General features: G+C 34.6%; 4 protein-coding genes across 7 annotated transcripts in view; 2 read left to right on the top strand and 2 right to left on the bottom strand.

Annotated features, from left to right (window-relative positions):
* The first annotated feature begins 4776 nt into the window (after positions 1-4776).
* LOC125657426 (CD209 antigen-like) lies at positions 4777-8949 on the top strand. Its single transcript, XM_056147411.1, has 5 exons — positions 4777-4964; positions 5452-5941; positions 7514-7596; positions 7685-7775; positions 8316-8949. The coding sequence occupies exons 2-5, from the start codon at positions 5590-5592 to the stop codon at positions 8552-8554; spliced, it is 765 nt and encodes a 254-aa protein (XP_056003386.1). The 5' UTR covers positions 4777-4964; positions 5452-5589; the 3' UTR covers positions 8555-8949.
* Positions 8950-10481: 1532 nt separating this feature from the next.
* LOC125657435 (uncharacterized) lies at positions 10482-85460 on the bottom strand. 3 transcript variants are annotated; one of them, XM_056147398.1, is made up of 25 exons: positions 85345-85460; positions 68984-69172; positions 67130-67330; positions 63508-63639; positions 62846-63070; positions 53144-53347; positions 45970-46092; positions 45719-45853; positions 45309-45449; positions 44727-44741; positions 44341-44609; positions 42546-42632; positions 41377-41772; positions 39570-39655; positions 35231-35294; positions 34807-34992; positions 29873-30096; positions 28760-28994; positions 28499-28648; positions 26693-26861; positions 26045-26235; positions 24954-25193; positions 23229-23343; positions 12767-13610; positions 10482-11830 (listed from the first exon to the last, which is right to left on the bottom strand). In XM_056147398.1, exons 1-25 carry the CDS (start codon positions 85403-85405, stop codon positions 11632-11634), a joined length of 4881 nt encoding a protein of 1626 aa, XP_056003373.1. In that variant the 5' UTR covers positions 85406-85460; the 3' UTR covers positions 10482-11631. The 3 variants fall into 3 exon arrangements, with proteins under 3 accessions (XP_056003373.1, XP_056003374.1, XP_056003375.1); XM_056147399.1 differs by lacking the exon at positions 67130-67330; XM_056147400.1 differs by lacking the exons at positions 53144-53347; positions 62846-63070; positions 63508-63639; ... (1 more) ...; positions 68984-69172; positions 85345-85460 and adding an exon at positions 46348-46668.
* Positions 85461-103854: 18394 nt separating this feature from the next.
* LOC130049577 (snaclec CTL-Eoc124-like) lies at positions 103855-106998 on the top strand. The gene is made up of 4 exons (XM_056147414.1): positions 103855-103997; positions 105569-105651; positions 105740-105830; positions 106371-106998. Exons 1-4 carry the CDS (start codon positions 103895-103897, stop codon positions 106418-106420), a joined length of 327 nt encoding a protein of 108 aa, XP_056003389.1. The 5' UTR covers positions 103855-103894; the 3' UTR covers positions 106421-106998.
* Positions 106999-108569: 1571 nt separating this feature from the next.
* Positions 108570-121662, bottom strand: part of LOC125657428 (uncharacterized) — a 93025-nt gene continuing 79932 nt past the window's right edge. For both annotated transcript variants that reach the window (XM_056147395.1, XM_056147396.1), the window contains 2 exons: positions 110856-111732; positions 108570-109921 (listed from right to left, as the gene is read on the bottom strand). In XM_056147395.1, the coding sequence (XP_056003370.1) occupies positions 109723-109921; positions 110856-111732 (1076 nt within the window). In that variant the 3' untranslated portion in view covers positions 108570-109722. The remainder of the gene's footprint in view (positions 109922-110855; positions 111733-121662) is intronic.

The following is a 121662-nucleotide window of genomic DNA, read 5'->3' as shown; positions in this document are numbered from 1 at the left end:
TATAAGTTTTACATATCAAATTTTGTAGTACATGCGCTTTTCACTATCGTTCCCGACATTTAAATTTAAAGTTAATCCATTTCACTATTGCCGCATGCGTATATGTAAAACTTGTACGGTACCAATTTTGATGCACCAGATGCGCATTTCGACAAATAATGTCTCTTCAGTGATGCTCAACCGAAATGTTTGCAATCCGAAACAACAATGAAGTTTTAGAGCTATTATAGGGAAAAACAGCGTGCCCAAAAAGTGGAGTCAGATTCGTCTAAGGATAAGAGGTATGCATGAGGGACATAATCCTTAATTTTGAAATGGATTTTTGATTTTATAACAGCAATTAAATATACATCCGTATTTTCAAGCTAGAAAGGAAATACTTAGCTTAGTATATATGTCTGTAAACTATTTCTTGTCCATCTAAATCACAAATACATGCCTTAACATAGTTACAAGCAACATGGTATCATATGACTTCGTTTGCCTGATCGGGATATGGGGCTCACGGCGGGTGTTACCGGTCGACAGGGGATGCTTACTCCTCCTAGGCACCTGATCCCACATCTGGTGTGTCCAGAGGTCCGTGTTTGCCCAACTATCTATTTTGTATTGCTTGTGGGAGTTATGAGATTGATCACTGCTCGTTATTTTCACCTTGCATTGATAGATCCCTTGTAAACAGATACTTTAACCTTACCCAGATTCACGTGGAGACCACTCTGTTCGGCTTTCGTTCTTCTTAACGCGACAATGTAGGAATCTGAACCTGAGGTCATAGACATCATATAGCGCATAGATCTGTCTAATTGTAAGGTCATGAGAAATTTATCGATATTTTCATTTCTTAATTTGCCCACTGTAATTTGATATTAAACGGATTATTTTCTAGTTGACTGTTACCATGACTAAAGAGGAATATTCTGATCGAAACTGGCGTTTTCCATTTTCTTTTCATAGCTTGAACATTCGTAGATATCCATATACTCAGGTAAAGGAATATGTAATATAAAACCAAATCTATATTTTGTGTCACACATGCAGCGTTGAAGATTTGTTTAAATCCATGGTTAACACTGTGGTAATCCAGTTAGTAAATCGTCCACTTCGAGTATGGGAGACCCAGTTTCCATATCAGACATAGGAAAGAAATTATCATCACAAAGTTATCCTAACATTAAACACTCCTTTTCGTATACAACGCGAAGACCACTGGATCAGGACTCTAGGTGCTGTATTTTGAAATTAATGCAATGGTAATGATGTGATGTAGGAAATTTGACTAGTCTACAAAGAAATAACGTGAATATGATATAACTCTTTCCAAATACTCAAAGACGGAAAGGCATATCGTTCATATAAAAGATAACCAAAGACCACGAATACATTATCACTTAGGAACTCTAGGATACATTTTAATTCAATTTCAGAATACTTGTGCGTGGAATTAGAATAGTGTTTAATAGAATATCTTTGGATGACTGATCACTAGAAATGAATATTTCTGTTTTCCATTTTTGTTGAAGAAGCAACTGCCTATGATGTCAAAAAGTCTAGTCTTTAATTCATAGTTAGGAATGGTCGAATAAAGTTTTGAAAAGTGATGAATTTTCATTTTGTTGATCTGAGAAAAGTTTTGCGGTTTCAAGTTTACCTTCTTTAGATTTCTAAGAATTCATGTTTGATTTACGCCACTCATGGAAGGGCCTCCGCTGCTGAGTGGTTAGAACATCTCGCTCAAAATCACACGACCTCTCACCTCTGACCGGCGCGGTTTCAAATCCCACTCGTGCACTTAAGTGAGAAAGTTTCCCAGTTTATTTTCGGAAGTTCGGTGGTCTCTTCCCAGGTACATTGTATTTGGGTTCTCTTTTCCACCAATGAAAACTGGGCACCAGCACATAAACTGAGAAATTGTTGAGTGTGGCGGAAAACATCGAAACAATCTCTACTGATTCGAAAGGCGAAAATATGATTTGAGTTTTATTAATTTTTAGATCGAGATATCTGACAAAACGTTGTTGTAACAGGGGTTTCAATGGTCTCTTTTAAAGTCATCATTTTGTAAATTGTAGATCAGTATTGCAAATACAACTTCTGATTAGCTTGAATGGTATCATATATGTTTTATACCAAGTGCTACATATTTCACATATTAATATTGACTACGGATTACTATATTTACCTGATGAAAATACATAACTCATAGTGGGTGCCACTGGTCAACAGAGGATGTTTATTTTTATTAGGCAAATAACCCCACCTCTAACGTTTTCCGAGATGTATGTCTGCCCGACTCTTAATGTGTTCTTTATGACATTTGATGCTCGCAATTTTCACATCTTTATATTGATAATTATTCTCTTTGGCAATTGTCAAAACCACAGACATTCAAAGCATTCGTAATCCTAATTCAATTTCTTCAGCTTTAAATAACAAATTAGATTAAATTCACTCTTGCGTTGTACAAACAGTTCCTTTGAATTTCCTCAGAGCTTCCCCGACTGTAACGTGACAAAACATATATGAACGTGTTTGTATTGATTTGAAAATGAACACTTTATATCTGTATCTGATGTACTATTTATTTAGCGTCAAAAAGGAAATTTGATGAATTCATTGTTTTATATATATTGATTTACTTCCCATTCGAAACTTTTTCACTTATGGAGAGCCGAGAAAGAGAGTTACCAGGTGAACAATTTTAGATAACAATGCAATGTGAAAAGCATAAGCATATACTATTTACTGAGGAGTCATTAAAATACTTTGTTAAACACCACCGATTCCACGCACAAGCACTCTGAAATTGAAATAAAAATATGCTGGAGTTCCTCATTGACAATATCTTCGAGGTCTTTGGGAACCAGGCTTTCCAACAGTCTGTTGGAATCACCATGGATATGAATTCTTCCAACTGACTCGGTACGAAAGAGCTTGTTCTGCTTATGGTTATTTTTCTTCTTCAAAAAACCGAAACACGCTACTGAAAAACAATTTGATGGTACACAGGTTCTAACAGTCTCGTTTAAAGTCAGCGTTTCGCAATAATGATTGCTATAACGATCTAATTTGCCAATACAATCTTCCATTTTGGTCAAATGCTGTCTGTCGTCCTTCATGCCAAAAGTTAGGCCGTACTTGGCACACTGATTTTACAAAGGATAACTCTGTTTTCCTGATCAAGAGACACTGCATAAGGCTTACGGATTGTGTGGCCGGTCGATAGGGGATGGTTACTCCCCCTAGGCACCTGATCCCACTTCTGGTTTATCCAGGGGTATGTGTTTGCCCAACTCTCTATTTTGTATTGCTCTTATGAGTTATGCGATTGATCACTGTTCGTTATCTTCACCTTTCACTTTATGCTTTTTACATCAAATTGTTTCAACGACAAACACGAAATTGATTAATAGCTGGTACGCAGCTCAGTTAAGTCTATCCGAGAAAAATCAGTGCTTTTATAAATGTACCTCTGTGCACGTCACACCATATGACGTCACAATGACTAAGTACGTCACAGCATACATGTTATGATAGTTGTATCACGGTGAAAGTGTCATAATATGTTTTCCTTATTTACTAGTGTTATCAATATATATATATATATATATATATATATATATATATATATATATATATATATATATATATATTATATTCCTTGATGAGATATCAAATTATTCTCAATTTTTTATATATAGCATGCACGAAGGTGATGTTTATATTATATGGTGACCTTGAAATCGCCCCTATTCTGAATGACTGATGCGTTTAACAATTCCCAAATTATCTCATACTACAGAAACTGCGCAAAGTTCAGGTTCACCTGCTGTTAGAAACAATATAATTTTTTTTGCTTTATAATCTAAATATATTTATGCGTTTGAAAAGTGCGGGGAGCAATTCCTGACTTGTATATTAACGGTATGATATATATAAGAATATGGGCAACCCCGGTAATTCGCTGTTGACTGTTGATATGTTGTTAAATTACAACATGGTTAGTTCGAGTATGCATTTGTTTCCAAGATTTTTCATGTTAAGGATTTTTATTTTTTTCTGAGTATATCAATAAAAATTCAGCTCGTTACCCGCATGAACCTGAACGTTTGTTCACAAGTAGGACCTCTTGCTTTTGTCCAAAAATAAAGTGTTCCGTGATATCTAAGTGACGTCACGGGAAATGACCATGAGGGGAATATACGGTAGCTGAGTCACAGTCAACATATGGGTAGTATTGTTTCAGTGTTTAACCGTAACACGTGTAATGATACCTGTGAATTTGAGGTGCACTTTCACCCCATGATTATTGTGCATTTGACTATGGATGCCCTTAACCTAGTTGCGTAATTATAAAAAAAATATGTATTCCTAAACGATAATGGATATTTTCACAGTAACTGACTCTGGTTGTCTGTGGATTGTCGTTGTATTTGAATTTTGTTATAATAATAAATACACAAGTGCTTAATTTTATTAAGCTATAAAAGTTCTGTATTTCAATATTTTTAATTTTCATTTCCGCATTTTATAATTCACACATTCTCCAATTTAATACTTTTCCGCCAATAAGAGGTTATTTCTTCCTTTAGCGAGGTAAAATCGCTTTGCTCAGGTTACCATGGGGTTTAGAAGAGGGTCGAAATATTGCATTTATCATAAAGCATATATTCATAATTAATTATCACATTGTGTACAAATCATTATTGAAAAGATTTTCCTGATAGAAAGCATATGCAGGTGATAGTGGATTGAGTAACAAGTGGTAAACCCATTCATATATTTTTTAAACGTAATCTTATCATATGTTTTCAAGCATGTAGATACCGTTCATGACATGATTTTGAAAACTTTTACGGGGTTTGATACTAATAAATAACATATTTATTTTGATACAGCGCTCATGGTCGTTGTGATCGGTCGACGGGATGATTGCGTCTCTTAGGTATATGATCCCAACTATGGTATGTCTAAGAGTTCATAATTGTGTTGCTGTTAATTCTGTATTACTTAGGTAAAGTAAACAACCCCTAAGCACAATATAATACCCTTAAGGTATTTTGAAGTTCATACCTATCAATAAGAGCTGAAGATAAGCAACCAGAGTAAGTTACTGTAAACATATCCAGTGTTGTTTCAGGGATATACATTGTATACTTTTGTAAATACAAGAAATAACCGATTTCAGTTTGTCATTGACTCAATCTGATGCAAAACACATTATATATAATAGATTTGACATTGCATTTTTACTTCAAATAAGTTGTGTTCATTTGATCAATAACTTTCTGTGATATCATCCAAAATTGGTGACGGCTCTTTATAAGTAAACAATTATCGAAAGGAATGCAATCCAATATGTATAAACAGAGAAATCGTAAAATTCCCTTTTATTACGAGACATCAGAATGAATACAATTTAACGCTAAATAAATAATGTATCTCTTGCAGATAAATTAACATTTCCAAAGCAGTAGAAATACGTACATATATTATTTAACGTTACAGTCAGAGAGGATCTGCCTGTAGAATAATTGCAAAGGGACTTGTTGTATGACACAAAAGGAAATTTGACATTTACAGCTCAACATGTTTGATTTAGGATTGCGAACATTTTGTACATCTGTGGTTTTGACTATTGTCAAAATTAAGCATACTGCAGCATTTCAATATGGATGTGGAGCGTCATTTGAACGAGACATGGCGTACGATAGCATTGTTCCGAACGATGAATATTTCTACATTAACTCTTTCACTGGACTCGATATAATCAGCTGTTCTTCGATCTGCCACCGTGAGCGCCCTAATTGTGTAGGACTTTTGTACAATGGAGAGCAAATGAAATGCAAATTGCTACAGCGCAACCTGAATGAGACCAATAAGGACGTCAATGCCACAAAGGATGAATGGGAATATTTTCGCAAAATTCGAAGAACGGGAGGTCTGTGTACAATTTATTGTGTTTGCATCAGTAGTTCCACTGGACTAAGTAGCATTTTCATATAATATATGAGCAATTCCAAGCAAAAAGAAAACCTTACGTGAATTTCTTTCCAAAATTATTTCTTGATGTTAAATGAATATATACACCATGGGTATCATTCCCTAAAAAATATCAAATGTATATTCATTGTCGTTAATATTTCATAGGTAATCAATGACCATAACTATATTAAATGAGCAATGACGTCGTGTTTTTTGCTCTGACATTAAGGCACTTTTGAGAAGATGATATCATGTACTTCACAATATGAATATGTGAAAATTGAGAGCATTAAATGCCATAAAAATACAATATTATGAGTCGGGCAAACATGAATCTCTGGAAATACTAGTTTACCGGAGCAAGATGAAGGACTTACGGCAGGTTTGACCGGTTAACAGGGAACGCTTAAGCCTCCTAGACACCTGATCCAACCTCTGGTGTATCCAGGAGTCCGTGTTTACCCAACTCCCTATTTCGTGTTATTTAAAGTAGGTTTGACAATTCGTCAATGTTTGTTATCTTTACCTTTCGTGCTTTCATCAGAAGACTGTTGAAACCCCCGTAACATCGATTTGTCAGATGCCTTGAATGAAAAAGTGATCAAAAGCAGATGATACTTTTGAATCAGTTGGAAGGCATAAACACCATATGCAGCTTGTATGGAATCGATTGTAAGATCGGGTTTTACACATTTATTTCGACTACGGATGACTTCATTTAACTGATCAAGATATAGGGCTTACGGTGGGTGTGAGATCAGCCGAAAGGAAATGCTTACTCCTCCTAAGCACCTGGTTCCACTTCCGTTAAATACAGGAGTTCGTATTTGCTCATGTTTTAATTTTGTATTCTTTATAGTATTTTCAGAAAATACTACTTACAGATTAGATTATTTCTAACAAGTGATGACCTCATTTTACAGAGTGTATAAATGTGGCAAGGACTTTTGTTTTCCTCATCTATGAGAAAAAAATTCACGTTGTTGGATTTAGTTTTGAGGAAATATTACAGATAAAGTACATGGTTTATCTGTCTAACAAATGAGGACCTTTATATTTTACAGAATGATTGACTGGATAGTGAAAATATGTTTGTGACAAAGATTTTGATATTAATACCAATTGTCGGGCCGTTTTACACTCTGATCTTTGACTCACGGTAATGGGTTGACAGGGAATGTTTACTTCTAAACATATTGAATTCTAAGCACCTGGTTCCACCTTGGTATGCCCAGGAATCCGTATTTGCATGTCTTGATTTTGTATTCTTTATAAGATTAATCATTGTCCGTTATCTATAGCGACTCTGGTGTGTCCAGGTGTCCGTGTTTGCCCAACTATATATTTTGTATTGCTTGTAGGAGTTATGAGATTGATCACTGTTCGTTAACTTCACCTGGCATTTTTCTGAATGCTCAAGAAACAGATCACCGCATTTTCATCTCCGATTTAATATTTAGGTGTTCTACTGAAGATAAACGTTAACGACAATCTTAGAATATCACTGATTGAAGGGTATTTTTTTCAGAATGTTGTGAGGATGAGTGGACTCCGTATATAAATCATTGTTACCGTTACAGCAACACCAAACTTTCCTGGGACGACACCAAGGTCATATCTCTTTCTATTTTAAGCAATTTCCCCCAAATGCCTACGCACTGTAACGTATAAATCATTTCCTAATTCATTTTGGTTTCAGACTGCATGTGAAGATCAAAACGCCTACCTTGTTCAGTTGGAGACGGCGGAGGAAACTTCTTGGCTATTGACAACTATGTTACCAAACGTCGGTAGGTAGGAATCATTATCCTGATCAATCACAGTAACGCAATCTTAGGTGGATATGTGGGTGATCTATATTGCTTAGGTAAAGGTCATAATCATATGAACAAATCGTTTCCAGATAATGAGATAATGGCATATCATATTAGTATATATACTAATTTTTCACAAATTATCGACAACTAAGATTGTCACTGTCTTATTAATTAGGTCAATCATTGATATGATATGTCTCTGTATGGTATCTCATATACTATATGAATACAAGCAAGGAATCTTCTTACATGACCTAACGGTGGATCTTCATCCATGACATCTGTAAAGGAAAGCTGAATCATCCAGATAATATACTTTGTAGTTTAAAGGTCAAGGTCACAATCATATACAGAAAATGTTTACTCCTAACCCTAGCAATGAATATTCTTTTCTGCACGTCTTTTGTTTGATCAGGTTTATATCTTTTAACACAGGACGACCAATTTATGATAGATATGATTTTGTACCCTGTATCTGTTACACGGTATTAATGAGAATGAGATCATTTATAGAACTGGTGGATCCTTTTGATCACCCTACTTGGGTAGGAGCAACAGATCGAGAAGTTGAGGGAACTTTTAAGTGGATTGTTGGTTATGGTGACATCACTTCGCTACCTTGGTACAGAGGACAACCTGACAATTCCTATGGCGGACAGGACTGTCTCACTGTCATGCGCAGTGCACAGTTTGATGACTCAAAGTGTGCTCATGGACTGGTTTCCGTGTGCGAGAAGCAACAACCGATTTGAAAATCCCGATTTATCAATAGAAATAAGAATGTGTTTTACAGAAACATCCGGTCATTAACTACTCCTGGGGACCTGATCCCACCTCTGGTGTGTCAATGGGTCCGTTTTTCCTCCACTCTTTATTTTGTATTCGTTATAAGAGTTATGAGATTGATTGCTGTTAGTTATATTTACCTTTCATATGAGTATTAAAAGCGGCATGCAGATGATGTAAATTCCATTTTTCCATCTTTAAAGTTTAAAATCCTTAACTAAGGTATTGATAGTGGTAAGCAAACTTTGAATGTCTGTGATTTACAAGAAAGACACATATCTCACAAGCCTTTGTTATCTAAACATTGTTCGTGTCTTGCTTTTGTTTATATAGGTCATATGTATTAGTAAAAGTTTCTTTTAAAGCAGAGTTGTTTTTTCAATGTTTACAGCAGCTACGTAGGTGTGAGTAGATTCTGTTGAAAGTAATGAGTTATACGGGATGGATAGTCAATGTTCCGACACCGATGACATCCCGTTAGTAGATAATATTCAGGCATACATCTTTGAACCTGACGATGTGCCAAATCTAAGAGAAATCCCGTTCTCAAACATTAACATTACAGCAACATTGACGGACTCGGATAGAGATCCTGGTCCCCTAAAGGGTGAAACGTGTTAGTAAATATCTATCTTATCATAGATTACAAATTTCGTTCGCAAACATGTAGTGTTACCTTGTTGATTATAATATTCTTTTTAAAGAATTATAGATCTGTACAAATAGAGTGTAACAAACATTAGTCAATCTAATTAAGATAAGTTCTTCTCTAACCGATACACTGGAGAAGGGAGAGCATATATGGTTTTAATTTGGACTAGATTGATGCAATAGCCTACAGTGTGTCGAATGTGTAGAGGAAAGCAGACAATTTACCGATATCGATTTAATGTATCGATTTCCTTATCAGGGGGTACCGGATTTGTTTGTGTGTTTGTTTGTTTGAGAGAGAGAGAGAGAAGGAGAGAGAGAGGGAGATATATATATATATATCAGTCTTCGCATTGAGAGAGACAAAGATGATGACTTTTCATTTAATATATAGTCATAACCTCTACCTTATAATCTTCTCAGTCATTACTCTAAAAATATAGTGGAAGTGGGGCAGATACCCATTATATAGCTGCAGTTTCATTTTACTACGTTGGCACACATCATCATTTTTTATAAAAACCACCGTATTCTAAAATTCTTGACAATTATTAAGTAGGCTTTTTGTTTTACTTTTTAATCAGGGGGTAGTAATTTCACACATGGTGTCAATATTCATAACTTCAAGTGGAGGGAGGGGGGGGGGGGGGGGAGGCAGTAAACCAATATATCGTTGCATATGAAATTAGATGTGTATGTCTATAAAAAGAGCATGTTATACAGAAATTCCTGCGGTTGACAAACCCGCGGCGACTTACGTCCAGTCTGAAGAACAGTAAGCCTATCAATTTGTAAACAGAAATGTCGATAAAATGAATAAAATGGGCTAGAATGCAATACGTAGGTTCGTCATTGAAGGTGGTTTTCCATTGGATTGAAGTAGTTCTAAGTTTAGAAAATTTCTCTGAGTTGCCTTGTTGGTAAAAGTAAAGAAACTCATTTCTGTGTCTATTGTTACAGCTATATAGTGTACAACACAATATAATGAGACTTGTAACTGTAGCCTGCTTGCTGTATGTGATGTCCACAGCTTGTTCGAATGTCTTCATGCTTTTTCGCTTCACAACGATTGACATGTATGACGTCACATACTAATGGCGCGAACATCTCCAACGAGAATATGCATATCTGGCTTCTTACAATTTCGATAGAAAATAATCACTAAAGCACGCTTTATATCAAAACCTTAATACTTGGACGAGTTAAAACACCACATGCTCATATATATTTACAAGGAATAAATATAGTGGTAATATCATTTAATGAAAACGTATTAGAATTGAAAAAAAAACACATTGAAAATACAAATAGGGATACAACGATGTTGTGCGAAGACTACATTGTACACAAAACACATGTTATTAACCAAGTTGATAACATATACAAGCTAAATAAATTGTTTTGCGTATAAATACAAAATTACACTACAAATCATTTGTACTGTTGACTCACAATGTTACTATATCTAAAACAAACCAGTTACCTGCAAAATCGAGCTACTGCAATCAATATACAGTAATTAAACTTTTATCAGTTAAACATTTCTCTTCATGTAGTAAATGAAAAATATAATACCAGATTTTTTAATTATCGGTCATTAACACTAAGGTACTTTTAGGGATCTTGTGTGTAGCCTACGTGGTATACAATAATATATTATATATGGTAACGACCAAATCCTAGGAACAATAGTGTATTGCGTTTAGATGCAAAAGTAATCAGATCAAGTTAGATGTACATCACCTTTAGGAAAATATATTTCACTAATTTTGAATGTATCCTTCATGCGGAATTAACTAACATAGCAAAGGCATCCTCTTAACACCCCGATGACCAGATTTTTTGCTACAATCTATTACTCGTGTAAAAGTTTTACAATATACCCTAGATTGCCCGCTAAAATACAATACACAATGCTCGATGGTAGTTGAAGAAAACGTGCTAAAACGGTAAAAAGCAATGAAAATACAGATAGGAATATATGTATGTTGTGTTAAGCCTACATTGTATATGATAGATGTTACTCACGGTACCGTATAATTTTTACAATATGTTACTCACGGAGATGTATTTCAATAATTTTGAATTCCGGCGAAAATTAAATGATATAAGAAAGACGTGCACTTAACCCCCCCCCCCCCCCCCGATTGTCTACTAGATTTATTACAATTGTTTCTTGTGTAAAACTCTCCAAGTATAGGAGGCTTAAGAAATAGATAATGACTCGAGAGGATTATGTTTCGTGAATGGATACATCATTGTTTCGTCGCGAAATTAAAGTATCGCGAAATAAAAGTGTTCTACAGTATACTAGATGGTAACAAAACGTTAACAACGCTAAATTCGTAGCAAATATTCTTTAACAATTTCAATCTGTAGAGATTAGTTCTCTTCACCATTTCTGCAATCTGCTGTCAAAACTATTTCTGTGCGATCCGCCCAAAGATTTGAAGTGATGGGAAGTAGCATGCGGGATAAACGAATCCTTGTAAGGACGAGGGAAAATGGCGTCCTGTGGTGTAGATACCAACATGTCCCTCCAGTTTCTGGATTCTTCACCATTTTCCTGTCGTAGCTGTGATTGTTTATTCCTGTAACAATTATCCAGATTTGATTTTTTGGCAATGTTGCATTTTATTTTACAAATCAAACCACAGGGGCTAAACCCGTTTCAGCCCATACTATGTGATACCATCAATATAGAAAGGTGTTTAACTCTACCCCAATCGCTTCAAAAGTCTAAAAATTCTTGAATTAGGTGTGGCATGCATAATGTGCTTATCTCCTTGCACACATTAACGTTTTAAATACTTGCATGCAAAATTTCAAGTCACATGTTCTAAAAATAACAAATATACGTCATCGATCTCTAGATTTGACTTCTTTTTTACCGATTCAGATCAACGGGTGGTTTTTCGCTTATGTCAGCAGCAAATTGCAGACTAGTGTGGAAGATTTCAGACCTATCAATTAAATTGCACATCAATTATACCCTACATACTTCCTCATATTTGAATAATGCTCTTCATGTAGACGTTACAGGACTCATTTTTTTCTTTAGCACCATCAACTGTTGACAAGACCTGCCAATTTAAGAAAAGCTCTAAAGACCCTAGAATTAATCAAAACATTATTTTTGTGATATTGCACCTGTGAAATTAAACATTAGTTTTTGGATTTCTTTATTTTTTGGATTTTGTTTATTTTATTTTATTCTGACTATTTTGACCCATTTCCCCCTTCCTTAAAGTTTTAGGTATTTTGGGTATTTAGTGCGTTTCTCAAAATGGTAGTTAGAGTCAGGAGTGGATGTTTTGTAACATAAGCGGTTTAGACATTTGAAGGGAGTGGAATTGTTTGTAGGTCAGAGTCTTTCTATATTTATGGTATCACAGAGTTTGGGCCCAAAGGGATTAGCCCCTGCGATTGAAACTGCATTGATAGCATTACGACGACCACATTGTACACTCAATTTCTCATTAGCTGTAGTTGAAATGTAGTATATTGTCACGTCGATAAATACTTACGGTTTTCTACAATATCTGGCCACCATTCCAACGATGACAAATAAAGCTAGTAGACCCGCAACAGAAACAGATGCTCCAACAGCCAGGTGTATATTCGTGATTGGAGACTGTAACGGTTCTTCTGTATATTTTGTTGATGTACTTTCTGTTGTCGTGGATCTGGCTGTGGTTGTTTCTCTTTCTCTCGTCGGTGATGTAATGGTCGTTGAAGAATCAGTTGTGGATCTTCTTGTTGTTGAAGTTGTTTCTGTTTCTGGGGATTTTGATGTAGTAGAAGTTGTTTCTGTTTCTGAGGATTTTGATGTAGTAGAAGTTGATTCTGTTTCTGGGGATGTTGATGTAGTAGAAGTTGATTCTGTTTCAGGGGATTTTGATGTAGCAGAGGTTGTCTGTGTTTCTGAGGACATTGACGTAGTTTCTCCTGATGCTATTTTCGTGGTTACTGTTGTTATTCTATTTGTCGTTGAGACTTCATAATCTGTTGTTGCTTTTAGTGTTGTGGCTGATGATGTTGTGGATTCCGACGCTATTGACGTTGCTTTTATTGGATCTGTTGTTGAGGATAGGAAAGGCATTGCTTCAGTTGTTGTCTCTGTTTCTGTTCTGCTTGATGTAGACTCTGACATAGTTGATTGCTCAATCATAGCTTCGGTTAATGAAGAGGTTTCCGTCTGTGTAGACAGGAACATACTTATTGTCTGTTTATCTGTTGTGCTGTGTTCTGTCGTGCTGTCTGTTGTAGTTTCAGTAAATGGTTCTGTGGAGCTTTTTGATTCAGTCTCTGGAAAAGTAGTTGTGTCGAGTGTTGTTGTCGACATGGATTCAGTTGTAGCCTGTCCACAATCTGCATGATAAAATAACCATAGAAGGTTCTTGTTTTAAACTCTTTGGAAGAAGAACTTTGAAACAATGAAAAAAAATGTCAAAAATTATTCTTTGCTCCCTGAATCGAATATTTGTAAACTTACGATGATCATCATATTCAACAAACGATACATTTATTGCATCATGAAAGCGAAACAAGGCACAACTTGCTTTGAAAACTTTGAATGATCGATCATACACAACGTTTTGAAAATGATATAGTTATGTACACCGACCCTCTTCCCTGACAATGTTGTAATCACAATGTATGCTCGGTATTACACAGAATGTGATTTTACATTGTCATACTTCTATCTGTGTCTTTTACGTGAAAGGTCTTTACAGCCCAGTAGCTAATTACTTCGTTACTAGCTTGAAAATACGGATGTATATTTAATTGCCGTTATAAAATTTAGAAATTCATTTCAAAATTAAGGAGTATCTCCCTCATGCATAGCTCTCATCCTTGGACGAATTTGGCTCCACTTTTTGGCACGCTGTTTTTGGCTATATTTAGCTCTAAAACGTCATAGTTATTTCGGATTTTAAACATTTCGGTTGAGCATCACTGGAGAGACATTATTTGTCGAAATTCGCATCTGGTGCATCGAAATTGGTACCGTATAAGTTTTACATTAATGTATATGATGTCAATAAGTCGATATTTATTTTTTCAATTGATCATATGTAAACCTATCAAGAGTTTCGCTCAGAAAGCAGTGTTAACCAAATGGAATATTAACAACCAAATAAACCACTCAATGACTTGAATGGCTCTGACAGCGATCTTTTGTCACTATGAAAGGCGAAGATAACGAACATTGACCAATCTCATAACTCCTATACGCAATGCAAAATAGATGGTCAGGCAAACACGGAGCCCTGGATACACCAGAGATGGGATCATGTGCCTTGGATGAACAAGCATCCCCTGTCGATCCGTCACACGCGCCACGAGCCACATATCCTGATCAGGCAAACGGAACCATCCGCAGTCAAAATCAGTGTGTCAAGAACGGCCTAACAATCGATATGAAACATGCCAGACAGTATTTGACCCAATGATAGGTTGCATTGACGAACTAGATCGTTATAACGACAATATAACTTACGAAATGCTGACTTCAATCGAGACTAATATTAAATAAAACTAAGAGAACGAACGGTGATCAATCCCATAGCTCTTAAGAGAAGCTGTCAGTAATCATGGAGAAGTTTTTGAAAAGTGCAAAAAAAATATTGAAAAATTCTACAATTTTAACCAGCGTTATTGATACAATCATTCAAAACGCATGTGTAAGTCACTTAAACTCAAATAACACAGAGTTATTGATCACTTTGTTGTTACCATGGTGACAAGGACAAAGTCCTTGAAAAAACAGTGAAATGTACCTCTTTAAAGTCCAAAATAAATACAATTAAAACAAAAAAATGCATATTTTTTTTAGTTTAAGGTAAATGAAAAAGGCTTATATAAAATTTTGTTGAAATAAGAAAGTTAAATATCTCAACAAAAAATGGTTGCCATGGCAACCAACATACCTTGCATTGTATACAGTCAAAAATTCAATAAAACAATAGAATTTTGAGCTTTTTTTTTTTCTTCCAGAAACGCAACACAATCGTGCAAGGTCTTTCATATAGAAAGAAATAACAAATGTTATATTTTTATTCAAAAAAAATAATAAATAAATAAAATCAGTTAAACAACTTTTAGTTTTTTGTTACTGACCTTACCAAAAAACACCAATTGTTTTCATGTTCAGCTACATTTTCGAAAATCTATGTAATTACTAGGCTAATGATCTAATCTACGTCAAGAACATTTGCCTTCTGTGTGCATCAATTACTTTCTAATGACATGCTAAATTCTATTGAACCTTGAAATGACCTTATCCTACAATCTCAAGGTCACATACATTAACCAATGACCTTCATATTTAATCAGTTGACCTAAACTGCATTTGGATTTAATTTAAACTTGTATGTATCTTTATCTACTAACGAAGCTGTGCATTTTTTTAAAATCACATATTGCTTTGGTTTAAATATATTATAGTTTATATATGATTGCACCCATGACAAAAGGTCTTTATGGCATATTCAAGAGAACAAAGAAATAACGTCAAAAAGATTTGACGTTGCATAGGCCTAGCGCCATTACGTAAAGATGCATATCCTCATGTACACGCACATGATTCAAAACCACGTGTTAGATTTAGGCTAGTATGCACGTTTTAAACCAAACAAAAAAACAAAACAAAAAAAACCCCCAAAAAACAATAGGTTTAGATAAAATATTAATAGAATTTCTGATATTTAATTTTAAGAATCTGAATGTTCTGCGTCGGTTTCTTTCGGCAGCGGACCGGCAAAAATAAAACATGTAGGTTACAGCAGATATAGCAGCGCAAATCCATGAAGGTTCATCTAATATTGTGTTTATTTCTTTGAACAATCAATCCCGAATGAATCTGAGGTAAAAAAAAAAATCATAATTTTTAAGACAAAAGTTGAATCCACTTTCTAAATATTCATGATCCGCCTCGGCTGCGGCAATGTTTACACTGTCAAGTCGATGTTAAACAGACGATTTGTGATACATCCCCCAATTTATTAGGTTATACCCTATCATTATTGATTATACATGATTTACAGACTAGTAAATAGTCATGAAAAACTTAAATATTTTTTGGTTTAGTAGATTCTTTATGAAAAAGCTGTGCGTCTGGTAATCCTATTTATAAATCCAAGAGAGATAACTCTGAGACAATAACTTAGTTACTGAGGTACCCCAAAGGAAAATGAAAGGTGTTAATTTAACCAAATATGAAAAGTTCACTTGTTAGTCACATGTTTATTAAACAATTATTACCAGATGCAAATATATCACATTAGACAGCAGATTTGAAGTCAAATTGTGCAATCTTTGTAACATGATATGTAGGATTTATATCGTTTTCCGGTTTTATAAATTCATCTGTAGCCGACATTAGGGGTCTTCGGAAGATGAATACGTTATTAACACATTTACAGTCATTAGTCTAAATTTGAGAGTTTCTGACACATATTAGGCCTATAATTTTCCAGGGGGGGGGGGGGGGCAACAGGAGGGGGTGTTCGGGATAAAAATAAATAAAAAAACGCACAGGAATTTCGAATGATTATTGACAAGCAATCAAAATCAAAAATAAATAAATCAAAAGACCCCAAATGCAAGGCTATAAGAATTGAAACCTAAATAGTGGTGTCATTCCCTAACTTCGAATGCAAAATCTTAGGGGGGGGGGGGGTAAGTAAAAACAAAGACAAAATTAACGTATCAAAAATACGACACCTTCCCCTCCCCACCTCCATCCTGTTTCTACGTGCCTGGTTTTAAGAGCATAATTTAGGAAACATTGATTATGATATCGAAAACAAATGCTCACTGAAAAAAGAGAAATTTATTTTTTGATACATACATGTAAGATGTTGGAATAAGTAGGCCTCAAGTATTTCTATATCGAAATCTCTATGAAGTGTATTGTTTTATTACATTTAAAATATGGATGTGGTCTAAAATACACGAATTACAGAATTTGTAATTTGTAATTGGAAAACGTGTGTGCTATACTCATAGCCAAATAATGATATAGGAATGGGGTATTTGTTAGAGAATCTACCAACAAAATACCACCCCTTCTCCCTTCTCATCAGAACAACAATCCACATCATTACGTATACAATAGTTTGAAATAGGAATTGCATTATAATAGAAATTACATTTACCATTTGATAGAAGATAAATTATTTCAGTGAGAATGAAATACGTTGAAAACACAAAAAGTGCGGCACAATGCATGTTGATTATGCAAGGTGAAGATAACGAACAGTGATCAATCTCATAACTCCTACAAACAGTACAAAATAGATAGTTGTGCAAACACCAGAGGTGGGATCAGGTGCCTAGGAGGAGTAAGCATCCCCTGTATGACGCAACATGAGGTGATAGTGTGACGTCAGCATTGATTCTGATTGAGTGTAGAAAATGATTTAGATATTCTTTGTTTTTTTTTTAAGAGAAACAAGTGTTCTATACTAGACATTCCTGGAATCTTATTTACCGGTGTTTACTATTGATTTACTAGATCTATCTGTCATTGGGACAGTTTGTATGAATTTGGAATGATTACATTGATTTTAACTTCACTATTAACTAACATATCAAATTTAATTTACAGAAAAATAGTGTTGAGTTTTGAGGGGTTTTACAAAAAAGGGTAAATTGTTTAACTGTTTTTATTTACTATATTGGTAGTATAAATAACTGTCTTAAAACGGCATGTAGAATTAATGTCAGCCCTGCTGCGTTTCAGAGAAAATAGTGTCTGAAAAGAAGTCATAAATGCTCTTTTTGTTACCTTAATTTATGACTTATTTTTAAGAATAATCAAGAAAATACACATTTTTTCAATCACAAGTACAATAATCTAAGTGCTTTTTGAATTTCCATTCAATGTACATTGTTGAGAAATTGTTTTATTAGAAATAGTTGTGAAAAGATTAAAAACCCAACTTTTTTAATATTGATTATTACCATACACAAAAATGTGAGAGTTTCATTTAAATTTGTGATATTTGCACTTTCCACTTAAAAAAAACAAACATTCTGAATGGTTACTGACAGCTTCTCTTAAAAACAACAAAAATTAGAGAGTTGGGCAAACTGGGACCCCTGGATATACCAGGGATGGGCCAAGGTGTCTAAGAGAAGTAAGTATCCCGCGCCCACTGGTCACACCAGCATGCACCATATATCCTCAGGTAAACGGAGTTATCCGTGTTCAAAATCAATGTGCCAAGAACGACCGAACAATCGGTTTGAAACATATCAAAGAGATTTGATAGGTTGTATATGATCATAAGCAGAATAAGCTCTTGTGCATCGAATAATTTAAGAAATATACACCTCTTATGCATATAATAATGGGATATTGCTACATAAATATGAGAAGTTGATCATGGCGAAGCTGAAATCATCCGTTTGTCATAACATTGAGTAGTTAGTTTGCCATTAATATTCACTTTCAATAAAATATTCAAGTATGGATCAGAAGTGGACGACTTTGTGGTGTCTTTCATTTCGAGTTCACAGGAATTAATGGATGCCATTTCTAAGACGGATTTATTGAATATAAATCTGGGGAACGATCCCACTCTACACATGGATGATTTTCCTATCAACATTATTACATTTCAAATGTATCCTTCACAGGACGAAACTATCTCGTTTGATAAAAGGTCACTGAAAAAGCTCTACCATTCCTTTCAGTCGACTGAACGACATAATCATATCCTATATTTAACATTAAAATAATGGTAAACATGTACACAAGGTTTGAAAAATTCAGCATCAGTAGTGTACCCACGTAAAGCACAGCACAGTACTACTTCATTAGATGTGTCCAAAATCTTGTGTATCCTAAGACCTTAAATCAAACTTTAAAATGTTGAGTTTACGCGGAATGTTTTAATGTTTGATCAACAGCAATGTTAACAGTTCATGCAGTGTACCGATAAGAAGATTTTAAATTGAATTTGTAAGTTGTGGTTAATGCAAAAATAAAGGTGGTTTCATGGGAAAATATGTGGTAAAATAAGCTTTAGCTATATTGAACATGTTACGAAACTATATAACATTTGTTTTGAGTCATATGTGTCCGTAAGAGTCAAGTCAGTAAGCATTAAACATTTGTTTTGAAAAATGTAAACATGATTATTGGTGAAACTCGTATGAATTGTTCATGATACATTGTGCAATTAAATATCGAACAAAAAATTAATCTACGCATTGTTACCATGGAAACCACGTGCCTTTTTGACAAAATATGATATATTGAAGTAGATCACTAGAATTTATCTTCATCCATACACATATTTATTGCTGGTTATCTTGATACTCTTATGATTGAATTCTTTATTCGGATATACAGTAATTTATTGTAATCAATATTGATACATAAAATTCATCTTGCCCTTTGATAATTATGTTAGTTTTCCGGGGCTGATATTGCTTTAAAAAGCAGTAAATTTGATAGAATTCTTAAAAAAAATATACAACCATGTCAAGGTGTATTAGCATATTTTACATTTGATATGGCATTTGTTCCACAATTATCAAGAAATAAATTCGTTGGTAAGTCACGTTGATAAAGAAAATGCAGTTTATTTCCTTGATATGTTGCCAGATTTACTGTCAAATCCCTTTTCCTTCAAAACTCTTCAGATTCAGCAGGTAAAAGAATATGATTTTAAAATCTTAAGGCTTCTTCATTTACTAACATTTTTTGGTTTTATTATGGAAACTTGGAAACTATGACAGATTATTTACATTCAAATATTTTTTTTCTCTATTGATAAATTCATTAATGAATTTAAGAATACAACTAAATCAGACCTACTTTATTTCACAATAACGGTTATGAGTAGTAAAATAAGATTGAAGTGAGCTAGCGGGTTATTTTGTAATGAAAAAACACCATTTACCTCTATTTGAAATGTACGAAAGATCTGTAGTAAATTCCCATAATGTAGTAGAGGAGAAACGTGAGTAGTTTTGGAAGGGAGTACAATTACAAATAACGTGGCAGTTAACCTAAAGCTGTCATTTAATACGATGAGTGCAGGTACATATGTATATATGTAATCTTTTCCCGGGGGAGTTGTCACCACATGCTATTCTCTCAGTCCATTCATGAGTGCAGGTACATATGGGATGGGGTGGGTGGTTCTTCCCCTTCTCTTTAAATGTGCGCCTAGCATAGCCTCTATTAATGAAATAAATGTTCGTAGGGGAAAAGAAGTACTATTATGAAGAGCATATAATATAATTAAACAATCTTCATATAGAGTCATTAAGGCGGCGTTATCCTTGCTATAATGTAATAATCCTTTTCATTTAATGTAGCGCTGACATATTCTTAAGAAGAATATCACATTGTACAGAAACCCTATCTCTGATCCTGTAAATAACATATTCAATACATATTCTGAATTTCCTAATTCTACTGTCTTTTACCACGGCACACAGGGCACATAGCATGTACATACCACATTTTATTTGGTACACATGTTAAGTGTGAAACCATGCTATTATGACTATGTCCTATTTTTCATCCTACTCGGTTAACATGTTTGTAAAATATGTATTCGGTAGGCCGGGAAATTATTCACAGAAGAATAAAGACAATGTATTAATTGAAGTACGTATCCCCATTGCCACTGAGAGTCCAAAGAAAGATAGTATATACAAATATTGTAAATATGGGTGTTCTGTAAGAGTTGATAACTATTTGGATTCAATTTTAAGCATTACGGTTAAACTGATTGGTGTTTGAAAAGCAATGATTTTGTCATTTTTTAAAGTATGAAAATTTGTCATCTCTATATAGGATCCGCTTTAGGACAGTTGCAAAATTAGGTGTGGGTTGGGTGAGAGGGGAAGACAAACTAATTACTTTTAACTGGTAGATATATTTTTCCCCCAATAATATGAAACTGTCAGATTATTCTCAATATCATTTCCAAACAAAAAAAGGATAGTTCAAGTGGAACTGAAATGATCCTGAACACGTTATAATTATGATATCTGAACACTATATAAAAATATATTGAATTTCCAATTTAACAATAAGTAAAAACAAATAAATATGTGATTATCAGAACAAAGATGAATCATATTCTCATAAATTTTGCAATTAATCGGTTTCCTCCCATGGCTTAAAATGTTTTGAAATACAAACTTCACATACTTTTGAAACTTTCATAGCTTTTCTCTACTTAGTTTGCCAAACATTTTTATTTTTAGAGATATAGATGTAAACTATAGATTTCATTTTTCCAAGGATTACTCTAGGCTTTAAATATATAGCAATAAACTCATGCTATTTTTGAAAATAAGTAAATGTTAAAATTTATGTTTTTATCCGTTGTCATGACAACAATTACTTTAGAAAATTTGAACGTTTGTAATTTTCAAAAATGGGTAAAACCATTCTGAAACTAAATGAAGTAGACAACATAACATAGATTATTTACTTACAGGAAATAAATACCCCTAAAGTAGCTAAAACTTATTGATTTTCACTAGAAATTGTGCACTTGTTGCTTAGTAAATGAATGTCATTGGATACCCAACCAGTAAAGCGTCCGAAATAATTTTTAGGTTTGTTTCTGTATTAAGTGGAATAAAATCAAATAGGGGATGCTTCCTGATCCTAGGCACCTGATCCCACCCCTGGTGTGTTTATCCAACTATTAACTTCGTATTGCTTATAGGAGTTATGAGATTGATCACTGTTCGTTATATTTGGCTTTGATATACCTCACCGGCGTTTGAAAAACTAAAATTTTGACTTTCCATGAAATGAATGATGTCGATTTTTGCTCTGAAGTTGAATAGTACAACAGTTTTGTTTATTTTCATAATATTTGCATTGCCAGTACTATTTTAATTGGTAGACGAAAATGTCTATAAAGTGTAAATATGTGTATTAGGTTTGATTATACTAGATTTGCTGTTTTATTTTGTTTTAAAGTGTAGAAAATTACACAAGCACGTTTAATCGATAATTTTGAAAAAAAAAAAAAATGAATTTTTTTTTTCAATAAGGATGTCGTGGAGACAATGCAAGTACATGTTAAAGCTAATGTTTATACATATTGTTTGCTATGATTTACAAAGTGCTGACAAACGCGCGGACAAAAAGACGGCTGCTACGTATCATAATATAACCCACCTATGAGAGTCGTATAAATGAATTATCATCAAACCATTAAATTCCAAACATTAATCGGTTAACGAAAATCTTAACTTTGTAACGTATATCGATTTAATATGTTGAAAGTGCTACCGTTCGAACAATGTCACATATGGGGCTCACGGCGGGTGTGACCGGTCAACAGGGGATGCTTACTCCTCCTAGGCACCTGATCCCACCTCTGGTGTGTCCAGGGGTCCGTGTTTGCCCAACTATATATTTTGTATTGCTTGTAGGAGTTATGAGATTGATCACTGTTCGTTATATTCACCTTGCATACATATGAACGGATTCAGAAAATTGTCGCCGTGCAAGTGTCTTCCATTGTAGGCATTTGAAGGTATGGACTAACATATACCTGCAATATTTTAAAACGTAAAGTTCCTACCAATAGTCAAATATATATTTTTACTATCTAGCATATAAGTCGTAGGTGTGAACCCTATGTATGCGTGTCTGACATAACCTCTCCTAATGGAACTATGATATTTGATTTAAAAGAATACGAGGGCATTCTGTATTGTACTGAAAAATCACAGTATAGGATAAATGAAAACCCATCAAAACTCTCTATTTCATGCCAAGGAATGATAATCCTGAATTGCATAAATCTAAATAAGCCATAGAGGTTTGCAAAATTTGATGACATCGCAGGAAGGTGGAATTACTTTAACTTTAAATCAATGTATATGGTACTATAATATTTGATGCATGTGCATGTACAATGTTAAATGGACAGGAACTCTAGTGTATATGTAGAAAAATATGTAAGGATTATATTTCAGTAGTTGACTTACCCTCGTTTTCCGTCCATTGGTATTTATCATTTGTAGCATTGCATATTAAACATTCATTTGTGGAGCTATTTTCCATCGGACGAACGCATGCGCTTTCAATGTAGCAAAACGCATCCTGTAAGGAAAGATGTCAAACATAGAATTAAAATTTCTATTCAAAACGTTTTAGAGAGAGAGAGAGAGAGAGAGAGAGAGAGAGAGAGAGAGAGAGAGAGAGAGAGAGAGAGAGAGAGAGATCCGTAGACCTCAGTTGTCGTTCTAGTCCATATCCCATTTAGTTAAGAATATTTATAGATGCATTTTCTATTTGAATGTTAAAACCGGAAATGTTTCGTGTTACATGTACTGGTATTATTCAATAAAACAACAGATGTCATTCTTAGTTAACAAATTCTCAATCGAGTTCTGTATACGAGTTTGAAGTCCGGCTGCAGATTGGAGGTAGATTCAAATGTAATTATGTATTCAATTATGTTTCCTTGCACGCTATACCTCAATAAACTGTTCCGTCTAATAAACAATCACGATGTAGATTTCAAGTGGTATGGCCTGTTCATTAATGATACCGAAATTTTGCAGGCGCAAATTCCAAAATGGCGTGCTCGTTGACGGTAAACCCCTCATGTTTTACGTAAGAATTTTGATATTTGCTTATCGAATTTTGTAGAACGTACATGGTATGTCTCTGCGATGAATAAAGAAAACGCATGTATGATAGGACTGTGAAGACAGAGAGTGATAGGACTGTCCACGTTATAGAGTTACACTCTTATGCCTTTTGAGTGAGAATGCGCATTACGAAAGTAATTTTCATTTGTACCAGCCTCTTATGAATAAGCTCTCTGCTTTGTGATGCTTTTATCACAATTTTTCATTCCTGGTGTAGGAGTGCATTTCAATATGTCTAATTCTAACACAGATAGCAGACCTAAATATTATGTTATCAAATACAGATGTTATATTCCTTTATTAGCTATCAGTGGGCTCTTCCTGGTTGTGTATTTCACGCCGTTTTGGCAATATTTCACCCATTTTACGTCGGTTAACGAAATATAATGTGAACGGATTTAAATACTATTTTTGTTTTTTAACGGATCTCAATAAGTCTACTCTTTTTCAAAAATCATATGGTTCCCAAGGATTAGAAACGTAAAAACTCGCTCTACCCCATAAGTCAGTGACCGGAGATGATTAAATCAAATATTTTGATAACATTTGTAGTCGCTAGCCTCTTTTAGCCAATCTGATGTTAATTTTGACTCTTCTTAACACAACCTAACTAGTTTATTATTTTCCTTCAAAAGTAACATGACCCATGTTCCGAGTACCCGAATCCTAAGAAACTTGTTGCTGAGAGGCTGAAAGCATGAACAGAAAGGGACAAACGACAACAAAACCAGTTTTGATAACAATATTCAAATTTAGTTATAATGCAGATTAGCTAGAAATTAGTCCAATTCAGTGTCAAATCACAGTAGGTAGATGAACAAATGAAAACAACGAACACTGTTCAATCTACTAAATTCCATATATAATACAAAACTAAGAAGAGGTCCTACGTGGACTCCTGAATATACCAGAAGTGGGATCAGGTGATGGGGAGGGGTAATGATCCCCTTTTGTAAATAACTTGTATTATCATTTACACGTACCTTAAAAATAAAAGTATATTTAATATCTTTTACGGCGAGTTACATTATCTAAATGAAAGATTTGATAATTTACCTTTACGGTGAAAAAGACATCTCCAGACTGATTATGATACTCCTGACATTGAGACTGATAAATAATGACGTTGTATGTTTCTGTAAAACGAACTCCGTCGTTAGAGATGTTGAACTTGATTTCAGTGGTCCAGGTACCAGAAGTGTTGACAGGAAGGGGACAATAACCCTCAAACAAAGTCCTCTCCTCCAGGGGAAGTTGCATTTGTTCTTCTTGTACCGTGGATTCGTTTACATCAACCTAATGATAGTACATTTAAAAAATATTCTTGGCCAACATGCAAGATTATGTGAACGTTTTTGATAATAAGAGGAGCAAGGTAATGTCCTGTGTTTCTCTACAATCCATCCTGATATGTTTTTCCAAGTAGTAAGCATTTCTCATTTCATCTAATGCTACTACATATGTAATCAAGCGACATATGAAGTTAACGTGAAATGAGACTATGTTTGCTATATATATATATATATATATATATATTAGGCTGGTTTATAAAGGGACATATAATTCCAGAACATTCTGTTTGTAGATGTTTTAGTGTATAATTCAAATGATTCCTTTACTAACCGAACAATAAAATCATGTATATGTATTTATATGGTTGTAGTTATGTTAGGCCAAGGGATGGAAAATCGGGCCATATAGTTTTGCTCTGCCTATCATTTTGCCGAAAACAATAACCTTATTGATAACGATTGTTTGGTGAGTGATAGGGATATCGTTTTTCATATGTACATTCTTGTTGCAATACCTTCCATTTGATACCAAAGTAAATAATTATAAACAATATATGCTGCGTTTGGCCAACCTTATGATCTGAATTTCCAAGTGAGGTTGATAACAAATTGGGGTACCTTTTCCTGTTCTACATGACTTTGCATTTGATTCTGCTTAGTGATGTGCTTTCGTAGAGAAGAAAACTTTTGAAAAAATGTCAATGTTCTGCAGTGTATGCTCCCATTTCAGATCCCTGGGTTTAAGAACTCTTCCAATTCACCCCCTCCCATTTCTAAAAATGTGGTGATCAATAGGTAAAGTAAAGTATGCTCTAACCATTACAGATAAGTACTTTTATTGAATCTCATTCACACCTGATGCACACTAATGTAACAGTTGGAGTCCATGTTCTCAAAGAAGTATTTCCCCATGATGGTGGCCTCGTTACATGATGATGCCGACAGATCGCACAGACCGGCGCTGGGTACGTCAGTTATTGTGGGCGGTCCCAGTAAATCAAACGAACAATCACTTCCGCCGTACCCGCTGTAACACGTGCAGTTTCCTTTAATAAAGAAGATATCTAAACTATGAGTGTTGCATGTAGAATCTCCTTGTATACATTGTTTGTGTTTATAACTAGCGTCAAGGAATAAACATTGGTTACAGCTTAGAAACATAATGAAGATGATCATATGATATAAATATTCTTTCCCCTTTTCAATGAATTACAACGAATTGTATTTCTGATTTCTTTTTCGATACTGAATTGCAATGAAATTCACAGGTTATCCAATATACTATGAAATCATTTAAATTTATTATGACCAATTTTTAGGCAATGAAATTTTAGTTTTGCAAAGACGCAATTTCATGCATCAAGATATTCGATAAATTTTGCATTTCATTCTGGTTTGAAATCCATACGATTCTACCCATTAGAGTAGAGTCCCAACATGTTTTGAATCTATAATGAATTGGAAATGCTTATGTAACTTGGGCAATAGGAAGCTGGTATTTACCTCCTTCACAAGTTCCGTGACTGCTGCAGTTGTTGGGACAGATGCTTTCTATTGTGTAAGTGACCTCGGGTTCGGATTCTTGAAGTGTCGCATTAAGAAGAACAAACGCTGAACACTGTTGGAGAGCGGCTTCCACGTGAATCTGGGTAAGGTTATCATCGCCTGTCATCTGATGAAAAGTGAAGATAAGAAACATTGATCAATCTCAGAAATCATATAAGGGAAACAGAGAGTTAAGCGAACACGGATCCCTGTGTATACCAGAGGTGGGGTCAGGTGCCTAGGATGAGTAACCATCTCCTGTCGACCGGTCACACTCGCAGTGATATCATAATATCATATTGTTTGTCATATACGTATCTTAATGTCTCCATGACTGTATTTCAGTCCTTGAGTATTGGGAAAGAGTTCCATCCCATTCACGTTTATCCCGTGGACACCTGGTTTAGAATTGGTCTTCAGTATCCCCTTGTTTGTCGTAAGAGACGACTAAATGGGAGTGTCCTTCGGATGAGACCGCAAAAACCGAGGTCCCATGACGCAGCAGTTGTGGCACGATAAAGATCCCTCCCTGCTGAATGGCCATACACGCCGAGGATAGGCCTACATTTTTCAGCCGATAACCAGCCGTGGTGACGTCTCCATATGAGTGAAATATCATCGAGAGGGAGGTAAAACAATATACAATGAATCAATAATTCACATTATTTCCTTTTAGACTAGTGAAATTCCCCACATCATATACATTATCATTGCACCCATGTGGAAATGGAGTATCTAGGGTCCTAATCCAATATTCTTCCCGTTGTCTACGAAAAAGGTACTTAATTTTGGATAGTTTGTGTGATGGTATTTTCCCAAACTCCTTAACTTCATGAACACGATGAATTAAAATGCTTGTAAAGAAGTTTGAAGGGTTTGGTACAGAAACTGCATCAGGTGAGTTTACTACTAATTTGATTTTCTAGTGATCAGTGCATCACAAATTATGCATTTTTACAAAACAGTTTGAGATCGAGCATATGGGATATGAAAAGGAATCCTCAAAAATATATCTTAAAGGAACATAACAGTATTTAATTTGGGTATAAGCAATTGTGTTTCTGTACCAAAGCCGACAATTTGACGATTGTACATAGGATAAATGTTTGATATTTCGAAGAATTATACGAGGGATATCAATGGAAATGTTGGAGCTTTCGTCCCTTATAAATTCCGCAGAGGCATATGTCCCTCTCCCTTTTCATATTTAGATATTATTGGGCGTTTTGCGCAATTGGAATATCATAAAAATATATTCTTAAATGAATTATAATATCTCGTACGTAATATAATTATGATTATCACTTCGGACACGCCGATCACCATTTCATGCTTCGCTCGGTCCGACGATCACATTGTATACATGATATATTGTTGAGGGAATTTGTCACTCATGTTTAGACGTCACAAATTTACACGTATGATTAGAGCGCAAGGCTGTAGCAGTTAGGACTCTTGAACGTGCCAATATGTCCTCTACTTTAAGGTCATGTCCAAAAGACTCTTGATTTTCACTTCATATTCCTGAGGATGTATCAGTGCAACAAGTCTGATTTAGATTAAGCAACGAGTTCTCAAGTTAATGAGTAGGCAATAGCTCAAAATGTGGAGAATGATCTTGAAACTTTAAAGTCTATACATGTATATGAAAACGAACAAGTGCATTAAGTTTGATGTTTGTCACCAATATTCTATCGTCTTCAAGAGAGTATATATATAACCATGGTTTCAATAAAAAAAACATGTAATTGGAAGTACATATACCTTGATATCTTCGATGCAATTGGACACGGTGACATTACTAAGGTCTGTTACGTGCTGTTGACATAAGCTGTACTCCGACGATTCCTGGAAAGCCTGCATACAAACCGCTTCTGCGTACTCCGTGGTCTTTACGAAAGTAATATTTCTTGTCTAAACAAATGCAAATGTATATTACTTTGTGATAACATTGAACCATTGAGAGCAATATTTTTACAATGGGCATGTAAAATGTTTTTATAAATATGGATAAAGGAAACGCACTTCTGAAAGATCCGCTCCCGACACGTCCCTTTTCCGCCTCCTGTTTTTCACGAGGTGAACGTTACATGTATACTGTTTTCCTCGGTTTGAGCTACATGGTGTAAATGTACTGTAAGAACACTCGGTATTACCGTCGTCGGTACATGTGCACTGAGGGACCAGAATGGTAGATATAGACTTAAGACTGCTGAAGACTGAACTGTCCCCAGTAAAGAGGTTCTCACTGTCCTGTATCCTGTTCAAATAGTATGTACTGCCATGTTCATTTCTATTCAATAACCTAAAACTGTTGGCTGATATCTTTATAAATAATTCTCCATTTTTATACTGATTTTGACTTTGGATTACGTGGTTACCAGATCAGGACATAGAGTTCCCTGTTGATATTGTTACACATCAAGTATCCCCTACTCATTTTAAACAGCTGATCCTACTCTGCTGTTTCTAGGAGTCGTATTCGTTATGTTATAAAATTTGTACACCTTTTAGAATTATGATTTTAATTACTATTCGAAATACAAGGTGAATATAACGAACAGTGGTCAATCTCATAACTCCTCTAAAAATACAAAATAGATAGTTGGGCAAACACGGACCCCTGGACACACCAGAGGTGGTATCATGCGCCTAGGAGGAGTAAACATGCCCTGTTGACCGATATAAGATTAATGAATATTTTTTATCATTAACTTTTACAGAAATCATTTTACTAAACAAATGATTATTTATATCAATAATTAATGAAGTCAATAATGTATTCCAAGGAACGTTTTCAATGACATCGTGCAAAACCTAAACATTGAAATATAATAACTAAGGTATTCAATGTATCAATATATATATATATATATATATATATATATATATATATATATATTGGTACAGACAGGGGATGCTTACTCCTCCTAGGCACCTGATCCCACCTCTGGCGATTCCAGGGGCAGTGTTTGCCCACCTATCTATTTTGCATTGCATATAGGAGTTATGAGATTGACCACTGTTCGTTATATTCACCTTTCATTGAATACCTTAGTTCCCAACTACAGGCAATGGAATGTATTAAGGGTACTTGATAAACTTTGACATTTAATTTTTTGGCATGAAAACACCGACCTCCAGGAATTTGAAAACTCATTGGGATGTCTGATGTTGATGTCGTCAGTGATGTTGTTGTCTCTTCTTCTGAAGTCATTGTCCTTTACTCCGTCAAAATATCCACACAAACCATCAGCATTTCCAACATCCGGGGCAGACGGGAGAATTTCTAGGTCAATGTTGTAATGCCCACCCCAGTCCATGATATAAATTGAAAGGGTTGTACCGGTGGGGAAATATACCTTAAAATGAAAATAATGAATATTTTCAGCAACAAATTGTTAAGTACATCAACTTACGACACACATAAAGCTATATTACTTTTCATATACGTAGTAATTTTACATCCATATACTAGGAATATCCCCAAAGGAACGTAAAATATTATATCTTATGGTATACCTAATTATGGCGAGTCTGCACTGACAGATGACGTCAGACAAGTCGAGATCAACGACTGGTCCAACTCATATCACATATTAGACCAACGTAGAAAGCATCCATAAAATACGTAGTAACAATCAACCTTTTCACGTTTTTACCGTAGTGATTCAATGTATTGGAGTTTTCCTGTAGGACATTCACGTATAAAAGTTTTTATGAATCAAACATTTGCCATTAAAATAAACCACCTCCGATGTATCAGTTTCAATGTAATACACAAATCTCGAATAGAAACCGGTTTTTTGTTGTTGCAAACCTGCCATATTGTCGATCATAATAGATGTAAATTGTGTATTATGATCGGTGACATATCACTTTTAAAAACTGTTTCTATGCGAGATTAGTGTATTCTATTGAAATAAATACTACCTGAAATTGCATGGTTTATTAAAGTACATCTGAAATACTAATGGAATCGATCATTTGTAGTCACAATGGGGTACCGGAATCCAGTCCCACAAGCACCTGTACCCTTTGTAGGGCTAGCCTAAATGTTCGTTCAATGTGACAGCTCTACACATCCGCAGCGATCTTGAACGCATCCCCGCGGAAGTTTAACGATCACTTTCACCATTCTGGGAAGGGGAGGCATAATAATAAGAAAAGTTATCAGTTGTAGGTATATTACACTCAATATATGAAACTATACGCATATTGTTGATTGATCAAAGGCAAAAATAGCTAAAATGGATCAATCTTATAAATAATATAAAATACAGAGTTGGGCAAACACGGACTCCTGGAAATACCTTAGCTTTGATCAGGTGATAATTTGCAATGCACTTGTAGAGCAAATATGGAAACGGAACATAAATGTTTGTAGATTTATTAAAAGTTTATATTAATTGATGGGTACGTTTTTGTAATTACAATACTCATAGCATTCAAATTTCCATATATCTTATATTGAAGTAAGCAGCGGACATTCTACGCCGTTTTCCTCCAGTGAATTATGATTGGCGTTGATTTCGTTGATTTTACATTGATCTTTTGGTAAATGTTTCGCACATAACCTTGAATTGGTCTGAGATTGTGTACCCATAATTCAAATTTCTAAATGTGGGATCCCTTGGAAAGAGGTATGTGGTAACCAAATACTGAAATTAAATGCATCACACAGTTTGACATTTCTCAAAATTATACAGTAAATCCTTTGTTTTATATATTGCTTTCTTTACATTAAAATATTTTTTCTGAAATCCTCACGAATGGAGAAAAGCCGCCATCATCGAAAATCATTTCCGTAATCAAGTACATTTGATCAGCTGTATGAACGTTATTTTCCATTTGACAAAAATTATTGTTTAATAAACCTTGGTGAATGCATGTTCATGCATAACTTAATTTCTTTAGAATATATTTTCATATGACCTGTGCTGTGAAAGGTGAATATAACTAATAACTGCCAATCTCACGACTCCTATAAGCAATACAAAATAAAGAGTTGGACACACACGGACCAAAATGCAAAATGCTAACTTTAAACGAGACTGTTGAAACCCCTGCACCATCAGCTTGTTTGTCAGTAGCCTGTCGCGATTTAAAAACTGACAATAAGCAGAAGTTCATGCGTATCGAATCAGGTGAGAGATATAAACAACATATGTAGGTAATACTGGAATAATGCTATATGAATGTGGAAAGTTTACGATGGGGAAATCCTAACCGTTTATCATGAAGTTAGTTTGCCATTAATATCAACTATCAATAAAATATGTAAGTATGAAACAGAAGTGGACGAATCTGTGATGTCTTCAATGTCGAGTTCACTGGGATATATCGAATCGACATATGAATAAAACTTATTATTGTTAATAGATAAAACGTCGTCGGTTGATTGATTTATTGTATATTGTTTAGCGTTTTTCTCAAGAATATTTTACTCACATGAAGACGTCATTATTACCGGTGAAGTGCTGCAAAATTTAGACCCATGTTCTGCGCTTACGACCATTGAGCAGGGGAATATCGTTATCGTGTCACACCTGCTTTGACACACGATCTCAGTTTTGGCGGTCTCATCCGAAGGACCGCCCTATTCTTTCGCCTCTTACTGCAAGCAATATGTACGAAACAAAACGTCGTCGATATATTTAAATGTCGCATTGAAGGCCACAACGATATATTTTTCTCCTCACAATAAATTCTGCTTCATAGGAATATAAAAACAGACCAGTTAAGAAAGGAGCACAATTCTTGTTCATGATAATTCCAACAGACTGTTGGAAGACCTGATCAGCGAAGACTACGAAGATATTGTCGATGTGGAACTCAAGTATATTATTTTGTAATTTCAACTTCAGAGTACTTCTGTGTGTAGTAAGAGTGATTATAAACAAAACAATTTTTGGATGATTGATCACTAGATATGAATATTTCCGTTTCCCAATTCTGTTGAAGAAGCAACTGTATATGATGTCAAAAAGCATAGTCGTTAATTCATCGTAAACAATGGTCGTGTACAGTATTGATAAGTCATACGTTTTGATCATGATGATTTAAGAAAAGCTTCACGATTTCACGTTTGCTAACACTTCTCTAGATTTGTTTTTAGAATCCATATTTGATTTATACCATTTCTAGCATTTCTAGTGGCATATTGCGTTTGAGGTTTATTCTTCACAGTTGTTAATATTTTAGTGAGGAGCAAAGATATAAACTTGGTAGAACACTTACTGAATCCAAGAATTTATTTTGTTTGTAAGAGTTTTATTTAGTTTAGGATTCCAGGACAGGTATGGTAACTTGTATTCATTGGGCTCAATGAGTGGAATATCAAATTAGTCTAAAACTAAAGCATTATTTTTGAAAAGGTTCATCTTTTAAAAGGGCAGTTAGAGTATACGTGCGATTACCATAAGTGGAATTAATGCCAAGTTCGTTCAAAATACTGTTGTAATATTGAACCTTACAAACAAAGACAATGTTGTTACATAACTGTTATCATAATGACTGCTCCCCAGAAACAAAACTGAAAGGTGAACAACTTTTAGATTAAATATTGATTGAATTAAGAATGAAATGCAAGTGAGAATCTAAAATATGACGAACGCATGCATGTAATGAAATAGGATGTCATATGCATGTATATTATAATCAAAGATATAAGAATAAAGTAAGACGAAAGCGAATGGAAATATGATAATGTGACAAGGAACTAGAGATGCTTTGTAGGAAAATGAAACTTAGAATCAAAAGTGAAAATTAAATTCTTATAAGATAACATGGAATTTGAAAATGACATAGTAAATCGAAAGTTATAATGGAGGTTACAAGAATTCAATTATGGTTGATTGATTGTATCTCGTTTAATGTCCCTCTGGATAATTTTTCACTTAAATGGAGACGTCACCAATATCGGTCAAGGATTTAAAATGTATGCCTATATCCGGAGCATACGGCCATTGAACAGTGAGAATTTTTTTTTTAGCCTGAAACACCTACTGTGACACGGGACATCCATCTGAAGACATACGTTTGACTACATGTATAAAACTGTCATTACCCCTTTTAACGACTTAGGCTTGTCGAGGCAGGGATTCAAACCACTACATTCCGCGGGCAGGGTGAACGCTCTACCTCTACACTACCGCGGCGGTCTATATAATTATGGCGGTAATTCTTTTCTACAGTCAGTCGCGGTATTTCAGTGGCTAGGACGTCGGTAAGGTTGTAAGTTTGAACCGTCTTCGTTTTAGAATAACAATGTTTTGATTTAATGTATCTGTGTGTATTTCACACTAAATGACGTCACAATTAAAACATCGTCATGGCATGCAGGTCTATAGTTGTATCGCTGTTAAAATGTCGAAATATTTCGTCATATTTATTAACGCTATATAGAATCAAATGTGTGTAAATGTACCTTTCAAATGATAAGCTTTATTTGTTCTTTTGATCTAATTCTTCATTTTTTGGGTATGCTCTACTATAATTGTTATATTACATTGTGATCTTGAAATCGCCCCTTATATCCACGAACCTTTAGATGATAAAGTGAATCGTATGTAAATAACGCCTCGGGACAAAGGAAAGAATATGATCGTTTGCTGCTATTTTGTGTGAAGCAGGAGAGGAAAGATGGATATCGGCGATGCTGGCATGGAAAAAATCACAACTACCGATCATTGTTTGCAAACTATACCCCAAACTCTGACAATGATCGGCACCTTTGGAAATATATTAAGGATGCTAGGCATATTTATAATTTTTTAGACATTTATCGAATAAATATATCTAACTATTCAATATCTTAATTTATAAAATTTTGCATCCGCGCCCAAAAAAATTATTCCCAGAATATCATGGAAGAGTCGTATATTTTGGCATAGGCCAGTGAAAGCATAATGAATAGCAAAGTACATCCCGCCAAATAGCGCGTTTCCACATCCTCTAATGTAAATGGTAATTATTTTTCATTTGAGTACTTTCCATGGTTAGATCATTCCTATATTTGGTTTCAAAGATGGTCTTTAACTTTCCCATTTAATATCATTTATAACTATTACCTTGTAGTGTCTGTCATGGACCTTTGTTACTCGAAGGACGTTGTCCTCACACAACTCAAAATTGATGACGCCACTTCTTCCACAGAGATCAATGACAAATACGTCTCTGCCAGCTCTGGCCGCGACTGCGCAGACGCACCAGGGGCCATTGTATGACGGGATACATAAGTGAAGTTTGGATTGAATCTATGGGGAAAGGTGTAATCCATGAATTGAATAGTTTTATGCAAAGTACCATAAAGTTTTCAGACATAAGATAAGCTTTAAAGAGAATATAACCGAATCGGTATGTTAAGAAATGTAATGTGAACCCCTGAAGTCAATATTTATCAATGATGAAGTCAATTCTTACCTCTAAACATAATGTAATCGGAGAGAAAAAATATATGCATACATTACATTATCAAATATTGTATCATTTTACCCATTGTAATTGATGTTGATTTCTGTAGTTGATAAATTGTCCAGGAATTTGGCATTCATAAGATCTGCAAAAATATTCAGTTTATTCAAAATTATTTTTTCTATTATTATTGGTATTTACAATTCATTACTAATATATTTACTGTAACCATTCATTCCAATATAATTATGTGGGATTCCAACATTCTGGCCAGAACTTTTGCTCTTCGTCATCATGTCCGACTGAAGTTTCCAAACTCTCTTCAAATTCCATAAAATAGTATCAACTTCATAGTTATTTCGGATTTCAAACATTTCGGTTGAGCATCACTGAAGAGACATTATTTGTCGAAATGCGCATCTGGTGCATCAAAATTGGCACCGTATAAGTTTTACAAGGAAAATGTAGGAATCGCGCATTGAACCGAAATACATGCATCCAAATACAGATACCCGCTTTCTGATTGGTTACCTTCTACTTTCGGTTACACAAATACACTACCTAATGTAAAGGCCATGATCATGATGAAATCACCGGTGTAAATTAATTTCACTTTCTTTTGAAGATCGGTTGACACTGGGTTAAGTTATTCCAGATTATCGTAGAACACGATATTTAGCCTGCATCACTTTAACATTTCAATTTGAACTACCCTGAATGTTTTACTTAAAGGAACACAGGCTACCAACTTGGGCGTAAAAACAAATCAATTCTGAATAACCATCACAGTGCTCAAATGTGTTAAGACGGAGAAAATGAATTTTAGAATAAAAAAGTGAACGGCAATCGAATTTTATGAAAATTATGTAAATTTTCTCTGCAATGAATCATATACTTGCATTCACTAATGTTCTTGGTCATCATTTCGATATAAACCAAACAATCTTGTCAAAATTCCCACACAATTTGAGGGGAGGATACTCATATTTGAGGGTTTAAACAACTGTTTTTTACTTTAAAGAATCGAATAAGAATTATTTAAAAACGAGGTTTGTAATTTAAAATTGAAATGAAAACAGTCGGGTTGTGGTAATCTTATCAAAATAAAGAGGCAGTTTCAGAAATCACGGGAAATGTAATAAATATTCAGGTAATTGCAAATCGGAAAACGATTGTTTAACATCAGACTCGTCCAATGGATTTCATCATGTAAGATAACGAACCAATCTCGTTGTCACAATCAGTTTCTCGTTATGTGAATATCCTTTCCTGATCTTCAATGCTTGCTTTGTTTTATACAATTTATTCTGTGTGCGGGCCCATTCTCTCAAATTGTGTATCATTCAGCATAATAGAGACTACCTGGGTCATTCTACCTGCTTTTAAATGTCTTACATAAACTTACTTATTTCGCTCCAAACGAAAAGAATATGGTACCTGGAACAAACCAATTTGAATTTACTCTACTCAACAACTGTTCATTAACACAAAATACACACAACCTTTATCGGCCATCTGTATTAGTTAGAGGTGTCATTAGCTCTAAGGGACAATATAACTTTCATGCATATCCTCAAATCGACCGCTCAAAATTAAATAGTCTAGGCTTCTTCCAATAAAGACACGGACGTTGTAATATGAACTATTGTTTCTAACATTGTCAAGAAAACTAATAATATCCAGTATATAAACACATACACATAGATGCATGTACTATCATTTGTATACCATTACTTTAAAGTTCGCAAACAAAAGTATAAATATTCATATTGTATTTTCAATACTGAATGTGTGAGGTTAAAATTCCAACAAAACTTAAATTAGGGATGACGGAGCTAATTCGTTACTACAATGTAAAACTTATACGGTACCAATTTTGATGCACCAGATGCGTATTTCGACAAATAATGTCCCTTCAGTGATGCTCAACCGAAATGTTTGAAATCCGAAATAACAATGAATTTTTAGAGCTAAATATAGCCAAAAACAGCGTGCCAAAAAAGTGGAGCCAATATAACTTTTATTCAAATTCTGATATAAGGTAAAGTATGCATTGATGAGTTAGAATTCATTAAAACATATCGTCATCTTCCTTGATTTTCCGCGGGGGGGGGGGGGGGGTGTGTCGGAAGTAGGGTATGGTAATTTATAATCACAAAGACAAATATGGGGAAATTCCAATGTACAATATCAAAGTTCAAATTTTTGAAAATCTGGAATAGAGATTAAATCCAAATTAACGTACTGTAACGTGTATCAAAAGGGCTCTTTTGAAAGGATAAAAAGGGTCTCATAAACATAAATATATATGCAATTCTCCTCATGCTCTACTTCGGCCAATGATTAAGAACACAAAATCACTATCAATTATAAGGATTATTCTGATTTACTGGGTACTTGTCCCGGCTTCTATTTTTCTGAAACCGAGATTCTGTTTTACACCGTAATGTACAGTTGACTGGGCACCTTTGCACCTGGTTTCGAAACGAACTTCCAATTCTCAGCGAATACTCGGTGCCTCACACTTATTCAGGATTACTACACATAGTATCTCATTGACGATTCCTTAGTTCGTATTTCACCAGTGGTTTGTATTTTTAACCCAAACCTTTCGAATTCTTTTCACTATTACTTCTTTAATAGTTTACCGTCTCTTCTAATTTTAGCTTCCTTCTTCTGACAGCAGGTTGCTTATGAATGATTAATACTCCCTCTGCAGCCTCTTATATAGCAAAGGGTTATACTCATCCAAATAGTAGTAAACAGGATCTTGGACTGTCCCATTAGTCCGGGTACATCAATGTTTGGAAGGAATAGGTCCATTGTATCGTTCATTACTTACTATAGTGTGATTTTAAAAAGACAATAAGCTTACGTATTACAAGAAAAGCAATATGGGCTATCAGCATGAAATTTTGAGGGAGTATGTGGAAGGACAATTTTGACAACTCTAAAGACAAATGTCATTAAAGAAGAAATGATGAATTTGTAGTCAAGTTTGATAATTATTGAATTCTTAGTCGCAACCTCGACAAGTTTTTTTCTGAACCAAACTACTTCTATAATGATAGGTTTGCTCAAGCTTGTTTATTGCTAGGATCTGCTGTTTAGGTGTGCGACGTGGCCCCTGGGCCCTTGTGTTTGTACTACGTTCCATTGGCACGATATCCAGATATCAATGCAAGTTAATATAACTTCAAAACATATTAATTTCTTAATTTGAAAAGTGATGAGAGCAAGTTTATCGTGACTTGTAACATGTCTAATTTTTGCATTGAATGTCCAAGATGCGGCGATTGTTGCATATACGAAGTTGAATCTACCCTGAAAAACATGTTTTCTGTCGAAGCCACAATTTGCTCCCCTAACTTTCCTTTTGCATCGAAGTTCACATGTTACATAAATCAAACATTTTTCACTCAAAAACCTCGGAGTGTCGTGCCAATGATGAAATTTGTATGTACGGAAACCCTGTTTATGCAAATGAGTTCATGGTGAAAGTCACTATATACTTGAAGATTAGGGGCGATATCAAGATCCCAATATAATATGGATATTACTTTAGCATGTATGTTATATAAAGAAGAAATTGAAAATATTTCAATATCATAGAGAATTAATATAATCCATTTGACAGAAACTTTTACTCGATTGCGGTTTACTGTTTGACAGCGGTGGTAAATAACGGAAAAATATTTTGACATTTCCAACCGCAAAAGAAATGTAGAAAAGTACGTCATGACCTTAATCATGACGTATTTTTCATTGTGACGTCATGTAATGTGCCAGTGCGGTACAAAACATTTTTTACAGCACTGGTATTTATGAGGAAAGCCTTAACTCAGCCGCGTTTAGTGTTGTTTTAATAAATGGTAGACAGTTTTTAAAATGTAATGTTATCTTTTTTCCCGCGGTTGGTTATAAACAGACATTATCGTCGATGTTTGAGATATACACTTCTGGTGGAAGTCGTAAATCATAAATTGGTTATAGAATAATAATTGATTAAACTATTCATAATCTAAACTATTATTGAGAGGTAAACTTATAATCGCATATAAGTTAGTTCATTGCACATACCTATTACAGTTTGATTAATGACATTTGCGTGGGGGTGGGTGACAAAACATGGACATTCACGGAATACATAAATTACGCACAAAACACAAGACATAGTTTGTAGTAATGTATGGCTCGCAGCGGGTCTAATCGGTCGACAGGGGATGCTTACTCTTCCTAGGCGCCTGATCACATCTCTAGTATATCCATGTGTTTGAATCCGTCTTACTTTTAATGTTTGCAGTCTTCATAGGTATTTGCTTACTGACCGTCATATTCACCCTTTCATATTGATATTTCAGTATGTTTTAAATTGATCGAATAGAAATTGTGAATACTAGGATCATTTAAATATTCTTACTGTCCATCAAATGTGTACATATGAGGGTCCGCTCTGACACCACAAGACCTTCCTTTCCATGCTTCGTTCGCTTCTCGTACACGGATCTGAAATAGATGAAATCATCGTAAAAATTTCAAACCACGCAATAAATATATCCCAATTATATCTCACCGCCATAAAGATTTTAAACAAATTTGCAAGATTGTCTCTTATACAGATACAGCATTAACGGGTACTTACACCACTGAGCAGTGAGAGTCCTTTCTCTAGCGTACCTCACACGTTAATATATTAACCATAACAAATATGATATACAATTCCAAATGTGTACATTTGCCAATGTACTTCCTTAAACCACAGTACTAATGAAATTGACATTCACTTTCCTGTGACTTCAAGTTGTTCATATGATCAGTCTTTTATTGCATATGAATACAATCACCGCTTCAAAAGTTAGTTCCCGTACACCAGGATATTCTTGCTTCTGCAATGCAGAGTGGATTTAGATCCCCCATTCTTTTCGCCACAAATTTAAAAAGTAGAAATAGTGCGAGTAAAATTCCAGATTGGCACCCACAATGACTGAGTATTTTGCTAATACTTGACTATCACATGTGCCCACTTTCGTAAACCCTGGATCCGCCATTGCAATGACATCATAACAGAAACAAACGCATCAGGATATTCATACAGAGTTTATTTTGTAAACAGACAAAAATTTCATCAATTTATAAAACAGAAACATTAATCACACCATTATTTTTTTTTTCATTTTAAATCATTTTAAATACCGTCTGCATCTATGCCTAATCTGCTTCTGCACAATGACAAATTCATAAAATTTACTTTGATAAACTATGCGTTCATAAACGTTGATTTTAGAAGGGAAAAAATTGAGGCAGACTTATAAGCCTATTGTTTTATGATGATAAGTTAAATTGTTCTATCCTGGCAACTTCCATCACAGCAATGACTAGGTATGAGCGAGGCTGGTTTCAAGGCTCGAACAATTATGTCCATGTCAAGGTATAGGTTCGGGTCTTTATTAAAATCCTACAACAGGAATATCTCAAGTGAACAAAAAGTACGCCAGTTCGTTTTTATGTTCTCTTACACACTGTGAAGGTAAATAAAAGAAGCAACCTACCATGCACTTCGTCTAAATATGTCCTACATGGCGACAACCGCGAGTCCTAACGATGAACATGTTGTTTCTTTCCAAAAACCTGACTACGAGTTGAATGTTAACTTGACCCATCATATCATCCATCAATTCCCTCTGATCCTTTGAATTTCTGTCGAAATCAACCATTACATTTTCAACTTAGTAGGCTAGGTCAGCGTCTTTCCTCCATCGCTGATCACATCACGGATGTAGTTTACTCCGCTCTTCTTATTTTCAATTCAATCGACTTTACGCCCTGGATTACTTTTATTTTACACCCGGTTTTCTCTGAATTATTTATTCGATAAAACTTCATCGCACTATATTTTGTGTTGTACAATCGTTATTTCGGTCATCTGCTACATAATCATGGAAGCTCAGTGAGAACACAAATCAAAATAGAAAAGATAAATGTAAGAAATTAGATATTTTTTTTAGTGTTACAGCGATATGACATTAAGTGGGTACGTGATTAAATCTACAATAACGCACTTCAGGGTTTCTTTAAACAACGCTATACACTAATTATAAACGCATACCGAGATACAGAGTGTATATTCCTTAAAACCCGTGCATAATCGTTTAGCTCAAGTGTTGATGACTTTGCGAAACATTTATAGGTCATTTCCAACATATAGAAATCGGTACGTCAGAACTCACCGATATATCAGGGAGAGGAACGTGTTCAAATATTCTACTTCCGATCCCGTTCGTTCCTCCTGTCTTTAATCGTAGAGTCATGTGGCTACTGATGACGTAACCATCAGTATCCTGGCTGTATACCGGAAATGAGATGTTCTGCCGCCACTCATCGTTCTGATATTTATGTCTGTCGTTGTAGCTGTAGCTTTTCACTTTGACCTCGCACTGGTTTGATGATCCGCCCCCACTGCATTTCGACAAATCGTCCGTTTTGAAAGTCATGTGTATATTCAGGTCGCTTACTGTTTGTGGAACACCATTGACATAAAGAGATTCAGTGGCAAACGGGATCGTCATCTCCAACTCTACGTTCCTAGTACCCTTCCTTTCCAGCTCTATATTAGGGTTAACAATCTGAAAGAGACATGCAATCAATTGTATTTCAATGCGCTTTTGATGCATGCGTTATACCATGAAAATACGATCAACCATTCACAGAACAAAATCTAATTTATTGATTCACATATCCGTTACCTGGGTGGATGCAAGCTGTTATTATGTTTTTGATATTTATTTTCATCTATACTAATACCAGGCTACTGACAAACACATTCATGTTACAGGGGTTCCAACTGTCTCGTTTGATATCAGCACTTCGCAAATTCTATGGTCGTTATAACAATCTTGTTTGCCAATGCCACCTATTATTGGCTAAAATGCTGTCTGACGTGTTTCATACTGATTTTTAGACCGTTCTTGGCACACTGATTTCGACTACACAATGCTCCGTTTACATGATCGAGATATCGGGCTTATGGCGGGCATGACCGGCCAACAAGTGATGCTTACTCCTCCTAGGCACCTGATTCCACCTCTGGTATATCCAAAAGTCCGTGTTTGTCCAACTCTCTAGTTTTGTATTTCTTATAAGAGTTGACATTGATCACTGTTCATTTTCTTCACCTTTCATAGATAGCAACCGTGTGGCTTCAATAATTTTGAAATTTAACCAAAAGCTTTAGTTTAAAGATTGTCTGTCACATTCACTTTAAATGTTGGGCGCTTGGTGAATAAAAAGTAGCTTCCTCTGTTACACTCCCTAGATTTGAAGAATGTAACCTGGATCACCAGAGCGTTTGAAAAGCGAGCGCTCTACCCACTACACCACGACGACCATTGTTACATACCTTTATCCCGGCAAAAAATGGATTCCCCACTTTGAAAAGGCAGGGAGTATCCTCTGCTTTGCGCTTTGCCCCAACTTTGCAATGTACCTTAAATGAAATATGGCTAATGTCAGCCAGTGTAATATGCAATGGTAAATAGAAAAGCATTTCTTTAAAGGCCACATCGCATGTTTTCAAATTATACACAATTATATGCATTTTGTCTTTCTTATGCTTAGAGTAATTTAATCATAATGGTTCGTTCGGCGAAACATTGCGATAATAAGCCACAATACATATTTAAATGCAAGCCCCGATTTTTAAAAGTCTCGTTAATCAGTTAGGTACTCGTGATGTACAGTGACGTCATAAGCGACCATCTTCGATCAACTGATAACGAAAATAGTGCTAAGTAGTTGTAAAAATTCCGCTTTAAGTGGCCTGATTTATTCACCATGCACACCATTTCGATGTTGACAAATTTCCCGCATGTTTTATGTTTTAGGTACAGTGCATACAAATAGCGATGTAAATACCCAAGTGTATGAAATTGGCAATTGCGACTAAATCATAATGTTTACATGCATCGCTGTCTAAACACTATTTGTAATGCTATTATTTTAAACGTCTGTAATTGGCGTGGTTCTTTTTTCTCCTTTCAAACAAACAGCGCAAATATCATTATTTTATGGATTAGACAAATTATGATACGTTGCATCGTTGACATCTAGGTCTGCTCATGGTCACGGGTCAATTTCGAAAGTAAATAATTAAAAGCAATTCAATTAAAAGTGGAAACCACAATGGTTTATTTTGATAATACAATTTCATTATCACTACTATTTTTGAATTGTGGTCTACACATCGTTAGGAAGTGGGAACACGGCGTTATGGCGTGTTTGACGTTACGTTACTTGACGTTGCATTTAAAAGAATGAAAGCATTATAATTCATTTCAAAGTTTAGGAAATATAATGTTTCAATATTTATTATTGAAAGTTTTGTAAATCACCAGTTGGTAGACACCAGGAGGACAGGTTATATGTTATTACAAGGTCAAGGTCAGTTGGTGCGAGTGTGTATTGAAGATCAAAACAAAATGCCTAGCATTGCTTATAGCTTCGATATAACCATTGTCGTGCTGTTTATCTGGGTTTATGTTGAACTGGTTTTTGAAAAAAAGTACTTAGACAGAGGCAAATGGGGCTTTTCATTGCAAAGTTCATGCGCAGATGAAAAAAAATATCCACGTTTTCCCACTCATATCTTCCTTCGCGAAATTGAGGAAAAAATCAGTCTAACTCCTTTCTACTGACAAATAGTACACTAAAACGGCACAAAACATAATAATTCAATTTTATTTACAAGCCCTTAACGTGATGATTAGGTTTTCAATAAATCTTGTTTGTTGATTAAATGACTAAAACGGATTTTCAATTTCTTTCGCTCGATGTTGCTTATGACGTCACACATAATGGCGCGTAAAATATCGATGAAAATATCGTAATATTTTAATTCCATTGTTTTTTCAACTCAAAACCTATGCAAAATGATTAACTTAAAACACATTTAAAGTACTTTTAGGCATGAACAGAATAATATTTGTTGAAAATAATAATAATATTAAACGTTTAGAATCATGGGATGTTTCCTTTAAGATATTTAACATCTCGTATATACCGTAACACTGTTTTGCTTATTTCAAATTTATGATGATGTATATTTACATTCATGTGCTGAAGTATGTTCGTATATGTATATTAATATTATATCACATGATTCATAATAGAGTACATTTACAAGCATAATATTTTACATTTGATCCTATTTTCTTTTGAGCTCTCAGGAAGTCATGCGCCGTTATCACAGCTGTGTAATTACTGGATAAATCAACCGTCTGATTAACACTTTCCAGTCCATCAATGAACCATGTGACGTCATATAACAAATCTTCGTCGGAATTCAGGCTAAAGTTGCATACAAGGGTAACAGCGGGGTCGTATCTGATCAGATAACCGGATTCCTCTTTCCTCCATGTTATATTATGATAGGCGACAGACGCATACCATGGTGCCCAATCAACGCCTGACCGAGAAAAAAAATTCAGAAAGCATATATTACCAGATAACGTAAAACAAGCACATTTACAAGACTTTTTTAGATATAGATCCTCAATCACCCCCTTACAAATCCAATACTCACAGTATTCAGTATCAACTGAAAATGAAATAAGAAATATCCATATAATAAAAGAAAAAAGAAGACAGATTGTAAACATGAGATTGATCACTGTTCGCTATCTTTGTCTTTGGTTGTTAACATATACACTAGAATGTAAAACTTATACGGTACCAATTGTGATGCACCACATGCGCATTTCGACAAATAATGTCTCTTCAGTGATGCTCAACCGAAATGTTTGAAATCAGAAATAACAATGAAGTTTTAGAGCTATTATAGGGGAAAATAGTGTGCAAAAAAAGTGGAGTTAAATCCGTCTAAGGATAAGAGCTATGCATGAGGGAGATAATCCTTAATTTTGAAATGAATTTCTAAATTTTATAACAGTAATTAAATATACATCCGTATTTTCAAGCTAGTAACGAAGTACTTAGCTACTGGGCTGTAGAGACCCTCGGGGACTAACAGTCCACCAGCAGAGGCCTCGACCCAAGGGTCATAATGTAAAACGTATACGGTACCAATTTTGATGCACCAGATGCGCATTTCGAGAAATAATGTCTCTTCAATGATGGTCAATAGAATATAGAATGAAACACGAACCCGAATCACATGTTTTATTTATCCATCCAGTGGCGCATCCTCCAAGACAAGTTCCGGTAAAGCGATCACACAAGTGAGGTGTTACACAATGACTGCTACATCTCAACGCACAACTCTGTCCATACCAGCCACTGCTGCAAGCTAAATGTAAAGAAAACTCAATTCATTGTCATTAATTCATTTCTTTGCGACCTGGCATTGTATCTGTATTGGGAGTTCATTGTATCAAATGATTTATTTGTTTGTTTTATCCAATACTCATATTCATTTCCTTGTGCTAAGGTATCGACGATTAATATAATGTAGAATATATTCATGCTATTTCACAATTATGCTCATTTGTCTTATTATGGTTTCATTATTACATATAAATATTGCTTTATTTGTAGAAGTATTAATCTCAGTAATACCTGTATTACATTTGTTTGTTGTCCAACCTACATCGCAACCCAGTAAACAATTTCCAGTCACGTGACCACACGTCTCGTTTAAACAATGTCCACAGCTGTACACACAGTTAACACCGTATGTGCTATTCGAACACGCTGTAATAATTAAACCCAATCTTTAACATGAAATTGGAATTAAATTTTAAAACATTAGTTTAGAATAAAGAATATTTTCCAATGTATATCAAAACACTGACATTTTTATTGACTACCTTCTGTACAATTATCCCCTTTGTATCCAGCCTGACACACACATGAACCGTCAATGGCATTACATTGATCACAATTTACAGGACATGGTCTGCAAGGACTGCCGTAATGATTTGCTGGACATCCTGAAAGGTAAAGATAAAAGCATGAGGAAATATGATTCTCTAATATAATGCCTTATTTTTTCTTAATTTGTATTCATCATCAGCCCTTTCTTCGTAGAAAATATGAGATGGGACACGTTAATCAATTTCAGTTTCTATATGCAATCATCACAAATGGACCTGTAATTGCTTAAATCCACACTGACTGAGGTTTGAAACGAATGACAAGTCGTAATAAAAGAAATAGAGCAAAATAGAACAGATGCAGGGTCCTACTGTTGAGGTTTTCCGATAATACGGTCGATGGCTTTGTGGTGGCTGTTGGTGACTTGTACACTCCACTTTTGTATCGAACAATGGTATTTATGGTTAGTACATGATTGTGTGAAATCATTTCCGGAGTGAATTTTTTTCTACTTTGTTTAAAGGGCCTCCGTGGCCGAGTGGTTAGAGCATAACGCTCAAAATCACACGGCCTCTCACTTCTGTCGACGCGGGTTCGAATTCTGCTCGCGCCGGTAAGAGAGAAAGTTTCCCAGTTTACTTTCGGAAGGTCGGTGGTCTCTTCCCAGGTACATTGTATCTGTGTTCTCTCTTCCACCAACACAGAATGGACGCCACCAGATAACTGAAAAATTGTTGAATGTGGGAGAAAACATCAATCAATCAATCTACTTTGTTTACTGGACTTGTACGGTGTGGACTTCCATACATTTTGTATTGTTATTTACAGGACGAATCCATGACATCCCGTCAACTGAAATAACTCAATCGTAACCGAAAGATGACTGAATGTCAGTGTTCTGCCATTCAGACAACTTTCCAGAACCTTCAGTAAACTTGGTAGACGTAACCGCATAGTTATGATAGTTGTTATGGAAGGCAAGAGAAACATAACTTTTGGTGAAATCCAAGACACATGTTGGTTGGAATTGTTTAGCTTTGAAACTCCGTATATGGACATTAGGGTAGCTCACTACATGAAGATTTCTTCCTTTAATCATACTATATCAGAAGCTTGTGATTCAAATGTATTCTGAAATTACTTGTATCGACCAAGGTGTTTGTATATCTATGTAACTCAGTGAAAAAGGTATCGGGCTACTGAACCACAGATACTGAGTTCAAATATGCCCGTGTCTTTTGTATTATTTATTGAAATAAATTCTCGGATTTTTCTCTCTCTTAAAATTGCATAGTTTTTGCTTTTTGACCTAAATACTTATTACATACCATCATATATTTCATGATTAAATCATTTTGTAGTGATTTGATCAGCTCTTTTAAGATGTAGTGAGTCATATTATACATATAATTGGTTTAATATTTGTCCTTGACGATTGAATGGAATGTTTATGAGACATATAAATTGCTTGAATCCATATATTTCAGTGTGATATACTTAGTTTGTATGGCTGCGCTTCACTTAACATCGTTTTCCCCCCTGCTTTGCATGTGCTGATATACTAGACCGGTGAACATCTCTAATTATAATGCCTACATAATGGGAAACAGATGTACTCATTTTGATACGTCATGTGGAACTCAAAAATAAAATACATTCATCTTGAATCAGTACAACCTTCTAAAGGTTTTAAAACAATTTAGACTAAAATGGAAAGAAACAAATGTTATTTACATGCATACACTTTTATCCAAGTATTTGAGTAAAACTGTCAAATCTATATCTATATATATATACACATATATATATATATATATCAAACACATATTTATTATCAAAAGGAAGGTGAATATAACGAACAGTGACCAATTTCATAATTCCTACAAGCAATACAAAATAGCTAGTTCGGCAAACACGGACCCCTGGACACAGCAGAGGTGGGATCAGGTGCTAAGAGAAGTAAACATCCTCTGTTGACCGGTCACACCCGCCGTGAGCCCTATATCCTGTTCAGGCCTAACAATCGGTATGAAACACGCCATACAGCATTTGACCCAATGCTATGTTGTATTGACTAACTAGATCGTTATAACGACCATAGAATATGCGAAATGCTGACTTCAATCGAGACTGTTGAAACCCTTGTACTATCGACTTGTTTGTCAGTAGTTTACCTCGATTTAAAAACTGACTATACCCAGAACAAGCTCTTGCATATCGAATTAGATAAAAGTAATGATTGATAAATTGAATAAGCAAAGGACAAAGAAGCATGACCGGTCTACAGAGGATGCTTACTCCTCCTAGGCACCTGATCCCACTTCCTGTGTGTCCAGGGGTCCTTGTTTGCCCAACTATATATTTTGTATTGATTGTAGGAGTTATGAGATTGATCTCTGTTCGTTATCTTCACATTTCATATAGTATTCATATTTACGTTCAAAATTTCCAAAATTCAGATTGATAGATAGAAGCATTGAACATGCTCGGCAACATCCCCCCCAAAGAAAAAAAAAACAACTAAGAAACAAAACAAAAAGAAACAAGAAACAGCATCGGATGGACGACGACTCCTTGTATTTGGTTACAATGGTGCTGTAGCAGAGCAAATATGTAGACGTACTTATCATTTTCTTTATTCTGAAGATTATATTTTTTTTTACGCAAAAGGTTGTTCTGCGTATAGTCAGTCTTTGAATTGAGACAAGCTACTGACAAACAAGTTGATGGTACAGGGGTTCAACAGTTTCAATTGAAGTCAGCATTTTGCAAATTCTATGGTCGTTTTAACGATCTAATTAGTCAATACAACCTATCATTGGGTCAAATGCTGTCTGGCGTGTTTGATACCGATTGTTAGGCCGTTCTTGGCACACTGATTTGACTATGGATAACACAATTGCATTGCTTATAGGAGTTATGAGATTTATCACTGTTCGTTATCTTCGCCTTTCACTAAGCAAAAAAGATAAACTCCTAATATTTGTTTTTTGGTGTCGTGTCCACCCTAATAAGTTTAACATAGCAGTACTTGTTGCCACAAACCCGATATTAAAAGTGAAAAGCTCGGGTCTTTTTGAAAACTGAATTTCAACTTCTAACTAATGTGAGCCCATAAAACAAATAAGGAGGCTATCAGCTTTAGATGATTTATTGATTATATCTTGTTTAACATCTCTCTCGAGAATTTCTCACTCATATTAAAACGTCGCCAAGACCGGTGAAGGGCTTCATTTTTTTTTTTACCTCTGCTCGGCGCTTTTGGGCATTGAGCAATGAGGGTTCTTTAGCGTGTCACTTCCACTTGAGGGGCGAATGCCCTAACCTGTAGACCACCGTGGTAATTTTTTAGTTGAAAAACCCAATCTTACACATATATATGGTGCTTTGAAATAATTTGTTTGTTTATTAACGCAGGTAAGTTATGGCAAGTTATGGAAATCTTTACTTGGATAAAATCCGCTTAACAATGTGACGTCACAATTGAAATAAGTATATCACTATCTATTTTTATTGCTTATAGGAGTTATGAGATTGATCACTGTTCGTATCTTTACTTTTCAAGTGTATAATAAATTCCGAATTTTATTTTGATGCAAGTTTTATTTATGCATAAGATAAACCTTGCAGCTATTAAGATCCAAAGAAATACGAAATTTTACACAGCTCTGGTGTAATCCGTGTCTGATCAATATTACAGTAAACTGATAGCGTCATAACTATACACCTAATGACGTTGACATGTAAAGAATTTATTAAAGTGTGCCATGCAAATACCGAAAAGGTGTGGAGTATTCGAAATATATAACATTGGATATATGGAATATATAGGTGAAACATTTGAGAATTTATTGATATTAAGAAGGTATGTGGATTTCATTTATTAACAACTTTGTTTAACGGACAAAACATTCACTTTAGCATGTCGATCCGATTTTCCTCTGTCACATACTGATATAAAACTGCAAAACCAACATACGACACCACTTACTTTTAGAGACCTTTTATACACCGCGTGAAAGGTCATAAACTAATGTACACGGTTATTACTGATAGAATGATCTGTTATAAAACGTTTAAAGAAAACTACATAACATCAATGCAAAATATTAAACATATGCTACATGGTATCGTGTTTAAACGTATAATAAGCGGTATGATTCAAGCAGCACTCTTGATAAACTATGGGTGGTTTACCGACATTTTTGGCAGTTAGACTAAGATTTAAACCCTGGAATAGTGTTTAACATTTTCTATTGAAGTACATTCGGGATATATTTAGAACAGCCATGTAATGACGTCATACGGAAGCACATGCTTGTCATGTTATGATACAAAATGTTCTTATGTAAACAGCCAAACTAGTTTTTAAAAGTTAGTAGTTCCCTTCCTTTGTGTAGGACATATTCTAAAAAAAAAAAATATGCAGTTTACGTGCATACATCGAATATGACATGCCTTTAGCATGACCGCGTCTAGTTTCAGGCTGAAACAACGATGTTTTAACGATATAATGATTTTGAAATTAAAAGGTTTATCGTCGTCAAGGCTACTCGTATTAAGTTTTTGTCTCAGATAAAACCATGCAAAGCAATCCAGAAGCACATGTTACCAATTATTGTGATATGCTACATGGAGAATCACCCATGGGTTATATCTCCATTTACAAAATATTTCAATGAAATATCCATGCATGTTCTTTTTATACAGCACCACCTATTCCAGGCATATTGGTCTCAATTATGAAGCCAAAATACAGCTTTTTCAGCTATTTTCGATACCCGAAATATAGATAACCTAGATAGGCAGTCCAATTCTGGACAGACTTGAAAAAGTATCTCCTCTATGCTATAAATTAAACTATAAATAGGGTGAAGACATTTTATCATAATCGAGCACCGATGCTTTTATTATAGGTACCCCGAAAAAATAGTTGATTCAGCATTTTTTCCCTATGTTCAGAGCCATCAGTCTTCCAAGGTGGGCCAAGTTTGAGGGTGTTGTGTTCATTTAGTAAAAGCTCTGTCATATATGGCCAACTCATAAAAATATTGAGCTCGGCAAATAATATTGTCCATTTCGACAAGGGATGCGAAGAGATTACCATTAGGAAATCTGACAAAGTCGATAAAATCCACCACACAATGAATTTCACATACCATACCAACAATTATATCAATACCAAAGGAAAAACATTTTTATTTTAAGAAAATTTTAGTAAATACTAATTTTGAAATTGGTAATTCAAAGTATCTTATACAAATCATAGTAATTATACACCAAAACTGTACTAATATTCACAATTTCCAAAATAATCCACATATTTGACAACATGAATCTGATATTCTGATCTTTAAATCATGTAGTAAATAAAAAATATATATCTAACAAATTATTATACAGTTCATAATTAATGATTTTGGGGATTGACAATTGGAAAGTTACAATTGCATATATGCATTTACTAAGAAACAATAAGTACTTATTATCACAAGTTTCTCACTATAAGTTTCTCATAAGAAGACAAAAAAGTTTGTAAAAGATATTTATGTTACTCCAACTCCTGTAACCAATTGACCTAAAATTGAATAGGGGTTATATACTAAGATACACCAGTCTGCCTTAGGAAACCTATACAGAAAAGTCTTTTCTAATATCATGTCTGTCTATGAGTCAACTGAGAGATAGACCAATATGTGCAAATCAATACACCAATCTTCTTTCAAGGAGAGTTAAGGTGGCTCACTACAACTTGAAAGAGTTTTTCAAATCAGGACAAAAATGATTTCATCATGAAGGATATGATACTTCATAAGTATATACGTCAAAAAGGCAGACAATATGCAATTTTGGATAAAAATTACATGATTTTAAAAATTAAGTTCATTAACTATGAAAAACAACTTATGGTGGATTTGAACTCAAGATCTAAGGTTCACCAGCGCAATGCTTTATTCACTGAGCAACAATGATAGAGTAAGACAACCAAATCAATCGATAAATACAACTTCACAAAACATTCAAATTGCTAACTTGTGATATGAGCCTCGGTGTAGCGAGCTGCCTTAAACATCTTGTAGATTAAACAATCTACAGATATTTTTTTAACAATGTATATAAGATTTAAAAATCCATAACAATCAAAGCTGTCTAAATGTTTGAGGGATCTTGTAGAATTACTTAACTTGAAATAGATACAGCATAGTAATATAAAAAATGTAACGTCATCCCTGAACATGGGCATAATGATTATTTCATTAGATTGACTTTTGTGCAAGATTTAACATGTGTAATATAATCAAAACATCATTTGCATGAAATGTATTTGACCTTACATGTAAATGCGACCTTGAACATGACTTTCATTCACTGGGTTTCTATCGATCCATTTGTAAAAAAGAAGTGCCTTTGAATATGGCCTTTACTTTCATTAAATTTTATTTATCTTGATTCAGCTTCAGTCCTTCACTACAAGTTTTATGTTTTGAAGGTAAAAAATAAAACTATGATATCAAATAAAAAACACCCAAATTTCCATCCACTAAGTTTTAACAACCTTTAACCTACATTGTATATATATGGAGCATTTTGAGAGAAAATTCAGTTCTTTACAAAATCCTTGCATTATGTTTAATGACAATGGGGCCTAAAATGAAAATTGCTGTGTTTCCACTAACTGTTTTTAAATGATACCTCCTACCCTAGAATTTTAAATAAATAAATAAATATATATATATATATATATATATATATATATATATATATATTAAAAGAAATAGAATAAACAGTACACAAAGTTAAAAATTTAACGCAAGCGCTTTGAAAATGTAACGCCTGAGGATTATAAAATGAAAGCGCTTGCGTTAAATTTTTAACTTTGTGTACTGTTTATTCTATTTCTTTTAATATTTTATACCGGACACTGTGATTTTTTTTAAAAACACAATTTGGATATATATATATATATATATATATATTGTTAAAGAGATTTTTTAAATACTTTTCTGAATTTACCTGTTTCTCTCTGAGACAAGCACTTAAATTTACTGTTTTGTTGAATATAATTGACTACAATTATGTGTATATGAACGGATACTATTAAACATGTAAAATGACAGCAATGCATATGTACATACTTAGTATACAGCTATAACCAGAAAATCTTACCATTGACCTCTATTTCACAGAGTAAAACTGGTACATTATTCATTTCTGCGATTTCGACAACTGAAAAGCTCAGCAAGAGGTAATACACTTGGTGTGGGAATGGAACCATTACTTCTGTAGTGTTAGCGAATATCCTCTCTATTCCAGAATGGGAATGTGATGTGTAATACCCAACCGTATAATTGACGTAAACATCAGCATCACCTGTAATGAAAGGTGAAAATAACGAACAGTGATCAATCTCATAACTCCTATAAGCAATACAAAATAGATAGTTGGGCAAACATGGACCCCTGGATACACCAGATGTGGGATCAGGTGCGTAGGAGGAGTAATCATCCCCTGTCGACCGGTCACACCCGCCGTGAGCCCTATATCCTGATTAGGTAAACGGAGATATACCTAGTCAAAATCAGTGCGCCAAGAACGGCTTAACAATCAGTATGGAACACGGCAGACAGCATTTGACCCAATGATAGGTTCTATTGACGAACTAGATCGTTATAACGATCATAAAATTTGCGAAATGCTGACTTCAATCGAGACTGTTGAAACTCCTATACCATCAACTTGTTTGTCAGTAGCTTGCCTCGATTTAAAAATTGACTATACGTAGAACAAGCTCTTGCGTATCGAATCTGTTAAGAAATATAAACACCACATGCAGGTTATAATGGAATATTGCTACATAAATATGGAATGTTGATGATGGAGAAGCTGAAATCATCATGTTTGTCATACAGTTGAGTAATCAGTTTGCTGTTTATGTCTTCTTTAAATGAAATATCTAAGTATGAAGCAGAAGTGAACGACTGTGATGTATTTTATTTCGAATCGACATATGAATGGAAGTTATTACTGGAGTTTTATAAAGAGGCTTACTTTTACAATTTAAAGGAGACAACTCAAAATATGAAAAATTTGGGATTGGTATTTGCAAAATTCAAAACTTTTACGGCATTCATTTGTTATATATTATTTAATGTCCCACTAGAGAATATTTCACTCTTATGGAGACATAACCATTGCCGACGAAGGACTGCAAAATTTTGGCCTATGCTCGGTGTTTATGGCCTTTTTGCAGAGAGGAATCTTTATCGTGCCACACCTGTTGTGACACGGGGCCTTGGTTTTTCTGGTGTCACCTATTCTAACCCGGACCCCCACGGGTACGGCATTTAGGACAAGCACATGTCAAATGCTTATATCGATAATGTACAGTATATACTAGTATACCAGGTAGTAATTGGTTTTGATGGAGGCCACTTTTCATGTTTTTAGCGATTTAAACCTGTGCTTGTAGATCTCCTTCTTTTAGCATACTTGATTGTAACGATCCAGGCACCCGGGTAAATCGGCAATGACCGGCAACACACATGATTGTGAACCGGAATTGTACAGGCATCCCGCTGGGTAAGCCGATTGAGCCAGAAATTTTTGATAGGCGAAGGCGGCTTCAAGCTCAAGCTGGCGTCCTTGGAGACAGTAGTATCGAGAGTTTTTTACTCTAAGACAAAAATTTTACTCTGGTGAAATAAACATGATTTGTAAATATGTTGGTCATTTCAATGCGGAATGATGTTTACACAACAGAAGGTCAACATTTTCATTACTGTACTGTAGTCAGGTCACTTGAATCTTAGCGTGTCGCCCGGTATTCCGGTTTTTCGTAATTCTTACTGGAAAAAATAACTAGTAAAATAAACTAAGCAAAGTAGTAAAACTACTGTCCATACAATCACTAATTTAAAAGTAGTTTTACTAGGTGTTAAGTAAGTTTACTATTTTTAAAGTAGTAATTTAACTAATCAGACAGTAAAACATTACTTCAGTCAATAGTAAATATTGGTATGCATTCAGTACATTTACTAATTTTCTATTCCTGTATTCCATTGCGAAAATTACTAGCATTCTAGTAATTTAACTGATAGAACAAGTAAAATCGCCCTGTTAATCCTTCAAAAATTTAATACAGAAGATAACATCAAGAACTTTATTTTGAAGTTAAAAAAATACATGTCCGATAAAGAACAACAAAAGAATACATCGTTACAAGAATAGCACTGATAAGCCGCAGAGATGAATTTGAGGATAGCAGAGATTGGCCATGTAGAAGTAAATACATGCACAGTTAATCCTATTTTTGTAAAAGTCCCAACTCCCGGTTAATGTTTGTCAACACCCCCTAAATTATTTTATCAACTTTCTGTGCCTCTTTCATCTTTTAAATCATATAATAACATTTGTTGCAAAAACAAAAATGTTTTTTCCACAGGCTTAGGATATGCAAAATTGAAAACATAAATGAAAGCTATTAGCCCGCATAATGCTTGGAAGAAAACTGTCACATTTGCAAAGTGTGTCGTCATCAATAATTAATTCAAACGCATTGGTGTCCATCGACATGATCCTCTGATTAATCTTGATTGCGATGGGGGATGCATCTTCTGTGGAATTTCATGAACCTGTAATCAGAATTTTTTTCAAACTTTTCTTTACACAGCAAGATTGAGGATTGCCAAACAGTCATTAGCATCTAAATAAACAAAAACAGATCAGTGTGTTAAAATGTATTAAGTTGCATAATAAAAGCTGTGTGTCAAGACTAAGTCATATACAGTTTTTTTTTTTTTAAATAGTACAATGTTGTTCAAAAGTTTGAAGAAAAAAAAAACACTTATCCAATTGCACAAATTATCATTTAATAGTTTCCTTACATTGATTAGAGTTTGCATTTCTAAGCGAAACAAAATTACTAACCGGATCTTGGTCGAAAATCACTGATATAACGTGGTGACATCAATTAATGCTGTCCGATCAAAATGCAATCATGTATCATAAACATCTTTTATTCCCTTAGATTATTAGGATGATAATGTATGATCAACTTCCCACATTTATGTAGCAATATTCCATTATCACCTGCATATAGTGTTTATATATCTCAACTGATTTGATATGCAAGAGCTTGTTCTGGCTATAGTCAGTTTTTAAATCGAGGTAAGCTACTGACAAACAAGTTGATGGTACAGGGATTTCAACAGTCCCGATTGAAGTCAGCATTTCGCAAATTCTATGGTCGTTATATCGATCTAGTTCGTCAATACAACCTCGCATTGAGTCAAATGCTGTCTGACGTGTTTCATACCGATTGTTAAGTCGTTCTTGGCACACTGATTTTGACTGCGGATAACTCCGTTTACCTGATCAGGATATGGGGCTCACGGCGGGTGTGACCGGTCAACAGGGGATGCTTACTCCTCCTAGGCACCTGATCCCACCTCTGGTGTGTCCAGGGGTCCGTGTTTGCCCAACTATCTATTTTGTATTGTTTGTAAGAGCTATGAGATTGATCACTGTTCGTTATCTTCACCTTGCATGATACAGTACATGTATGTAGCCTAACGTTGCACGAATTAACTAGCCTAGTATTACACTGATCATCTTACTTTAGGTAAAAAGAAAATGTAGGATTTCTAATAAATAAACATCAAGAATAAAAAACACCCAATCATAAGTGATATATATGTTCAATGACAAACCTTTCAAGTCAATGTTCAATGACGTCTGGCAGAGTAGACCTTGCTGCAGTTTTCGCGGGTAACACGGGTCACGATGCTTATGACGTCATATCTCTAGTTACATCACTATCGTGCTTAGTAAATAATTATTTACTAATCATGAGCAAGTCTTTACGAGACATCCTAGTTAAATTAACTTGGCATTTTTCCAGTGTATACATCCAAAGTAAATGCAAAAATGCAAAGTAAATGTGTTAAATTGATTCAACGATTAGCCGGTTAACCAATTACTCGGTTGAAAAAATGCTAACCGATTAGAAAATTTGTAATCGATTGGCCGGGTTATTTGTGGTAAAGAAATACTGTCGTGCCTGTATTATATGTTTTTAGAAAAAAGAGGGGGTCGTAATATTCAAAAGTCTAGGTGATGTTTAAATATTTACAACTTTAATGACTTATCAGATTTGATAATCTTCAAAGTAAAAGTTCATGCAATACCGGTAATTATAGTCCATTTTGTAGGTAAAACCTTTTTGTAAGGACCCGGTCAGGCTCTATAATGCTTGCGTAAAATAAACTACCAAGCAGTACTAGTTTCACACTGATAAAGTAGGCGCTGGGCCAGCATAATTTTAACATGGATTTTATAATCAGTTCGTACCATTATAATGCATGACAATGAGGACGTACAAGTAACATACATGTACATTTCTGGTCAGAGAAAGATACATTATTATGCAAAGTTAGAGTATGGAAATAAAAATGGAGGGGGTACGCCAAAATATAACAGAGGTAAGACTAAACCATAGTACTGGGTGACTTCCCAATGTTTTACGCATAATAATACTAAAACAATAAAAAATTATTTACTTATCGAAACACTCTTCATACTGTTTTTCAGGAAACTGAAGTTAAAATAAAATAAAATAATACAGTAATTGAGAATTATAATTCTTAAGCATTAACTGGTTAATTACATGTAAACGACTAATCGGTTACCAAATTTTCACCTATTGTCATCCCTACTAACTAAATACTACTGTGTTCATAAACAAGATGTTCCATGCTTGCACCTCTGGTATGTCCAGACATACATCGTACAATGTTTATTTAGTAGGGGGAGGGGGGTAGAGTTGAGACAATTGCCTTAAATGTATTACTAGTGGGGGAATATGTTATGATTTTTATTATATTTTACAGTTTATTTTCATTTTTTTTATAGTACATTATTGTAGAATTTTGACCTTGGACCCGATGCAATCTTTGAACAGCGATATTTAATAAGACCTCATGCAGCTGTACCCACAATAGCCATGTGCCGTAAACCGAAGGTTATCCTAAGGGGTGGGTATGATTTTAGGAAATAAATTCGATTTCCAGGGCCAACCTGAATACATATTCGTTATATCTATATAATGTTTGAATTTTTATCTGTTAGGATGGAGCCGACCGCCGCACATGTTGTGCAACTTTCAGTGGCAGATTTAAGCCCCCCACCTCCTAACATTTTCAAATTTAAGGTAAATCGTGGTCTCTTATTTAGAAAAATGTACTAAACGATAAAACAAGCAACAATTTTTTCAACTCCTGGAGAATGAAATGACAAAATATTTTGATTTCTGGAATTACTTTATTGGGAGAACTTAATTTTTTTCAAGAAATCCTTAAAATTTGCGTCATAAATTAGTTAATTTCACCTTATAAAATATGATAGAAAATAGTACATATATATATATATATATATATATATATATATATATATATATATATATATATATATATGTATATATAAATTCACGGTGAAACACGGTGTAATGAGCAATAAGATATCACGACAATGTTGGCGTGAGTGGCACACAATTAAGAAATATATGAAATAATATTGAATATAACTTAACCAAATTTTGTTCCGATCGCTATCCGCATACTTATACCTTATACTGATCGTTTGAACTTTGTATGCACCCACTTTGATTAAAAATTAGCGTGTTTTTATAGACAATTTTTTTTTCGTTTGACTCAATGTTTACTGCAGAGCGAAGGCCCGGATGTTCAATCTATCCCCGATTGACCTTTGATATGATATGACGTCGGAGCGTCCAATAGGACTATATTACTATACATGTATACAATATTGTATACATATCACGTGTTGATTGTCTTCACATTTAGACCTAGCATTTCGACATGAAAGAGAGATGTACAAAACATAGTATTGGTTTTACTTTAAGTATGGGGAACTATGACAGAATATATCTCGAAAAGCCTACCCCCTCAAATGTTGGGCCTAATATAGAGCTGTCGACCCAAGATATAATATATAGAGAACTGGACTGCTGACACATTATTTAGAAATGGCAGGATAACTTGAGTTCGTCTAATTACATTGAGTGCACTGTGATACGCTTATGATGTACATTAATCGTTCTTTTTATGGCAGTTTTCTGGGTCCCTTTATACATTTTCTGCTTCTCATTCGCAGTTAACATTCAATTTGATTAAAAGTCAAATCGAGTAGTACATTGCGAAAGTGTCGGACGAAAGTAGAGAGAATAAAAGAGTTGTTAAATAGTTTACAATACTCTATTGATAAACACAATTGTCCATTTTTCGTGTTTGTACTGAAGCAGTCTATATACTTGTATTTATTTCGGTCCAATTTCTGTAGTTGGAGACGATCCCTTTAAATTGTAAAAGTCAACCGTCGATTGTAAAAGTAAGTCTGTTCGTAAAACTCCATTCTTAATAGACAAAACGTCGTCAATGTAAAACTTATACGGTACCAATTTTGATACACCAGATGCGCATTTCGACAAATAATGTATCTTTAGTGATGCTCAACCGAAATGTTTGAAATCCGAAATAACTATGAAGGTTTAGAGCTAAATATAGCCGAAAACAGCGTGCCAAAAAAGTGGAGCCAAATTCGTCCAAGGATAAGAGCTATGCATGAGGGAGATAATCCTTAATTTTTAAATGAATTTCTAAATTTCATAACAGCAATTAAATATACATCCGTATTTTCAAGCTAGTAACGAAGTACTTAGCTACTGGGCTGTAGAGAACTTCGGGGACTAACAGTCCACCAGCAGAGGCCTCGACCCAGGGGTCATAATGTAAAACTTACGGTATCAATTTTGATGCACCAGATGCGCATTTCGACAATTAATCTCTCTTCAGTGATGCTCAACCGAAATTATGAAATCCGAAATAACTATGACGTTTGAGAGCTAAATATAGCCAAAAACAGCGTGCCAAAAAAGTGGAGCCAAATTAGTCCAAGGATAAGAGCTATGCATGAGGGAGGTAATCCTTAATTTTGAAATGAATTTCTAAATTTTATAACAGCAATTAAATATACATCCGTATTTTCAAGCTAGTAACGAAGTACTTAGCTACTGGGCTGTAGAGACCCTCGGGGATTAACAGTCCACCGAGTTTTTTTCTTCTTGCTTAGAAGTTTTGAATAAATTCTGCTTCATATGAATATAGATACAGGTCAGCTAATAAAGGAGCGCAATCCGTGCCCATGGGAAGTCCAACATACTGTTGGGAGATCTGATCACCAAAAACCACGAGGATATTGTCAATGAGGAACTCTAGCATATTTTTTTATTTCAACTTCAGAGTACTTGTGCGTGAAATCAGAGTTATGTTTAACAAAGTAAGTTTTTGGATGACTGATCACTACATATGCATATTTCCTTTTTCTATTTTTGTTACAGAAGGAAATGTCTCTGATGTCAACATTCTATTTATTAATTTATCGCGATGAATGGACTTGTATAGAGTTGAAAAGTCATAGGTTTGGATGTTATTGAATTGGAAACAGTTTTGCGATTCCAAGTGTACTAAAAGTTCTTTACAATCCACATTTGATTAATAACACTTCTGGCATATGTAGTATAAAATGAAAAGGAAGGTTTATTCGATTGGTTTACGTTCCTCAGAGGAAGATAAAAAGACATTAACAGTAACAAGAGATATGATCAACAGGAGATGTTATAGAAATATAGATATATATATATACTCCATGTGGTAACATTGAAATGGGTTAACTTAAAATTTTAATAATGATAGTGAGAAAATGGGAGATATCAGTGTATCTAGTGTGATGTATATATTAAAAAAAATGGTTCAATAGATATAGAGCAAACAGTATGTTCTTATATCTTATCTCCTTTAAAACATATGTATCATTACTAAAGTAACTTAATCTGAAGAGTCGAATCACATCCTAGGCACCCGATCCCAGCTGTGGTGTGTCCAGGGGTCCATGTTTGCCCGACAATTTATTTTGTATTACTTACAGTAGTTATGAAATTAATCACTGTTCGTTATCTTCACTTCTCATTCTAAAAAACCCCCAAAGAACGCTTAGCAAACTTGAAATCGCAATTCTTTTCTCAAATCAACATTAAAGCGGATAACTTTTCAACGCTTTACACGACCATTCCTCACAATGAATCAAAGGCTAGACTTTTGATATCATAGAGAGCCGCTTCTTCAACAATAATGGAAAACGCAAATCTTCCTATCTTGTGATCAGTCATCCAAAAACTGCTTTGTTAAACGTCATTCTAAATTATGCACAAGTACTCTGAAGTAAAAAAAAAATATGCTGGAGTTCCTAATTGACAATCAATCCGTGGTCTTTGGTGATCAGGTCTTCCAACAGTCTGTTGGAATCTCCATTGGCACGAATTGTGCTTATTTTTTACCTGACCTGTTTTTATATTCCCATGAAGCAGTGTTTATTTAAAAACTTGTAAGTGAGAAGAAAAGAAATATATTGTTGTGGCCTTCAATACGATATTTAGGTGTATCAACGACGCAATATCTATTAACAATATATGGTTCCCACTCACGCCGTTAAGTGAGAAAGTTTCCCAGTTTACTTTCGGAAGGTCGGTGGTCTCTTTCCAGGTACATTGTATCTGGGTTCTCTCTTCCACCAATAAAAACTGAGCGCCACCAGATAACTGAAAAATTGTTGAGTGTGGCGGAAAAATCAATCAATCAATCTAAGTCCAAATGTTTTTGAGTGTGGTGGAAAACACTAATCAATCAATAAATGGGCAACAGGGTTAGTATCCAATAGAACAATTTTGACCTAAGGTCAACTATGTATATGTATTATGTATGGTAGGTTGTGTGTGTTTTGCAGTGGCAATATATATGGGTAAAGGCAGTTAATAGCCAATGACAGACCTTTTCAAGAGATTAATTGTTGAAATATATTAATAATCTAATATTAATTTCGACCCCGTTGATGCTTCATGTTTTCTTAAATACTATGAAAGATATAAATTCTTCGATATGAAATAACCTGAAACAAAATCGCTATTAAAGTGGAAAACCCTTCGCTCTACGTCACAATGAGATGTGAATGCGGAACCATGCTTCTGTTTTCCGGAATTTGGTATTTTAACGATTGATTTTACATGGCGATACGAATATCCGATATCGATTCATTTGAGGGCGTTCTTATCATGAGAGGTGAATATAACGAAAAGTAATCAATCTCATAAATCCAACAAGCCAAAAAAAAATTAAAAAAATTAGAGAGTTGGGCAAACACGGGCGCCTGGACACACCAGAAGTGGGATCAGGTGCCTCTGTGGCCACATTTAAGTTGAACGTTTGTTTAAAAACGTGTGTTCTCACTGAACAAGTTAACAGGTGTTTTAACCTGGTAATACGTTAACTGATTAAAATTGACACTCTCAATAAAGCCATTTGTAATTATTTGTGGGTTAAATCTCATATGTTCGTAAAGTTTGATAAGCCACTTAGCTCCAAGTTCTTCCATGCGTGTTTGGGATGAGTCCTTGTGGACAAAAGTGTTTTCGTCCGCGTTTGACTGTTTCATCTTACGTTTTCAAATTTGATGAATGAAGTACATAAGAACCAGTATCTCGATTCCTTGCTTTGTTTTTATGATTGAAAGGGGATCATTACGAGTGATTTCAATTTGTCAGTGTTTATATACAGACAGTTAAAATTCTGAGTGAAAAATTGAAGGAAATGTAGTAAAGAGAAAATCCAATGTGTTTGTTGTTTTAATGTCAATAAGTGTGAATTTTATTGTATAAGCTGAATTAGATACAGGAAGATACAAAGAAACTGCCCTAAAATACCCCGTTTTATCGACCTAAGACCTAAAGGTGTAGCATTTTACCTTCATAAATAAAATAAAGCCGCACACTTTTGATGTTGTACCAACTCCAAAAATAAGTGTAGGAGATAAATGTCGTTCCATTCAGGTAAGACTTGAAATCAATACAGCTCGGTTGTGTGGTGTATCCATCCACCAGTAGATAGGAAGGTAGGTACAGGTAACCATAAAGATACCCATCATAGGAATACAAGCGTGTCTCTTTCTGTAGAACTACATTATCGGTACCTACAACAATGATGATACACGTATTGTAACAATTACAATGTAGACTTACGTCCTAACTTAATACAATTAATTTCTGCCTCATTCAATAATCTTTTCACAGAAAATACCTCAAAAATTAAAAGAAAATACATACTGATGTGAGATACATCTACTTTTATATAACTAATTCTACTTTTTTTTTTAAATCAACCGATATAGAATACTAAGCTATTGAATTCATGGTGCAGTCTGTTCACGTATTACCACTTCTGTGGACATAATACTCCCTATTTACTAATTACATTTACGTCTGTTACATTCAATAACATCCACTGACCTCGCAAGTCGATGCGGTATATTAATTTCTATTCTAAATGACTGGTATGTTTTGATAAGATGATAAAAAATCTACATACATCCGATGCTACACTTTTACATGGATATATTGAATCATATACTCATGCTACAGTTTGGTCCTGTGTAACTAGTATTGCAGACATAACACTCCCCGTTGTTTACGTCACAAACTTCACAGTTGTCGTTCTTGATACATGGCTGACAGTCGTTTCCAAAGTAATCAGTCTCACAACCTAAATTGATTTAGAAACCTTATATATCTAGTCATTGATGAAAAAGTTAGACTCTTACTACTAAATATAGTTGTTTATTATTCAGTACATTTATACTGATGTTTAGATATTATCAGAAAAATAAAGCAGCATTGTCGTCGATTATAAGAAGTATATTTTGATTTTGATTAATGAACAGAAAGGTATTTTAAACTGAAAACTGGAGTGATATGTGAATATGAAAGGTGAATATAACGAACAACAATACAAAATAGCAAGTTGGACAAACATGGATCCCTGGATATACCAGAAATGAGATCAGATGCATAGGAGGAGTAAGCATCCCCTGTCGACCGGTCACACCCGTCATGAGTCCTATAGCTTGATTAGGTAAACACACTCTTGATTTATTTTTACTTGTGATCATTTTTACTTCAAATCATAACAAGTAATTGATACTAAAAGCTATTGCTGATATATATATATTAAGATTAAATATTTTATTTACATCTCAAGCACCTGAAGTATGGATTCTTATCCCCCCTTTTTTTCATACCTTTTTTGGATTAAATGCTACATATTCATTAATTACTTATTTTATCAAATTTAAGTAAAAAGAAATAACTGAGTACAATTATAATCTAAGTAACTGGCACCTGAAATATGGAGATCACAGAGTACGAATTTGTTGTATGAGCCATGTGACTGGTTCGCAAAGACATTGCTTAGTCTCGAAATCATCCGAAGGGTCTCGGTATTAATTGTGGATCAATCGCACGACACGTTATAAATTCAAACTCTGTGACCTCCTTTTTGGCTGTCAGTGGAAGAGATAAAGTCATGTCCGATCAATGCACAGAATATTGTGTCAAATAAAAGAGATGAGATGAAGAGACTTGTAATATGACTTCTCCCCGACCTGCCGCTCGCAAAACTTCCTTAGGTAACGCTGTAATTACTTGGAAAATGTGCCCCGAAACGGGGACCCCCTGTTTGTTAACAATTTTTTGTTTCACACCTTGTGTATTTTATTATACCTTATTATACTAGTAGAAGGCCAATCTCTAAAGCTTACAAAAAGCGTGAAACGATTACATGAATCAAAAGAGGGAAATTCATACAATTCAGAGAAATTATTGCCACCACAAATATTACGAGGGGGGGGGGGGGGGTAGTAATATCCATACTTCAGGTGCCTGTGAATTACATTACTTAGATTATAATTTTACCTAGGTATTTCTTTTTACTTAAATTTGATAAAATAAGTAATTAATGAGCATATAGCATTTAATCAAAATGAAATTCCAAGCTACTTATATATGTCATTACTTAGAATTAATAAAGCAAGATCAGGTTCCTAATTAAAAAAATCGGGTGTTGGATTCAATCAATCTGCTGCCAACAAGGAACAAGGTGCGTGCGAAAATTGATTTCTCCAGACGCCATGGTGAATGGAAGATGAAGATAACGAACAGTGATGAATCTCATAACTCCTATAAGTAATACAAAATAGATAGTTGGGCAAACACGGCCCTCTGGAGATGTGCATACGATTTAAGGAGTTGATTTAATTATTCTGAAGAGAATCCAGATGATTTGCCCCAGTCATTGAGTAAGTAATTGTCCTAAACGTGGCCTTGTCCCTCTGTAATGGATTTTGAGCTATAAGGCCTAAATGATGCTATCTTGTAAATCTACATTTTCATTATTTCAATGAATTCCTCTAATTCCTGATGAATTGATTCTTTTAATTTTCTGAAATAATATAAGGTTATAATCCTTCTAGATGCAATATTTAATGACACTAATATTTTAGTCCTCTCGGGTGTTTTAACTTTTGGGTCATTGGCCTTTGAAATAGGATTTTAAAAACTTGATAAACAATATACTTGATACACTTCTGTTGAATTTTACTTGAAACTCCGTCTCGGGGTATCACCCATCTCAGTGGCTTCCCGATAAAAAAAATCAGTGTTGTACATTATTAATGCACCTCTGTGCACCTCGCACCATATGTTGTCACAATGAAAAAGTACCCCAAGACATACATGTGTCATGGGTGTATCATTTGGAAAATGTCCTAACTACTACCGTTATCATGAAACGTTCATATAGAAGAGTCTTTAGTATCTTTCCATTGTTTGCAATTTCATTTTTTTTCAGAATGAACTTCATTTTAATCAAATACATAATTCTTATGATCACTGCCTAGGTTGATTTCAAGTCACCATATCGAGAGCGGTAGCATACAGACATAGGTCAACGTGTAAAGTCCCTGAATGATTTAGAATGATACTTCTATTCATCCAGGTGATACTCTTATTTGGGAGCACAGAAACTCTGCTACATGCATTTGTGAGAACAGAAAATTCATTTATAGTGAATCGTGACAAATGGATGGAACAGACAATAGGATTGTGGTGGGTAATATGTAAGTGTGGTGACCAAGTATTGAAAACATTAAAGAATTTACTGTTGTTATAAATGTTAATTCAATGAGGACTTATCTTTTCCACAGTGTATTGTAATCGGTTATTTTTTTTTCTTACAAATATTCACTACTTATCAATATTGAATGTTCATATTGATGTGAAGCTAAATGTACAGGTTGAAGTTATCTGAAGTGCTCATTTATTGTAAGCCACTGTTGTAAGTCCCCATCTAATTGTATGTTTTACATTAAATACATCATAATTACATTGCACATTGTGCTTTTGTTGTTTTCAATTTTTTTTTTCTATTCTTTAGAAGATACATTTTTTTTCATATTGATTTCTTAGGATCAGATGCGGTAAAGTACAATGGATTTAAAATTGCATGAATCGACAGACATAAAATACCTGGATTACTGTATATAAAGATGTATAGAAAAGTTTATTCGAGCAGAGGGACAGTAGATTCAGGTGTTATAAACGATGAAACTGAATCCTAATCTATTTTGTGTATCTTACAATATGTAAGTAATTTCTTGCAGTATTACAGGGAAGTAATAACAAACATTTTATGCACTAGGTAGCCGCTCATAAATCATATAAAATAGAACCTACGTTACCTTTAACTCTAGCATTATGTGTTTTACCATAAATAAGTAGTTCATTTACTAAGTAAGATGATGCATTATAAAATAGGTAATTCTGTAAATAGTTAGTAAATAATTTCATAAATTCATTAATTCATCCTAATTACTATTTATTTTTACAATTACGTAAAGTGTTGGTTCATTGTATGCTATTCTGACTACTTGTATTACTATCAATTTACAATATTTTGTTATTCAACATCTTATTTCAAAAACTACAAACAAAACTTCTCTTAAGAGTGTAAAGTTATCCGAAATCACAATTAGTGTGCCAAGAACGGTCTAACAGACGGTATCAAACACATCAGACAACATTTGACTCAATCATATGTTGTATTGGAAAACTAGATCAGAATAGCGACCATAAATATTGCAAAATATCTAGAATTTTTAATTTAGATTACCTCGTGTATGACACATTGTGAAACTCACCATATATTTCTATCTCGCATAACTCCAATTCTGTAGTTTCTCCCACGTGATCCCAGAAATTAAAATAGATCCATCTTCCAGTTCGTTGAACATCAACCTCTATTGTTTGTGGAATGTCTCTGATATATGTCTTGTACACGTAAAAAGGCCAATCGTGCGAGCTATCGTAATATTGCAATGATGTGTTCCCTGAATAATTGCCTAAAAAGAGAAGTGTGTTATACGCACTACACTCTACACCAAAGTGGAGGGTGTGTTTTAAGACAATACTTATATAGGATTATATGATGTATTTACAACCAAGATTCGCAAGGGGGGATATAAGGCAGCAGGCGCAAAGCGGTGAAAGAAAGTAATTTGGGAGGGGGTCACATCCGCTCAGGTGGGAAATCCTTTATTTTTTAAATGACCCAAAGTCATTCATACCGAGAGTATTTCGCATATTTCATGTGTTAAACTATCTATTGATTTTATGTGAAAGGGGCATTAAATGCCAAATATATTTATATCCTCAAAATCGGACTAACGACCGTCAACAATTTTACCACTGTAATAATCATCAGAGTATTCAAAGGATCTCATCAAACATTCAAGAAAAAGTGAGGATTTCCATGAAAGATAACGAACAGTGATCAATCTCCAATGATAGTTGGGCAAAATAGATAGTTGGTTAAATTTATGCGAGAAATCCCCACCAACAGTTTTGTGGCTTGTTTGTTAAACAAACATAGATTAAAACCATGGTAAACTCTGCAGTTCAGATATTTAAAAGGGGTACTATCTTACCTTAAGCTAACATTACTGTGTTGTGAAAAGACGAAGGAGACAGTGCGACAGGGTAATGCCCCCCCCCCCCCCCCCCCCCCCGTCAGTAAGCCCCTTCGCCAAACGTTCGGCATTTATAAGTGATACCAATAGTCATGAAGTCGAGTGTTTTTAATCATAGAGCCACGGCATTTGACGTAGTGTAAACGTAGACAATATAGGCGTGGCCTGCGACGATGGAATATCCCCCGAATCCTTCGTAAAAAGAATTCAACCACACTATTGGTAGTCATCTTAACTTTCTTCATATCAATGTTCTCATTGTACCGAGGTTTGGGTGGTTGAGTTTACTAGAAAAAAAATGTATCATCACTCTTACGTATATAACATTCACAAGTCAAGCGTTTACCGTACTCATATTCAAACTCAGCCATCTTTGTTTTGAGTACAACCCCGAGCAAGCTTCAAAGCTTACTGGAAAAAAATATTGAGCATGTACTCCATTTCAGAATGATTTTATGAGCTTTAGCAACCTTCAATTTTGAGTATGAGTATGATTTACAGCAGATATTTAAGTATGCAAACGCGCTCAAAAAAGTTTTATGATCTCCATGTCTGTTCTTTATTAAGTGATACCCAGTCCGGTGACCATGGTCGGCGGACCTCTTGTATCTTTGATAAATGGCTGAGATAGTGTTTTGTAAATTTAACACCATGCAATTCACGATAAACTGTCATGCCATTGTGGATTATCAAGCGATCATTTTTTTTAGTTCTTTTTTCTTGTCTGTTTTTTTTGTTTTGTTATTGGAATAAGTTAATGAAATAAAATATAAACAAATCAATGCTATTTTTTAAGAAAAAGAAATGTACATAATAAATGCCTTTTCACATGGTTATCAGGGATTAATCAGATCCCACCTCTGGTGTGTCCAGGGGTCCGTGTTTGTCTAACGATGTATTTTGTAATGCATATAGGAGGTATGAGATTGATCACTGTTCGTTATCTTCACCTTGCATATATAGTATCTGTGTGATTCCAGGTTAAACATGCGTGCAATGATCATACATTGGAAATTATTGACATACCTTTAAATTTAAGCACTGACGATTTTATGTTGTAGGTCTTTCCGAGATCGACCGAGATAAAAAAGCGGTACCCTTCAAAGCTCTCACAAGTGTTCATGATATTCCCATCCGTTAAGTTTCCACTGTTAATGGGTGTATAGTCTGGATTGTAGTGGTAGCCGGTAACATTCCTCCCGAGTGCTATATTGTCTTCAATAATATGATTAGAATACATGAATATGTTGATGAGCTCTCTAATATTTCCAGGTAAATGGAGTAATCCGTATTCAAAATCATTATGAAAGATCTGCCCAACAATGTGCATAAACTACGTCAGAGAACTTCGTGGTTTCTTGCACATTTTAAATCCGGTAATGGAACTGTATCCCGTATATAGTGTTTCTGCGTTTAGTAGAGCCGAAATGATAAACGAATTAGATAGGTTACACGAAGAATATGTTTGGTTCTAGTTGACAAAGCATGTAACAACATTGTCTTTGTTTGTAAGGCTCAACTGTATTTTAAACGAACTTTGCATCACTTCCACTTTTAGTAATCGTACTTATACTTTAAACACATTTAATATTCCAATGAATTGATCGGATGAATATCAGTTACCATACCTATACTGGATTCCTAAACTTCATAAAAACCCTTATAAAGATACATTGCTGGATCCAGTAAATGTTGTACTAAGCTCCTATCATTTCCCACGAAGATAATTAACAGCTATGAAGGAGAACCTTCAAACGTACTGTGCGAATACAAATGGATTATAAAGTACTTTTAGTAAACCTGAAATCACAAAACGTTTCTCAAATCAACAACATCAAAACCTAGTACTTTCCAACTCATGACACGACCATTCCACACGATAACATAAAGACTAGGCCTTTTTGACGTCATAGACAGTTGCTTCTTCAACAAAAATGGAAAACACAAATATTCTTATCTAGTGATCAGTCATTCAAAAATTACTTTGTTAAACGCCACTTTGATTTCACGCACAAGTTCTCTGAAGTTGGAATACAAAATATGCTGGAGTTCCTAATATTCGTGGTCTTTGGTTATCAGGTCTTCAACAGTCTGTTGGAATTACCATGATCACGAATTGTGCATCATTGTTAGCTGACCTGTTTGTATATTCATATGAAGCAGAATTTATTCAAAAACTTTTACATGAGAAGAACAAATCTCTCGCTGTGACCTTCAATTCGAGATTTAGATATATCGACAATGTATTATATATTAACAATAATAATTTTCATTCATGTGTCGATTCAATATATCCCACTGATCTCGAAATAAAAGACACCACAGAGTCGTCCACTTTCGCTTCATTCTTAGATATTTCATTGAAAATAGATATTAACGCCAAACTAACAACTCTACTTTATGACAAACGGGCTGATTTCAACTTTTTCATCACCATCTTCCTTTATCTATGTAGCAATATTCCATCATAACCTGCATGCGGTGTTTACATCTCTCAACTGATTCAATACACAAGAGGTTGTTCCGCGTATGATCAGTTTTAAATCGATTACTGACAAACAAGTTGATGATACAGGGGTTCCAACCGTGTCGTTTAAAATCAGCAGTTCGCAAATATCATTGTCGTTATACCGATATATTTTGCGAATACAACCTAGCATTGGGTCAAATGCTGTTTGACGTATTTCATGCCGATTGTTAGTCAGTTCTTGGCACGCTGATTTTGACTACGGATACTTCCGTTTACCTGATCAAGGTATATGGCTCACGACAGTGTGCGGTCGACTGATCCAACCTCTGGTATGTCTAGGGATCCGTGTTTTACCAACTCTCTTGTTTGTATTGGTTATAAGAGTTATGCGATTGATCACTATTCGTTATCTTTGCTTTTCATTTTGACCCACCCTATTCCTGGGGCGCATGATTTCAAAAACTTTAATTTGCACTTAAGAGTCATTCTCTGTAACCACTTAAACATTTATATAAGGGATCCGGCACGCACTGTCACCGATTTTTTTTTTCAAATTTGGCACATCGACTTAATCCGGCATAGGGAATGTAAAACCATCATAATTTGGTTCTTATGCAACTATGTTGCCATGGTAAAACGTGCATGCCATTCAGGTCACAAAAGAGTCAATTTTCACTTGAAAAATGATATTTTTCATTCAGCTATGCTGGATTAAACTGTTTGAGTTCTTATTAAACCATTATAAATTGATAATATATAGCATTGTTATTATTTAGTTTGATATTGTTTTAAAGGTTTGAATAATTCTGTTATATCTTTATTCTGTCTGGAAAAGAGGGTTGTGTGATATATTCTGAAAAAGCTAATTTGTAGGCAAATTTCAATGATGGATAAAAATTCCCGCATTGAGCTTGAAATCTATAAATGATTGTACACCATACATTAGATATAGTACTATCATATAACAATGAGACATGTTTGGGAATCTACCATCTAAGCTTTGTTTCCAAGGAAACAATATGATGCATTTCGTCATGATATGACAGAAGAGATGCATTTTTCACTGTAATTCAAAATACAATTTTCTATGTATTCAAAGTATATAATCTTAATAGCCGACTGTTACTGATGCTAGATTTTAAATTTTAACAAGTCTCATATGATAATTCATGGTGGTTACCATGGAAACGAAAATTGTTATTTCTCTTCAAATTCGAAATCGATGCAAAATAAATAAATTTTTAGACCAAAAAAAAAAATTCTTTTATAAACAGATTCAACTAAAGTCAATGTTATAGTTGATAAATTATAAATACCGGTAGATAATTCATATTACATTGTCGCTATGATAATAAACTATCACAAAACAGCAGACTTAATGTTCACATTCTTTTCAAGTAAATATCGTATTGTTATACATCATGCATGTTCTTCAATCATGAAAACTTTTAATTTGTAACAGATAATTAAATCAATGCACTTTTTTTTCAAATGTGCATGATTTCTATTTCTGTATTGTACAGTTATCACAAATTGTATTGTATATCTTTAGAATTCATCAAAATAACTACCATATTTAAAAAATCCATATTTTAATATTTCAGTTATTTCATACTATCATGTACATTTTTTTCCACCTTGCCAATCGAATTAAGTGTGATATTGAAATTGAATCATTGATCTTAAAAATTGTTCAAGTTAAATAAACTAAATATGATACATAAATATTGTAATTTATCATTGATTCATGGGGAAGTACCACATCCCCCTCTCTGCAGTTCAATATTACCTCTGCTTACAATGTATATGCAAGAAATAGTATGCCAGTGTGAAATCTATTAAACTAACATTTCTTAATACAAGACTTCACAATTTACATAGTTACTTATGAGGAAGTATTTTGACCTTGAATCGTGACCTTGGCATTTGATTCAAAACAATTGAGGGCCTTTATTTTCTAGAGTCTGGACGTTCATCAGTGTCACTCGATTAACGTATCTTTTTAAATATAGGTATGTGAATTATATTTCAACATCATCAAAAGACCTTGCTTGTAACTGTAACATACCATTGCTGATCATATTGAAGTCATTTAGTATGCTGGGAAAGTCGATATCTTTAATATCTGACATCGTTGGAACCCATGGGTTGATACACTGATTATCATTTAACGTCCTACCGAAGAATTTTTCACTCATATGGAGACGACACCATTGTCAGTGAGGGTTGAAAAAATTTAGACCTATGCTCGACGCTTAAATTACGACCTTTGAGCAGTGGGTTCCGATGATGAATATTTAATAATCGTATCCTGTTATAAATGGTATACATTTATTTTAAAATTATATATTACAAAATAGACAAGATAAGCACACACAATCCTTTTCATTTTCTAATTTTTCGCATATGATAATAGTCATCATAGCTAATCGTCTTCTCAATAGCATGTAGGCAACTAAAATGAAAAACTTATACGGAACAAATTTTGATGAACCAGATGCACATTTCGACAAATAATGTCTCTTCAGTGATGCTCAACCGAAATGTTTGAAATCCGAAATAACAATGAAGCTTTAGAGCTATTATAGCCAAAAACAGCGTGCCAAAAAAAGTGGAGTCAAATTCGTCTAAGGATAAGAGCTATGCATGAGGGATATAATCCTTAATTATATATATATAAAGCATGAAGTAATCCATCTTCATTTTCTGCAAAGAATTTGATCTGATCCCCCATTTATGCCTAAGTAATGCATATGTTCATAACATTTCCCATCGCGAGGGGATGCTCCGCTTAGCTGTGATCCTGTTTGATTTGACGCCTAGTTTTATATGATGTCCTGATAGAAATTCTTTCCGATTAAATGAACCACATCTCTCCATATCCTTTGAGGCAACATAAGCATCGAACATACACTGATGCTTCTGACTTGGCCCCCACCAACATGATAATATGATACTTCCTACAAAATCAATGAATGATAATATTCATTTTAAGAGAAATACGAAGATGAATATATTCAAGCATATCAAAATATTATGTCCCATCAAAAATGTATTACTTGTTCTCCCCATGCAATCTACATCTACTACTACTAGTATGTAGCTGCAATATGTATTCCTTAAATCATATGTTTGAATGAAATATAATTTAAACCCTTTTCTTACGGTAGGTAATAACTTACTTAAATATATGTATTCTTATCTAGATTTAGTTTTATCTAAACTCTAAGGTGATATATGACCTCAATTAATCAATACATGGGTTATTTATAATAATCAAAACAGTGATAATTGTTTTGCGGTGTTTATCACTTGATGACTTATGCGACGTTTCTCGATAATATATATCAATTTTCATGAATGTGCACTCTGTCTCGTTTCGACAAAAACAATCTTGGGGTACGTCGTGTTACCGTGTCTGTTTTAGAGATAACATACCGGTACTCAATGTTTTCATAGTTTCTAAGTGTTGCAATCAAAAGTTATGTATTGCAGAAGGTTGCATATATAAGGACAGTACATATATATTTTAGCAAAGAAGGGATCAGATCCAGGACCCCTGCATTACAAGATATGTTATCTAATCGCTAACCTATCCAGGCCGGAATATAAGTATAGTAATAATACTACAATATGCAAAGTGAAGATAACGAACAGTGATCAATCTCATAACTCCTACAGGCAATACAAAATAGATAGTTGGGGAAACACGGATCCCTGGACACACCAGAGGTGGGATCAGGTGCCTAGAAGGAATAAGCATCCCCTTTTGACCGGTCACACCCGCCGTGAGCCCCATATCCTGATCAGGTAAACGGAGCTATCCGCAGTCAAATCAGTGTGCCAAAAACGGCTTAACAATCGGTATGAAACACGTCAGACAGCATTTGGCCCAATGCGAGGTTGTATTGACGAACTAGATCGTTATAACGACCATAGAATTTGCGAAATGCTGACTTCAATCGAGACTGTTGAAATCCCTGTACCACCAACTTGTTTGTCAGTAGCTTACCTCGATTTAAAACTGACTATACCCAGAACAAGCTCTTGCATATTGAATCAGTTGAGATATATAAACACCATATACAGGTGATAATGAAATATTGCTACATAAATGTGGGAAGTTGACGATGGAGAAGCTGAAATCATACAGTTGAGTTGTCAGTTTGCCGTTAATGTCTACTTTCAATAAAATATCTAAGTATGAAGCAGAAGTGGACGACTCTGTGGTGTCCTTTATTTCGAGCTCACAGGGATATATCAAATCGACATATGAATGAAAGCTATCATTGTTAATAGACAAAACGTCATCGATATATCTAAAAGTCGAATTGAAGGTCACAGCGAGAGATTTTTTCTTCTCACGTAGAAGTTTTTGAATATAAAATTTATTACCGAAATCATACAATACCTCTTTATATCGAGAAGATGGGAAATAATCCAGAGAAAATGTGAGAAATGTGGCTTATGTCCTTAATATATATTTTTGTTTTGTTAGTGGCGTGTGTAAAATGAGAACAAAATCAAGCTGACAAGAAAGAAAAAAATAGTGTATATTCCCATGCATCACTGAAGAGACATAATTTGTCGAAATGCGCATCTGGTGCATCAAAATTGGTACTGTGTAAGTTTTACATGTAGATCTATAGACTAAGGTGTATCAGTATTGGTATTTCTACAATGTTTCAATTCTGTTTAATTAATTGAATTTATTCATAGATTTGTAATTCTTTTTAAAGTATCATCAAAAGTAAAGAATAATTAACACATGGATGTCTAATAAAACCGAATAGCGTCCTCACTTCAATTCACGTCTCAGTTGAATATATGTACATGTATATACCCCCCCCCCCCGAACCAATACAAGTAGAAAAAATTAGAGGTAAAATTCAATGTTATGACCCATTACTTTATTTCACGAAGGAGAGCTTATTCAATGTTTTGGTATGTATCAATGCAAAAAAAAAGTATTCAATGGCTTAATCACAACAGGGCGTCTCTTTCCTTTTATGTAATGATATGTATGATAACGAAAGGTCATGCATTTTTCAAATAAATAAATATCTATAATTTTTTTAATGATTCTATTACTTCATTCTATTATAAAACAACTAAAGATAACGATTTTGCATTTACCATCTCAATTTCATCATAGTCATATGATCCCCTACAGAATAAAGTGTGCTGCATTAGTCCTAAGTAAATCTAAGTACTGTACTATGTGACGCCACGGGCTACAGGTATTGGTTTCTCATTTGCCAAACTGTCTTGACATCTAGAAGTGAGAATTACATACACATGTCTCTTGGATATCACTTTAGAAACGGATATTTCATGTCGCTGCAGCCGTTGGCACGTTAAGGAACCCTAACTGCTACAGCCGAGAGCGCTAAGCAGAGGTATAAGTTTGTGGTATTTCACTGACAGCTGGTGATGTTTCAACATGAGTGACAAGATTTCAACAGAACCTAACACAAACAACCAATCAATCATAAGATTTGAGTTTTTTTTTTATATCCCACGACCGGCCGATTTTTCTTTGATATTTAGGAAGGTGTATATCACATATTATCAAATGTTCAGCAATATCCAACTACAAAAAAATATCCCACCGTTTTACAAAGGAGGTAGGGAGAGTCATATAAATGAGAGAAAAGCAAGGTTCGACATTTAATCACAATAGAATTTGCAGAATTCTTTCACAAGGCTAAATAGATAAACGAATCAATAAATAAAGTAATAAAGTCACAATTTCATGTTAAGGACATCACGTGTTACAAATTGGATTTGTTTTCAGTGGATGCAAAAAGTATCAAATATGGGAAGGGGTGAGTGATTAGGTCATAGTATATATTAGCTACATGATTGGCAGGTCGATAATGTATACAAAATATCTTTTCGTCATTGCACACTCGTGGGCCTGCCTCCTTGTGTGCATTGATTCAACGATGTTTTGTATACATCATATCGTGTCATCATGAAACTACAGTGAAAGTTCTCTAAACTGGCCAACTCTCGGACAGAAAGAAACCCCGACCGGTGTAGAGGAATGGCCGGTTTACCGAAAAGTTATTTAAAGAAATTCTATCTCAATTTTCACTAAACTTCTTCATACCACGAACCATATATTTTATATAATTATATTTTGTTTCAAGAACTTATTTTACGCTTGCATATAAAACAAAATAAATGACCAACATTTTTGTTTCCAACACAAGCAGAATTATTACAGCAATTAACACAGAAAGTAGGCACTGTTCACTTTGATCTGGGGATCTATTGATGGATGTCAAATCCACTTGTATTAGAAATATTCTCGTTGAAATCATCTAATCTTAAATTGAAAACTTATTACAGAATGCAATATTGGCATTACTCTTACCAATAAAAACTCTTTTTTTTTCCTTTATTTTCTTTATTTTTGTTTATCGCTTATATCATTAACAAATTTGTTTTGACGTTTGTGAAAAATTACAATTTGAGTAGTTCTTTGGAATTTTATGTTGATTGAAACCAAGACAATTTACACATATTTTGATAAGTATCATTAACAGTAATGGGCTTGTTCTTAATTCACTTTCGCTTATATCCATACGAGAGTCCAACAATGTGGAATTTGATACTGTGTTAAATATGTACATTATACATTATTGTGATTTAACCACTAGAGGTTAAATCCATTTATCAAAGTGATACGGAGCTTTCATTTTTTTTTTATTACTGTGCTATTTTCCGGCATCCCAAGGGCACTACCCCGGGTTCTTAGAGTCATCCACGTCACGATTTTCGGGATATTAGCCTAGCACAGCAAAAAATGTGATGTCATACGCAAAGTCGTCAGTCGTCTGCAAACAAAATTCAAGGTAGGACGTGTTTGAGATTTCTCCGCTTAAAATTTATAACACTCAATCATTCGTTTAAAAGATTTTCTTTACCATTTTCTCGTGCGATGTGGTAGCATTCTTAAAGGATAATCTTAACATTTAAACTCTCTGATGGCCACAGAATTTGCAAATTTCACTCGGGTTAAAGTTTTCATTTTTTTGGCGTCTACAAGTGGCTCAAATCTTCAACTTCCAATTTTCCCATCCCGCGACATATAGGTTATTAATTAATTTCTTTAGTTTCTTGTTTTTGTATTTGCATTACTCAACGAGCAATATTAACAATGCCAAAGAGGAAGGACCAACAAACCACAACCCACGTCCGCAGTTAAGTCGAGGAGGCGCCCTAAGGGTACTGATGGGTCGGACAACGCTACCTTAGTTCCCGCCCCAAGTCAACTAGCAAGAGAACCATCAAACACGGGGCCCCAGATCCCAACAACGCCATTTACCAACGAGCAGTTGCTTCAGGTGTCGCAAGCCGCGACAGACATCATATCCAGGCCGTCTCAATGCATGCCCATAGAGCCCCTCCTGCCAAGCATGCCTGCGGATGAGCCGAGTACAGGTACTTAGCTATTTTCTAGTAACTATCTTGCTCAAACGTAGTTATGACAATGATTTTGGGCACATGGTGCCAAATAGATTGAAACACAAAATTGTAAATGGGGAATATATAAATTTGGGGCTGTTGGTTGAAAATTCTGAGGGGGTTGATCCCAACGATGACACTAAATATTTTTTCCATGAAAGAGGGTAGACTTGCTTTGGCCTCTAAGTCCAAAGCCAAGGTCATAACCGATATTCAGGTTTGGACTGATGCTTTCCTCATCCACGTTTCAGCACATCATGAGAGCAAGGGCCCAACTATTTAAATATAAATTGGTACCGTATAAGTTTTACATTATGACCCCTGGGTCGAGGCCTCTGCTGGTGGACTGTTATTCCCCGAGGGTCTCTACAGCCCAGTAGCTAAGTACGTTGTTACTAGCTTGAAAATACGGATGTATATTTAATTGCTGTTATAAAATATAGAAATTCATTTCAAAATTAAGGATTATCTCCCTCATGCATAGCTCTTATCCTTGAACGAATTTGGCTCCACTTTTTTGGCACGCTGGTTTTGGCTATGTTTAGCTCTAAAACTTCATAGTTATTTTGGATTTCAAACATTTCGGTTGAGCATCACTGAAGAGACATTATTTGTCGAAATGTGCATCTGGTGCATGAAAATTGGTACCGTATAAGTTTTACATTATGACCCCTGGGTCGAGGCCTCTGCTGGTGGACTGTTAGTCCCCGAGGGTCTCTACAGCCCAGTAGCTAAGTACTTCGTTACTAGCTTGAAAATACGGATGTATATTTAATTGCTGTTATAAAATTTAGAAATTCATTTCAAAATTAAGGATTATCTCCCTCATGCATAGCTCTTATCGTTGAACGAATTTGGCTCCACTTTTTTGGCACACTGGTTTTGGCTATGTTTAGCTCTAAAACTTCATAGTTATTTCGGATTTCAAACATTTCGGTTAATCATCACTGAAGAGACATTATTTGTCGAAATGCGCATCTGGTGCATGATAATTGGTACCGTATAAGTTTTACATCCATACCATTAGGCTGGAGGCAAGTAGAGTTAAGACCTTAGGATTGCGCGATTATGATGTTCAATTTCGATTGAAGAAGGAGGCTAACTCTTCCCTTTCATTTGATGTTGTTGACCAAGAGATATGGCTCTTGTACATGTACTGTACAACCACCCAGTTTTCCTACAGCCAGGCATCGCTCCTTAAGTGTTATGATTTTAATTACAACGAGCAATGTAGCAAATCTCGGTGCCAATATGAACATGAATGCATATCTTGTTCACAAAATCACCCCTACATCAGGCATAAAACATCCTCAGGCACCAGTTTAAATTTTAGGTCTGGTGATATGCAAGCAACTTGGCGACCTCAGCAACCCAAGAGATCCACAGAACCAAGCTCAACTAGTAGAGCCCCTCATGCCCAGTCATTTAAACATCACTAATATCGCAACAAACCCAGTCAAGGTGCGCATGTTGAGCAAATTATTGACCATATACCCACTCTGTTCGGTGGCTTTAGAATTGTTGAAGGTTTTACTTATGCGTTTAAGCTTTGTTATCAAGGAACACGTGTTGCCACTGATTGTAAAAATCTTAAATCTATGGCTGGTTTAAATAATCAAGCGATTCAATTAGTTGTTAAGGAAATTTCATAGGGTAGAGTTGCAGGCCATTTGACCATCCCCTCTACAGAACCTTAGGTTATCCCCAGTGGGCATGGTGTCAAAGAAGGGGTATTCTTATAGATTAATTCACCATTTATCCCATCCCCCTGGAAATAATACCAACGATAATATAGATAAAAAGTATTGTTCCGTGAAATACTCATCTTTTGACGAAGCATTATACATGCTCGCAAGGTTGGGTCCAGAAGCCCTAGTAGTACGTCTAGATATAAAAAATTCATTTAGGTTGTTGCCAGTCCATAAATCCGATTTTCAATCACTGGGCTTCACAATTAAGGGGATGATATTTGTGGATAAGTATTTGCCTTTCGGTTGTTCCGTGAGCTGCGCAAAATTTGAGAAATTTTCAACATTTTTAGAGTGGGCACTTAAGCAGCAAGCCAATAGCCTTAATGTTGTGCATTATCTAGACGACTTTCTAATGTAGGTAGAAAGGGTACTGAAGATTGCGCGAGGCTAATGTCAATTTTCTGTTCCATCTGTTCCGATCTTGGGGTCCCATTGGTTCACGAAATAAATCTAGGTCCTACCAACAACTTAGTCTTTCTCGGTTTAGAAATCGACACTGCCAATAGGACAATCAGAATACCCCTTTACAAATTGCAACAGCTTAAGACTCAGTTACTATGTATACTATCGAAACTCAAAGTAACGCTGAAAGAGCTCCAATCCCTTATAGGTTTGTTGAATTCTTGTATTAGGGCCATTCCATCTGGTAGGGCTTTTGTTAGAAGGCTATATGATGTTACTTATGGACTGTCAAGACTACATCACAAGTACAGGATCAGTTTAGAAATGAGGGCAGACATTGAAATTTGGCTAATATTTTAGAGTGCTTTAATGGAGTCGCATCATACAGAACAGTAGATTGGACAGATGATTTTGAATTGGAGTTGTTTACTGATAGTGCAGGAAGTGTGCAATTAGCTTGTGGTGCTATATTAGGCCAGCAATGGGCATTTATGCGCTGGCCAGCTCAGTGGGAAGGGTCAGAACTTATTAAATAAATTACTTTTCTGGAGTTAGTACCAATAACTATGGCTTTCGATATTTGGGGGCAAGAAACTAGCTGGCAGGCGAGTAATCCTTCATACGGATAATCTAGCCCTTGTATCCATTCTCAATTCCAAAACATCCAAATCAAAAAGGGTCATGCATTTGCTGAGGAAGTTATTTCTCCAAGGGTTGGTGTACAATATTCAGTTTAATATTGTCACATATCGTAGGCCAACATACTGTTAAAGCTGATTCTCTTTCTCGACAACAATGGTCACGTTTCCGGACCAGCTTCCCGGACTCAGAGGAACAACCAATAGGAATTCCCCAGTCTTTTCTGCAATTGATCTACAACGTAGATCTCAAGAGCTCTTGAGTTACTCCATTTCCGACAATACTAGGAAGTTGTATGACACGGCACTGAATGTTTTTAACATCTTTCGCAAGGCTTACTACCACGAAGAAAAGTGGTATCCTCATTCCCACGAATTAGTGAATTTCCTGTCGTACCTATCGCATAAGCAATTTTCTCCCAACACAATTAAATCTTACATATCTGGGTTATCATATTTTTGCAATCTACACAATGTCCATGATTCAACTCAATCTTTTTTACTCAGAAAAGTCCTGGTCGGATTGACCCGTAAAAACCCGCGTGATGACGACAGGAAACCACTTACATTGGATATATTGTCGAGTATACTTCGCTTGCTGTCTACAATTTGCAAATCCCCATATTAATCTGCGCTATTATCGGCCATATTCACAACCGTTTTCTTCGGGTATTTCAGAATGGGAGAACTGGTTCAAAATTCAGTGCATGACCATGGCCATGCTATCCAAGCGAGAGACGTAATCTACCTAGAACACAATAATACAGTCCCCATTTTACTCAGACACTCAAAAACTGACCAGGTGGGAAAGGGGGTAACTATAACACTATCCTCTACGCTTCAGTCTACATGCCCAGTGCGCACTATGCTATCATTCATGCATTTAAGACCCCAAATCCGAGGACCATTTTATTGTCACCTCTTGGGCAGACCAGTGACTAGGTACCAAGTAACGTCTGTTTTTAACATGGCTATAAGTAATTTAAGATTAGACACCCGAGTATACAAAACCCATTCCTTCCGCATCGGGGCAGCTTCCTCTGCTTGGGTCATGGGAACTAGCGAATAAGATATTGCTAGTAAGGGCCGGTGGAAATCTCATTGTTTGTTCAAGTACATTCGGAAATAAGATTCACTATGTTGTAGTGCCTCGAGCTCAGGAGGGGGGGGGGGGGGGGCGTAAAGTATAATGATTAAAAAATACTAAATATTCACATTGTAGGTCTAAAAAGAATTTGGATCATTGGGTCGTCCATAATTAAGCATGCTTTTTGCTATGCTAGAACATCTTCATTTGGTGCCAACCTAGAATTAGCCCGCCACAATGCTACCATATTTTGGCAAGGCAAAGGGGACATGAGACTGGAAGAGATTTCCCCTAAAGTTAGGACACTACTGAAGGTAGAAGATGCCTCTCACATGCTAGTTAAACATTGTGGGGGCAACAACATCCCAATGGACAAAGGAGCGAAATCAGTTGACTTGTGTTTCAGGCTAAAGGCTGTGTTGAAAAAATTAACAGCATTACTACCATCAACACTATTGATTTGGTCTCAAATACTGCCACGCCTTCACTGGACGGGGGAATAAACCAAGCTGCCATGGAAAGAATAAGAATTCGTGTAAACAGCCATGTGGCTACTTATATGCTTAGGTCAGGGGGAAGTACATCAGGTATCCAGAGTTACATCGTGTCAACACGGGCATGCTCTTTAAGGATAAAGTCCACCTTTCCGACATAGGCAATAACTTGTTTTGTTTAGATTGCAACAGGCATTGCAAGCCTTTTCAAGGATAATTCCGTTCAGGTCTCCCCGAGACTTGACGAAAATGGGCCATGGCTGCGCTATGACTGATTGATCATTCTTTTAGTCATACTTTTTTATTGTCCTACATTTATATTGACCATTTATAGACTATTGAGAGTCTATGATTTCTGTATTGACATTTAGTATCACCTAGTCATTTATGGTGTTATTGATTGACTTGATGATTTTTCACCCAGTACTCTATTGACATGGGTATTAATTGGTGTTGAAGGTGGTAGGGGGATTAAGATTGAAAGGCACATATGGGCTAGAGTGATTATTCAATGTTGCCTCATCGTGTCAAGCACACTCTGATAATTATTTGTAACCGTGTGGTATTGTACGGGTCGCCCTACTGGTGGCGCAGCCTATGCTAGAGCATAGTCTAGTGGCGGCAATTCTGGCTCACCAGTAGCGCTCAACAGCTTCTTCTCCTAATTGACTTTGTGTTTAAATGATTGAATTTTGCCATACTAGGTGATCAAACAGGTGGGCATCTGTGCCCAGGGTCCACCTGTTCATGCTTGTATTGTTCAGAGATGCCAGAAAGGCAATAATTGATGCCTGACTCCCTTATTGTTATTGTAAATTGCAGCCGTGGCCAATATCGCCAAATAAAAGTTGTTCAAGGTACATTATGCCATTTCTGAAATTTTATTTTGTGCATGAGGATATGCAAGTCTGGGCTCAGTGCATATTTTTATAAGTACGGAACTTGGGAGTGTAGCTAGGATTTTTTCGGTGTCACTAACACATTGGACATCACAGGTATACCATATAAATTATGGAGCCCAGTAGTATTTTCACAACTACAGTGGATAAATTCCATCTGCTCGACTGGTCATTTTTCACACCTGGCCCATCTTGATCACCCCTCTGACCAAAATTTCATGGTCTTAAAAAGTGGCAGTTATTTTTAAGGAAAATTACACACGCTTGTTGACAAATGTTCTATAAAAAGTGGCCGGTGTCCAGTTTTCAGGGGGGATCGGTTTGTGAGAATTTCTTTGTAAGAAAATGTTAAGATTTCTGCCGGGATTTACAAATGAACCGCTTTTCTGAGGGGTGGATTTGGCTACGTTTCACTTTATTACATGCAACGCAGAAATATATTTGAAAAGTTAGCGTACTTGCTTGCAAAATTAAAACTTTTAAGATGTTAGGAATACAAATACAAACAGAATGATATCGATATGAACATGCGATCTTATTCATGATACATATAATAACTGCAATACAGAACACAACATCTTTAATCATGCAATACCTGTTTGCAAGGTTAAACAAATCAAGATGTGTTATTTAAAGATCCAAAATATTTAGAGGGGATGTTTTTAAGTAATGTATACAATCTAACTTTACACAGTTCGTGCACACTATTTTCCTTCCTTTTAGAATTTCCCCCCAACATTTTAATGATCGATGAAATCTACTGTCAAATGTGTTTGAAAAGGTTTTTAAAGACAAAATGATTATACATCATGGCAGAAGTCCACTACAGTGAATGTATTAATGTGTAAACAAAGATCGAGATATGTGTTTGTTTACAAAGGTTTCAAAATGTACGGGCATAGTATATCTTAAATCTCACATTTCAAAATATACTGTGGGTAGAACTGTGCCATTTGAAACTTATCAGTGACATGATGATAATCAAAAGTATCACTAGGCTAAAATGCAAAGGAATTTACATTAGTTTTCCTGTTCTGCACATCTAAGCTAAATATAGGATATCTACATTGCGAATAAATACACCACATCAACTCATATCAAACTACGCAATTTTGAATTTTCTATTTATCTCATGCGTCTTTTTTTTCATTTAATTTTGAGATGATCCCCGGTATGGTAGAAACAGCTGATTGTATTTGTTTTGAATCCGTGGTTCATACGTCGTGCTTAATCTGTCTTCCTTGCGCGGAAAAACACGCTTAGAATCCATTGATATACAGTACAAAAAGGTATTTTTATAAAACAAACCATGGATGAAATTGGAATAGAAGGGATTATAGTAACAACCATTGACTGAGTATTTATTTTTTGGCATAGGCCTGACCTTCTGATAAAAGTTTGATATCATTGTCTTTTTGAAATGAACATGAGTGACAACGATCAATGAAATAATATTTTAATGCAGCGTTATTATGAAAATTGAAAGTGTCTGTGCATTGGGATTTTATTTACCTAGCTTCTTTGAATTACATATTTGAATTATTTTAGAAATGTAATGTATGACTATTGAAAACAATAACGTGTATGATATAATGGTAAAAAAACCTTAGCAGGAAAACCGTTCAGTTAATTTGTTGAAATAGTTCGGGTTAACAAATTCCGTATAATTATCCCGATTATATACGCAGAAAAAAAAAAACTATCAAGTTTTTTTTTATCAAAATCGTGGTAAAATTTATGTAACTACTGCATTCTGATTGAATGAAATAATATATATATATATTTGATTGATTTTTTTTTTTTTTACATATTACTAAGTTTATATTATATCACAATATTATGATGTAGGTCTTCAATTAAGCAAAGTTGTGTTTTCAAAACCATTACATATAATTTCCCGCCTCCTGACACCCAATGATTGCACGGATCATAATATTATGATGTAGGTCTTCAATTAAGCAAAGTTATCTTTTCAAAACCCATACATATAATCACCCGCCTCCTGGCGCCCAATGATTACACGGATCGTTCGAATTCGTGTATCGACACTCACTCTAATTTTCTCCAATCGTTTGCACTGATAAAGACAATAATATATCAAACGAAAACTCAAAGTTAAAATAGATATATAAATATAGTGTCTTCTCTACAAGTAACGTAGATAACTTACTGAAGGCTGCAACTTTGCAGATAAAGAATACCAAGGCGTACCAGTATACCACAAACTTCATCTTTCTTTAAATCACGACCGGGTATGTACGACCAGGAGCAAGAAGTGATACATTGGTGTGATAAATAGAAAGGGACTTGGCAGGAAGCTAGAAGAACAAGAATACACCAATCAGGAGTACGATATGCAAATCAATTTTTGTTATCAAGAGATATGTTACAATACGATCTACAGACTATGAAATTGTGAACGATATTTTGATATTTAATCATTGTCGTGATATGAAGAACAAAGAAATAATCCCAGTCACTCACTAGATAAACACACCAGTGTCAACTGAATGAAACCTAACAGAAACTGTATAGTAATCCGCCGTTGAGCTGAAGTATATGGTTTCCGTTGTTAGTAAACCTGATATATCTTTGTAATTTTTCACGGCCTTTGGAATATTCTACTCATATCGAGACATCACCACCTGTAAGCTAAGTGCTATGGATGCATGCGAGCGTCTATTGTTATAGAGTACTGCGAATATGTCATTACCTTATTTATCCATCTACTCTTTTTTTTCTTTACAAAATCTCCATTTAAATCCATTCGTTTTCAGGCGCATAATTTATAGAATGTTGATAGCTTTATCAATCAATTCAGTTGCATGAAATAATTGGTTATGCCGTGGAAGAAATTTATAAGGATATTTGTCGCTCGATATATGTTCTTTCGTGAATATAAACAATAACGATGCAATTATACTGACTGATATGTCACCCAGTATAAGAAGTTTCATTTTGTGGATTCTATAAGGGAGATAGGCTACAGCAGTTTTGTTCGTGTCCCTTGGAGTTATGATATTGATCACTATTCGCTATCTTCACCTTTTATAAGAGAGGTCATACTGATATTAATTTACATTGTCATTAATGATTCAGAAAAGAAACTGTTAATTTTAAAAGATAGTGTAAAGAAATATCTAGATTTGTATAATCATTAAATGTCTCACAAGTCTTAGCACAAGCTCTGAAGAACAGCTTTATCTCGATATGTTCACGGAACCAGGCTTAGCAAAGCTACATGATGGATTGTAACAATTTCCTGAACGTTATTGACACATTACCTTAAACATAAATGATGTTTAAAACGATGCTTCTGAATAGCTTCAATAAAACAGTTTTTCTACGATAAACGCTCTTTTTTGTACCCCTACCCTACCCTATTAAAGGTGGTGATTAATGAATGTTTTCCCCCTCTATCATATATATATATATATATATATATATATATATATATATATAGGTAGATAGATAGATATATATGAAAAGCCATAACGTATCATATATTATTATCAACGTTCCCTAAATTAAATTAAAAACTTATCCTGTTTACCAAATTTAAAAAAAAAAATTATCCTATTTGCTGAAATTGTGATTTTATCGCAGCGATATTTATTATCTGTTCCGATTTTCAGACTCGACATTTTAATTCCATCAGCAAAATAAAAACATCACCCATTTACGCAACATTATAAATATATTGCTACAAAGATTATACACTGATCAGATTTAAAGTCACACATTATCTTTAGAAATACGATCTTGCCACCACAATGATTATTTCGAACATCGCCAACAACGATCATCTTTTTAGTAGCACGATATCATTCCACACTAAGAAGCAAACCTGCTTATGTTTTTACATATTTAGAATATCTTCATTTGTGCTTTGAGATCATGTATGGTGTCTTGGTTTCAGTCTTTTCAATTTATTTCAAAATACGGGTTAGGTTTCTGGGTGTGTCGTTTTGTAAACTCTGCCTAAAACAAGATGACGAGTACTCGTTTTATTATATTTCAATGAAGTCTTAATCATGGTACATAACGAATACTTCAAAATATCCTAACTCAAGTATGAATTTATGTATCATTATATCGCCATAATTGATTTCCTGTTTCTATTGATTGCCCAGGCCACCCAAGATTTTCCTACTGCACACATACGTTTTTTTCTACTTCAATGTTTACTAAATGATTGGAAACACTGTGTTCACAGAGCATATTACATTGCCCTTGATATATGCCACTCATTGATAATGACTGGTTTAAAGTGATTTGGTAAAGGAAAAATCTTTTGTTCGAGGTGCAAAACATGTAAACTCAACAGACAGTACAATATTCGTGTAAGTTGTATGCTTTAAATTCACCTAGCTGAAAAGAAAGCACTGATAGGGATACATAATAAAGGAAACAATATAAATGTACCTGTATTGTATAATCCCTTTCAGTCGCTCGTGATTTGTCATGCAACGAAATGAAATAATTATCATAAACGAAGGTGACATTGAAACAACACAGGAATGGGCCCCGAAGATTCCAATCTTGTTTTTACCAGACAGACAGACTAATACGGATGCAACAATCGGGCTACAGAGCTGTGACGTATACATTTATTATGTTCAACTTCGTCAATATTACTCTTTTATTTCAAATCTGTTGATATATATGTTCGAGTATTTTTATGTCGTTTGAGAGCAACTTGCTACTTTTAAATGTCCTTATGTTTTTTAAACCGTTAAGTACACTTGAACGTAATTGAACCTAAACTGGCACACAAAATCTGATATATTGAAATTTGAATTTGAATTCCGATTTAAATAAATAACTTTTCTATTGTTAAAACATGATATTCCGATGGGTTGGTTTAATTTTTTTTACGTTACTGATATAGATGTACTCCATAAACATGTGAATTTAATTCTGGTAAAGGACACATAATGGAATGAACATCGAGAGGTTTAGGCTCTCCCCCTAAATTCACTTGTACTGTATGCTACATGTATAATCTCGGATAATTTGCAGAGGAAAACGTAAGTAATATCAGGGAGTCCTTAGTAAAACGATAAATTATTACGAATTGCATTCTTTACTAAACGTTAAAAGTTAGATACACCAACATATTTCAACTGTGCTGATGTGAGATTTATATCTTTGAGTTTGGTTCAAAGACTCTCCGGTGACCTTCTCTTATTTCGTTTTGCAAAGTTAAACCCGGCGTCGTGAAATCGATACAAAAAGAAAAAAACATCGTATATTTTACATAACACCATAAACAATGACACTTTTATGATAAATGATGGGAAGAAGGCAGGTGCATCTTTCATGTCTGAGTGAACAAGATAATTTAAATCAATGCGCTAAACCGACTGCTTTCAATATCGTTAAGTGCAGGTAAACCTAATATAACACGAAGAATATCACGACAGAAATGTTGCATGTCGTCGTATATTGCAGAAAAGAAAAATGCGTACGATCGTTTTCTCATTTAGCAAGAAGTATCTATGACATACTGTCATCAAATTGAGTTTATCAATTTCAATGTTGGTGAACATTTCTCGAGTTCCAAGCTCGGATACTTTGCTGAGGGAAACTTTAGTAATGTCAGGTAGTCATTTGTAAAAACGATAACTCATTTCGAATTTTGTTCTTTACTACACGCTAAGAGTTAGATTGGTATATTTGACCTGTGTTGGTGTGTAAACTATATCTTTGAATGTGGTTCAGAGACTCTCCGGTAATTTCATCGTAATTCGTCTCTCAAAGTTAAACCCAGCGTTTTGAAGTCGATAAAAAATAGAAAACACCGTAAAAAACGATATAAACAATGGCACTTTAATGGTAGATGATGGGAAGAAGGCAATTACATCTTTCATGAATGAGTGAACAAGGGAATTTGTATAAATGAGCTAAACCAACCTCTTTCAATCTCGTTAAGTGCAGATAAACCTAGTATAACACGAAGAAGATTACAACAGAAATATTGCCTGTTGTCGTACATTGTAGAAAAGAGAAAAACGTACAATTATTTTCTCATTTTGTGAGTAGTATCTATGAGAAACTGTCATAAAATTGCAGTTATCAGTTTGAGGAAGCACTTTATATCGTCATAATGGCTTATTTCCTTTTAAAACATAGATGAAAATATAAATAGTTGCAATTTTGTATATTCATTTTAAAAAGCATTGCCTAGTTGAGTAGCTCAGTAGGTTAGCACGTCGACTGCTGAATCGATGATCGTGTGTTCGAGTCTGATAGGGGTTTTGGATTTTGTCTTTCTATCAAAACTGCATTTTGTGACTAAATAAAGTAAATTTGAAAATTTGAAAATTTCAAAATATTGTTGTCCATATCTTCTACTTCTTATCCATATCAAATTTCTCTGGTGTATCATACCTCCTTAAATGTTGGTAAACATTTCTCGAGTTCCAAAAGATTTGGTGACCGAGCAATCAAATCGAGTGGTGACATAAAAGTTTATCATCATATTTAGTACATTTTTCACACGAGCAATTACACTGTTGTCTATGTTTAATGTAATATAACCATTAGGATTTTTTATCACTTAATTGAGATAATCAGTATATATCTGCACTGGTGCAATTTTGTACAGGTTTTTTTGATAATTAGTACCCGCTTGGGGAAATTACTTGTATTCAACAGGCAGATGGGGGTTCATATTGAGCTGTTTTTAGGCATATTTTGTTTTACATATTCAAAATATTCTAATTCATGTTGCATTTTTGCAAAGGAAATCTATATTCTAAGCATAAAATTTTACCTTAAATACTTCTGGAGATATTGAATAGCCTAGATATTGTCTTTAAAAGTAAGTCAAACATCAAGATGGCGGTCGCAAGGTCAAACAACACGGCATCACATGCAAAGTATTGTCATAAAAAATATATAAACAAGATATGGTAGTTCTACCTTAAAGACCCATCTCATGACCGTACGGTCAGTGCAAATGTAGGCGGAACCTAATCTAAACATATGTTATTTACCTGGAATGGCCAGGATCTACCAAGGTGTTAATTGCTATATCCCACGACACTCAAAGAAATACACAGAGGCAGACCATGGCAGAAATCCACCTGTCCATGCTTTTTTATAGTTTTAATATACACAAGACCTGTCTCAGGGACCTCTGCAGAGTTTCTGTGATTATAGTGTTTGAATAATGGTTGTATTCCTAAGGGTAGCTGACACACATTCTACACCCACCCCTCTTTATCTCTCTCTGTCATTGAACCTATGAATAATTTCTGTTATAAATATAAAGGTATCATAACTTGATGACATAAATTATTTCAATAAGTTACAAGTTTTAATACTTATTATGCAAATTATTGTTTGATTTCTGATAGTGTAATCATAATACGTGTACGGGTATATAGAGGGGGGAAATTACAATTATGTTGAAATTGCATTGTTCAGGGGCCTTTTTAAAAACAATTGAATTACAAGAAAATAGCAGATGTGGACAGGTCATTGCTATCAAAACTCAGGTATACTGGGTGTCCTCAAGATCTAAAGAATGCCTGTAGACACTGGCTGTTATTGTTATCAAAACACCTCTCTGGGGTAGCCCCAGACCACAGTGTCTGCAGATGTCACTCCACCTGAGATATATAATTAAATGTTTGATTGGCAGTCAGCTTACAATTTGGGGGTGTCAACTTAAAATTGGGTCTTTAAATAGATCAAGATATATTTTAAGTTAAAGTCTACACCCTGTATTTCTTACAGCTATATTTCAACTCTTGCATCCAAACTTTTGAATTATAAACAAACATTGCAGTGCCTAGATATAGACCATCTTATACGTAATCCACCAACATGTTCTTGTTCTTCATCTTCTTTCAACTATAGTCCAGCTGGACATGGCATTACTGGTGATGTTGATATAGTTGAAAATGAGGACCTCTAATCACTTATTCTAAAAGGTCTCAATTACAGAGAACTTAGTTCTTTTAATTGGCGACAGAACTTCATCTCTATTATGAATTATGTCGAAGATTATGCCAGACGATGGGCTAAACATGAACAAGAAGAACTTGATACATTATCAGAATGGGTTAGAAGCATAAGAGGGATATTAAAATCTAGCATTAGACATACGAAAACACAAGTACGTACCATCTATCCTTCTGTGTTAAGTAAACCATAGTGATAAAAGAATTAAATAGGTTACATGAGGAATATGTTTTAGTTCCAGCTGACAAAGCTAGTAACAATATTGTCTTTGTTTGTAAGGCTCATTATTACAACTGCATTTTAAACGAACTTGGCATTAATTCCACTTTTGGTAATCATACTTATACTCCAACTGCCCTTTCAAATGATGAAATTCTTCAAAAACCATGTTTCAGTTTTAGAGACATTAAATATCCCAGTCAATGGGTGAACTGAATATGAGTTACCGTACCTACACTGGATTTCTAAACTACATGCAATCCCTTACAAACAAAGATACATTGCTGGATCCAGTAAGTGCTCTACAAAGCCCCTATCTTTGCTCCTCACGAAAATATTAACAGCTGTGAAGGAGAAACTTCAAACTTACTGTGCGACTACATATGCCAGAAGTGGTGTTAATCAAACGCAGTTGAGTTAAGGCTTTCCTCATAAACACCAGTGCTTTAAAAATGTGCTTTACCGCACTGGTACATTACATGACGTCACAATGAAAAATACGTTGTGATGAAGGTCATGACGTACCTATCTACATTCCTTTTGCTGTTGGAAATGTCAAAATATTTTTCGATATTTACCACCGCTGTCAAATAATAAACCGCAATCATGTAAAAGTTTCTGTCAAATGAGTTGTATTAATTCTCTTTGATATTGAATTATTTTCAATTTCTTCTTTATATAACATCCATGCTGAAGTAATATCCATATTATATTGTGATCTTGATATCGCCCCTAATATGCACGTATATAGTGACTTTCAGAATGAATTCATTTGCTTAAACAGGGTTTCCGTACATACAAATTTCATCATTGGCACGACACCCCGAGGTTTTTGAGTGAAAGATGTTTGATTTATGTGACATGTGAACTTCAGTGCAAAAGGAAAGGTAGGGGAGGAAGTTGTGGCTTCAACAGAAAACAAGTTTTTTTCAGGCTAGATTCAACTTCGTATATGCAAAAAATCACCACATCTTGCATATTCAATGCAAAAATTAGACATGTTACAAGTCACAATAAACTTGCACTCATCAATTTTCAAATTAAGAAATTAATGTGTTTCGAAGTTATGTTAACTTCAACTTGCATTGATATCTGGATATCGTGCCAATGGAACGATTTATACATACACGGTACGATTTTATCTTGATATTTGATCATGTGATATACAGCTGATCTAGAGACTGTCGGTCTGGTGAAAAATGTATGGGAGGTCAATATGCACTTAATCAAATATCCATATTTTTGTATATAAGGGTTGTATGTATAGAAATTGTCAAAAATTGACCTGTTTATAATGGGTTTTTTTCCTCTGACATATTTCTATGGCCCTCCTTAACACAACTGCGAATGTGGATTCTAAAAAAAATTCGAAAGAATTTTTAGTAAACTTAAAATCGCAGAATTTTTCCCAAATCAATAATATTAAAACCTATAACTTTTCAACACCATATACGACCATTCCTCACGATAAATTAAAGACTTTTTGACATCATAGACGGTTGTTTCTTCAACAAAAACGGAAAACGGAAATATTCATATCTAGTGATCAGTCATTCAAAAACTTACTTTGTTAAACATCACTCTGATTTCACCAGACGTACTCTGAAGTTGAAATAAAAAAATATGCTAGAGTTCCTCGTTAACAATATCTTCGTGGTCTTTGGTGATCAGGTCTTCCAACAGTCTGTTGGAATTCCCATGTGCACGAATTGTGCTCCTTTGTTAGCTGACCTGTTTCTATATTCATATGAAGCAGAATTTATTCAAAAACTTCTACGCGAGTTAGAAGAAATATCTCACTGTGACCTTCAATTTGACATTAAGATATGTCGATGACGTTTTGTCTATTAACAATAATAGCTTTCATTGATGTGTCGATTTGCTATATTCCTGTGAGCTCGAAATAAAGGACACCACAGAGTCGCCCACTTCTGATTAATAGTTAGATATTTTATTGAAAGTAGACATTAAAGCTGACATGAATTAATAAATATAGCATAATTCTATATGTCCGCCATATTTCTCTGCTAATCCGCCATATTAGTTGGAATTTCTATCGTTATATGTATCGGGGTTCGCATGGTATATAAGGGGACGAGCTTTGCTACGCTTCACTTCACATCAGTGTCTTCGATTTACCTGTGCGGGTAGCTTCGACAGGTAACACGTACATCTCCGATACTAATTTATAGGACATCAAGAAGAAATGAAATCACGTTTTGGAACACCACGCAGTGCTCAAAATTATAATAAACATATCTTACAGTAGTAAATCATTCTAAATATATATATTTGGATAAATATATATAGAATGCCTTTTCTTTACGTGAAAGTGCGTACATTTGCAGTAAATATGTCAAAACTATACAAAAGTGCGGAGACATATTTCATCTTTTATCTATTGATAAAATGGAATAAGCAAAGAGTATACAATCTATACCATTCACAATTACTTCAAGTAAAAGGCAAAGACATAAATACTACTGTACTTATAAAAATGGCATGTATGCTCGCCATGAAAACGCATCGAATGCGGACGACTATTTACCTGGGCCTACTCGTAATATCTGTAAAGGACCGCAGATGTACGTGTACACTTGTCGAAAATACTCTAAGTAGTAGTAAAACTCCCTTTATTTGCATAATCCATGAAACAAAACGATAAACTCCATTTGCATTCCAACAGCAAACAACATTGTCCATTGTACAGACTGCGACACACTTAGCCCGTGGCGATCAGCTATCTTCAATCAGGGGAAGTATCTGAGTATAATATTACCCTGTATTGTGCATGAATCCTTATACCATATGATCTACTGGTCAGAGTATTGCAGATTTATAAATCAGGAAATCATTTAGGTACATAAATTTGCATACAAAACACTGTACGAGTGTATGGGATGAGAGAGAGAGAGAGAGAGAGAGAGAGAGAGAGAGAGAGAGAGAGAGAGAGAGAACGACAAAAGAGAGAGAGAGAGAGAGAGAGAGAGAGAGAGAGAGAGAGAGAGAGAGAGAGAACGACAAAAGAGAGAGAGAGAGAGAACCGATGATCTTGTAATAATCGTGCTCTTATTAAGACAAATGATATCGTTAATTCAATAAAAAGAGAACAGTACTAGTAACTCAATATTGCTCTCATTAATTGACAATACATATTTATTTGATTCATTTAAAGCACGCATTAATTAAAAATTAAACATAAAAATAATGCTATTTTTAATTACTTCATTTTATGCTAATTTGGCGCTCAATAGATCTTATATATCTATGCCATTTTGCGTTATTACATTCTGCGTCGAACTCGACGCAAATTGTACTAATGCAAAATGTAATAATCAAGTTTATCATATTATGCGTCGTTATCAAACATCAAGGGGAGAGGACAAGAATGTCTGTCACCCACCTTTAATAACAATATCCATTTTTTGTTAGTTTGTAATGCAAATAAAAGATACATTGAGTGACAACCCCTCCCCCGCTTACCCCAGCTTGAAAGTTCTAGTATAATAGTAGAAGACACACACCACCACCAATTAAGAAAATGAAGATATCAGGCACTCATTGTAGAGGACTCTAACCACCCCATCCGACCCCCAACGATTGAAGAAAATGAAGTGTAGGGGGAAATTATTGAGGTAGTCAAAGTAAAAGACTCTTTAACCCTTCACCCCACATTAGGACTTTGAACATCGGACAAAACATCTTGGTTTGTTTGGGTGTTTTGTTTTATTTTATTGCTGTTTTCGTTCATCTTTTTTTATTATTATTTTGAATGGCAAGAATCCTATTTTCCATTTTTTCCCCTGTTGTACCCTCCCCCATGAAAAATGACGATACATGTCTGGTTATTACCTGTACATTTTGTTTTGCAACACATACATGTATACTAATTGTATGGTGCATGTAGAATTGCACCCTTTACCAAGTTTTCCTTCATTTACACAGTGTAAGGAATGGTATACCAAAATCACAAAACAAAATGCATAAAGACCAAGATATTTTCAAGCGTAGGAACTTCTTTCATGAATACATAAATACATGTATTCAGAAAAATCGCATGTATGCATTGCAGGACTATAGCATTTGTGTGTTTTGACGTTTCTGTAACATGCCATAATGATTACTTTGAGGCTTGAGTGTAATTTATTCATAAATATTTTCATTTCGTAGATCTGGCTCAATGGCCATACCGCTGTACGTAGAAATTTCAAATTCAAATGTATTCGATAAGATGTTAGTATACATGAATCAGTAAAATTCGTGTTGAGCTTTTATTTGATATGATACAATGTCAATATACTGTAATGCATTAGTAGGATATGCAGAAGGCAAGAGTATAAACATTTTCTTTTTTCATTATCAGTATCAATATCTATATGATCACGAAAAAACATTATATAATTTATATCCGGATTCATTTATACCGATTTAGATATCAATAAAAACAAAGCTGCATAGTTTGGGAGAGGGGTTTCTAATGAGTCTGATGAAATTAAAAGAAGGAACCCAACATTTGCATTCAAACTAGATATACTTCAACATGAATTCATTTCTGCTCTGACTGAAAGCATGATTCTAAATTCGGGAACGAATCTTTCATACAAAATAATTAATAGGGGAACACATAAATTCGAACTCTTTTGGAATTTAATGAAATGTAGATATGCACCTTTCTTTCAACACGAATTTATATGTTGTTTCAGGCACGAAAACAGGGGGTTGGGGTGGGCAGGAAGGCTGGTCTGCTTTCCCCACTTTTTTTGACAGTTTACTTTCCCCCCGTTATTCTAACAGACAAAGTCAGTATTTTCTACATGCACAGTTCAAACTAAAAAAAATTTTAAAAATTTGTAATGAATTAAATTATAAGCATCAACTCCTGTAAGTTTCCAATATATTGTCAATCAACAATTTTTATATAGTTGGAAATTTTTAATGCTTGAAAGCTTACATTTATATAAGTGATCAATTTTCTTTCCTTCTGTGAAATGATATATTATAAATCGAAGTAGAACGGTCGCTCTCTCTCTCTCTCTCTCTCTCTCTCTCGCTCTCGCTCTCTCTCTCTCTCTCTCTCTCTCTCTCTCTCTCTCTCTCTCTCAATGAATATGGACATACAGAGACCGTAAATAATTATGTGGTTCCAAAAGAGACAACAAAACTATATTTTCGTTTATAAATTTCCTTTCATATGTGTCTTTGTGTTATCAACTGTTTATTATGGATTGCAAATGTAATACACGCATTTGCACACAGATGTATATTTTCGATCATTATTCCTTTATTTATATATCCAAGTTTGTATATGATCATCGAAAAATTTTGAATTGTGCACGCAATATATCCAACCAGATATTAGATTCCCCATTTCTATAAACTGCAAAACCTCGACCAGATAAGCATTCAATACAGGAAAAAGTTTCGACTCTGACATCTCCCCTGATTGAAGACACACTGTTTGGCACGGGTGAAGTGTGTCGCAGTCTGTATAATGGAATGAGAACGTGTTGTAAAGTTCTAACGAGATACAAATGGAGTTTATCATTTTGTTTCATGGATTTATCAGAATAAAGAGAATCTAATATTTTCGGTAAGTGCACATCTCCGATACCTGTTGAATAGACGCCCGTATTTGATACTTTTTTTGGCGATTATACCTTGTGCATTGCATATCATGCATATGGCATGCACCTTTATTTTGCAAGAATTGATATAAATAATATATTTTATGCTCTTTGCCTATTCCATTCTATCAGTATGTAATTGGCAAATGAGTTATCCGCATTTATTTTTATTAGAAAATGCAAATACTTGCATGCACTTATAAGTATGCAAGAAAAGCTTCTCTTTTTTTTTGGTTGCATTTTTGTCTAACGTATCTAAACTTCCAGAATATTGCATTAGTATACAATCAATATTTTGTAATTTTGAGCAAAGCATAATGTTTTAAAATGTTATTTTATTTGTTTTTCATTCCCTATATATTACTATCGGAGATGTGCACTGGTCGAGTCCACCTAGAAAAATCACTCAGGTGTGACAATCACATTTGGGGTATATACGGGTAGAGTAAATTAGGCTACCTGAAAGAAATATGGCGGATAAGATGAGAAAGGTGTACGTATTTATTAATTCATGTCAGCTTTAACGGCAAACTGACAACTCAACTGTATGTCAAACGGGATGATTTCAGTTTCTCCATCGTCAACTTCCCATATTTATGTAGCAATATTCCATTATCACCTGCATATGGTGTTTATATATCTCAACTGATTCGATTTGCAAGAGCTTGTTCTGCGTATAGTCAGTTAGTAAATCGAGGTAATCAACCGACAAACAAGTTGATGGTACAGGAGTTTCAACAGCCTCGATTGAAGTCAGCATTTCGCAAATTCTATGGTCGTTATAACGATCTAGTTGGTCAATACAACCTCGCATTGAGTCAAATGCTGTCTGACGTGTTTCATACCGATTGTTAAGCCATTCTTGGTACACTGATTTTGACTGCGAATAATTCCGTTTACCTGATCAGGATATGGGGCTCACGGCGTGTGTTACCGGTCAACAGGGGATGCTTACTCCTCCTAGGCACCTGATCCCACCTCTGGTGTTTGCCCAACTATCTATTTTGTATTGCTTGTAGGAGTTATGAGATTGATCACTGTTTGTTATATTCACCTTGCATTTAACCATCGAGTTTGTATCTCTGCTGGTGGACAGTCTGTTCCCGGGGAGACTTGTCGCTCAATGTATGTTCCTTCATGAATATACACAGTAACGAAACAATACAGGCTGACACGTCGCCTAGTATAAAAAGGTGTCACTTTATAAGGGACACAGGCTCTTACAGATCGGTTGGTGTCCCTCGGATTATACTTCGAGATATCAAAGATTTGTTTTATGTACAGTCGTCAGATTGTCAGCTTTGGTACAGAAACCACAATTCTTATACCCAAATTGAAGACTATTATGTTCCTTTAAGAGATATTTTTGATAATTCCTTTTCATACCCCATATAGTCAACCTCAAAATGTTCTGCAAAATATTGCAAAACTTGTGATATACCGATCACTAGAAATTCATTTAGTAGTAATCTAAGTGGACGTAGTTTCTGTACCAAAACGTTTGATAATCTGACTTGTAAATCTTCTAACGTTGTCTACGCCATTGAGTGTAACCTGTGTGGCTTAATTTATGTGAGAAAAACTAAGGGTTCACTTAATAAAAGAATATCGGGGCACAGTTTTCAAATTAATAATGGTGGTAACCAACTTCTTTACAAGCATTTTAATGCACGGGACAACTCCATCTTGTCCATGAGTGTAAGGATTTTAGAGAAAAAATACTATCACACAAAACAATCCAACATTAAGCACCCCTTTCCGTACACAACGTGAATATCACTGGATCAGGACCCTAATCACTGCATTTGCATATGGATGCAATGATAATATATATGATGTAGGAAATTTGACTAGTCCACAAGGAAATAACGTGAATGTGATGGGACTCTTTCCCAATAACCAAAGACGGAAACGCAGTCATGGACATCGTTCATATAAAAGACCAAGTATAAATGATGTCAAATTTGATTCATTTTTGCCTCACGTCAACAATTAGGTCCACATTATATTCGTACAAAACTTTACTCTATTCCAATGAGAGTCTTACACACGTTATTTGAAGAAGCTATGGCTAGTCTATACTTGGATTTTTCAACACTTGAATATAGACTGAACTCTATGATTATGGGTGTTGCCTACCACAGCCTCTATAAACCAGCGTGGACTATGGATGATATTCCTTCCAAATCATGCCGCCAGTTTCTTAAGCTCAAATTTACAAACAAAGGAATGTATGTCGTCAACATAAGCAACATTCTTCGTCATAAAAGGGTTCAGTAGTGTATTCCAACTTATTTCAAATGCAAGGCTACTTGCTGTATTTCTTACAGCTATACTTCTACTATTGCATCCAAACTTTTTCATTATAAACAAACTTAGCAGTGCCTAGATATAGACCATTTTATACGTAATCCACCAACATGTTCTTATGCTTCATTTTCTTTCAACTATAGTTCAGCTGGACATGGCATTACTGGTGATGTTGATATAGTTGAAAATGAGGACCTCAAATCATTTATTCTAAAAGGTCCCAAATACAGAGAACCTCGGTCTTTTAATTGGCGACAGAACTACATCTCTATCATGGATTCTATCGAAGATTATGCCAGACGATTGGCTAAATATGAAAAAGAAGAACTTGATACATTATCAGAATGGGTTAAAAGCATAAGAGGGATATTAAAATATCGCATTAGACACGTGAAAACACAGTACGTGCCATCTATCTTTCTGTGTTAAGTAAACCAGAAGTGATAAAAGAATTACATAGGTTACATGAGGAATATGCTTTGGTTCCAGCTGACAAAGCTAGTAACAACATTGTCTTTGTTTGTAAGGCTCATTATTAAAAATGTATTTTAAACGAACTTGGCATTAATTCCACTTCTGGTAATCATAGTTATACTCCAACTGCCCTTTCAAAAGATGAGATTCTTCAAAACCATGTTTAAGTTCTAAACACATTTAATATCCCAGTCAATGGGTGGAATGAATATGAGTTACCGTACCTATATTCGATTCCTAAACTACATAAAAACCCTCACCAACAAAGATACTTTGCTGGATCCAGTATGTGCTCTACCAAGCCCCTATCTTTGCTCCTCACGAATATATTAACAGCTGTGAAGGAGAAACTTCAAACTTACTGTGCGACTACATACATGTATACCAGAAGTGGTGTTAATCAAATGTGGATTCTAAAAACATCGAAAGAACTTTTAGTAAACTTAAAATCGCAGAATTTGTTTCCGAAATCAATAACATTAAAACCTATGACTTTTCAATACTATACACGACCATTCCTCACGATAAATTAAAGACTAGACGTTTTTGACATCATATACAGTTGCTTTTTCAACAAAAACGGAAAACGGAAATATTCATATCTAGTGAACAGTCATTCAAAAACTTACTTTGTTAAACACTACTCTGATTCCATGCACAAGTACTCTGAAGTTGAAATGAAAAATATGATAGAGTTCCTCATTGACAATATCTTCGTGGTCTTTGGTGATCAGGTCTGTCAACAGTCTATTGGAATTCCCATGGGCACGAATTGTGCGCCTTTGTTAGCTGACCTGTTTCTATATTCATATGAAGCAGAATTTATTCAAAAACTTCTACGCGAGAAGAAAATGATATCTCACTGTGGCCTTCAATTTGACATTAAGATATGTCGATGACGTTTTGTCTATTAACAATAAGAGCTTTCATTGATGTGTCGATTTGATATATCCCTGTGAGCTCGAAATAAAGGACACCACAGAGTCGTCCACTTCTGCTTCATACTTAGATATTTTATTGAAAATAGACATTAACGGCAAACCAACGACTGATAATAGAAATGAAGGAACAAGGACGATATTCTTTATTAGTTCAGTGTTGAATGGAAGTAACATGAAAAGACATACATAAAAAGATAGCTTTCAGCAGAAACTGTTTGGAGTAGGTCGGTTTTAACAGCACAGTCCAGAATAGTGAAAAGCTTTATTTTTAATCTAACCTTGAATCGTTAGATTCTAGAATGCCTGCAAGTTTGGTGTTTTATATATTGTAGACAGTGTTCGACGCCATTTAAAAGATTTTTACAACATTTATAATGTATTAAAAGTAGTAGTAACCTTAATAAAGCACGTTTTGTTTTACTACCAATAATTGATGTCAACATGCAAACTATCTGCATATATTTAAACTTTCCGCTTCACAAATCGTCGTTAAGGATCCACTTAGTGTGGCCGGTCGATAGGGGATGGTTACTCCCCCTAGGCACCTGATCCCGCTTCTGGTGTATCCAGGGGTATGTGTTTGCCCAACTCTCTATTTTGTATTGCTTTTATGAGTTATCCGATTGATCACTGTTCGTTATCTTCACCTTTCACTTTATGCTTTTTACATCAAATTGTTTCAACGACAAACACGAAATTGATTAATAGCTGGTACGCAGCTCAGTTAAGGCTATCCGAGAAAATCAGTGCTGTTATAAATGTACCTCTGTGCACTTCGTACCATATGACTTCACAATGACTAAGTACGTCACAACATACATGTTCTGATAGTTGTATCGCGGTGAAAGTGTCATAATATGTTGTCCTTATTTACTACTGTTATCAAGTGATAAGCTGTATACGTGAAAATATATCCTGTCAAATATATATATATATATATATATATATATATATATATATATATATATATATATATATATATATATATTATTACTTTATACTTTATGAGATATCAAATCATTCTAAAAAATTTATATATATCATGCACGAAGGTGATGTTTATATTATATGGTGACCTTGAAATCGCCCCTATTCTGAATGACTGATGCGTTTAAAAATTCCCTCATGTACATAAATAATCTCATACTACAGAAACTGCGGTTCACCTGCTATTAGAAACAATATATTTTTTTCTGCTTTATAATCTAAATATATTTATGCGTTTGAAAAGTGCGGGGAGCAGTTTCTGACTCGTATATTAACGGTATGATATATATAAGAATATGGACAACCCCGGTAATTCGCTGATGACTGTTGATATGTTGTTAAATTACAGCATGGTTAGTTCGAGTATGCATTTGCTCCCAAGACTTTTCATGTTAAGGATTCTTATTTTTTTCTGCGTATATCAATAAAAATTCAGCTCGTTACCCGCATGAACCTGAACGTTTGTTCACAAGTAAGGCCTCTTGCTTTTGTCCAAAAACAAAGTGTTCCGTGATATCTAAGTGACGTCACGGGAAATTACCATGAGGAGAATATACGGTAGCTGAGTCACAGTCAACATATGGGTAGTATTGTTTCGGTGTTTAACCGTAACAAGTGTAATGATACCTGTGAATTTGAGGTGGACTTTCACCCCATGATTATTGTGCATTTGACTATGGACGCCCTTAACCTAGTTGCGTAATTATAAAAAATATATATTCCTAAACGATAATGAATATTTGCACAGTAACTGACTCTGGTTGTCTGTGGATTGTTGGATGTGATGTTTGTCTTTGTATTTGAATTTTGTTATAATAATAAATGCACAAGTGCTTAATTTTATTAAGCTATAAAAGTTCTGTATTTCAATATTTTTAATTTTCATTTCCGCATTCATTCTCCATTTTAATACTTTTCCGCCAATAAGAGGTTATTTCTTCCTTTAGCGAGGTAAAATCGCTTTGCTCAGGTTACCATGGGGTTTAGAAGAGGGTCGAAATATTACATTTATCATAAAGCATATATTCATAATTAATTATCACATTGTATACAAATCATTATTGAAAAGATTTTCCTGATAGAAAGCATATGCAGGTGATAGTGGATTGAGTAACAAGTGGTAAATCCATTCATATTTTTTTAAAGTAATCTTATCAAATGTTTTCAAGCATGTAGATAACGTTCATGACATGATTTTGAAAACTTTTACGGGGTTTGATACTAATAATTAACATATTTATTTTGATACAGCGTTCATGGTCGTTGTGATCGGTCGACGGGATGATTGCGTCTCTTAGGTATATGATCCCAACTATGGTATGTCTAAGAGTTCATAATTGTGTTGCTGTTAATTCTGTATTATTTAGGTAAAGTAAACAACCCCTAAGCACAATATAATACCCTTACGGTATTTTGAAGTTCATACCTATCAATAAGAGCTGAAGATAAGCAACCAGAGTAAGTTACTGTCAACATATCCAGTGTTGTTTCAGGGATATACATTGTATACTTTTGTAAATACAAGAAATAACCGATTTCAGTTCGTCATTGACTCAATCTGATGCAAAACACATGATATATAATATATTTGACATTGCATTTTTACTTCAAATAAGTTGTGTTCATTTGATCAATAACTTTCTGTGATATCATCCAAAATTGGTGACGGCTCTTTATAAGTAAACAATTATCGAAAGGAATGCAATCCAATATGTATAAACAGAGAAATCGTAAAATTCCCTTTTATTACGAGACATCAGAATGAATACAATTTAACGCTAAATAAATAATGTATCTCTTGCAGATAAATTAACATTTCCAAAGCAGTAGAAATACGTACATATATTATTTAACGTTACAGTCAGAGAGGATCTGCCTGTAGAATAATTGCAAAGGGACTTGTTGTATGACACAAAAGGAAATTTGACATTTACAGCTCAACATGTTTGATTTAGGATTGCGAACATTTTGTACATCTGTGGTTTTGACTATTGTCAAAATTAAGCATACTGCAGCATTTCAATATGGATGTGGAGCGTCATTTGAACAAGACATGGCGTACGATAGCATTGTTCCGAACGATGAATATTTCTACATTAACTCTTTCACTGGACTCGATATATTCAGCTGTTCTTCGATCTGCCACCGTGAGCGCCCTAATTGTGTAGGACTTTTGTACAATGGAGAGCAAATGAAATGCAAATTGCTACAGCGCAACCTGAATGAGACCAATAAGGACGTCAATGCCACAAAGGATGAATGGGAATATTTTCGCAAAATTCGAAGAACGGGAGGTCTGTGTACAATTTATTGTGTTTGCATCAGTAGTTCCACTGGACTAAGTAGCATTTTCATATAATATATGAGCAATTCCAAGCAAAAAGAAAACCTTACGTGAATTTCTTTCCAAAATTATTTCTTGATGTTAAATGAATATATACACCATGGGTATCATTCCCTAAAAATATCAAATGTATATTCATTGTCGTTAATATTTCATAGGTAATCAATGACCATAACTATATTAAATGAGCAATGACGTCGTGTTTTTTGCTCTGACATTAAGGCAATTTTGAGAAGATGATATCGTGTACTTCACAATATGAATATGTGAAAATTGAGAGCATTAAATGCCATAAAAATACAATATTATGAGTCGGGCAAACATGAATCTCTGAAAATGCTAGTTTACCGGAGCAAGATGAAGGACTTACGGTAGGTTTGACCGGTTAACAGGGAAAGCTTAAGCCTCCTAGACACCTGATCCAACCTCTGGTGTATCCAGGAGTCCGTGTTTACCCAACTCCCTATTTCGTGTTATTTAAAGTAGGTTTGACAATTCGTCAATGTTTGTTATCTTTACCTTTCGTGCTTTCATCAGAAGACTGTTGAAACCCCCGTAACATCGATTTGTCGGATGCCTTGAATGAAAAAGTGATCAAAAGCAGATGATACTTTTGAATCAGTTGGAAGGCATAAACACCATATGCAGCTTGTATGGAATCGATTGTAAGATCGGGTTTTACACATTTATTTCGACTACGGATGACTTCATTTAACTGATCAAGATATAGGGCTTACGGTGGGTGTGAGATCAGCCGAAAGGAAATGCTTACTCCTCCTAAGCACCTGGTTCCACTTCCGTTAAATACAGGAGTTCGTATTTGCTCATGTTTTAATTTTGTATTCTTTATAGTATTTTCAGAAAATACTACTTACAGATTAGATTATTTCTAACAAGTGATGACCTCATTTTACAGAGTGTATACATGTGGCAAGGACTTTTGTTTTCCTCATTTATGAGAAAAAAATTCACGTTGTTGGATTTAGTTTTGAGGAAATATTACAGATAAAGTACATGGTTTATCTGTCTAACAAATGAGGACCTTTATATTTTACAGAATGATTGACTGGATAGTGAAAATATGTTTGTGACAAAGATTTTGATATTAATACCAATTGTCGGGCCGTTTTACACTCTGATCTTTGACTCACGGTAATGGGTTGACAGGGGATGTTTACTTCTAAACATATTGAATTCTAAGCACCTGGTTCCACCTTGGTATGCCCAGGAATCCGTATTTGCATGTCTTGATTTTGTATTCTTTATAAGATTAATCATTGTCCGTTATCTATAGCGACTCTGGTGTGTCCAGGTGTCCGTGTTTGCCCAACTATCTATTTTGTATTGCTTGTAGGAGTTATGAGATTGATCACTGTTCGTTAACTTCACCTTGCATTTTTCTGAATGCTCAAGAAACAGATCACCGCATTTTCATCTCCGATTTAATATTTAGGTGTTCTACTGAAGATAAACGTTAACGACAATCTTAGAATATCACTGATTGAAGCGTATTTTTTTCAGAATGTTGTGAGGATGAGTGGACTCCGTATATAAATCATTGCTACCGTTACAGCAACACCAAACTTTCCTGGGACGACGCCAAGGTCATATCTCTTTCTATTTTAAGCAATTTTCCCCAAATGCCTACGCACTGTAACGTATAAATCATTTCCTAATTCATTTTGGTTTCAGACTGCATGTGAAGATCAAAACGCCTACCTTGTTCAGTTGGAGACGGCGGAGGAAACTTCTTGGCTATTGACAACTATGTTACCAAACGTCGGTAGGTAGGAATCATTATCCTGATCAATCACAGTAGCATAAGCTTAGGTGGATATGTGGGTGATCTATATTGCTTAGGTAAAGGTCATAATCATATGAACAAATCGTTTCCAGATAATGAGATAATGGCATATCATATTAGTATATATACTAATTTTTCACAACTTATCGACAACTAAGATTGTCACTGTCTTATTAATTAGGTCAATCATTGATATGATATGTCTCTGTATGGTATCTCATATACTATATGAATACAAGCAAGGAATCTTCTTACATGACCTAACGGTGGATCTTCATCCATGACATCTGTAAAGAAAAGCTGAATCATCCAGATAATATACTTTGTAGTTTAAAGGTCAAGGTCACAATCATATACAGGAAATGTTTACTCCTAACCCTAGCAATGAATATTCTTTTCTGCACGTCTTTTGTTTGATCAGGTTTATATATTTTAACACAGGACGACCAATTTATGATAGATATGATTTTGTACCCTGTATCGGTTACACGGTATTAATGAGAATGAGATCATTTATAGAACTGGTGGACCGTTTTGATCACCCTACTTGGGTAGGAGCAACAGATTGAGAAGTTGAGGGAACTTTTAAGTGGATTGTTGGTTATGGTGACATCACTTCGCTACCTTGGCACAGAGGACAACCTGACAATTCCTATGGCGGACAGGACTGTCTCACTGTCATGCGCAGTGCACAGTTTGATGACTCAAAGTGTGCTCATGGACTGGTTTTCGTGTGCGAGAAGCAACAACCGATTTGAAAATCCTGATTTATCAATAGAAATAAGAATGTGTTTTACAGAAACATCCGGTCATTAACTACTCCTGGGGACCTGATCCCACCTCTGGTGTGTCAATGGGTCCGTTTTTCTCCACTCTTTATTTTGTATTCGTTATAAGAGTTATGATATTGATTGCTGTTAGTTATATTTACCTTTCATATGAGTATTAAAAGCGGCATGCAGATGATATAAATTCCATTTTTCCATCTTTAAAGTTTAAAATCCTTAACTAAGGTATTGATAGTGGTAAGCAAACTTTGAATGTCTGTGATTTACAAGAAAGACACATATCTCACAAGCCTTTGTTATCTAAACATTGTTCGTGTCTTGTTTTTGTTTATATAGGTCATATGTATTAGTAAAAGTTTCTTTTAAAGCATATTTGTTTTTTCAATGTCTACAGCAGCTACGTAGGTGTGAGTAGATTCTGTTGAAAGTCATGAGTTGTACGGGATGGATAGTCAATGTTCCGACACCGATGACATCCCGTTAGTAGATACTATTCAGGCATACATCTTTGAACCTGACGCTATGCCAAATCTAAGACTAATCCCGTTCTCAAACATTAACATTACAGCAACATTGACGGACTCGGATAGAGATCCTGGTCCCCTAAAGGGTGAAACGTGTTAGTAAATATCTATCTTATCATAGATTACAAATTTCGTTCGCAAACATGTAGTGTTACCTTGTTGATTATAATATTCTTTTTAAAGAATTATAGATCTGTACAAATAGAGTGTAACAAACATTAGTCAATCTAATTAAAATAAGTTCTTCTCTAACCGATACACTGGAGAAGGGAGAGCATATATGGTTTTAATTTGGACTAGATTGATGCAATAGCCTACAGTGTGTCGAATGTGTAGAGGAAAGCAGACAATTTACCGATATCGATTTAATGTATCGATTTCCTTATCAGGGGGTACCGGATTTGTTTGTGTGTTTGTTTGTTTGAGAGAGAGAGAGAAGGAGAGAGAGAGGGAGATATATATATATAGATATATATATATATATATATATATATATATATATATATATATCAGTCTTCGCATTGAGAGAGACAAAGATGATGACTTTTCATTTAATATATAGTCATAACCTCTACCTTATAATCTTCTCAGTCATTACTCTAAAAATATAGTGGAAGTGGGGCAGATACCCATTATATAGCTGCAGTTTCATTTTACTACGTTGGCACACATCATCATTTTTTATAAAAACCACCGTATTCTAAAATTCTTGACAATTATTAACTAGGCTTTTTGTTTTACTTTTTAATCAGGGGGTAGTAATTTCACACATGGTGTCAATATTCATAACTTCAAGTGGAGGAAGGGGGGGGGGAGGCAGTAAACCAATATATCGTTGCATATGAAATTAGATGTGCATGTCTATAAAAAGAGCATGTTATACAGAAATTCCTGCGGTTGACAAACCCGTGTCGACTTACGTCCAGTCTGAAGAACAGTAAGCCTATCAATTTGTAAACAGAAATGTCGATAAAATGAATAAAATGGGCTAGAATGCAATACGTAGGTTCGTCATTGAAGGTGGTTTTCCATTGGATTGAAGTAGTTCTAAGTTTAGAAAATTTCTCTGAGTTGCTTTGTTGGTAAAAGTAAAGAAACTCATTTCTGTGTCTATTGTTACAGCTATATATTGTACAACACAATATAATGAGACTTGTAACTGTAGCCTGCTTGCTGTATGTGATGTCCACAGCTTGTTCGAATGTCTTCATGCTTTTTCGCTTCACAACGATTGACATGTATGACGTCACATACTAATGGCGCGAACATCTCCAACGAGAATATGCATATCTGGCTTCTTACAATTTCGATAGAAAATAATTACTAAAGCACGCTTTATATCGAAACCTTAATACTTGGACGAGTTAAAACACCACATGCTCATATATATTTACAAGGAATAAAAATAGTGGTAATATCATTTAATGAAAACGTATTAGAATTGAAAAAAAAAACACATTGAAAATACAAATAGGGATACAACGATGTTGTGCGAAGACTACATTGTACACAAAACACATGTTATTAACCAAGTTGATAACATATACAAGCTAAATAAATTGTCTTGCGTATAAATACAAAATTACACTACAAATCATTTGTACTGTTGACTCGCAATGTTACTATATCTAAAACAAACCAGTTACCTGCAAAATCGAGCTACTGCAATCAATATACAGTAATTAAACTTTTATCAGTTAAACATTTCTCTTCATGTAGTAAATGAAAAATATAATACCATATTTTTTAAATATCGGTCATTAACACTAAGGTACTTTTAGGGATCTTGTGTGTAGCCTACGTTGTATACAATAAGATATTATATATGGTAACGACCAAATCCTAGGAACAATAGTGTATTGCGTTTAGATGCAAAAGTAATCAGATCAAGTTAGATGTACATCACCTTTAGGAAAATATATTTCACTAATTTTGAATGTATCCTTCATGCGGAATTAACTAACATAGCAAAGGCATCCTCTTAACACCCCGATGACCAGATTTTTTGCTACAATCTATTACTCGTGTAAAAGTTTTACAATATACCCTAGGTTGCCCGCTAAAATACAATACACAATGCTCGATGGTAGTTGAAGAAAACGTGCTAAAACGGTAAAAAGCAATGAAAATACAGATAGGAATATATGTATGTTGTGTTAAGCCTACATTGTATATGATAGATGTTACTCACGGTACCGTATAATTTTACAATATGTTACTCACGGAGATATATTTCAATAATTTTGAATTCCGGCGAAAATTAAATGATATAAGAAAGACGTGCACTTAACCCCCCCCCCCCCCCCCCCCCCGATTGTCTACTAGATTTATTACAATTGTTTCTTGTGTAAAACTCTCCAAGTATAGGAGGCTTAAGAAATAGATAATGACTCGAGAGGATTATGTTTCGTGAATGGATACATCATTGTTTCGTCGCGAAATTAAAGTATCGCGAAATAAAAGTGTTCTACAGTATACTAGATGGTAACAAAACGTTAACAACGCTAAATTCGTAGCAAATATTCTTTAACAATTTCAATCTGTAGAGATTAGTTCTCTTCACCATTTCTGCAATCTGCTGTCAAAACTATTTCTGTGCGATCCGCCCAAAGATTTGAAGTGATGGGAAGTAGCATGCGGGATAAACGAATCCTTGTAAGGACGAGGGAAAATGGCGTCCTGTGGTGTAGATACCAACATGTCCCTCCAGTTTCTGGATTCGTCACCATTTTCCTGTCGTAGCTGTGATTGTTTATTCCTGTAACAATTATCCAGATTTGATTTTTTGACAATGTTGCATTTTATTTTACAAATCAAACCACAGGGGCTAAGCCCGTTTCAGCCCATACTATGTGATACCATCAATATAGAAAGGTGTCTAACTCTACCCCAATCGCTTCAAATGTCTAAAAATTCTTGAATTAGGTGTGGCATGCATAATGTGCTTATCTCCTTGCACACATTAACGTTTTAAATACTTGCATGCAAAATTTCAAGTCACAGGTTCTAAAAATAACAAATATACGTCATCGATCTCTAGATTTGACTTATTTTTACCGATTCAGATCAACGGATGGGTTTTCGCTTATGTCAGCAGCAAATTGCAGACTAGTGTGGAAGATTTCAGACCTATCAATTAAATTGCACATCAATTATACCCTACATACTTCCTCATATTTGAATAATGCTCTTCATGTAGACGTTACAGGACTCATTTTTTTCTTTAGCACCATCAACTGTTGACAAGACCTGCCAATTTAAGAAAAGCTCTAAAGACCCTAGAATTAATCAAAACATTATTTTTGTGATATTGCACCTGTGAAGTTAAACATTAATTTTTGGATTTTTTTATTTTTTGGATTTTGTTTATTTTATTTTATTCTGACTATTTTGACCCATTTCCCCTTCCTTAAAGTTTTAGGTATTTTAGGTATTTAGCGCGTTTCTCAAAATGGTAGTTAGAGTCAGGAGTGGATGTTTTGTAACATAAGCGGTTTAGACATTTGAAGGGAGTGGAATTGTTTGTAGGTCAGAGTCTTTCTATATTTATGGTATCACAGAGTTTGGGCCCAAAGGGATTAGCCCCTGCGATTGAAACTACATTGATAGCATTACGACGACCACATTGTACACTCAATTTCTCATTAGCTGTAGTTGAAATGTAGTATATTGTCACGTCGATAAATACTTACGGTTTTCTACAATATCTGGCCACCATTCCAACGATGACAAATAAAGCTAGTAGACCCGCAACAGAAACAGATGCTCCAACAGCCAGGTGTATATTCGTGATTGGAGACTGTAACGGTTCTTCTGTATATTTTGTTGATGTACTTTCTGTTGTCGTGGATCTGGCTGTGGTTGTTTCTCTTTCTCTCGTCGGTGATGTAATGGTCGTTGAAGAATCAGTTGTGGATCTTCTTGTTGTTGAAGTTGTTTCTGTTTCTGGGGATTTTGATGTAGTAGAAGTTGTTTCTGTTTCTGAGGATTTTGATGTAGTAGAAGTTGATTCTGTTTCTGGGGATGTTGATGTAGTAGAAGTTGATTCTGTTTCAGGGGATGTTGATGTAGTAGAAGTTGATTCTGTTTCAGGGGATTTTGATGTAGCAGAGGTTGTCTGTGTTTCTGAGGACATTGACGTAGTTTCTCCTGATGCTATTTTCGTGGTTACTGTTGTTATTCTATTTGTCGTTGAGACTTCATCATCTGTTGTTGCTATTAGTGTTGTGGCTGATGATGTGGATTCCGACGCTATTGACGTTGCTTTTATTGGATCTGTTGTTGGGGATAGGAAAGGCATTGCTTCAGTTGTTGTCTCTGTTTCTGTTCTGCTTGATGTAGACTCTGACATAGTTGATTGCTCAATCATAGCTTCGGTTAATGAAGAGGTTTCCGTCTGTGTAGACAAGAACATACTTATTGTCTGTTTATCTGTTGTGCTGTGTTCTGTCGTGCTGTCTGTTGTAGTTTCAGTAAATGGTTCTGTGGAGCTTTTTGATTCAGTCTCTGGAAAAGTAGTTGTGTCGAGTGTTGTTGTCGACATGGATTCAGTTGTAGTCTGTCCACAATCTGCATGATAAAATAACCATATAAGGTTCTTGTTTTCAAACTCTTTGGAAGAAGAACTTTGAAACAATGAAAAAAAATGTCAAAAATTATTATTTGCTCTCTGAATCGAATATTTGTAAACTTACGATGATCATCATATTCAACAAACGATACATTTATTGCATCATGAAAGCGAAACAAGGCACAACTTGCTTTGAAAACTTTGAATGATCGATCATACACAACGTTTTGAAAATGATATAGTTATGTACACCGACCCTCTTCCCTGACAATGTTGTAATCACAATGTATGCTCGGTATTACACAGAATGTGATTTTACATTGTCATACTTCTATCTGTGTCTTTTACGTGAAAGGTCTTTACAGCCCAGTAGCTAATTACTTCGTTACTAGCTTGAAAATACGGATGTATATTTAATTGCCGTTATAAAATTTAGAAATTCATTTCAAAATTAAGGAGTATATCCCTCATGCATAGCTTTCATCCTTGGACGAATTTGGCTCCACTTTTTGGCACGCTGTTTTTGGCTATATTTAGCTCTAAAACGTCATAGTTATTTCGGATTTTAAACATTTCGGTTGAGCATCACTGAAGAGACATTATTTGTCGAAATTCGCATCTGGTGCATCGAAATTGGTACCGTATAAGTTTTACATTAATGTATATGATGTCAATAAGTCGATATTTATTTGTTCAATTGATCATATGTAAACCTATCAAGAGTTTCGCTCAGAAAGCAGTGTTAACCAAATGGAATATTAACAACCAAATAAACCACTCAATGACTTGAATGGCTCTGACAGCGATCTTTTGTCACTATGAAAGGCGAAGATAACGAACATTGATCAATCTCATAACTCCTATACGCAATGCAAAATAGATGGTCAGGCAAACACGGAGCCCTGGATACACCAGAGATGGGATCATGTGCCCAGGATGAACAAGCATCCCCTGTCGATCCGTCACACGCGCCACGAGCCACATATCCTGATCAGGCAAACGGAACCATCCGCAGTCAAAATCAGTGTGTCAAGAACGGCCTAACAATCGATATGAAACATGCCAGACAGTATTTGACCCAATGATAGGTTGCATTGACGAACTAGATCGTTATAACGACAATATAACTTACGAAATGCTGACTTCAATCGAGACTAATATTAAATAAAACTAAGAGAACGAACGGTGATCAATCCCATAGCTCTTAAGAGAAGCTGTCAGTAATCATGGAGAAGTTTTGAAAAGTGCAAAAAAAAAATATTGAAAAATTCTACAATTTTAACCAGCGTTATTGATAAAACCATTCAAAACGCATGTGTAAGTCACTTAAACTCAAATAACACAGAGTTATTGATCACTTTGTTGTTACCATGGTGACAAGGACAAAGTCCTTGAAAAAACAGTGAAATGTACCTCTTTAAAGTCCAAAATAAATACAATTAAAATAATAAGATGCATATTTTTTTAGTTTAAGGTAAATGAAAAAGGCTTATATAAAATTTTGTTGAAATAAGAAAGTTAAATATCTCAGCAAAAAATGGTTGCCATGGCAACCAACATACCTTGTATTGTATACAGTCAAAAATTCAATAAAACAATAGAATTTTGAGCTATTTTTTTTCTTCCAGAAACGCAACACAATCGTGAAAGGTCTTTCATATAGAAAGAAATAACAAATGTTATATTTTTATTCAAAAAAAAAAAAAAAAATAAATAAAATCAGTTAAACAACTTTTAGTTTTTTGTTACTGACCTTACCAAAAACACCAATTTTTTTCATGTTCAGCTACATTTTCGAAAATCTATGTAATTATTAGGCTAATGATCTAATCTACGTCAAGAACATTTGCCTTCTGTGTGCATCAATTACTTTCTAATGACATGCTAAATTCTATTGAACCTTGAAATGACCTTATCCTACAATCTCAAGGTCACATACATTAACCAATGACCTTCATATTTAATCAGTTGACCTAAACTGCATTTGGATTTAATTTAAACTTGTATGTATCTTTATCTACTAACGAAGCTGTGCATTTTTTTTTAAATCACATATTGCTTTGGTTTAAATATATTATAGTTTATATATGATTGCACCCATGACAAAAGGTCTTTATGGCATATTCAAGAGAACAAAGAAATAACGTCAAAAAGATTTGACGTTGCGTAGGCCTAGCGCCATTACGTAAAGATGCATATCCTCATGTACACGCACATGATTCAAAACCACGTGTTAGATTTAGGCTAGTATGCACGTTTTAAACCAAACAAAAAACAAAAACAAAAAAAAAAACAATAGGTTTAGATAAAATATTTATAGAATTTCTGATATTTAATTTTAAGAATCTGAATGTTCTGCGTCGGTTTCTTTCGGCAGCGGACCGGCAAAAATAAAACATGTAGGTAACAGCAGATATAGCAGCGCAAATCCATGAAGGTTCATCTAATATTGTGTTTATTTCTTTGAACAATCAATCCCGAATGAATCTGAGGTAAAAAAAAAAAATCATAATTTTTAAGACAAAAGTTGAATCCACTTTCTAAATATTCATGATCCGCCTTGGCTGCGGCAATGTTTACACTGTCAAGTCGATGTTAAACAGACGATTTGTGATACATCCCCCAATTTATTAGGTTATACCCTATCATTATTGATTATACATAATTTACAGACTAGTAAATAGTCATGAAAAAGTTGAATATTTTTGGGTTTAGTAAATTCTGTATGAAAAAGATGTGCGTCTGGTAATCCTATTTATAAATCCAAGAGAGATAACTCTGAGACAATAACTTAGTTACCTCACCCCAAAGGAAAATGAAAGGTGTTACTTTAACCAAATATGAAAAGTTCACTTGCTAATCACATGTTTATTAAACAATCATTACCAGATGCAAATATATCACATTAGACAGCAGATTTGAAGTCAAATTGTGCAATCTTCGTAACATGATATCTAGGATTTATATCGTTGTCCGGTTTGATAAATTCATTTGAAGCCGACATTAGGGGTCTTCGGAAGATGAATAAGTTATTAACACATTTACAGTCATTCGTCTAAATTTGAGAGTTTCTGACACATATTAGGCCTATAATTTTCATGGGGGGAGGGGGCAGTAGGAGGGGTGTTCGGGATAAAAAGAAATAAAAAAAACCGCAGAGGAATTTCGAATGATTATTGACAAGCAATCAAAATAAAAAATAAATAAATAAATAAATTAAAACACCCCAAATGCAAGGCTATAAGAATTGATACCTAAATAGTGTTGTCATTCCCTAACTTCGAATGCAAAATCGGGGGGGGGGGGGTAGGTAAAAACAAAGACAAAATTAACGTATCAAAAATACGACACCTTCCCCTCCCCACCTCCATCCTGGTTCTACGTGCCTGGTTTTAAGAGTATAATTTAGGAAACATTTATTGTGATATCGAAAACAAATACTCACTGAAAAAAGAGAAATTGATTTTTTGACACATACATGTAAGATGTTGGAATAAGTAGGCCTCAAGTATTTCTATATCGAAATATCTATGAAGTGTATTGTTTTATTACATTTGAAATATGGATGTGGTCTAAAATAAACGAATTACAGAATTTGTAATTGGGAAACGTGTGTGGTATACTCATAGCAAAATAATGATATAGGAATGGGATATTTGTTAGAGGATCTACCAACAAAATACCACCCCTTCTCCCTTCTCATCAGAACAATCCACATCGTTACGTATACAATAGTTTGAAATAGGAATTACATTATAATAGAAATTACATTTACCATTTGATAGAAGATGAATTATTTCAGTGAGAATGAAATACGTTGAATACACAAAAAGTACGTCACAATGCATGTTGAGTATGCAAGGTGAAGATAACGAACAGTGATCAATCTCATAACTCCTACAAGCAGTACAAAATAGATAGTTGGGCAAACACGGACCCCTGAACACACCAGAGGTGGGATCAGGTGCCTAGGAGGAGTAAGCATCCCCTGTATGACGCAATATGAGGTGAAAATGTGACTTCAGCATTGATACTGATTGAATGTAGAAAATTATTTAGATATTCTTTGGTTTTTTTTTTTTTAAAGAGAAACAAGTGTTCTACACTAGACATACTTGGAATCTTATTTACCGGTGTTTACTATTAATTTACTAGATCTATCTGTCATTGGGACAGTTTGTATGAATTTGGAATGATTACATTGATTCTAACTTCACTATTAACTAACATATCAAATTTAATTTACAGAAAAATAGGCTAATCTCTACATCACCTTTCAAGTTTCCTGTTAAATGAATTCCTTACTGACCATCCAGAATGTTTTACGTTGTCTGCAAAGTGATAGTCATTCATTTCTTCCTTTAATTCTAGAGAGTTCACATCAAGGGGGTAATAATTGTGTAAAATAGTAGGCCGTAGTGTAGAGTTTTGAGGGGTTTTACAACAAAGGGTAAATTGTTTAACTGTTTTTATTTACTATATTGGTAGTATAAATAACTGTCTTAAAAACGGCATCTAGAATTAATGTCAGCCCTGCTGCGTTTCAGAGAAAATAGTGTCTGAAAAGAGTCATAAATGCTCTTTTTGCCCCCTTAATTTATGACTTATGTTTAAGAATAATCAAGAAAATACACATTTTCTCAATTACAAGTACAATAATCTAAGTGCTTTTTTTTTTTAATTTCCATTCAATGTACTTTGTTGGGAAATTGTTTTATTAGAAATAGTTGTGAAAAGATTAAAAACTCAACATCTAATGATTTAACTGTGGGTACGGTCCGTTGTCATGGAAACACGATGCATGGTTCCAGTAATTTTCACTTTTTTAACATTGATTATTACCATACACAAAAGTGTGATAATTTCATTCAGATTTGTGATATTTGCACTTTCCACTTTTTTAAAGAAAATTCTTAATGGTTACTGACAGCTTCTCTTAAAAACAACAAAAATTAGAGAGTTGTGCAAAATGGGACCTCTGGATATACCAGGGGTGGACCAAGGTGTCTAAGAGACGTAAGAATCCTGCCTACTGGTCACACCAGCATGCACCATATATCCTCAGGCAAACGGAGTTTTCCGTAATCAAAATCAATGTGCCAAGAACGACCGAACAATCGGTTTGAAACATAACAAAGAGACTTGATAGGTTGCATCTGATCATAAGCAGAATAAGCTCTTGTGCATGGAATCATTTAAAAAATATACACTTCTTATGCATATAATAATGGGATATTGCTACATAAATATGACAAGTTGATCATGGCGAAGCTGAAATCATCCGTTTGTCATAACGAGGGTCTCTACAGCCCAGTAGCTAAGTACTTCGTTACTAGCTTGAAAATACGGATGTATATTTAATTGCTGATATAAAATTTAGAAATTCTTTTCAAAATTAAGGATTATCTCCCTCATGCATAGCTCTTATCCTTGGACGAATTTGGCTCCACTTTTTTGGCACGCTGTTTTTGGCTATATTTAGCTCTAAAATTGCAGAGTTATTTCGGATTTCAAACATTTCGGTTCTTTATGTACATAATTATATTGTTGTGTTGTTGGTTTTTCCGTAAAAATAAGAACCTTTTTTGCCATAACATGTTAATAAATTTTGTTATATAACAGTATATTATATGTGTTTTCTATATGTAGAAATTTATATGATAAATTTATATATATGTATATGTATGCCTATATACATCTAATCCAAGGGGCCCCTGGCACCCTAGGTAAAGATTATAAGGGGGTCTCTGCGGAGACTTTACCCCGAAATAGTAATGTATTTTGAAATTAAAGACTGATATATGTGAAAAAAAAAAAAAAAAAAAAAAAAAAAAAAAAAAAACATTTCGGTTGAGCATCACTGAAGAGACATTATTTGTCGAAATGCGCATCTGGTGCATCAAAATTGGTACCGTATAAGTTTTACATTATGACCCCCGGGTCAAGGTCTCTGCTGGTGGACTGCTAGTCCCCGAGGGTATCTACAGCCCAGTACCTAAGTACTTCGTTACTAGCTTGAAAATACGGATGTATATTTAATTGCTGTTATAAAATTTAGAAATTCATTTCAAAATTAAGGATTATCTCCCTCATGCATAGCTCTTATCCTTGGACGAATTTGGCTCCACTTGTTTGGCACGCTGTTTTTGGCTATATTTAGCTCTAAAACTTCAGAGTTATTTCGGATTTTAAACATTTCGGTTGAGCATCACTGAAGAGACATTATTTGTCGAAATTTGCATCTGGTGCATCAAAATTGGTACCGTATAAGTTTTACATTGAGTAGTTAGTTTGCCATTAATATCCACTTTCAATAAAAGATTTAAGTATGGATCAGAAGTGGACGACTTTGTGGTGTCTTTCATTTCGAGTTCACAGGAATTAATGGATGCCATTTCTAAGACGGATTTATTGAATATAAATCTGGGGAACGAACCCACTCTCTCTACCCATGAATGATTTTCCTATCAACATTATTACATTTCAAATGTATCCTTCACAGGACGAAACTATCTCGTTTGATAAAATTTCACTGAAAAAGCTCTGCCATTCCTTTCAGTCGACTGAACGACATAATCATATCCTATATTTAACATTAAAATGATGGTAAACATGTACACAAGATTTGAAAAATTCAGCATCAGTAGTGTACCCACACAAAGTACAGCACAGTCCTACTTCATTAGATGTGTCCAAAATCTTGTGTATCCTAAGATCTTAAATCAAACTTTAAAATGTTGAGTTTACGTGGAATGTTTTAATGTTTAATCAACAACAATGTTAACAGTTCATGTAGTGTACCGATAAGAAGATTTTCAATTGAATTTGTAAGTTGTGGTTAATGCAAAAGTAAAGGTGATTTCATGGGAAAATATGTGGTAAAATAAGCTTTAGCTATATTGAACATGTTACGAAACTATATAACATTTGTTTTGAGTCATATGTGTCCGTAAGAGTCAAGTCAGTAAGCATCAAACATTTGTTTTGAAAAATGTGAAAAGTGGTGTAAAAATGATTACTGGTGAAACTCGTATGAATTGTTCATGATACATTGTGTAATTAAATATTCAACAAAAATTAATTTACGTATTGTTACCATCGAAACCACGTGCCTTTTCGACAAAATATGATATATTGAAGTAGATCACTAGAATTTATCTTCATCCATACACATATTTATTGCTGGTTATCTTGATACTCTTATGATTGAATTCTTTATTCGGATATACAGTGATTTATTGTAATCAATATTGATAAATAAAATTCATCTTGCCCTTTGATAATTATGTTAGTTTTCCGGGGCTGATATTGCTTTAAAAAGCAGTAAATTTGATAGAATTCTTAAAAAAAATCTTCAACCATGTCAAGGTGTATTAGCATATTTTACATTTGATATGGCATTTGTTCCACAATTATCAAGAAATAAATTCGTTGGTAAGTTACACGTTGATAAAGAAAAGGCAGTTTATTTCCTTGATATGTTGCCAGCTTTACTGTCAAATCACTTTTCCTTGAAAACTCTTCAGATTCAGCAGGTAAAAGAATATGATTTTAAAATCTTAAAGCTTCTTCATTTATTAGCATTTTTTGGTTTTATTATGGAATCTTGGAAACTATGACAGATTATTTACATTCAAATATTTTTTTTCTATTGATAAATTCATTAATGAATTTAAGAATACAACTAAATCAGACCTACTGTATTTCACAATAACGGTTATGAGTAGTAAAATAAGATTGAAGTGAGGTAACGGGTTATTGTGTAATAAAAAAACAACCTTTACCTCTATTTGAAATGTACGAAAGATCTATAGTAAATTCACATAATGTAGTAGAGGAGAAATGTGAGTAGTTTTGGAAGGGAGTACAATTAAAAATAACGTGGCAGTTAACCTAAAGTTGTCATTTAATACGATGAGTGCAGGTACATATGTACATATGCAATCTTTTCCCGGGGTAGTTGTCACCACATGCTATTCTCTCAGTCCATTCTTGCAAAAATTACTTAATATTTTACATCTGGAAACGCATAGTATACTTAGGCAAACATATCTGTTTTCTATCAATCTGAGGTGGGATGGGGTGGGTGGTTTTTCCCCTTCTCTTTAAATGTGCGCCTAGCATAGCCTCTATTAATGAAATAAATTTGCTTAGGGGAAAAGAAGTACTGTTATGAAGAGCATACAATATAATAAAACAATCTTTATATAGAGTCATTAAGGTGGTGTTATCCTTAATATAATGTAATAATCCTTTTCATGTAATTTAGCGCTGACATATTCTTAAGAAGAATATTACATTGTACAGAAACCTTATCTCTGATCCTGTAAATAAAATATTTAACACATATTCTGAATTTCCTAATTCTACTGTTTTTTACCATGGCACACAGGGCACATAGCATGTACATACCACATTTTACTTGGTACACATGTTAAGTGTGAAGCCATGTTATTAGACTATGACCTATTTTTCATCCTACTCGGTTAACATGTGTGTAAAATATGTATTCGGTAGGCCGGGAAATTATTCACAGAAGAATAAAGAAAATGTATTAATTGAAGTATGTATCCCCATTGTCACTGAGAGTCCAATGAAAAATAGTATATATAGATATTGTAAATATGGGTGTTCTGTAACAGTTGATAACTATTTGGATTCAATTTTAAGCATTACGGTGAAACTGATTGGTGTTTGAAAATCAATGATTTTGCCATTTTTTTTAAGTCTGGAAATTTGTCATCTCTATATAGGATCCTCTTTAGGACAGTTGCAAAATTATGTGTGGGTTGGGTGAGAGGGGGAGACAAACTAATTGCTTTTAATTGGTAGATATATTTTCCCCCAATAATATGAAATTGTCCGATTATTCGCAATATACAATATCATTTCCAAACACAAAAAGAATAATTCAGGTGGCACTGAAATGATTCTGAACACGTTATGATTATGATATCTGAACTATATATAAAAATATTGTATTCAAATTTAGGTGAATTTCCCATTTAACAATAAGTAAAAATAAATAAATATGTGATTATCAGAACAAAGATGAATCATATTCTCATAAATTTTGCAATTAATCGGTTTCTCCCCATGGCTTAAAATGCTTTGAAATGCAAGCTTCACATACTTTTGAAACTTTCATAGCTTTTCTCTACTTAGTTTGCCAAACATTTTTATTTTTAGAAATATACATGTAAACTATAAATTTCATTTTTCCAAGGATTACTCTAGGCTTTAATTATATAGCAATAAACCCTTGCTATTTTTGAAAATAAGTAAGTGTTACAATTTGTGTTTTTATCCGTTGTCATGGCAACAATTACTTTAGAAAATTTGAACGTTTGCAATTTTCAAAAATGGGTAAAACCATTCTGAAACTAAATGAAGTAGACAACATAACATAGATTATTTACTTACAGGAAATAATTACCCCTAAAGTAGCTAAAATTTATTGATTTTCACTAGAAATTGTGCACTTGTTGCTTAGTAAATGAATGTCATTGGATAACCAACCAGTAACGCGTCCAAAATCATTTTTAGGTTTGTTTCTGTATTAAGTGAGATACAATCAAATAGGGAGTGCTTACTGATCCTAGACACCTGATCCCACCCTTGGTGTGTTTAACCAACTATCTACTTCGTATTACTTATATGAGTGATGAGATTGATCACTGTTCGTTATATTCGGCTTTCATATACCTCACCGGCGTTTGAAAAACTAAATTTTCGATTTCCATGAAATGAATGTTGTCGATTTTTACTCTGAAGTTGGATAATACAACAGTTGTGTCCATATTCATAATTACCAGTACTCTTTTAATCGGTAGACGGAAATGTCTATGAAGTGTAAATATGTGTATAAGGTTTGATTATACTAGATTTGCTGTTTTATTTTGTTTTAAAGTGTAGAAAATTACACAAGT

This window comes from Ostrea edulis, chromosome 8, assembly GCF_947568905.1.
Source record: "Ostrea edulis chromosome 8, xbOstEdul1.1, whole genome shotgun sequence".
NCBI lineage: Eukaryota > Metazoa > Mollusca > Bivalvia > Ostreida > Ostreidae > Ostrea > Ostrea edulis.
Note: the sequence above shows the minus strand (reverse complement) of the source record. Positions and strands in the feature narration are given on the sequence as shown.

Coding starts and splice junctions, on each gene's coding strand:
- LOC125657426 (XM_056147411.1), top strand. CDS start 5,590: ATGTTTGATTTAGGATTGCGAACATTTTGTACATCTGTGGTTTTGACT. Junction 7,597..7,684: donor TTTCCTGGGACGACACCAAG/GTCATATCTCTT, acceptor TTTTGGTTTCAG/ACTGCATGTGAAGATCAAAA. Junction 7,776..8,315: donor AACTATGTTACCAAACGTCG/GTAGGTAGGAAT, acceptor GATCATTTATAG/AACTGGTGGATCCTTTTGAT.
- LOC125657435 (XM_056147398.1), bottom strand. CDS start 85,405: ATGAAGTTTGTGGTATACTGGTACGCCTTGGTATTCTTTATCTGCAAA. Junction 53,348..62,845: donor GCTTTATTTTATTTATGAAG/GTAAAATGCTAC, acceptor CTTTCATTACAG/GTGATGCTGATGTTTACGTC. Junction 42,633..44,340: donor AAAAGAAAATAGGATCAAAT/GTAAAATATTAT, acceptor ATTTCATTTAAG/GTACATTGCAAAGTTGGGGC.
- LOC130049577 (XM_056147414.1), top strand. CDS start 103,895: ATGAAATGCAAATTGCTACAGCGCAACCTGAATGAGACCAATAAGGAC. Junction 103,998..105,568: donor CAAAATTCGAAGAACGGGAG/GTCTGTGTACAA, acceptor TATTTTTTTCAG/AATGTTGTGAGGATGAGTGG. Junction 105,831..106,370: donor AACTATGTTACCAAACGTCG/GTAGGTAGGAAT, acceptor GATCATTTATAG/AACTGGTGGACCGTTTTGAT.